We start from the raw sequence: 144,179 nt of genomic DNA, 5'->3' as shown, positions 1-144,179 counted from the left end.
TTGTCCAAGGTAGAAACGGAATGAGTCGTCAGAATACTCCCCTTCAAGTTGTGCCTTCATCCTTCCATATTCCAAGACGTTATCCCAACCACATTGCTTACCAGCAAGAACTCCCTTCGTTTCGACCAGAAATATGTCCAAACCTGCAGAGATCGCACATAAACATACGATGACAAAATATTCGTATTCGGATGTGTGTGTGTGTGTGATTTACGTGTTTTATGGTGTACGTGGGTGTGCATTTCTGTTGGGTGTGTGCAAATGCGTTTTTAGCGTGTGTTTCTTCATGTGTTTTTTTTTTAATCAGTGCGGCAAGGAAACTCAAATTATGACGTCTAGCTGAATATGTATCTTTTTTCAGTCTGCATTGCTTTACAAGAAGGACATTTTGAATATCAGCAAGTTATAAGAGGTGCTCTGAACGGGTCGTAACTTAATTGCATTATATATACTTTACCTATACTTATACAAGAAACATCACAGGTTATCTGTAACAGTATTCCAGAAAAACAAAATCAAGATTATTTTGTTCTTGGACGTCTTCAAAGACCAAAATACAGATGTTACAAAATTCTGAAATTTTCATGCATGGGCTATGATAAACATTAAAGTGTCTCTTCAGACTCTTCTGAAATAAAAAAAAAAACCAACAACCTGATGTTCTATATTCACCACGCAGACGAACAGACCATAATAATTATACTCATTGAAATTACTCTATCATGGTTTTATTCTGAGTAATGACTGTCGCATACGTTATATCAGTCTTTTTGTTGTATCGTAAATTAGGAGAGTCATTCATAATTTGGGAGAATCAGACACATAATATAGTTTAAGCAGGCGGGTACAATCACACTATAGACGCACACACACATACACATACATACACACACACACACACACACACACACATACATACATACACACGTAGACATATACAGCCAGTTCCACTTTCTGCATGAACAGAAAAGGGCATTATTTTGTATTATAACATGTATGTTCGTCTTCCATGGGGTCCTGTTGGATTTGAGATGGGACCTCTTCACCGGGTTAAACACCCTGCTCTTTACGATGAATGAATGAAGCGGGATCTTTTACGTGCATGAGTTGTTACTCTCTCATCATGCTCATACACGGGACCTCCATTTTATGTCCTATCCGAGGGACAGAGTGTTTTGCCTCTTGCTAGAGGGGACGGTATACTTAAACACACAACATTGCTCAGTCCAGACTCGGGTTCGAACCCGGGCCGCGTGATTATGAGGCAGACGCGCTACCGACTGAGCCAATTCACCGTTGTATGATTCCTAAGTGATCTTTGAGTAAACTTCATGATCTCCAGAGTCTTCAATTTTTTTAAACGGTTTAATTCTTTTTTTCATCGGTCATTCAAGAAAAATGGTGTTTCAGTGATCTTTCAGCAGTTTTCCTGCAATCACTTAATCAGCACTCAAGGGTTAACTACAAATAGTCTTTATATTATTTTTAGACAGTCTTTCAAAAGCAGCCACATTTTTTAAGGAAGATCACTGAAAGATAATTGAGGGATATTTGAGGGATCATTGAAAAGCTAGTCTCTCAGACAGTCTCTCACAGGGGTTTGAGTAATCTTTCCGTGGCCTCTGAGAACGTTTGGTAATCTTCACAGTCAAACAGACTGTGAGACTTCGAGTAAATTTACGGAAAATTTACTTCTGGTGTTTCAATGATCTTCCAAATGTTATCGTCCTAGGGTTATCCCACATAAGTGCTATTTTTTTCTGGTCGAAGGAAACTGCTGTGGTATCTCACCAACTTTGGGTCTTTCTGTGGTGTCTCATTAATCAAGTGTCTCCGTTTTGTGAAATAGGGGCCTAATACGAACTGGCTTAAGAGTCATGCCATGTAAGAAGTGCATTCATTGCTTCAGAATAACACCTACGCTTACCTCAGACCGCGTGAGCACAGTTTGATTGTTTCATATCTAATATAGATAGCCTTATATCCTTTGGTAGATAACGTTCATGCCATGATCGGTTTAGAACATTTTAAAAGAGAGAGAAAAAAAAAATTAGAGTGTTCACGTAGAATCAAGCTGTTAGTTTTTCCCCGATACGTTATGTATGGCACATAAAAGATCAAATAAACATGATGAATTAGATCGGAGCCTTTGTCAACGCCTACCCCTTTTCCCCATTTAGTGAATCATAAAGATTTTTAACTATCTATATCTCATCGCACTCATTCACCTATAGACCCAGAATTAATAATGTTAAAAACGTGAAACAGAAAAAAGAAAGTGCAATTGTTTTCCATCTTAAACGGAAGTTTTTAAAATGCTGCATCTAACAGAAGTTATATATAATATGAATATTATTCATGTATCGCATGTTTGGGGGATATGGGTCCGTGTGAGTGTCCTTGTTTGTTTCTGGCGGATTATCTACAAGTTAACAAAAACAGAAAAGTAAAGATCCTTTATAGTCTTGCTTACCGGCCAAAAGAAGAATTAGGCTCCCTGTTAAGAATGCCATAACTGCCAATTGAAAAAAGAAAGAAATATTATTTTTAAAAAAAGCTTAATAAATCATGAACATTTTATTGGGACATAAGCTTAGTTAATTTTTATGACTTGCCGTGGTTATATTAATTCTATTCACGCATTTCACATGCATGAAGATTACTTTATAGGAACGGACATAAATTGACTCAAACTTCACAACAGTAGCGAGCATGGTTTTGTTGCAATCGTTAAGATCTTGACAGAGAAAAAAAAAACACACGACATGAGTAAAAAGAAAAATATGAAAACAGAACAATGAACATTAGTTGCTTGTTTACTCCGATGAAGGCAGAACAACTTGTCAATCAGTTGCAATAAAAACAATTCGACGCAAGAAATCATTAATTTGAATGATTGTGCTCATTACTGGATATGATTATATTTATGTTTGCCAAATTCAGACAGAGATATTGACCTGAATCTCCGAAGATTTGTTAACGGCAATGAAATAATCAGTTTTAAATTTTGCCATTTCGGAGGTTTTTAATAAACCTGCAACTAAAAGAAACAAGGGTATAATAATGATCGAAGATGGGCACAAACAAAAGGCAAATTTTATTTTACCATATGAAATAATAAGCAATGAAAAATTATAGTCATTACGAAATAATACAGCATTTATTCAAATTCATTCACGTACGCCCATGATTTTCTTTTAATCATGGCTACTACTAAAACACTGATCAATTCAGTGCTTATTTACGTCGATGTAGGGCAACTTGTCAATCAGTTGCATAATACAGCATTTACCGACAAAAAGAAAACAAATGATTTCTAGGACTGAATAGACGAAAAGTGCAGGGCTTCCAGTGAAATATACGTGTAAATAGTGGATGGACAGCTTACCTCACTTGTTATGAGTTTCGACTGCTGCGAATCTGTTGTTCGGTTGTCTCCACTACTGGATCACACTTTGTTTTGCTACACTGCTCTATCATACTTAGTCTCTTGACTCCAACTGATTTGCACTTGCATGATATGTACATGTCGTAAGGTGATACTTTGGTCAATTGCTTATAAAATTTTCGCGGTAGATATCCCAGTTCGTTGTTGCTATGCCAATCGGCTTGAACGTGCCATGAACATGAGATTTGTCACGACTGGTAGGCGAAAACAAAAATTTCAGAAGCGGCGCATCTTTGCTCGAGATCGTAGGGGAGACCGGGTCTAGTTGTTACACGGGCAAGTTGTTATACACTGTCATTTTCTCTATTATGATCAAAAGAGGGCGTTACAAATATCAAATCAAAACGTATATAGCCAACGATCTCTGCATGCGAAATCTGGCGTTGCCTGGACGTCACATGTAGAAGGTAGGTCCTAAAAACACTTTTTTACTTCTCCGAGTAAAATTTCGAAAAATTCGATTTTTCTTTATTACACCAAATCCATTCTTCTCCAGTAAGTGATGAGTATGTGGTTGAAAGAAGCGTGTTTTGGCTGTCTTTTGGTGAAAGTAGCAACACGTGATGTTTGATTGTTTTATTGGCCACACGTGTGAAAAGTTTTTGAAAACGCACTGGGTCAAGTTGTTACAACAACTTGACCCGTCTGGACAATCGAGTGGTGTAACAACTTACCCCAATGCACTTTCAATTGAATTTGTGGTTATACACACACACAAACACACAAACACACACATACACATACACACACACACTCACACACACACACCCACACACACCCAACACACTCATAAACCCCAGCATAGGCTAACATGCACACCCAGACAGGTTAATATTAAGAATTACCTTACACACGTCAGATCTGCATTACCCGATTTGAGTTGACTTTCTACGGTGTAACAAAGTACCCCATGTGCTGTAACAACTTACCCCAACATCGGGGAAAGTTGTTACAAAATTTTGTGTTTATTGATTACGTAATATCTTGTTTATATTATCTGGACTTCCAAAGTTTGTACTGTTTTTAATTAAAGGAGGAAATAAGGTATCCTCAAAGCAAAAATGAAGCCGATTCCTCTATTCGTTTTTTGTACAGACCTAAAAATGTGAAAATTGTAACAACTAGACCCGGTCACCCCTACTTTTTAATCATCTACCCGTGTCGGCAAACCCATTATTTCAAAATCTAGGCTATTGCAAACTCTTAAATTGAACAATTCTGTATGACAACAACATAATGTGCACAACTTCACACACACACACACACACACACACACACGCATATACTGAGTATGCATTGTATATATTTATATATATATATGTAGACATCAGATAGATATTATACGAATAATTTATGAGTTGTGAGTGCATAGGGCACGAATACCGCACTGAGGCGCGAGATAAGCCACTGGTAGCGCCGCGTTGAATAGACCAGTGGCGAATCTCGCGCCGAGTGCGGTATTACGTGCCCCAGTGCACGAACAAAATCATGAATTATTCGTTTTATACAACACCTTGTCCACAATCACAGTACTAAATTAGTGACCGCCAACTCAGGAAGGCCCAAAAATAAATGTAACAATTAGGCCGACAATTGTAAACCACCCTGTGTACTGCTTTCAAACACTCGTCTTGATTCGACCACAACAGTCACAGTAATCACAAACTTCGCAGGGTCTATACCCATTCTACGCTAACGTTAGATCGAGTTAGGCCTGACTGTTAGGCCGATCTGAGATGTCGGTAGATCTAGTAGTAGGTCTAGACTTTGTCTATTTCAGAAAATGATTTTGTATAAAATAATAATAATAATCAAATTACGGTTTCTCAACTTGATGAAGTCTTGATTTTGGGATCACTGTGGTCCACGTAGCAGATCAGAGTCAAAAGTAAAAACACAGCAGTAGGTATAAAGGCCGCAATACATGCAACTACCTGGGTAAAGCAGCTGCGCGTACACGTTAACGTTGCAGTACTCCGCCGCGCCTCCACTGTACTGGTCTGTGAGACTTACCGGCAGCGCAGCGCAGCCAGCCAGCACGTACAATGTAGATTGCTGGCGCTTTGCTGCTGTGAGCCACAGAACTCTGTGAGCGGCCATGCATTAGTAGCCCCCCGCGAAGCCGTGCTATAGTACCTTCGAGCCGTGCAATAGGCCCATGCCAGGGGCCTATTGTATGGCTGTCACTCTCAATGAGTTTGATAGTTATTTTCTATTGAATGTCATGTGACATGTTCTTGGCCAATCACAATTCGACATCATTCTGAGGTGTTGTATAATATACGAATGATTTATGAGTTGTGAGTGCATAGGGCACGAATATCGCACGAGGTGCGAGATAAGCCACTGGTCTATTCAACAAGGCGCGTAGCGCCGCGTTGAATAGACCAGTGGCGAATCTCGCGCCGAGTGCGGTATTACGTGCCCCAATGCACGAACAAAATCATAAATTATTCGTTTTATACAACACCTTGTCCACAATCACAGTACTAAATTAGTGACCGCCAACTCAAGAAGGCCCAAAATAAATGTAACAATCAGGCAGAGAATTGTAAACCAACCTGTGTACTGCTTTCAAACACTCGTCATGATTCGACCCCACAGTCACAGGAATCACAAACTCCGCAGGGTCTATACCCATTCTACGCTTACGTTAGATCGAGTTAGGCCTGACTGTTAGGCCGATCTGAGATGTCGGTAGATCTAGTAGTAGGTCTAGACTTTGTCTATTTCCGAAAATGATTTTGTATAAAAACACAGAAAAATAATCAAATTACGGTTTCTCAACTTGAAATGAAGTCTTGATTCTGGGATCACTGTGGTCCACGTAGCAGATCAGAGTCAAAAGTAAAAACACAGCAGTAGGTGTAAAGGCCGCGATACATGCAACTAGCTAGGTAAAGTAGCTGCGCGTAGCGTACACGTTAACGTTGCAGTACTCCGCCGCGCCTGGTATGTGAGATTTACCGGCAGCGCAGCGCAGCCGGCCAGCACGTATAATGTAGTTTGCTGGCGCTTTGCTACGGGTGGGTGTGAGCCACAGAACTCTGTGAGCGGCCATGCATTAGTAGCCCCCCGCGAAGCCGTGCTATAGTACCATCGAGCCATGGAATAGGCCCATGCCAGGGGCCTATTGTAGGGCTGTCACTCTCGATGAGTTTGATAGGTATTTTCTATTGAATGTCATGTGACATGTTCTTGGCCAATCACAATTCGACATCATTCTGAGGTGTTGTATAACTATGCATAGAATGCAATAGAAAATACATTGTAGTTAAGTTGGAAGTATCGCATAAGGGAAGTTGAGGAAGAGGTATAAAAAAGCATTGGTATGCCTGCTATTTCAGGTTCTGGTATATTTTGTGTAAAAATGTCTTGCGTGTGTTGTACTGTACACTCATCCTCTTCTATTTCTCCTACTGCAAGTTGGTATAATATGGGCCAATGCCTGCCAGTTGCAGCTTTAAAAGATACAAAAGAAAAGAATGGCTTCACAATAGAATTGTTCGAATGATGGTTGATGCATCCCCTAGAAGTGATAATGAATCATTAAATGATGTTGATGACAATTTAGATATATACTTCCCCCCCCCCAAAAAAAAAAAAAAAAAATATGAGCAAAACCATGCCATCCTGTTTTTGAGACCTCATAGTAAAAAAAAAAAAGAAGGTTATATACCAGTATAATATTCCTTTTTACCATGTTAACTGGACAGTACTGTGGAAGTCACTGCTCCTGCATGTTACCAATGTCTCATCTATGAATGTATTTAAAGTAGATTTAAGAAATACTTGCTATCAAGCAATGCACTGTAAAGTAACGTTTCCCAGGATTGTTGATCCGGGCAGGGAGGTGAGACAACGTCACCTCCCTGATCCGGGGTAGAAAAAAAAACCATACATGTGCACTATTCTTTCTGTATGATTTGTTTTTCAAGTCTGTGGACATGTACCTTGCTTATTTTTTTTTTCAATTCTTTTGATGTGTAACTGTATGTACGTAATACAATTTTGTATCAATTTTATTCGCACTGCTACATCAGGGCATCCCAACACAAGTTACCATTGCATATGTTTATCCCTAAACAAGTAACCTGCTTGTGTAACTTCTCGGGACATGTCCTTATTATATCATTGTATAGATATCACGTTCAATGTAAACGCATCTATGTACTTCCGATCTGACTGGCATACTGTATAATATGTAATTGAATTTGATATTCCAAATTAAATATTTTGCCTAGCTTGCAGATATTCTATGGCAGCAATTTTCGAAGGAGCAAATGTACTTACCTTTCGATATGCCCGTGCCATAAACATGATATTTGTCACGACTATTAGGTGCTAAAGAGTAGTTTCAGAAGTGGCACATCTCTGCTTGTGATTATTGTTGTTTTTTATATTCATTTTTGTACCTGGTATTGTCTCGCTCTACAGATCTACATCACGCGACAGCTACTATTACGGCATGTAAGTCACTAGAAAGGGTGTGATGCAAGAAGTGCGTCATGGCGCCTCTCGATGGCGCCTCGCATACGGTTAGTGGATCAAAGGGACTATGCATACAGTAATACGTGTTGGCTTGAATTATTCATGATATTCCAACATCATTTGCGTGGCCAAATGAATGTATACATACGCACCGTGTATTTTTTTTTTGATGATTTTCAACTATTTTTCTTCAGATTACTTGGATGTACCCTTCACCCACCCCCCCCCCCAAAAAAAAAAACCTTTCCAAACTATTGATTCTGTCATCTGACAATAATCGCGGTAAGTACTAATTAATATGATTCACAAATGACATTGGAATGCATTTTACCCTAGACCAAGCATAACTTGCATGTTTCTCTGCAATTTCATCTGTTAATCCTAATACTAACATGGTTACGTGGAAGCTATGCTCAGTGTAGGGAAAGATGGCATTCACACGTCTTATTTTCTGACAACTGAAAAAAAAACCTCTAAAACCACAGTGCTGTGCATAATATCATATATCTTAGCGGAGAAACAGCAATACGTGCTCGACTTAAAAAAGATAACCTAAACTACTGGTGCACTCAGACAGAGAATGGCAACAGTTCTTTGCACATAGCAACCAAAGGAGAAAAAAAGCCACTCAGTACATCTGCGATATGAGGATAACTAAGCAATCGCTGACGGTATGTATCCATTATTCGCTACTCTCACTTGAATAAATGCCCAATATGATAATCATAACATTTTTAACGGGCTCCTGAAAAGTTCAAGCGCTCAACATTTTTATTTATTTATTTATTTATTCAAGATTTCATGCGTGTTCACAAAATAGGAATGCATACAAATGTATGCAAGTACATCTCATATAGCCAAGACAGAATATATACAATAAGTATACATTGATAAGAAGCAGTTACAGGATAGTATACAGCTCCACTAAGAGAGCTACATTATTCAAGGTAACGAACACGCAAAAGGAATTACAACATAAGCTTAAAGCTTGAGAATCGTTGCAACCCCCGTGCACACAATCTATATATGCTTGCAAACAGTTTAAATGATACTTGATAGGAGTTGGGGGGGGGGGGGGTATTTACAAAGAGAGCATGGGAACATGAGGGGGAAAGAAGAAATGCATGTGTGGTGCCTATTTGTCCTGTCGGACATTGACAAGAGAGAGCAAGAAAAAGTTTAAAGTGTCAAGTCATTATAAGCAAATTATGCTGATTGAATTGATTAAATTTCTCATAAATCCCATTCAAGTGTTGATTTCAGGGGAAATATATGATCACAGCAAGTTTAATAGTTAATAGTATCCAGGAGTTCAGCGTGAAGCTGATAATAGAATATGTTTGATCAACCTTTTGAAAGTAACTATTTTTTTGTAAATTACGAACATGCTGAGGTAGCGCATTCCAGACATCAGGACCGCTATGTCTGACTGATTTATAGGCTAGTGCAGTACCGGGGTTTACTAAATGTATATCTGATGCTTGTCTCGTGGGATACGAGTGAACTGCACTGTTAAGTTGAAACATTGTCGAAAAAGAGACAGGTTTGGTTTGGTTTGGTATGGTTTATTAAATGAAATGTTCTCGCAGCCAAAAGGCTGAATTGCAACATTTGTTCACACAATACATAGTTGATTAAAAAAAGAAAGTATTTAAAATTTTCAAATCATTCATTACTATTTAAAGAATAACAATTAACATCATTTACAACATTATTCATTATAAAGTATACATACATTCACTACATTCAACACACTGTACGTGACGAATAAACATAAACTGATTACATGTAATAGGTCTTGCTTAGAATAGAACGAAACATGAAGAGGGCAGTCTGTAGGAAATGTATATCATCTACTTTTAAACATTTTAATTTCAAGAACAATGGGTCTGCATGTTCTAGGAAACCAGACCCTGTACATATGCGAACAGCTTTCTTTTGCAACAAAAGGATATTATCTGTCAAACTCTTTGACGTTGCCCACAGAATATTACAATACGAAATATAAGGTAAGATAAGAGTGTTATATAACATCAAAAGCACTTTGTCAGAAACAAAACTTTTTATTTTATATAATATACCAATATTGCGGGATATCGGTGTAGCGATATGATTCACATGGTCACTCCAGTTAAGTTTATCATTGATATATACGCCAAGGAACTTTGTACATGTTTTCCTTTCAATGCGGGTACCATCTATTAACAACAAATTTTGATGACTGACAACAATCACATAAAATCTAATTAACCACATTTCCCCATGTAGTACACACATTACATTTCTGATTTCTTAAGTGTCAATCCAACTGTTCTAATTTGTACATTTTTTCTTCCTGGATACAGTCATGCTACATAATTTTTAAGTGTTCAAGTGGCAATGACCAATAAATCATTTCATTATTTGTCCAGGATGCATACACTTCCAAGTATTTAAGTGTTAATCCAATTATACTAAGTCATACATTTTTTAGGGTAAGTGCCAAATTTGCCTGTGATTCTAAAGACATTTTATGGGCTGGTACCTTTTTAAATTCCTCATGAGTACAAAGAGGAAGAGAGAGAGAAAAAAAAAACCCACCCCTTTTCAAAAGAAATTTCCTTGTGAAAAAAGTCAAATACCACCCCCCCCCCTTGCCTCCTCTTAATTTTTTTTTTAAAGGACAAGTCCACCTTCATATACATATGGATTGAGTGAATGCAGCAATATTAGTAGAACACAAATCAGACAATCCGTTCGAAAGTTATGAATTTTTAAAGTATCTGGGCAGTCACTGCTGGATGAGAAAACTACTACACTGTTTGATGTCACATGTAAGGAACAATAATATAAAGAATATTAGAACGTAACATCTGACCGTGGGTTTCTGAAGAGAGGCCAGAACGTATAAAAGCAAACAAACAAACACACAAACTACTTCGACGTGCGAAGCAAGGCCGACCACGCATGCTGCACGACGGACGACGAACAGGTGACTACTTACCCACTTTTGACATTAGCTGAGCTATTCATTTTTTTCCTCAGATTTTAAGGAATCATTCACCATTATTTGCGGATGAAACAAAAACCAAGCTTTAGTGCTTTAAAATACATTTAGTTCAAAACGATGTGAGCTAAGGATGTAAAAAAAGAATGTAAAAATTTGAATCAGCATAAATCATAATCAATTTCAGGTATTGTTAATCATGCAAAATATGAACAATAGTTTTAATAAGAGTGTTTCTAGACTAAACCGTCTACAGTTATGGTTTAGTAGGTATGATAGTGATATCTCGTTATAGTTTAGGCTTTATTACGATTTTTTTATATGGTACGATGTTTAGCGATACAAGTGACCTACACATGTGCATCAAATGTGATATCTCTATCTTTTAATCACTGCTCTCAATGGTAAACAGTACCTTTTAGATATTACGCTTAACGCTTAAGACTTGCTGAACGTTTAAGATATGCTTAAGAAAGCGTTTAAGATATGTACCTTGTCTTTTGTTTAAAGTTATTGTTTCCTTCTATCATAACATCGCTGACATAAAAGCTTTATCAAACTACGATCGGAAAATGTGATATTTACAGAAAACTGATATATCCTCAGATTATATAGTATTGACAAGTACTAGCGTTTTATCACAAAAATTTCACTAGGCCACATTTAATGATTTAATGATCTGTCATCTTTTTATGTGAGCTATCTCTGACTTTTAACACACCACCAATATTTTTTTTTAAAAAAACAGACTAGCAACATTCTTTCAATGCTATTTCATTCTAATCCTTTTGATCTTTTTGAATTCGATGTCCATGGAGAATTAATTGATCAAAGGTGTAATTTTGCTAAACGTCAACATATAGCACCTCAAACTGCACATTGTCGCAGTCCGCAAAACGTTGGATGTGAGGATAGATTGCTCGCAACCATACGGGATATTTTCTCATGTAAATCACCTCCGTGTCATTGGGCCAACTCGATCCGCTGCCACACGAAAGAACCTGCAAAAGAAACAATGAGACATCACTTTCAATGAGAAATACTAAAAATAAAAAATAAAGCCGAATTCCAAGACGCACGTTAGATTGTCGTAGTTCATGTTGCAGTGGTGAAAAGCGGTGTTTAAAGTGTATAAAGTTCTTGTATCGTAGAATACGCCGCTTTATCAGTATGTTTAATTGTATCGAGTAATATTGGTTATGTGCCATGAGTTTAGCTACAGCAGCATTGCTTAATAATTTGCATATCTGTTTTCTTTTGTGTTTTGTTTTCTTTATTTACTCAGGTCGCTTTGTGTTGTTTTAATTTAGTGAGGTATTTTGATTAAAAAGAATAAAAATCTTTCCAAAGTTCCAGCTACAGTGAATAGGTGTAATTCAATGTGATTCCCCATTTGCAAGTGACAATAGACCAATAACGCGCTCTTTACTTTCTCATTATTTTGTTATTGTTGTTTTGAGCAGTAAGTGCCCATTTACTATAGGTTTTCACGGCCAATTTCGCACTTTTGTCAGTCCATTTGATAAAAGGTTCATTCAATTTAGCGAAAATCCTCGTCACTGCACATTCTGTCATTCAAAATTGCAAGTTGGTCGTTCAATTTAGCATTTCGATCAATAAAATTTGCACATGTGCCATTCGAATTCGTAAAACGAGAATTCAAATTGGCACGTGCTCTTCAGTCATTCAAATTCGCCAACACTGGCCGAAAGGGGTAATTCAGTCATTCAATTTCGCGTATGGGCAGTCAAATTCCTAACATGTTCATTCAAATTAACGTCATGTTATTTCTTTTTTGAAAAGGTGATAACATTAAGACTTTTTGTTTCATCCACTCACTGTTAAGCAGTAAAAGTAATTTTTACCATACATAACTCGGGTTTGTTGTTCTGTAGCGCCCCTTTTCTTTCATATATGTCATTTTAGGCCTACATGTACCAATACTACAGATTAAGTTCATCTTCTTACAGTCATAACAGCACAAGTTAGATACAGACGTATTTCTCAAGAAGACAGAAAAAGAATTATAGAAACATTTGATGATCATAACCTTGATTTCCAAGAACTGGCCGACACACTTGGAATAAAGCACTCAACGGCCAGATAAGTTGTGGCCACATGATGCACTAAATCTTCAGACTGGAAGAATCACTAGGCACATTGAAGGAAAAAAAAACTGTTGCCAAAATCTCTCAAATAAGTACGAAAATATGAAATGTAATGACGCTTGCAAAACAGTAACTGTGTTGACAAAAAAAAAAAGAAGAAAGAACCAAAGCATAAACATGCGTGCTAAATTGACTGCAAAAGATGTTAAATTGGATGCCCAAAAATGAATTTGAATGAACGAGTGCGGCATGCCGTGATCACGTGACTATATCATTCTAAATTGAATGAACGAATAACGAAATGGTGCTAGTTTTACGAATTTCAATTGAAAAAGTGTTAATTAGAATGACGCTAAAGGTAATTTGAATGCTCCAAAATGAATTTGAATGAAGAGATCATAAAATTGAACTACCGAACATGTCATCTACGCTAAATTTTGCTAAATTGAATGCAGCAACTAGGAATTGGACTGACAAAAGTGCGAAATTGGCCGGGAAAACCTATATTAATACTCGTCCCACATAGCAGCATTCGGTGAAAAGCAATTTGAATTCCATTCTCATCGTCGTGAATGCCATTGAATTCCATTGTCATTGCCCTATTACATTTGATACGTACAGCTTACTAACTATTAAAGTGTATAACATTATTTTGTCCGAGAATGCCCCCCATCCCTATTATATTAATGCTGCATATAATACGGTAAAATTGGTGCGGTGAAAACTGCCCCCCCCCCCCCCCCGTGATATTCACAGAGTGGAGTAAGGTATACTCCTCTTGTCTACACAGTATAGCCATGGTGTTCGGCGTACCGACGACTGAGAACCGCAGCTCGACTTATCAAAAAACGAACTGGAGAAGTAGTCGTCGAATACGATGTATGCATTTGTGCATTTTCCGTGTGACCGAATGGCAACCCCAGTCACGTTTAGACGCTTGCCAAAGTCAATCTGAAAAGAGAATAAAACAGTCGTAATCATACGTATATTTGCGTCCAAGAGCTGACATGTTCCTGGCGTGAAATGGAACTGTCAAATTCAAGCTGACCTAAATGAGACGAACAAAAAACCAAGCACACATGCTGGACAATGTGCTTTTACGAAAATAGGTCATAAGAAATAGAAACTTCTTGAATGAAAGAGGTCTACTATTTTTTCAAGAGATATGAGCAAGCTTTAGATCTATGACGCGAACGTTGAGACGATGCTAGTAGGCCAAAAATAGTGTTCTGCGCATGCGCGAGACAGCTGTTTCCATTGTCCGACCAGAGAGGCTGCGTCGTCTCAGCGTTCGCGTCGCAGATCTAAAGCTCGCAAATATTAGTTGGAACCACTCAATGATAATTCATACTATAGATCAGGTGATGACGTCATCACATTACAAGTCTCCCATCGACCTGCACACAAATCTTCGCTGAAGATGACATCTTAATCTAAGAGAATGTAATATGCTTCCTCTTCATTGCGATATAGTAGACTTGTCGAGCAATGATCTCTCAAGGAAGGGGGGGGGGGGTCATTCAGTTCTTTCAAGCCCAGCGGTAACATACTTATTTTTAATCAAGAGAAATTCCATCCTGATATTATATTGCCTTGTATAAAAACATAAATCAGCGAAGTAAATAAGTGAAATTCTGGGAAAAGATCAAACACACACAAACAAAATGTATTGAATTGATAAAGTTTAGAGAATAGGTCAAATTGGCAACTTTTTATGACGTGTGGTGTTAAGCAGCTCTCCATTTGTTTTGCATACAAATTTCACTAATTTTCGTGTTTTTTTTTCTAAAAGTTTTGGCACAGACAGAACTTATCCGATGAGGAGGACATGCAAAAACAAATTACTCTTATTTCATACCAAGAACAGATCTGCATAAAATTTTCCTCTTAAGAAAATGAAAATTGTGACTTTCTATGTACAGAAAATCCTCAAGTCCACTATTACTTGCCTTCGTCCATATAGCATAATACTTACGACAAATAGCACATGAGTCATTCCTTTGAAATCAATAGCATCGAGTCTGGCCGCCACATGTCTGTTCGTGGCTAGTATCCCAAAATCTTTTGATCTTAAAATAACATAGCTGAAAGTGGACAATATGCTTGTCGAGTTGTAGATAGCTTCGGCTCTTGATATCGTCGCCTTGGTCCATCCATGTGCATCTTTTAGACGAAAAAAAAAGGGGGGTTAAGAGGAATCATTTCACCATCTGCGCCTCACGAAAAGTCAATCAATTTATTTGACTCAATGGGATACAAACTGTATTACCTTATACAACATTATGACAATAATGGGTCCCATTTCATGAAACTTTTTATCAGTAACAACTGCCATATTTTTGTTACAAATTTGCTCTCAACCAATCAGATGCAAGGATTTCAGTAGTTTGTAACAACTATCGTAACTTGTTATTGATAACAGATTGACAAACCCGTGAAGTTTTACATTTTAAGCACGATAAAGCTTTGGAAAACGTGAGTGATCCGTGACAATTTATGTACGGCAGTGCCGCTGTACATCATTACCATTACATTTGTTTGTCTGTGTGCAAAAACTCATAAAGTCGTGAACGGATTTGAATGAAACTTGCAGAAAAAGCTGATAATGACACAAAGAGCATCCAGAGTCTAAATATTCAAATTTTGGTATTGACCCGGAATATGGATTTTATAGGGATTTTTGATCTTTTGACAGAGTTCAAGCTGCGCGTATTGAGGTTTGCATAAGCGCACTAGAGCGGGGGAGGCGCCACGTAACTGGAAGCTGATGACGGACTTCTATATTGGGAAATTGGGCGATTTTCAGCACGCATGCCATGATTGGAAATGGAAGAACAAGATCAAGTGGTGAAAATGCTAGCTGCTTGGCGGTCAAATCTGCGCTCTATTCGAAAAGAATGCTTATTTAGTTGGTTTGTTTGTATGTCTGTGTGCAACATGACTCAAATAGTTGTGAGCGGATGTGGATAAAAACTTAATGGAAAGGTTGAGAATGATTCAAGAAACAGAAGATTAAATTTTGGTAGTGATCCGAGAATTTTTACGGATTTTTGAAGGATTTTCGATAGTTTGGTAGGTATAATGGTCAATGAAATCGGGAGTTCAAACTGCGCATTTTTTGAGGTTTCCATACGCGCACTATGAATCGAGTGCGTGCTCTATAGTGGTGGAAATCAGTGTCGATACGGCACTGGTGGAAATGAGCTGCTTGGGGGGGGGGGGGGGGTCTGCCCTCTCAGAGTGCTTCTCTAGTTTTTTTTATGTTTTTTATGTTTTTTATGTTTTTTGTTTTTTGGTTTGGTCTGCATTTGTACGTTTTATACATGCATTTCAAATGGCGCTGTTGGTGGAGGGCAAATCTGGAAACTCACCTTTGCAACATGTAAGTCCCGCTGAGTCTGCCGGTTCACACAAAGTTAGTGGGGTCACGGTGTCGCACACTATCCTATGGTCCGTCTCCCTACTCTCGACGCATCGGAAAATAACGCCCTCCCTTGAGCGTGTGTTGCCATTCCTTAACGAAAAGGGGCTCCTCGTGTAGGCCTCGGTCGCCCCCTGGTAACCGAGGTATTTGCAGATGGACATGGCCACGCCGATGTCCCAGTCCCCATACCTGCATACGCGTTGCCAGTTTCCATGACGATGACCTCTGAACTCGACATTTCCTTCGTGAGTTCCATTTCCATCGACTAGGCGAAAATCGCCTCTGATGACTCTTTCTTTTCTGGATGCTCCTGAAAAGATACCACGCGTCGGCCTTATGCCAAAAGGGCCTTAAAGAACTTCCCCTGTTATGCCAAAAGGGCACTAATAGTGTACAAAGTCTATAGCGTTAAGGACCTTTTGGCATAACAGTGGAAGTGGTTTAAGGCCCTTTTGGCATAAGACCGACGCCGTGCACATTCAACGTTCGTGCCTGGTGAAACGCTTGTCACTTAGCATCTCTTGGGGAGTTCTGGCGTGCCTTAAACTTATATTTCGCCAAGAAACTTACGTTATCCTTTGTGATCATAATATAGGCCCATATCTGTCACGCAAGAAAACTGTCATGACTTGTATGTTATAGTCCTACGTCTTCCCTAACTAAGACTGCAAACCCACCTTTTAAAAAAAGAATCCTTTACATGTGATAATAATAGTTAATATCACAATAATGTAATAACATTTATCCAGATGGTTTTTACATAACTACCTTGCTGATATATATCGCAACTTTTCTTCTTCACAGCGTGCCACTCTTGTCCAAGGTAGAAACGGAATGAGTCGTCAGAATACTCCCCTTCAAGTTGTGCCTTCATCCTTCCATATTCCAAGACGTTATCCCAACCACATTGCTTACCAGCAAGAACTCCCTTCGTTTCGACCAGAAATATGTCCAAACCTGCAGAGATCGCACATAAACATACGATGACAAAATATTCGTATTCGGATGTGTGTGTGTGTGTGTGTGTTTACGTGTTTTATGGTGTACGTGGGTGTGCATTTCTGTTGGGTGTGTGCAAATGCGTTTTTAGCGTGTGTTTCTTCATGTGTTTTTTTTTTAATCAGTGCGGCAAGGAAACTCAAATTATGACGTCTAGCTGAATATGTATCTTTTTTCAGTCTGCATTGCTTTACAAGAAGGACATTTTGAATATCAGCAAGTTATAAGAGGTGCTCTGAACGGGTCGTAACTTAATTGCATAATATATACTTTACCTATACTTATACTAGAAACATCACAGGTTATCTGTAACAGTATTCCAGAAAAACAAAAACAAAATCAAGATTATTTTGTTCTTGGACGTCTTCAAAGACCAAAATACAGATGTTACAAAATTCTGAAATTTTCATGCATGGGCTATATGATAAACATTAAAGTGTCTCTTCAGACTCTTCTGAAATTTAAAATAAAAACCAACAACCTGATGTTCTATATTCACCACGCAGACGAACAGACCATAATAATTATACTCATTGAAATTACTCTATCATGGTTTTATTCTGAGTAATGACTGTCGCATACGTTATATCAGTCTTTTTGTTGTATCGTAAATTAGGAGAGTCATTCATAATTTGGGAGAATCAGACACATAATATAGTTTAAGCAGGCGGGTACAATCACACTATAGACGCACACACACATACACATACATACACACACGCACACACACACACACATACATACATACACACGTAGACATACAGCCAGTTCCACTTTCTGCATGAACAGAAAAGGGCATTATTTTGTATTATAACATGTATGTTCGTTTTTAGATTCACTCAGATATGCATCTGTGATGTAATGATTATAGACAAGGTAATAATTGCAATCCTTAAAAATAGTGATTGCCCCCACATCCACCTGACAGCGCAAAAAAAAAAGTGTTTATTACAGACTATAGTATTTAGCAATATTATTAGAAAAAAAACGCAAGTTGGTGGGCATGGTTACCTGCGCTACGCAAGTTCATTCCATAAAGTGAATTCCATGAAGTATTACGTCGAGCACGCTGATGCATGGTGTCTCTTTAAAAACGAATTATGTACCTTGCCATATGAGGAAAAAGCAAGAGCTAATTACATCTACATAGGGAAAGACCTTAAAAAAAAAACCCACTGAGATTGTTAAAAATCAGAAGATCTTTCACCGATCTTTAAGTAAACTTTCAAAGTTCTGTATTGTTTGTTTGTTTGTTTGTTTGTTTGTTCATTTTCCATCTGAGAAGATGGCTGGATAGCCCATATTCAGCTACGTTAAGCTGGTCTTCCATGGGGTCCTGTTGGATTTGAGGTGGGACCACTTCACCGGGTTAAACACCCTGCTCTTTACGATGAATGAATGAAGCGGGATCTTTTACGTGCATGAGTTGTTACTCTCTCATCATGCTCATACACGGGACCTCCATTTTATGTCCTATCCGAGGGACAGAGTGTTTTGCGTCTTGCTAGAGGGGACGGTATGCTTACACACAACATTGCTCAGTCCAGACTCGGGTTCGAACCCGGGCCGCGTGATTATGAGGCAGACGCGCTACCGACTGAGCCAATTCACCGTTGTATGATTCCTAAGTGATCTTTGAGTAAACTTCATGATCTCCAGAGTCTTCAATTTTTTTAAACGGTTTAATTCTTTTTTTCATCGGTCATTCAAGAAAAATGGTGTTTCAGTGATCTTTCAGCAGTTTTCCTGCAATCACTTAATCAGCACTCAAGGGTTAACTACAAATAGTCTTTATATTATTTTTAGACAGTCTTTCAAAAGCAGCCACATTTTTAAAGGAAGATCACTGAAAGATAATTGAGGGATATTTGAGGGATCATTGAAAAGCTAGTCTCTCAGACAGTCTCTCACAGTGGTTTGAGTAATCTTTCCGTGGCCTCTGAGAACGTTTGGTAATCTTCACAGTCAAACAGACTGTGAGACTTCGAGTAAATTTACGGAAAATTTACTTCTGGTGTTTCAATGATCTTCCAAGGGTTATCGTCCTAGGGTTATCCCACATAAGTGCTATTTTTTTCTGGTCGAAGGAAACTGCTGTGGTATCTCACCAACTTTGGGTCTTTCTGTGGTGTCTCATTAATCAAGTGTCTCCGTTTTGTGAAATAGGGGCCTAATACGAACTGGCTTAAGAGTCATGCCATGTAAGAAGTGCATTCATTGCTTCAGAATAACACCTACGCTTACCTCAGACCGCGTGAGCACAGTTTGATTGTTTCATATCTAATATAGATAGCCTTATATCCTTTGGTAGATAACGTTCATGCCATGATCGGTTTAGAACATTTTAAAAGAGAGAGAAAAAAAAATTATAGTGTTCACGTAGAATCAAGCTGTTAGTTTTTCCCCGATACGTTATGTATGGCACATAAAAGATCAAATAAACATGATGAATTAGATCGGAGCCTTTGTCAACGCCTACCCTTTTTCCCCATTTAGTGAATCATAAAAATTTTCAACTATCTATATCTCATCGCACTCATTCACCTACAGACCCAGAATTAATAATGTTAAAAACGTGAAACAGAAAAAAGAAAGTGCAATTGTTTTCCATCTTAAACGGAAGTTTTTAAAATGCTGCATCTAACAGAAGTTATATATAATATGAATATTATTCATGTATCGCATGTTTGGGGGATATGGGTCCGTGTGAGTGTCCTTGTTTGTTTCTGGCGGATTATCTACAAGTTAACAAAAACAGAAAAGTAAAGATCCTTTATAGTCTTGCTTACCGGCCAAAAGAAGAATTAGGCTCCCTGTTAAGAATGCCATAACTGCCAATTGAAAAAAGAAAGAAATATTATTTTTTTTTTAAACTTAATAAATCATGAACATTTTATTGGGACATAAGCTTAGTTCATTTTTATGACTTGCCGTGGTTATATTAATTCTATTCACGCATTTCACATGCATGAAGATTACTTTATAGGAACGGACATAAATTGACTCAAACTTCACAACAGTAGCGAGCATGGTTTTGTTGCAATCGTTAAGATCTTGACAGAGAAAAAAAAACACACGACATGAGTAAAAAGAAAAATATGAAAACAAAACAATGAACATTAGTTGCTTGTTTACTCCGATGAAGGCAGAACAACTTGTCAATCAGTTGCAATAAAAACAATTCGACGCAAGAAATCATTAATTTGAATGATTGTGCTCATTACTGGATATGATTATATTCATGTTTGCCAAATTCAGACAGAGATATTGACCTGAATCTCCGAAGATTTGTTAACGGCAATGAAATAATCAGTTTTAAATTTTGCGATTTCGGAGGTTTTTAATAAACCTGCAACTAAAAGAAACAAGGGTATAATAATGATCGAAGATGGGCACAAACAAAAGGCAAATTTTATTTTACCATATTTAATATGAAATAATAAGCAATGAAAAATTATAGTCATTACGAAATAATACAGCATTTATTCAAATTCATTCACGTACGCCCATGATTTTCTTTTAATCATGGCTACTACTAAAACACTGATCGATTCAGTGCTTATTTACGTCGATGTAGGGCAACTTGTCAATCAGTTGCATAATACAGCATTTACCGACAAAAAAAACCAAATGATTTCTAGGACTGAATAGACGAAAAGTGCAGGGCTTCCAGTGAAATATACGTGTAAATAGTGGATGGACAGCTTTCCTCACTTGTTATGAGTTTCGACTGCTGCGAGTCTGTTGTTCGGTTGTCTCCACTACTGGATCACACTTTGTTTTGCTACACTGCTCTATCATACTTGGTCTCTTGACTCCAACTGATTTGCACTTGCATGATATGTACATGTCGTAAGGTGACACTTTGGTCATTTGCTTGTAAAATTTTTGCGGTAATTATCCCAGTTCGTTGTTGCTATGCCAATCGGCTTGAACGTGCCATGAACATGAGATTTGTCACGACTGGTAGGCGAAAACAAAAATTTCAGATGCGGCGCATCTTTGCTCGAGATCGTACTTTTTAACTCTTTATGTGCCACGTTCGCACGTCCGACTCAGTCGACGGCTTGCCAACTTCGCATGTTCTGCTCAAACCAATCCGCCCAATCCGACTGATAAATCGCCAAATGCCGCGGTACAATAAAATCGTTTCTCGCGCTTCCGTTCCTCTCACATCTAGCTTGCATTTCATGTAGTGATTGATTATCAAGAGGTCTTCTCTACTAAATTTGAGAGTAATTTCTTAGTTTCTGTCACCGATTTGTGTGCAAAAGTCATGCCTTTGCAGTAATGTAGCTACTGGGCATGTGAAAGAAAAACAATCATAGATTTGCAATACAATAATACATTAAAGCAAAGCTTGGCATTTTCTCAACAACTTTACTCACTATTTGTCCCAGATCAACAGAAATCTAAAGAAGTTACACAGACTTGAAAAACAGAATGTTTTCTCAAAGCATGAAACCCTTAGTGTCTCAGAATAATGTGGCACAAATGAGGTTTCCACCATGGCACATGAAGAGTTAATCATCTACCCGTGTCGGCAAACCCATTATTTCAAAATCTAGGCTATTGCAAACTCTTAAATTGAACAATTCTGTATGACAACAACAAAATGTGCACAACTTCACACACACACACACACACACACACACACACACGCATATACTGAGTATACATTGTATATATTTATATATATATATATATATATATATATATATATATATATACATGTAGACATCAGATAGATATATAGAAATATATCTATGCATAGAATGCAATAGAAAATACATTGTAGTTAAGTTGAAAGTATCGCATAAGGGAAGTTGAGGAAGAGGTATCAAAAAGCATTGGTATGCCTGCTATTTCAGGTTCTGGTATATTTTGTGTAAAAATGCCTTGCGTGTGTTGTACTGTACACTCATCCTCTTTTTATTTCTCCTACTGCAAGTTGGTATAATATGGGCCAATGCCTGCCAGCCGCAGCTTTAAAAAATACAAAAGAAAAGAATGGCTTCACAATAGAATTGTTCGAATGATAGTTGATGCATCCCCTAGAAGTGATAATGAATCATTAAATGATGTTGATGACAATTTAGATATATACTTCCCCCCCCCAAAAAAAAAAAAAAAATATGAGCAAAACCATGCCATCCTGTTTTTGAGACCTCATAGTAAAAAAAAAAAAGAGAAGGTTATATACCAGTATAATATTCCTTTTTACCATGTTAACTGGACAGTACTGTGGAAGTCACTGCTCCTGCATGTTACCAATGTCTCATCTATGAATGTATTTAAAGTAGATTTAAGAAATACTTGCTATCAAGCAATGCACTGTAAAGTAACGTTTCCCAGAATTGTTGATCCGGGCAGGGAGGTGAGACTACGTCACCTCCCTGATCCGGGGTAGAAAAAAAAAAACATACATGTGCACTATTCTTTCTGTATGATTTGTTTTTCAAGTCTGTGGACATGTACCTTGCTTATTTTTTTTTCAATTCTTTTGATGTGTAACTGTATGTACGTAATATAATTTTGTATCAATTTTATTCGCACTGCTACATCAGGGCATCCCAACACAAGTTACCATTGCATATGTTTATCCCTAAACAAGTAACCTGCTTGTGTAACTTCTCGGGACATGTCCTTATTATATCATTGTATAGATATCACGTTCAATGTAAACGCATCTATGTACTTCCGATCTGACTGGAATACTGTATAATATGTAATTGAATTTGATATTCCAAATTAAATATTTTGCCTAGCTTGCAGATATTCTATGGCAGCAATTTTCGAAGGAGCAAATGTACTTACCTTTCGATATGCCCGTGCCATAAACATGATATTTGTCACGACTATTAGGTGCTAAAGAGTAGTTTCAGAAGTGGCACATCTCTGCTTGTGATTATTGTTGTTTTTTATATTCATTTTTGTACCTGGTATTGTCTCGCTCTACAGATCTACATCACGCGACAGCTACTATTACGGCATGTAAGTCACTAGAAAGGGTGTGATGCAAGAAGTGCGTCATGGCGCCTCTCGATGGCGCCTCGCATACGGTTAGTGGATCAAAGGGACTATGCATACAGTAATCAGAGACTCCAACCCCAAGCACCTTCTGAGTGGGAGATTCTCCCACCTGAAACCCCTAGCAAACGGGAGACTCCAATTTTATGTGCGCGAAGTTCCTTGCTCTGGGGTTCTAGATGCTCTCTCGTGCTATCTAAGGCTTATTTTTTTCAACATACAATGATATTAAGTAAGAAATCATTTCAAGCGGGAGACACAGAGCCAGGGCGGGAGAAATTAAATCTCAATCGGGAGAACGGGAGATTTTGCAAAAAAAGGGATTTCGGCGGGAGATCTCCCGTCGAAAACGGGAGAGTTGGAGTCTCTGAGTAATACGTGTTGGCTTGAATTATTCATGATATTCCAACATCATTTGCGTGGCCAAATGAATGTATACATACGCACCGTGTATTTTGTTGATGATTTTCAACTATTTTTCTTCAGATTACTTGGATGTACCCTTCACCCACCCCCCCCCCCCAAAAAAAAAAAAAAAAAAAAAAAAACCTTTCCAAACTATTGATTCTGTCATCTGACAATAATCGCGGTAAGTACTAATTAATATGATTCACAAATGACATTGGAATGCATTTTACCCTAGACCAAGCATAACTTGCATGTTTCTCTGCAATTTCATCTGTTAATCCTATACTAACACGGTTACGTGGAAGCTATGCTTAGTGTAGGGAAAGATGGCATTCCCACGTCTTATTTTCCAACAACTAAAAAAAAAAAAAAATCTACACAGTGCTGTGCATATATATCTTAGCGGAGAAACAGCAATACGTGCTCGACTTTAAAAAGATAACCAAAACTAGTGGTGCACTCAGACAGAGAATGGCAACAGTTCTTTGCACATAGCAACCAAAGGAGAAAAAAAAAGCCACTCAGTACATCTGCGATATGAGGATATTTAAGCAATCGCTGACGGCATGTATCCATTATTCACTACTCTCACTTGAAGAAATTCCCAATATGATAATCATAATATTTTTAACGAGCTCCTGAAAAGTTCAACATTTAATACGGCATGCACTGTATTGCAGATAAGAGTAATGACTAAAGGTTGCGTAACCAAAATTTTCAATTTCATAAGTCACATTGTCACATAAATCGCATAATGAAATGTGTCTTGGATTACGCAGATTATCATAAAGCCCTAAAAACTTTAAATCTTCCCACTCTATTTGCTCATAATCATTTTTGTTTTTCTATGGTTGCTGATGTGCAGCAATACCTTCTCTGGAGACGATACATACATATTTAGAAAAGGTCAGTGTTCATTCCATGTATAAACAGCCGAAGTGTAATTATTTCCACAAGGTATAATCGATATCATCATTCTGTGAATTTTTTTTTTGATAATTGTCAATGGCTTTTCTGTGGAGTGTGCACTATAGGCATGAAAGTCAATTTACGCATTCATCGTGTTCATTGGTACACGATGGTGCTGCGATGTTCCGTCAGTTCAGTAATCTAAAGGTTCGGTCACAAATACCATTAAGAACTGCTACGAACGCCGTACGAACGATTTTTAGACAATTTCGTAAGATCTTCCTAAGAAGGCCGTACGAAACCAGTGTTCGTTGACCGGTCGTAGACCTTTCGTAAGTTCGTAGCCTGGTCGATGGTCTTGTCCAAGATTTTTTTTAACTTCGTACGAAACCCTCTCTTCGTAAGGCGTCGTCCGAACACCTTAACAACTACGCAAGATTTTGTAGGGTCGAGAGACAATTCTTGAAGCCTTAAATTCTTACGATGAGTGTAAGAACGCCTTAAGTCGTTCATAGAGGGCTCTTGCGTCTTTCGTAAGAATGCCTTATGAACGAAAATTCGTACGGCGTTCTTACGAACAACTCTTCGAGTTTGTAAGGCGTTTGTAAGGGACTCGTAAGGCGTAGGTACACAATTTGTTCTTGCGAATTAAACAGCGTTCGTACGAAATTCGTAAGAAGGACGTTAGAATCTGTGCCCCATCTACGAATCTCTGCGAACTCCAGAATTCGTACGAACAGTGACATTCGTACGAACAAATCGTTCGTACGAACCTTTGTGACCGTAGCTTAATTCGCTACGTTTGATACGCTAGAGCATCGCGGTCTTCTTCATCGTCTTGAGTCTGAATACGGTATCAAAGGAACTGTTCTCCGTTTGATAAAATCTTTTCTTGAGGGACACGATCGGGAGATTTTTGTTAATGGCACTCACTCCAGACCCTGTTTCCTTCCTTATGAGGTCCCTAAAGGATCAGTAGTCGAACCCCTGATGTATATCTTCGACACCGGTCCTCTGGGAAGAATATTATCAACGCTCGATCGTCATAGAATGCAACATGCAACCAACGCTGATGACACTCAAATACTTCTCATCATGAGCTCCTCAGATCTTGAGGGGGCGATGCTCAGACTCTCCGCCTGCATCAGTGATTTAAAGACATGGTCATTTGAGTATACTGAAGCTTAATGAGCTCAAAACTGAAATGCTTCATCTGTCACCCAAGTTCCGTAATACAGACCGCCTGCCATCTGTTAACTTTGAATCTGGAAGCATCTCTTCGTCAGAGAGTATTCGAGACCTCGGGGTCATTCTCGACAACAAACGACTCTCAATCATCATATTAGAGTATATGTCGATCTGCCTAATGGGGGGTTTGAAAAATCGGAAAGATAAGGAGACATCTCGATAAGTCATCAACGGAACGATTACTCCATGCTGTCATGCTAACATTTGGATTACTCAATCAAAGATGGCGCTGTGCGGTTAGGACGTGCCTGAGTGTTACGGAGGCATTAGGAGGAAATAAAATTGCAGCTCATTTCGCCTATTACAGTTTGAAAAGTCAAAATGACATCGAGAAAAAGGAGCTTAGAACAAGGAGTCGTTACAATCTCCCATTATTTCAAGGAAAAGGAGGATTTTGACCCTAAGATGGATTTTAGCGACGCTACTACGGAGAAGGCTACGCAAGAACACAGTGACAGTGATAATGCACACGGCTTAACTGACTCGGCAGTGCACACGGTAGTGAAACCACTTCACCGAGATATGGAGGGAACCAGCCCGAGCGCGTCGGCGGAATCACCTCCACGCTCCTCGCTTGAGAAAAAACGACGAGTAGACGGGGAGAAGTCAACCACAGATGAACTACTCGCGGCCCTTATCCACAAGATAGACGAAATGAACTCCAATCTCACATCCAGGTTGGACACAGCTCTTGGTAAGATTGAAACAAATGAGAAAGAAATCAGTAACTTGAAAGAGGAGCAAGAGTCGTGCCGTTTTGATATCAAACAGTTACAGGACCAAGTAAACAAGCAAGAAAAGGAGAATATGAAATTGAGAGAGCGTCTTGTTGACCTCACTGCGAGAGAGATGAGGAATACGGCTGTGTTTTACGGGTTTCCTGAAGGTGCTGAAAACGCTGGGAAGTGTGAGCAATTGATCAAAGAATTTGCCAAGTCAAATATGCAAATGGAAGGTGAAGTGAGCATTGAAAGAGCTCATCGCACAGGCCGCATCAGGCCAAAACCCGGCCCTCCTCGCCCAGTTGTGGTAGCTTTCAGTAGATACACAACCAGACAAACAGTGATCAGCAGTGCCCGCAGATATTTGAAGGAGAGCCTTTTCAGCACAACGGAAAGGATCACCAGATATTTGTCGATGAGATGCTGCCGGTAGAAGTGCGAGAAAGCAGGAGGAAATTGCTGCCACTGAAACGAAAGCTGAAAGAGGAGGACCCAAAGCGAAAGGTGTACTTCAAATATCCGGCGCGATTGTTTTACAGGGAGACTGAGAGCGGAAAAGAAGTGGAGTACAAGCAGCACACCACAAGATAGAATGGATATTGGCAGTTTGCTTTTGCACAGTAGACAATGGTCTAACAAAATACGAAATACTTTGAAAAACTCTTGACACGACTGCGATAGCTCAGCAGTCGGCACCCTGTCATGCCAGCAGTATATTAACAGTTGATATCTCCGAAGACAAGATACACTATTCATGTGATTAAGTGATAAGGAAAATCATTTGTTTTTGCCAACCTGAGGAAAAAATAACTGTGAAGATGCCCAGGGGCACTTGGATTCCTTGTGATCATGTTTTATTCGATTTCATGCAAATTGTATGTGTGTTTTTTTCATTGCCAATGTTTTGTTGTCTGTTTTGTCTTGATCATGGTGGGTCATAAGATTTACAAGGTTACCTACTTGTGAAATATGTATAAGGATCTGAAGTTAATGACCCATAATGTTAATGGGCTAGGGGACTTTAAAGCCAGGAAAAAATATTTTTGTTTTTTATCCAAATTAAAAAAAGATATTATTTTATTACAGGAAACCCATTCGACTGATAAGGATGAAAGTTTATGGAAGAACCAATTAAGAGCCGATATTGTATTCAGTCATGGAACCTCCTCTAGTAGGGGAGTGTGTATCATATTTCGGAAAACCCCACATATAAAATTGATAGAGGACAGTGAAAGATTCTAACGGGAGATTTTTGTTGGTTAAAATGGAAGTATATGGAAAAAAATTTATGATATGTAATGTATATGCACCAAATAATGAAAAAGACCACATGCATTTTTTTAAAGCTGTAGACTTGACTATATAAGAATATTATGATGCTGAACAGACATATTAATAGGGGGAGATTTTAATTTTATTCAAAATTTGGCATTGGACCGAGAGGGCGGTAATATGAAGTCCACTTGGAAGCACTCTTGTGAAATAATAGAAAATATTAAAAACGTTTATCATGTAATAGATATCTGGAGAGACAAGAACCCGTTATTAAGACGATTTACTTGGAGACGCTCCAATCCTTGTGTTCAGTCAAGACTGGATTTCTGGTTAATCCATGAGTCTGTACAAAATATGGTGACAGATTGTGATATGGTCCCCTGTGTTTTGTCAGATCATGATTTTGTGAATTTACATCTGAGAATTAAAGAGTACACTGTGGGCCCATCTTATTGGAAGTTTAATAACAGTTTACTTAGTGATGTTGAGTATGTTGAAAATTTAAAGGGACATTATGAGATGTGGGTAAATGAATGGGAAGATAAAAATGATAAAGGAAAATTATGGGATTGGTTAAAATTCAAAATACGAGAATTTACAATCACATTTTCTAAAAGGAAGAAAAATATAAAAGAAATTAGAAGAAAAGAATTAGAACAAGAATTGAAAATAATAAATGACATGGACCCGACAGAAATGAATGAGCAAAAATGGGATAAGAAAGAGAAAATTGAACAGGAACTTAACTGCATGTACAATTATTTAGCAGAGGGGGCCATATTACGTTCAAGATGTACCTGGTACGAGAAAGGAGAGAAGAGTACAAAATATTTTTTATCATTGGAAAAGACACAAGCACAGAGTACAAACATAGATGTATTAGATACAGGTGAGGAACTTATTGAACATCCCCATCATATACGAAATTTTGTGATGAAATCTTTTGGTAAACAGTTTGAAAACAGGGATACAGTGTCTGACAAAGTGAGTTATGATTACATAAAAAGTTCCTGCTTAAAACACCTCACGGAAGATGAAAAGGCCTCTTGTGAAGGCCTGATAACACATGAAGAGGCAAGGGAAGTCCTCCTTGGGATGTCAAAAAATAAAACACCTGGTAATGATGGCTTATCGGTGGAATTTTATGAGACATTTTGGCCTTTGATTTCTAAAGAACTAATAGGATCATTTAATCATGCTTTTGAAAAAGGAAGTATGTCCGTGTCACAGAGGCAAGGAATAATTAAATTGATTCCTAAATCCAATAAAGATAAGAGATTATTGGGCAATTGGCGACCAATCACTTTAATAAATGTGGATGCAAAGATACTTTCTAAATGTTTAGCGAAACGTATGTCCAAAATTATTGGTAATTTGATAAATCCTCAGCAAACAGCATTTATTAAAGGCAGATATATAGGTGAAGGTATAAGACTGATTTCAGATTTAATGTTTTATGCAGATGCCAACAATGTATCTGGAATTGTGTTAGCATTAGATCTTACCAAAGCATTTGATTCACTCAGTCATAGGTATTTATTACAGTGTTTAGAATGTCTTAATTTTGGTCCGTCAATGATACAATGGGTGAGAACATTGCATGCAGGTATAAATAGCTGTGTATTGATAAATGGCTTTACCACTGGTTATTTTGAAATTGGAAGGGGTGTTCGCCAAGGCGACCCCCTTGCCCCCCTTTTATTCATATTAGGGCTCGAGATATATCTAATGAGATTGTTAAATAATCCAAATATTATTGGAATGGAGATGCTCGGAAAACAGATTAAATATACAGCTTACGCTGATGATATAACTTGTTTTTGTAAGGATATAGAATCATTATCAGTATTACTAGAAAGCTTTCAAGAATTTTCTGAGATATCAGGCCTTTGCCTCAACCGAAGCAAATCAGAAGGAATGTGGATAGGAAATGATAGACTATCGAAAGAAAAGCCACAGATGATAAAGTGGACAGACAATGGTCTTAGAATTCTTGGAATCTGGTTTTCATATGACAAAAAAGAAGCAATCCGAAGAAACTTTGAAGATCGATTGGGTGAGATTAAGAGAACATTTTTTATTTGGAAAAATCGTAATTTAACGTTAATTGGTAAAATTCAAATTTTGAAAACATTTATTATGTCTAAGATAATTTATTTGATGTCAAACATTGAAATTCCTCAAGATTTTGTGAAAGAAGTAGAGAAGTTAATGTTTTCATTTTTATGGAATGGCCCAGATAAGATTTCAAGGTCAACTATGTATGCACAATATGCTGAGGGTGGTCTCAAATTCCCCAATTTACAATGTATGATTGATACGCAGTTAGTTAAGTGGGTTAAAAGATATTATGGAAATCGTAACCATCAATGGGTGCTATTGGGAGATTATTTCTTAAAAAGGCTTGGTGGAATTCTAGTGTTTCAAAGTAATTATTCCCTTGAAACTATTGATAAGAGGGGTATCCCTCCATTCTATGAGAATATTCTACAAATATGGTTAAAGACAAACATACATGAGGATTTTATTGGTGATGAAAATAGCCAAGCAGACATCCTACAACAACCAGTATGGAATAACCAGAATATTTTGATTGATAAGCACTCAATATTCTGCAGGCCGTTTTTTGAAGCAGGTTTATGTTATATATATCAAATATTTAGTATTGATGGACGGCTCATTGATTTTGAATTTTGGTTAAGGAAAGGAGTGCCAAGCAAATATAATATGATGTATATGGCAATTGTAGACTCTGTTCAAAAATACTCGAAATGTTCCTTCAATACACTCCTATTGGAGATGTTTTGGAAAGAAGAAGTGGCTCAAAAACAAAAGGATCTTATTATTTCACAGTTACAAAATGTGAAATCAAAACCAATATATGAGGAATTTTTAAAAGAGATTAAATCAAGACCTGTTTGCGAAACAGTTTTTGCTGGCAAGTATATGGAATTCAACCAGAAGATTGGACACAAATATATATGTTGCCATTTACATGTACAATTGAAGTAAAATTGAGAGAATTTCAGTTCAAGTTGTCGCATAATATACTTTACACAAATGAAAGATTGTTTAAGATGAAAATATCAGAATCAGAGTTGTGTACGCTTTGTAAGTCATGTGCTGAGACCCCTGTACATCTGTTTTTTGATTGTAAAGCTGCCAAAGAATTACTTCAAAAATTTGTGGATGAAATTGGTACGATCTTTCATGTCAAATTAGAGGATTGTACAAGAATTAGAGTAATGTTTGGATTCATCAAAGACTGGAAAGGGCCCCACAGGAGTTTATTGAATCATTTAATATTGTTATACAAAAGGTACATATATATTCAGAGATGCAAAGATACAGGTGTGAAATTTCATGGATTGACAGCATTTATTGTTAATATCCGATATATAGAATCCAACATTGCAAAACGAACAAACAAATTAAATTTTCATTATAAGAAATGGTCCCCTGTAGAAAATATTTTTAGGTCATTGTAGAAGAACATACAGTCGACTCTCGTGATAAAGAATATCCATATGGCAGAACCCCGACGTGATGGGGTAGTTTTTTGGGGGTCCCAGGGTTTGAAAATTTTCCTATTCAGAGGTATTTGCGCCCTGGATACGGCAAGGTTTCAAAAGTGACAAGATCACGGTGATTTCGCTGGGCCCAAGGAGTTTATTGTAACGAGAGCTGACTGTATCTTTAGGATATTGTTCAATTGTTGAAGAGTTTGATACCCATCTTTTACTGTTGTTGTTGTTGTTGTTGTTGTTAATTTGTTAAACAAAACATGATTTGTAATATGATTTTGTATGTTATGTTGTATAATGAAGAGGAAATAAATAAATTTGTAAAAGAAAAAAAAAACATTTGGATTACTGCATTGGTCCCATTTTGTGGAATACTTTACCGAATGAACTGAAAAATTGCATATCACAGCCGGAGTTCAGAAACAACTTCAGCCGTAAATAGCAACATAGTTTTGTATGTTCTGCCGGCACTTTACTCTCTTCCTTCTTCAGCCTGTTTTGATTGTATACCATAAGTTGTGTTCTATATTTTTTGTCCCCGTATTTTTCAAGTTGAGAAAGTCTTGTATTTACTTCGAGGCCTTTTCCCAACAAGCTTAAACAGGCACATTTTTGTGTAAATGTTCTTTTCAGTTTCCTCAGCAAATGTAGACGAAAAAAATGTGCCATCAGAGAAATTTCTGAAGTTTTTTTTATTGTTTTTCATTGGTTTTTTTTTCGCTGAAACATTTCCGCGTCATTGTTCCGAACATGTTAATGTACTATGAATTTATTTTAATTGATAAAACCCCAAAATAATCATGCTTTTATGAAATTTGACTGTAAGCACAGTTTGGATTGAAATTGTACAAGAATTCACGTTTTTGAGCAATTTTTGGTCTGACGAGCAGGTACATATTTATGCGCAACTTTGGAACCGCGCGCCAGACGTGCCAGAGCGTCGCAAGTTTAGTGTCAAAAGTTGCTGGAGACTCAAATGAAAAAAAAAGTCATGAAACATCGCGACGATAGCTCTCGGTCCCGGCGTAGTTAGGATTAATGCAGAATATTGTAATGCAAAAGATGTTGGACTTACTCATTTGATTTCATTGAAGAAAAAAAAAGCAGCCAAAACGATCATTCAAATTCAATACCTAAATAGTTTGCCATTAATTTCAATGGTAAACCGTATTATCAACTTTGTTCTATGACTGGAAGACACACAATATTCATGCTTAAACACGCACGTAAGGCACACACCCGACAATAGCTCACACAAGTACAGTCAATCCTGTCTATATCAGCCACCCAAGGGAAACGAAAAGTGGCCACTATAGACAGGTCATTTTAACTATTCAAAGGGAGTTTCAGTCGGCAGTCCGGTAAACTCTATGTTATTAGGAGGTGTCTTTGCCTCTGCAGCATCTATTCAGGGCGGCATTACTGAAGCCCAGATCTAGTCAAGTTAGTGGTGAGACGGCTTTTGACGGTGAAGAGCTGCGTTTGTCAATCGTGTCTGTTTGATTATGATGGAGGCAGGACTCGGTAGAATTCACGCAATGAATGGAAAAGCCAACGTATTCTTGGCTGACTTAATGGTTCAGTTTAATTTTTGTGACTGCCATGCCCAGTTATATTCATTACCACATACAAAATGAATGGCCGCTTTCCACTTTAGGCAGGTGACCGCTATGTAAAGCGTCTATATCACAGCAATTTTGTGTGGTGGATTTTCCGTGGCTGTCATGCTATAAGCAAGTAGTGGCTATGGACAGGTGGCCGCTAAGACAGGTTTGATTGTAGAACAATAATCAGATGTCAAAAGGAAGACTGCAGTTTCTTTGTAAACAAAGCTCATTGCTTATATGCTGTAACTGCGCGTGGAAAGAGATCACGGCTTTGCCAGCAGCCGGCATCAGGAGATATCGTCCAGAAAGTATCCGTCAAACAGATAAAGAGCATTTTCCAAGAAACAGACTTTAAAGTCACTTTCACGTCCCTTACCTGCCAAAGATATATATAGATAGCACAGTTGGAAACTGACTTTCATTGTACTTTCATTGTACTTACTGAAATTGACTTTCATTGTAGGAGAGTGATGACAAAGATTAACTAGGACCTTCATTCTTGTGACAAGTCTTAACGAAAAATAAAAACAAACAAAACTAAACTTTTCAGTATTGCCGCCGTAATTTCCTAACAAGCAGATTAAGACTTTAATGAGTTTGCACTGATTTTTCTCCCGCCCATTTAAGAGAAGGAAAAAAATCTAAGCTCTATGAGTTATGGAAAGTTAAAATATATGTTTGGGTTTTTTTTTCTTCTTCTTCTTTTTTTTTTTTTTTAGTCCTGGCATGCAGACTGGCAGTAATTTGACAATAAAGACATCCGAACGTCACCATACGGCACAAAACGTCGGTGAGTTCTTTCAAATTACACGCTTGAGATGGAGACACAAGTAAATTGGTATCTATACCAATCTTCGGTATTTTTTTTCTCTAGCAGCAAGGCATCTCTCTCGCAGATAACAAGGATAATACGATTCCACTTAAGTACTCCTCTTCCTTCAATTAGAGAGGAACAATAACTGTGATCATGATTCCACCGTTGATAGCGGAGATCGTCATCTCTTTGTCGTTGTGGTACCGATGAAAAGACAGGCTCTTGAAAAGATAACTTTGTATGCTGATTGAAAATGGACTCGACAAACATCATCTCTTTTCCCCTAAAGGAGTTACTCAGTGTTCGCGATGGGCTGAATTAGGTTTGCGTGATTTACTTTCTGAAGCACTGCCAACGGATTCTTTGGCAGAATGGCCCGAGAAAAGAGACATTTTTACAAACTCGAAAGGTCATTTGTGATCTTAAAGTCATCTCTAATGTCGTTTAAATGGAGATGAGAGAACAAAATTCTGCTACAAACGAGTAAAATAAATCAGAATGTTTGAGTTTGTGAGAAAAAAAGAAAAAAAATAGCCAATTTATAAGAGTTGAAAAATTATTTTCTTATCTTATACATTTTTTCCTCAAATTGTAATTCGGTCCGCATCAAATTGCAGGTTTAATGTAAAATGACATACTTTGAATTTTCACGATATGTTCACGATTACATTTAACATTTTCACCATGCTTTAGCACTTAGATGAAACTGAATAACTATGCTTTTTATCCTTTTGGTTATCTGGTTCATGGTTAACTCACGTTCTTCAAGTCAATAAGATGAAATAAAATGATCAAATGGTTGCACTAGTCGGCAGGATGAAGACATCCATCACTGCCACAAACAGTATAAAAAACAAAGCTCACCTACATCCGGGTGTCTACATCTTTTTCAAATTCAACATCACCTTCTTCACGATCAATGTTGCTCTTAATTGCACAGATCGAAAGAACTCGATTCTCCAAATGCAGAGGCCCTTCTCACAACTAGTAGGCAAACGTAAAGACAACGGGGCACATACCATCAGATCAACTCTCATGAATTTAAATTTGATAAATGATCAAAATGACATCACATCTGAAGGTCAATGTTTGACATTATTGTGATGAAAATGAACTTAAGGTTTCATTTTCAAATTTCTTCCACTACGTCAGTGATATTGCCGGATATTCAAACTTCTAGATTTGTGTGTGTGTGTGTGTGTGTGTGTGTGTGTGAAATCTTTTCATACTTTTTTTTTCTTAATGTCATGGCGCTGATATGATGGTGATGTGATTTATTTTTTCTAAAGCTTTTACTCTAAATGTACACAAAACTGAAATCTGTGCATTCATTGGATAAGACAACTTTTTTTTTTCAAGCAAACAGAATGTCGATTAATTTTGTTTTGTTAAAAGGAAAATACAACAGTACAGTAAAATAAAAGTCTGAAATCTGATACTGCGAACACTTTTACTTGTAAATTACCACTAGGAGGTTTTCCTGTCAATTGACGAGATTCTAAGATTTTGTTTCGTTATTGTCGTTGTTGTTTGTATCATTGAAAGAGACTTGTGGAGATGTAGCATCCGGGAGTAGGCTTGTCGTTAGGTGAGTATGTGCACTGGTTGCGGTGAGAAATTGATTTTCTCTTTGCAAAGTCGTCTTCACAGACCTGTCTCATATCTCGAAGACTTGGCGCGATGTGCGAATCTCGCAATGCAAAGAAAATCACTCTCTTTTGCACATCGTATCCCCCTTTTCCAACAGAAATGTGTGTATAATGCAGCCTTGTAAACGTTTTTGGCCTACGCAAGTTTTCGTCCGTCTCTCATCCTTGGCGCTGCGATCCAAGTCACCTACTTCTGTAGAAAAGCATATCGCTCACCTGTATATCTCCCTTTCACTTTCATAATGTCATGATATAACGTGCACAGTGTAACCCTGACTAAACATCACTTTTGCACAGTAATGATCGGTCAACGCAACATCAGAAGAACGTTCCCATATTGTATTGTATCTCGGATTATGGCTACAAAATAAGGTCATAATGTCAATTGCTGCTGTGCCTGGAAAACACTTCGATCATCGCTCTGCAAGTCAAGAGTGTGTTGAAACCGAGCTACCAGGTATATACTTGCCGTGTTTATGGCGGTAAGCAATTTATCATGGGCCATATCCCTTTCAAATGTTCACTGATATTAAAAAAGCATCCTCAATGGCTCTTATTCTTATTTGACTCCACAACGTACACACACACAAAATACCCTTTGTTGCAAGGATTCAACTTCTTTTATGAAATGTGACGTTGACATTTCTGAGCATCCTAAAATTATATCCAAGGATAGTCATGGATGAAAATATAAATAAAGCACTTAACATCATTCCTAATTCTCATAATATTACCATTCCTTTTTTTTTCGAGAGCTAAGATAGTCTTGGCTTAATCATTGTTTGCAGTTTGTTAGTTTATAACTATGGTCATTATCATTATAATATTTGTCATTGACATGATGATTGTCATCCCTCAATAATCTCCTATCATCATCTGCTGCACTTTAGCTCCAGTCACGACAAGAAACTGGGAGTGCGCAAAGAGGAAAAAGGATACACGGAGAAGAAATGAACGAGTCTTCAAATCTAATAAGGATTTAGCAAGATAACATTAACATAATATTTCACTATGTTCTTCTTGAATTAACAAAAAAAAAAGAGAAAGCCTTTAAGATCATTACTGGCCATTATCGTTAATCTTTAATGCGTCAATTGGTAGAAGAAATGAACGAGTCTTCAAATCTAATAAGGATTTAGCAAGATAACATTAACATAATATTTCACTATGTTCTTCTTGAATTAACAAAAAAAAAAGAGAAAGCCTTTAAGATCATTTCTGGCCATTATCGTTAATCTTTAATGCGTCAATTGGTAGAATAAAATAGATTTAAGCGTTTTTTCTCTCTCCCTGATAATGCCTCCAAATATATAGAACAAACGCACACACACAAGCAAAATGATTTTGTACTTTTGTTGCGCATTGCGTTTCCATAGTGATGTAATAACGAGAAATCAGACATGATCCCCGTCAAACGATAATGTATAATTTACATGTACGTTATCGAATTGATATCATTTTTGCCAATACATTCTTTCTTGTGCTGTTAATGTTATCTCTTGTTCTGTATCATGTGTTATATCATGTGCTGTAAACTCACATACGGACTTCCTGAAAAACAGCCCTGAGGTTGACAGTGGGTTTTTATCTAAACCGTATCGAAATCGATGAAACAAACAAACAAACAAAACAAATTTATGAAGGAGAAAACAAACCGCCTTGTCATCTACATAATATACACCCCCCCCCCCCCTCACTCTCCGAAGACTATGACCACATCAGGTCGAGAAAATTGCTCAAATTACTGTTATATTCCCTACCCATAATTTGAAATTACGCTCGATTAAACCCTTAAAAATTACCCCAGCCTCCTTTCATTGAAGACAAGACTTAAATTGTTTAGTGGCGGATCCAGAGGGGGCGCACGCCCCCTTTATTTTTCGTTAAAAAAAACAAAAGAAATAAAAAGAAAAACAATGAAATGAAACCTGGAAGTGGCACCAGAAATATTAGTCACGCCCCCCCCCTTTTTTTTTTTTACAGAATTCCTGGATCCGCCCCTGTAAATTGATGTTGATAATCCTATAACGCCACTGAACATATTATTCGAAAGTCATTTTGGTTCGGTTTGTAACAATGTCCAATCAATCAGTTTTAACAGTAAATATTTTGCATCTTGTATAGATCCTTCGTCAGTATGGGTTGAGTGTCCTTTCTTAACATTAATAACTCATCCCCTCTCCATTCTTCGTCGCCGTTTCTCTTAAAGTACAGTCTTGTCTTGTCTTGTCTTGTCTTGTCTTGTCTGCTGACGCGTCCGTCGACACTGTATTCCAAACTCTTGGTCATCTTAGTATGGGTGCTGTTCGTTATTCCGAAGTTTCGTTATTCCGATGGTTCGTTAATCCGAAACACACACACTTCCTTTACCTAGCGGTTCATTAATCTGAAAATGAAAAAGCGTTCGTTAATCCGAAAATTTGTGGCGTTATTTCTAAGGTTCGTTATTCCAAAGGTTCGTTAATCCTAAAATGAAATAGGGTTCGCTATTCCGAAGGCTCGTTTATCCGAAAATGAAATAGGGTTCGTTACTCCGAAGGTTCGTTAATCCGAAACACACACATTTCCTATACCTAGAGGTTTGTTAATCCGAAAATTAAAAAGGGTTCGTTAATCCGAACATTTGTGGCGTTATTCCGAAGGTTCGTTAATCCGAAAATGAAATAGAGTTCGTTATTCCGAAGGTTCGTTGATCCGAAGTGATATAGGGTCCGAACGAACCTTCGGAACAACGAGCTTTGTTTCATTTTCGGATTAACGAACCTTCGGATTAACGAACCTTCGGAATAACGAATCTTCGGAATAACGAACCTTCGGACTAAAGAACCTTCGAAATAACGAACCTTCGGAATAACGAGCTGTAACATCTTAGTATAAATGCACTAATGTCTCTTGTTCTGTTTAGTCTCTACTCATTTCGGAGAGTGAAATAAATCTTAAGCATCGTCAAGATCGCCCGTAGGCATAGAATATGATTTCCTTTTGAATGATATTTTAGTTACAGGGCTCCTTTCGATCAAATTTTGATTTAAACGCTCACTACCTTGTAATTATGTCTCGATTACGGTGTTCGTAACAGGAATAGTACTGTAAGCAATACTCATGCCTAAAAGCGAGAGAAACGGGGTCGCTTCTCTTTTAAAGCTAATATTGTCCCATTACTTAATTTTTAAATCGAAATAATGATCTCCTGATATCTAAGGTTCGTTGAAATAGCTAGAATGTCTCAAAAGGACTTTTCATCGTGATACTGTATATCGAAAATTTCGCATAATGTTCAAAACGCTTTTAAGGATAGGATATCTAAATCCAAGTATTTGCATTTTCGTATACGGTTACGGCGTTCACACAATGATAACACTATGTATAGACTTGTAGATTTTGTTTAAGAAATCATAAGACAGAATCATCGACCATGATATTTTCCCCGAGAACACGCACACACATTGATATTTCGTTCATTAGTATATACACCCATTCATTGACCTATATTGTCCCCTTTACCTACGAGGTAGCCTGTTTATTCACGCATTCACACACACACACACACACACACAAACACACAAACAAACAAACAAACAGACAGACATATAATATTTTATGTATAAATGCATGCATGTATGTGTGTATGTGTACGTACCTTATCATACACATATTCATGCATGTATTTCCGTATCCGTATGCATACACTCAGGAATTCAGTTGCCTAAATAATCATCTTCAATAACGGTAAGGATCAACAAAAAATGCAGATACATGTATCATTAAAAAGTTCCACTTTTCATTCAACACAAATGATGTGCATCTATCGGAGGCGATCTCAGTTATTCTATCAATCTTTATTCGCAAAACGTCCAAGTAAACATATATAAACGTGCAACGTTTTACTTCTCGATCATCACAAACAGTACATCCACATTGTATATCTTTTTAAATTGCAAACAAACAAACAGCAATAGGAAAAATATCTAATCGCCATGAGGGTATACGTCTTCCTTAACTCTATGATCCTCCCAAACCACGAATCTACGACATGAATCATGTTAGATGAACATTATACTACCGGTTAGATATGATGTACATCATCGCTACAGTGCATCAAATCTTTATACACGGAATATTCTCTAACTGACATTGATCCAACCAATTCTCACTCAATTCAATTAGTTTTCAATTGATAAACTGGGTGAATGATGTCAAACACGTGCGAGTTACTTGATACCGTGTAGACGAAATACGTAATAGAACCATCAGTTGTTGTTTTTTTTAAGTGCACCATTATCGACAAGAGTGTTAAACCAGCCATTATACGTAGCCTATCGTGAAGTGCACTTCAAAGTTCGAGGGGTGTTTCTGGACCAACATGAAGCTGACAAAACGACGCAGATTCAGACACAAACTACTACAATACCCACCAAAAAGTTACTGCACATTTGTCTATTTCACTGTGACATTCACGCACGAACCCAAAACTGACTTTTGAATTGAGTTGAAGTGGATTCTGAATTGAATTAATGCTAAGCTTAGAATTTTGTCTCCTGATATTTCGCCAGATCAAAATGATTGTTGGTTTGATGATTATTCGCTGCACTAAAAGTCAAGCGCCGTATCACGTTCAACCAAAAGTACATAAAGAGCAAAATCGAATGACGGAAACGGTACAGTTTTAATCAAGAATCTACTCTCGTATCATATGTAGATTAACTTAGGCAATGATATTAAAAATATCCTGTTGATCTGCCAACATATTCTTACTCTTTTTTTTTTCTAATGAAATGAATATGAATTTGTTATTTTATTTCTCATCCGAAAACATCACAAATGAAATAGCTTAATTTTGTAGGGATGACCTCCAAACAGTGCCAGATGATGTTGCTGAATTATCGACATATTATAGAATGATTTTCGTGAAGAACAGAACGAAAGTGCAAACCAAATTGATGTCACAACTCAGTTCTCTGTATTAGTGCTTTCGAGCTGATGAAGATCATGAAAATCTGAATTAAAGTAATCAAAATTAGTTTACAATTACAAACAAGTTTCATGTGACATCTGTTGTAGATCTATTCTGAAATAGCAAATGATTTGAATTGACACTCACCTCCGAAAGCCTCGTTTTTTATCTCTCTATAGTAACAATCATTTCACATTGCACATATTTTAATCTTCTGACATCTGTATCATTCCGATATGCGACCTAACCTAAGATGAAAGCATTAAGTGTTTTTTGCATCACTTACCTCACTGTTTTTTTCAGCACACTAGACTACAATGTGCAAAACAAACGTAGCATCTAATCTTACGATATTAAGGATCGGAGTATATGCTTGAAGATTGCCACGAGAGAATTTCAAGAGGTAGTTGAAGAGGAGATAGATCTAAGTACATGGGAAATGTGTGACATCCACCGTACGAAGACATCACAAGCTTGATTCCAAGAAAACATTTAAACACTCAGCGCGGAACCAAATTTGAGCGCGTGTTCGTCTTCTGACACCATAATACCCCTGAACATGAATAAGAAAATCGGAGCACCATGAATTGAATTAGTAGTGGTGTATACTAGTGGTGGCAAAACAATTGCACTGTCTGCGTTACTACTGGAGTGAAGTGGTGTACAACTTGAGACAGACTAAAGTCAACAGTGGTGTCTATCAACTGCATGGTGCTCCCGAGGTGAGTTCACACTTTGCTCCCGGTCGCTATTGTGGACACAGTCTGCGGCTCCCTGGCTGGTTCCCTTTTGCAGAACAGCTTCACCACGGCGGACTGAAAGCGCTGATATCTGAGCGAGTAGATGATGGGGTTGATCCACATGTTTGCGAAGGCCATAATGATCGCAAACTTGTAAAACTCCCCCGAAAAGTTAAAAGTTCCACCTATTGCGTCATAGAAGTGAACGTTGTCGAGCGGCGCCCAGCACACGACATAGCAGACGCAGACGATCAGGAGGGTTTTGATGATGTTCCTTCGCGCCCTGTCTCGGTAGCTATCTTGGTTGGACTGCGCCTTGTTCGCGCCATGTCTGAGTTTCACGGCCATCAGCGAATACAGAAGGGCGATGGTGAATGTAGGAACGAGGAAGTTTAGGACGTACAAGAAGATTCCGATACCTTGTCGGACTTTGTCGCTTGGCCACTGAAATATGTAGCAAGCGTTTCCCTCGACACGTACCCAGGCATACGAATGCGCCTCGAAGCAGAATCCATAGAGCCATGGGATAGTAGCAAGGAGTGCAAGGCGACGAGTGCCCATATTTTGACGGTATTGAATCGGGGACATGATGGCGTAGAATCTCTCAGTGGTGATTAGAACCAGGTTGGCCACGCTTGCCGCTATGGTGATGTAGAACGGATTCCAGCTGATCCAAAAAGCACATATGAATTTGGCCAGTCCTGGGAGATTGGTTGGAAGGGACGCAGGTACGACTTGAAGGACCAGAAGAAAAACCGATGTCACGAAGTCGATCAGCGACTGGTTTGCGATGAGGAGATTCGTGCCACTCTGGAGGTCTTTGACGAACCCGATAACGAAAAGCACGAATCCATTTGCGATGGCACCAAAAGCGCCAAATGCTATGAGTATGAAGTCGAGGTAATGTGCATCGTCGGAATCAGATTCTAAAGTGATATTATTATCGAATTCTGACAGAGAAGAATTCATAACGGCTCTAACAAATAATCACCAGTTATGAGATATATCCGCGAACGCTTGTTATCGGCCTGCCGCAATCTATATAGTTCGAGAGGTTGCAATAATGTGTGAGTGTTTGAGGTGGTGTGCGTAGGAGGCCGTCTGCGGACACGATTTATAATACCAACGAACGCAAAGTGGAAGTGACGTCACAAACGACTAAGAACCAATCAGCGGAGGAACAGCGAAGTAAGAACAGATTCGCTGTTAAAAAGCAACAAGAGATAGAGCAGGCAGGGCAATGTCATACGTTGCTAGCAATAAATAGCTCAGACGACCACACATGCCATGTGACAATTTCTACGACGAATAAAAAAGCCATGAAAGTTATGTTAATAATTCCCCTAAAACTTCTCTTTCTTGCTTTAAACATAAAGAAAATTCCTGTCCTGTCGTCCGCTGTTTTTGAAGAATCCTGTGTTATCATTATCACGAAAGTGCGAATAAGAGATTAAAAAGTTGCAAGAGGAGTGAGTAAAAAAACCCCCAAGAAACAGTAATGAGACGCTTCTGTGAAATTTGCTTTATGTCAAAATAAGGAAGAAAAAAGAATTAAGAAACAATCACATTCCGCCCTCTCTCTCTCTCTCTCTCTCTCTGTATGTATGTATATTTTATATCATACATACATACATACACACATAGAGAGAGAGACACAAAGAGAGAGAGAGAAAGAGAGGAAAGCGTAGTGAAGCGATAGGCCAGGTAGTAACATTGCAATGGATTGGACTCTACGCTTTCCTAATATTTCGTTGCATTCAATTTTTACTTGGAGCAAAAGACTTTTTGAAAAGGCAATAATTTGCTCGTCCAAAAAACGAGAACAGTTTTAAAAACAATATAGAATAAAGAGTAATCACTACACCTTCGGTAGAGCTTTGGCTTATTGCCGATGCAAGGAGCTTCGCGGCTCGTTTGATCTTTAGCTAGGCTCGAGTATAGCGGGAAATCAATTTGAATAATAATAGCCCGAGTGGATTTGTTAAAACATGATCACTCAAACCCTGCCGGTGCGATGAATATTGCACTACTAATGGTCGTTGACCGGGAAATAATTGTCATTGTTGCATGATTTTTATTCGGAGGAAACGTGACTAAAAATTTCCGGCCTCTCTATCATATACACTGCATGACCCTTCAGGAGATATGCATTTTTAATAAACTATAGTAAATGAGTGTTAGGAGTCCATGCACAGTATTTGGTTTGATATTCTCCTCCAAAACATTACACCAAGTATCTTGAAACGACGTGTATAAGTGAGATAAAAGAATAATCAGAATATGTGTATTATGTGCGAGCGCACGGGTTTGTGTATGCACGTGCACGTGCATTGGTGTATTTGTGTGTTGGTGAAGTGCTATTCATTGATTACTTTTCTACTGTTATTGTCATATATTTCCTTTTCATTTTGATACATGCACATGCAGTTAACTAAACTGCAACATCTGAAGGTTTTAGGCCTAATTGGACGAGCGCATATCAATCAAACCGAGTTGTGTCATAAAAGTACTTACAACTGATAAAAAAAACAACATCATGGGATCAGGTGAAAATAAACCAAAAACAAAAATGCAAAAATGGAACTAGGGAAATAACACAGTGTAAATGATTAGAGACAAAAAAAAGGTGCAATGATTTGAAGTTAGACAAACTGAGAATGAAAAATTGACCCTATAACCTCGCAGCTAACACATGCAAACAGCATGAATTCTACCACGAATCTTCCTATTTGGATACAAGAAAAGAGATAAACATTATTCACCTAAATAGCATTTCAAACTGATAACTATCAACAGATGTTTCATCTGAAATGAAACTCCCAAGAATGGAGGGTAAACTGTTGTCTGGCAGTCATAGATGATATTCATTTGATATGATGGTGCGTTTGTCAAGTTATGAAAGCATTTCATGAATTCATAAAGCGCGATTATGATCTACTTAACGATGTGGTGAATGTCCCAGTATACACAGGTTTGGAAGTCCGTTTCGATAGGTCCTGGATAACGAGCCTCTTGGGGTGAGATTAAGAATCTTTGAGGACAAGAAGTGATCCAGATACCTTGAAGAAAATGAATCAGATACTATAGACAACGATTTTAAAGCCAATTAAAGCATATTAATTGGACTTATTATAGGCAAAGGAAACTATCATAAGTAGTTTTTGGTATAGTGGAGCACATACTTGGTAATGCAAAGGGGAATTTACTCCATACAATTACCGTGGGTTCATTGAGTGCAGAAATATTTAGTAGAAAACACCAGCGAGGAGAATTGGACGATCTGTTCAGAGGTTATGAATTTCTTTTGATCAAAACAGTGTACCGTCGTCATTAGATAAGAAAGCATGCAAATAGAAAAAAAAAAGAAATACGTGACGTCATCGTAGGAAAAAAATATATAAAGGAATAACAAAAGAGCCAAAAGCAATATTTAGAAAAAAAACAACAACTATTTTCACGTAATTTCCTTTACGCCACATTCCAGCCTCGGACACCCCTGCAGCAGTTTTTTTTTTTTTTTTTAAATCCAAATCTACTATATTCTTCTTTTTCTCCTGTAAAAAAAAAAGGAATGAGGAGGTTCTTCTTATAATCGTCATTTTCATTTTCTTTCTTTTTTAAGATATAGATTATGTAGTTTTATTTTGTCTTATGTAGTGTTCCACCATACTTAAGACTGAGTATATAGGGCCTACAGCCAAGAATCGATTTATGTTGAAATATATAGACATTATTGTATATCTGACATTATTTCAATTTCTTCTCACACATATTCTGTTGCAATAGTTATCTTAAGAAGTAATTATTGTAGTTCATGTGTCCTGGTTTCCGCTTTTGTTGCGTGGTTAAAACAGAAAACTGAGAGAGTATGTGGAAGAATAATACAAATCGACCAAACACACATCAAAAAAATAAAAATAAACATGCCCCCGATCATGCCGATCAGACTCGTGATGTCAGACAATTAGCAGCTGGTACTGAAGTGTCACCGCTATTCTGATCAATACACTTCGTTTTATTTGTTCGATTCCTTCAGATCGTGTTGCTGCATAGGCCTACAAACCTGCAGAAGTTTCACATTGACAAGAAGATGTTCAGGGATGCATCGGTTTTGTGCCCCCTTTATACATTTGTTCTGAAATCGGCGTCTCTACAGTACAAAGTACGTAAGCTCAAAGTTCGTTTTCATAATCAAGCACACTTCTGGATCTACCCTTCTGTCAATGCGAAATCTACAAACCTTCCAACCCCCTCCCCCCTCCCGAAAAAAAGAAAGAGAAAATAAAACAACAACAAAAAAAAAAATTGGTATTACCCTGACTGCTAGAGTTACGAGAATGACATGCGTAAGTGATTTAAACCCGAACGATGATCTTTTTCGGGTGTTTTTTTTTTTTTTTCATCATTCGCTCTTTCTCGGTATGCTAGATGTAAGAAGACACACAGTGAAAACGAGTTGGATGGACAGCTTGCTTTACGGGAATAGAACATTGGGGAGAAAATGAATATTCAACCCTCGTCGTAGTAGCTCACCCACAGCGAGGTTTTATGCAACATGCTTGATGTCAAGGCAGAGACATGGTTAGGACTGTGAAATGGTTTAGGTTGACTGAGCACATCCTAAATGATGAAATCAATCAAAATCCAATAATTTCGATTACATTTAATTATTCTTATATCGAAATGATGTGATTTCAAATAATTTTTAGTGTTCATTGTCATCATTTTTTTTTTTTTTTTTTTTTTTTTGGGGGGGGGGGGGGGGGGGTTCCTGCACAGGAAATACGAATTCGTGTAGGTCTTTGTCTTTGTCGTGTATGTCCTTATCTTATAATATTCAATCACGTATAGGGGCCTACTGTTTAATTTGTTTGCAGTAGATCTGATTTCATTTCATGTGAGTTATTATATATCCACCATGTAATTATTATGTACTTATTACATTATGTATATACTACTTAAATATATATATATATATATATATATATATATATATATATATATAACATACATAAACATAATGTCAATAATGATGATGATGATGATGATGATGATGATAATAATAATAATAATAATAATAATAAGAAGAAGAAGAATAACATTTGGTATGTTTAGAGCGCCTTCTCCATCATTCCTCCGCCCATCTTTCTACATAACACAATCACATGTAATTTTCGCAAACACACGGATTCGTTGTGATTCACATATTTTACACAGCCATATTGAGTATTAAGTAAAATGACCCTAACAACAGAAAATTCAAACACTTGAGTTTCAGAGAGATAGATGTTAATGTATCCAATTCTGCTCAAAGAAACTTGCCTAAAGTTATGAAGATTTATCATGACCCTTTTGAGGGTGAACTCACGAATTCACCCTGAAACAAAAAGGTCTATCAGAATGATGCGGATTTGCTATTAGTTTTCCTTCACAGTCCTCGTTTTGAGTGCTCAACGCGACTGTACTTTCTCTAAAGCAAGGTCCATTACTTTTTCATGTGTTATTTTCCTTTGATGTTGATATTTTCGATTATTTTTTCGTTTCGATTTTTCCCCCACTGATCCGACTTGTGTGAACAAGAAACCGGGGCACGACTTTCTTCAAGGATAAACCTACTGACTGAAAAAAAAAAAACACTTTGGGACCATCATATTATTCTGCCGAACACAAAGCTCGCAAAATTAGGAGTCACTGTAGTTACAGCAACGTGCATCCGATTAAAAGTAAAGTGACATTTCGCTTTCTTTGAAAGCGATTTGATTGCATTTTCACTAATCTTTGAAAGGCGGGATTCTTCAAAGTGCTAATAAAATGCAAAAAGAAACAAAAAGTTGTCTCGAAGTAATAAGAAGCTTACATACTAGGCTTATTAGTGTGTCGATTTGATATAAAAACAAGCATTGGAATAATAACATAAAATCGTAATAAATCCCAGACCTTTGCATCGGACAAACAAACCACTTGGGGATTTGAGAGCCGACGCTACGGTGCGAAGGGGGCCGTTTCATAGCGAGTAAATTTAGTAATTATTTATGATACACAATGATGCAAAATTGAGTCCGACTGCTTGAGTATGTCCTTACTTCTCCCTCTACCTCTATTCAGGCTTCGTGACGCAGACGTGACTACATCCTGGGCCCCGTTGCAAGAAAGTTGCAATCAATTGCAAATAATTGCTAATTTTGAAACAACCATTCTGATTGGCTCAGGGTCTGCCCTATTAAGAAGACATGCATGCAACAATGATTTTGATTGGCCAGTGACAATCAGTTGCAAGTTGCGTTTAAACGCAAAGTTTCTTGCAACGGGGCCCTGACCTCCTTGTGGGAAGAAAGATTCAAATCTGAGCTTTCAAGGTTTTGTGGATTGGATTGGCACGTTCTACTTGGCACTAAGTTTTCAACAGCAACACTCATTCTACCGATCAATATTTCAGCCAAGATTGCTTAGCATTTTACCTACTTATACCAGCATAAATGCCACATTAATTTTGCTTTATTCAAAGGCTACCGATTTTTTTGCTCTAAAATGGACACATACACAAAAAAAGCGTGAAATAACGTTGTGATGACACAAGTTCAGTTGAGTAACAACGAAAAATATGAAATATTAGCCAATAATAATTCGCCGGGAGTAGGCGCCTTTTACAGTCTCAGGAGAGCACACCCGATCGTGGTCGCTAAAAATATGTACGTCATTTTTTTTCTCTTTTCGATCGATTATCGATAATCGACAAATCAGGCCATTTAACCGGCGAGAGAGAATCGTATCTAACTTGTTGAAAAATACGATTGATCATCACGTTACGTTCTACCTTGACCCGCAATGCTGAACGAGGAGGGCTCTTTAGGAACAAATGTCGTATACATACAATCGAAAATATTCTACACTTTTGTTTAAAAAAACAAACAAACAAACAAACAAACAAAAAAACAAACAAACTCTAAAACACCTTATTTTCCTGACAAATCACGTCAGTCAGACAAGTTACTTTGGTAGACCCTTTCGACTGCAAGCAAATTCCAAATGGGGGAAGATGAATTTTGAGCCCTTCTGAGAACTATGATTTGTTTTTTCCGAAACCTGCTTCCCCGTACCAAATAAGGGCCGCATCAACCCAATAAACTGCTGGTGGCATGCATTTTAGTAAAATGTGCCGTAAGGTTCCATGACATTTGCTGCTGTGACAAAAAAAAACCCAACAAAAAACATTAAAAATACCCACAAACATTAATCTAACCCCCCCCCCCCCCACAAAAAAAAGGAGGGATTGTACTTTCCACCAATGAAGTCACGCTTTTTAAAAAGCAAACTCACTCACACAAAAACCACACACAAACACCAAACACAGACACAGACACAGACACACACACACACCAAAAAACAAAACAGAACAAAACAGCCCCCCCCCCCTCCCCCCAATTTGATACAGAGGAAGAGCCATTACAGCTTTCAATGGTGGATAAGACCGTCGACTTTCAGTCAGGGTTTCTGGGTTCACGTACGCTGGTAGCAGCAGTTGTGCCCCAGAGAGTCAAGGCACTTTATCCTCATCGATTACCTCTCCCTTCTGACACCAGAGGACTGGACTTTGTGTCTCCTCTGGTGACTTTACACTAAATACTACTTTACACTGGACTTCCTTAATAGTAGCAAAGTGAAACCAAAAATATGATAACGAACACAGCATGTCTGCAGTTCACATCATCATTATCGGTGTCCTACCCAAGACAACTGTCTTTAAAGCTAAAGACCAAGCTCAGATACAAATCACGCACGAGGCCTTTGTCAAAGCCAAGCGCAATCGCACCATTCCAAGAACACAATCTCACTCATGTGGATATGCAAAAAAGAATCACTTGTCATATTTATTTGCATTATAATTTCAACAAATTTAACAATCACCAATATAAATCACCATAGTTTTGTAGATCTTGTACATATACCTCTGGACATTTTATTGAGTAAAATGTTCAGTAACTTTTTTTTTTGTATTTCATTGTTTTGTCACTGCCCAAAATGTACACATTTACATATATGTACTACCAGAGCTCTTCATAACACTGTCACCAAGTATTAAAAGCAAGATAGTCTTTAAAGAATGTTCTGCACATCATATGTCCACGCAGCTCAGAGTGCCCTAGTGTGAGAAATGACTGGTCTTAAATAAATATCAAGGGCCATTCTTCTGCATGGTTTGCTGTCAGTTACAGAACTTCAGATGGCAAAAAGCAACTGAGTCAAATCCACGGTGATGAGTGTGCAGCATGACTTAAATAAATGTCTCACACGCCGCGGTCATACTGGCAAAAAAAAAAAAAAAGAGATTGCAAAGTTTAACTTCGAGAAGTTTTTACAAAGTTTCCTCGTCATGTCCACACTGGCAGCCAAATTTCTTGATGCTTCAGTTCTCAAAGTGAGGGTAACTGGTGCCCATGCACAACAAAGAAGGAGTGCGTTATTTGACATCTAATGACTGTGGCATAACAATGTACACGTGTACATCCCAACAAGGTACCGCCTAAACACCATAGATCAATGCAGCCGCAAACAGGTGGTGAACTGGTCACTTGACAAACTTCACGAAGTTTCAGTTGCCAGTGTTGCCAAATTTGTTTGAGTTTGAGTGGGGAAGTTTCATAAAGTTTGCAGTCACACTGACAAAACTTTGAGATCTTAAACTTCGCGATCTTAAATCTTATGATCTTTTGACAGTGTGACCGTCGCTACAGTAAAGTCAAAACCTTTTTTTTTGTTGCCAAAATAAAAAGAAATAAAAAGACGGCTGTTCACTCTCTTAGGATGTCAAAAACATACATCATCATAATTATTCCAGTTAAAATTTTACCAGAACTACACACTGAAGTCATAGTTAAGTGTGCAGTCATATGAAAGCATTACAATTCAAAGTCTGGAAGATCTGTTTTAAAGACAAATACTGCATCAAATTAAAGAATAGACCAATGTGAGTGAATGAGTGACACCATAAATCAATGGGTGTGACTTTCCATTATGCCTGCTTAATACACTCTGAGTTATTACCATTTCTTTGTCCATTTAGAATAAATAAAATTTGAGGATCATAAACTGAAAGGAGCCATATACAATGCAGCTTGTCTACTAAATTGATTTTTTCAAATATGAAGACAGGGAAATAAATTAAAGGGATGGTACAGTATTGGTAGAGATGAGAATTGTGCTTTTAACTTTTTGCCAGATACCAAGAAAACACTCATGATATAGTACAGAGCATACCATTTTACGAAGAATTCAAAGTTTATTTGATGAAAATCGGGTTTGGAATGACTGAAACATCCAAAAACAAAGTAAAACAAAGCGATCGTAATAAAGTGTGCGTCCCACACTTTATGCTCTTTTTTGGATATTTCAGCCATTTCAAAACCAATCTTCATGAAATAAACATTGAATTCCTCATAGAATTACATGCTCTTTCACATTTAGGTTTCTCATTATCTCACCAAAAAATGTTAGAAACCTGAAATTAGGTATCAACCAAAACTAAATGATCCCTTTAAACCGAACTTTCTACATCCTCTCCTTCATGGTGCACATGCAATCCTGTTCAAATATGACAGGAATGTTGTAATATCACGATATGCTATCATAAAACATGCTTTACGAGTTTTAACTGCTCGAGGATAATGCTGCATTCTCTTTTCAACTTTTTTTGCAACACACAACTATATATGCGCTGGTGCTAAGAGCTACGTCTGATTTATAAAAAGTGATGCTATCAATCTTCAGATAATGAAACGTGTTGAAGGAAAATAAAAATGGAAGCAGAAAATGGCATTGAGGCACAAAGAGCAACCAAGAAACTTCTCTACACAGCATTAATACACTGTATGCAGTGTGCATGGAGAAAAAGGAGTTACATGCACTGTATCGACAATCTAGTACAAAATGCTCTCCTTAGCATGTGGCTAATTTTGCTGACACCTTTTACACTATTAGCTGTGTTTTCTCCACTCACTCAATACAGTTAGAACACATTATCCATGATATGATTTATCTATTTTATACGATTATGATGTCATAACAGCGTCTCTTTCTTTCTCTCTTTCTTATGATTCAAAGCAAATGAACACAGGTTTTGAATGTGCCTCTTCAAGTTCAATGATAATCACCTTCTGACAAGATCCCATTATTCGTATCTGGCATTCAGTTTCTTAATACATGTATTCTTTCCAAGCCATCAAAGTTGGCAAGAGTCAGGCCAGCAACACCAATTTGCTGGTTCTACAAACTACAATACATGATTTGTGTGGGTATAACCAGACGACAAAAACGCAATCCCCTGCTATAGAATCATTTCTTCCCCTTTCTCTGCTTTTTTTTTATTTATAAAGGAAATGTAGAATAGTATAGCCAAATTCAGCATTATCGTGAAATAGTCCACCACTCCATTCACCGCCATTCATTTCGTCATAGCCGGTGACTGCTTTCAACCTTCATAAACTTTGCACATAGTGAAGACACAAACGCAGAACAAGAGGGTACCGATATCACGATTTAGCCCCAAATTCTACTGACAAAATGATCAATGCCTGCCCCCATGTCCCACACATTGAGATCTCTGTTGGATCATTCATTGTATTAATTAACACTGTTTATGACAGACACTCCTGCATACATGACATTGCTGGTGGTTGCATACAACAAACCACTGGAAACTGGACAATAGATTCTACTGTATTCACGCAGATTTTGAATGCTAGTCACACTTGTGAGGCGTGTATAAAGCTCATGCTCATGCTGCACCCAGAATCACACATGGAAAACAATTATTACATCACTGACATGTAGTTCCCTTTCCCAATATCTACAGACATCTTTACACGTCAAGATGTAGGCACACTTGTTAGTGAGGTAATGTTATCTGAGAGAGCAACCTCAATGGAATTAACGCCACACAAAACACACAATCCTGTACCCTCGATGGAAGGAAGCCGCTGGCACCAGCCCACCACTGGCACCAGCCCACAGACAAAAAATGCTGGAGAGATTTTTCTTTGAAGCAAAACCTAAGGCGCTGTATTATGTTTTAAGATGAGTATAAATGCATTTCTCAACATCACCCTAGTTTGACCTTTAACCTCAATGAAATCACAGATTTTCCACGTCAAAAAAGAGCTTTACTGTTCGTACTGTGACACACCATGTGCAGAAGCGCAAACACCACCAAATAAGCATACTGAGACATTCCGAACAACATGTAAAACAGGTGACATCACTGGCTACATGCTTACATTATGTAGATGCTTCTACTTTAATTTGCTCATAAATAAAATGTACAAATTCATATAGAAACAAAATATTTACATCTTGGTGCAAAATTGATCTCTTTGAAAAAAAAAGGAAAAAAATCAAGATGAATAAGCCCAAAGTCATTTTATTTTCGATGCAAAGAAGGCCATTAAATTAGTACAATAATAAATTTACTGCTTTTCAAGTAGTGCTACATTAAATTTGAAAGAAGTTTCGCAACACAGCAAAGTACATTGCAGCTGGTTAAATATATTATATACTTTACATAGCTGTGCACACAAAGCAGGTATTCTTACCCATTAACAGACAGGGAGTAAGTCATAATTAATGACAAGGAAAATGTACTCTGCAGACACACACAGAGGGGATGTGTTTAAGCAAGCTATGGAACTACAGGCACAGATAAAGATTTTAAGCTGGGAGAAAATTATGACCACCTGCTGCTCACAGTGTGGCGAAAACACACTCTGAAACAAATGCTGTAGCTCCAGCTATTGTACCTTCAGGTGTGGCCCTTTTCTGCAGACTTCTATATTCCCAAACATTCATTAACGTTCATTTTTGTGACTAGCTTGACTACATAACAACCGCTCAGATCAGTTTGCCAAAAGTGAAGAAATCAGATTTGTTTTGCTGTTGTTGTTTTTATTGGTGTTTTTTTTTCCTCTCTATTTTGATTGTTTCAATCATATTCCATTGATATAAAAATGCACTTGATTTCATTGTAACTGAAGCGTTCTGATGCGAGCACACTGCTTGCTGACTTTACACTACACTGGCTTAGTCTTAGCTCTATTCTTTGTGGAATACTTTGCACACTGAAGCTAAGATCCACGTGTTACAAAGCCACTTACAATTCGTTGTCAGGAATCAAAACAAAAAAATAAGAACAAATGCAATCATTTAGCACAATGATGAGCATACACCACGAACAATGAGCAACAATCCTTGGACAAGAGAAATGGACAATTAGTCCAGAATAACAAGAAGATTGGACTTAAAACTGATCAGATGCCTTTGTCTTTGTCAGTGCAACACAAATGTTGGACTGTGCCATTTCTTTAAGAAATAATGCTATATTTTACACAGTACTGTGACTCAGTATTTAAAGGCCAAAGTACTGAAAGATTACAGGTTTTCCATGTCAGAATTTGGCAAATATGGGAGTTTTCCTTCATAATTAGGTTCAAACATGGCAGAATACTCACACTGTCAGATAGAGAGATAGGTTTTTATGCAAAATGGATTTGGGAGAAACACTCCCACAAGGAGATATACACCAAATGATGGAACTTACAGAAAAAAAAATTGTTCAAATTAAGATTTCATCTTAAAATATCATACGTTGACAAATGAGAGTATAAAATGAATAGAGAGCTCTTAGGATTTATTTTACTTCACAGAGAGCTTGCAGTATGAAACACTGACTGTATGTAACCTAAGTGTGAACAACATACTACAGAGACAATGGGTCACTTTCACACCACCTTCAGTCACTGTTTAACTACAGCTGTACCTTACGTTATCAGGGAATATGAATGCCTGGTTTGCAAGAACACTTCACAAAGACTCAAACCGTAATAGAAATCACACAAATGTCCCCCATCACAAGACAAGCCTAGTTTCACTGTCAGATAGTCCTGTCTATCGACCACTATCTCAAAATACCATTGCTTCTAGCCCAGTAATTTTGCCCTTAAAGCACACACGGTTAATGTACTGACCTCACTGTTCCCACTGTTCCCACTCAAGATCACCTAACATGTTTAGTCTCCTATCACTCCACATAATTCCAGTCTGATGAATCTGTCATGCAATGCAGCAAACTTTTTCCCCGTTTTCTAACACAGTCTGTCGAATTCTGGTAAACTCCACCAAAACCCGCGACTGGCCATCGCAATTCCTCAAACATGGGAAAGGCATGACTGCTGTACTTGCTCCAGACAAGACACATCAAAAGTGTGAAGTCATCCTTCTTTCGAACCATCTCATAACTTTTGAATGATAGACCTCCCCCCCCCCCCCCCATCCCCTCCAGCCACAATGGGGCATTTTGTTTTTGTTTTTGTTTTTTTATCCAGGTAAGTTGACTCAGGACACCATTCTGCAATTTCATAAACTAAAATCTTACACTAGCCATCATTATCAAATGGTGCAAAAATCACATAATGCAGCTCTCAGGGAATTTCAAGAGCACTGCAGTGTGCTGCGTTGTTGTTGTTGTTATGTTCACAGACAGGAACAGCAACTTGAATGGGAAATTCTACACAAACTTCTCAGTAATTTCTCTAAAGACTTCTTTGGTTTGTGCATGGTACAATCCAATCAAATAGAGCAAAACACTCTTTAACAAGCAAAGGCAAACAAAAGTTAAACAGACCATGATTGCATTAGCAATGTTGTTTCTATTCCTTTTGAAGTCACTGTCTGGACGGACATGGGAAGGACACCCTCTAGAGGGATGATTATTGAATTTACATTTTGTATTGCTAACATATAAATTATTCAAATCTGATGGGAACATGCATGAAGACTATTTTGCTCTGTTTTGGGTGGGCTAGCTTATATCAACACTCAGTGCACTGCCAGTCACCTACTTCATAATTTCCCACTTTTTGAACAAAATTACTCGTTTTGAAATCTGTGTGCAAACCAATTCCAGTGAAGGTATCTCTGAAAACTTAAGCTGTCTATCCCTAGCGATTATTGACACATTCTAAAAGAGAATAACAAAATGATGAGACTAAACGATTCTCCTGATAGTCTTCATTCAAGTATTCCATGAAAAATAAGAGCAGGCATTTCATTACACACATATTTTGTGGTTGGATTCTAAATGATATGAATGGCACAAGAACTGCAGAACATGCTGTCTCTGCTGGTAGCATACGATCGTTTGGCAAGCACATCTTTTAAGGCTTTGTCTACAAACTTTATAAGCAGTAAGACAGTGGGCTACTTGCCAACATTTGTATCTATCTGATGTGTTTGATGAATAGAAAAAGACCCTTATCCAGGAATCCACATTCTGGATCCAAGCAGCCAATCACGCAAGTGCTCTGATGATACACTTTGATATTTTGCAACATTGCAATTTCCTGTTTCCTACTTCTCCGTCTGACTCCATTCAATCGAGTGGCAATACACTCATAGTCACTGTTTTCTGGTGTCCTTGATTCATCTCTCATCAAAACCCTCCTACGATAATGGCGCTGAATGACCCCCCAAACATCTCACGCAGTCCTGTTGCCGGCGGTTACAAGGACAGCATCTCAAGCGAAGAGAGTGGGAGAGTGTTCAATGGTGAAGAGAAGACTGTGAGCATTACTCTCCATGATGAGGATGAGGACAAAGTACTGACCAATGGTGTGCACGCATGGGGCGGACCAGCGTTTCCACAACGACCCCTCCAAGCCTCTTGCAATCAGTACGTCTGCTCATCGTCACAGTTCTCTGTCCAGTGGCCGAAAACTGGTAGAATGAAAAACAGTAGATACAAAAACAATACAAATGAAAAGAGGAGAATACATACACACTGTAGACTAGAAGTTATGCTTATATTTCTACTTGCGAAAATTTTTCTAGAAGGAATTAATGAAGACAATTTCTTACCAACCCTTGAATATGATAAATTCTGGATACATTCACCACTATACACTGAGTTGTGTAAGTCTTGACACAAAGCAAGCTTTCCCAAAAAAATGAAGTTAAGCAAAATCAAACATGAGCCAGCCTTGTGGCAGTCTGTATCAGCAGAAAATTGTCTCTTATTTTGCCATATAATGCGCAAAAGCTATTTCATTCATCTTCCAGCCAAGTTACATTGTGGTAATACCACATTTGTAAACCTAAACAGCACATAAAAGACAAGATGCAGAAGAATCTTCTCAACTCTACATGACAAGCACTTTCATCATTTCAGTCAATTCGTCGAAATCATGCTTCATTTGACATCGATACCCAAATCACAACAGCATTACCGGAAATGGACACTAAAGATAAAATACAATTGTATATTTGATATTGGGATACTGAGAGTCAAAATCCTATAAAGCAAAGAGCAAGACTGGTCTCCAACCCTCCCTCCCTTTTCCTGGTACTAAAATGTCATTATGCAGTACATAAATAAAACAAAATAAATACAATGGGAATGAAAGTAATATCCTAAACAAGTAAAGTCTATTGAAAAAATGCACGTGATGAATGACTTTCTTTGTTCACTTTTGCAATGATACATGAGTGGAAGTCAATAGACATGCACTGTTATCACTGTGCAATGTGTTCATTCGTATGCAAGCATGCCATCACCGTGCACATCCCAGGCAGAGATCAAGCAAATCTTACCCTCGCAGATGTCGCAGTAGGGTCTGATTTCGTTCTTGTTGCCGTGGTACTGCGTGGCGGGCGGACTGTCGGAGCTGGCCTGGAGCGGGCAGTCTTCCGTGTCGTGGAGGTCGAAGACGTCGCAGATGTCGCAGAAGAGGCGCGGCGGAGGGCCGTGCGAGCCCATGTCCAGGCTAGGGGGGAAAGGTGTGATTTGGGGCGGAGAAAAAAGTGTCTTTGAATGTTTCTGCCGCATGCAGTTGACAGATCATCAATCTCAAGAAAATTTGCAAGCAGCATTATTACAGATAGAGAGAATCACAATAAATGAGTTGGTGAAACCTACTCTTCTTAAAATCCCATCTGGAAGGTTATCAAGATCTGTTGTTACTTTTAACCCATTAATAATACCCAGATATATTGGCCAGCTAACATTTTCTTCCATTAAGATAAGTGCAATGACACTTTCTCCGACTGCAAACATTGAGCCCATGAGCTTCAACATTACATTGCTTTAATTCAGTAGAGTAAATAAACAATGTAGCATGTTGTACCAAGCCCATTTCATCAATTTACAGGTATACTTCATACTACTCGCACTATGACGAACAAAATTACATTATACTTGAAGATTTGGGGATTCACTCTATTCAATATTGCCCACATTCACCCCTTCTGGTTCAGCTGGGTAAAGTCGATTATATTTTGTTGAAAGTGATAAAGCAACGGACAGTAAGGGATTTGTCTGGTCTTGACACTAACAGAACAAATGTGCAATGGTATGGTAAAACCAGAAATTTCTGCAAATTTTGCGAGGAGCCGAGTTTCACGAAAGTAATATGCACGCGTAAGTGTTTATCTACACAATGCACTGAATGCCAGTGGTGATTTGCAAAAGTTTCATGCTGCGAAAAAGACCATCGACTCCACTTCACGAAAGTATCATGCCGCGAATGTTTCTGGTTTTACACTCGTTTGAGATTGCAGACGTGGTGAAAAAGAAAGAAAAAAGAAAAAGTACAACAGATGCAAGAATGAACTCCTTCACTCAACACATGATTCATGCCACGCACTGTGGACCTCATCCGGTCTTGGTGATGATTGGAGGACAAGCTCACACAGAATCATGCACACACAGACACTCCAGTACACACAAATTGCCGACATTTGCAGTTCTCAGAGAAACGGCATTGACAATAAAATCCTCACTCTTATGATTTTTCATCTTCTGACCAACAAACACACCTACTTTTATACAGACTGTGCTTGTGAGAATCGGAAAATTTCAGAAGTTGATGAAATCATACGTCTATACCATTCTTTCTTGAATGAAAACTTCAGAAAATTTTGTCAGCAACAGTAGAATCATCAGTCCATTCTTGACGGGACATGGGGATGTCTGACACAAGTGTAAATTTGACTGTTATGTACAGCTATCCAACTTGCTGTGAATCTGTTTGATTTTTAATAGGTAGCATGGATATCAATGTCAAAGAGAAACAGATATCTGAATGCTGAGGGCTCAAATAAAGTTCTTCTCAGCAGGACAAGGCACACTGTACTTACTCGACGTCGAAGCCGATGTCGTCGTGGTTCCCATTCATGTAGCTATTTTCCATGGCTTCCAGCTTCGCTCTCAGCTCATCATTCTTTCTCTGGAGGTCGACGATCACTGAATTCAGGAAAGTGACCTATCAAACAAAAACAGAAACAAAAAACAATTACCACTAACTTACAGCTTTGCCTTCAACACAGTATATTTTTCTTTCTTACAGGAATTTTATTTTTTTTAAATGCATCTGTATTTGAATTGACAGGCAAGAAATTCCTCCTGGTACACAGTCACATGAATGATATGCCACAAAATACTATTGATGAACACAACTAAGAATCTATCCTTCTTATCAATATGCTCTCATGCCACAGGAAAGTGTTATTAAATGGTCAAGTGTGCCTTGTGACACTGCACTTTCATTTCAACTCCATCTTCCATCTTCCATCTTCAAGTAAATCTGGCTGGTTTTTCACCTCACCTGCCCTTCTGCCATCTCCTTCTCCTCCTGGAACTTGGCCAGAGTCGGGTCTCCTGAAGAATCACAACAAGAAATGCATGTTTAAATTTTTGTCACCATAGCAACTGTGCAACAGCGCAGTGACAACATACAATTCAGATGCAACTTGTCATCCCTGGGCCCCGTTCTATCAAGATAGAGTTAAAGTCGAATGTGAAATCAAAGATAACTTTGATCGACTTAAAACCCGCTATAACTTTCAATCGACTATAGGTTTCCGTTTTACGAAAAGAATTAATAGTGGCTTATAGTTATAGCTGATCACCATGATATTTAGTCAAAATAAAAAACACAGGATGAGGCTGGTTTCCAGTACTGTCTGCTTAAAAGCAACACAATACATAAAGTAAAAAAACAAAAACAAAAACACACACACACGAATGTACTGTAAAAGTAGATATTTTTGCGCAACTAATTTTTCGCCCTTGGCCGGGTAAGAAGAGTTTCGTGTGTTTTTCATTCCGCGGAATCAGGATATCATGCACAGGAACATATGGCAAGCAAAAATATTTGCGTGCTTTTATTTTCGCGCTAGTTTCTGGCTGCGCGAATGCGCGAAAATTTCAACACCGCGAAAATTTCCACTTTTACAGTACACGATTGTTTGCCATGGCCATGGAAGCGTAGTCTGCAAGTGCACCACAGTAGCGCTACAGCCGCTGAATTAGATGTATGTTTGTTTCGTTGTATTGACGAAAGTGGGTCGATAGATCTACAGTAGCACACCTCGAGCTAAACAAAAATCTGCATACGCGCGTACCGTGAAGATCCTGCACACTACTAAGTGGGATCTTTGATAATACATGTACTACTTATCTAGTATTCATTGACATGGATAATCTGACACAGAGGATTTCTGCAGTGGGAGTGAAGGTAATTAAAGATCGTGTATGCATTGTTCAAAGTCCTGCGTGTTAGGATTATGGAAACTTGTGAGAGTGTGCTGACTAGCTTTTCTTCTTTTTTTTTTACATCTACGGCGCAGATCGGCTTTGTAAAGAATAGATCGCAAGTCTACATGTTGAAATTCTCGAAAACAGTGTACAGTAAGTACAAACGACCCGCTGCAACGTTAGGCCTAACATAACTGGTTAGATAGATGATAGATCTTAATGTCGTACTCGTTGTACAATAGAATTAAACTCTTTACTTTTTGTGTAGGCCTACTAAACTATCAATTAGTGGCTATTGACGATCTCGCTCTAGTAGGCCTACACACGTCAGAAATCACTGTTTTCTTCGCATATTCTTTAGCAAGATGTGCATTGTACACAGATGCAGTTCCAGCGCTCGGTTACTTGCCCTTGCTGGCGATGGCTTGATGGGCAGGCGGGCTGAGGCGCCGGGCGCGCAGGATGGGATTGAGACTGCTCTAGATTCTAGGTGTTTGCGTGCAGCAGTCGCGTAAGCAATGCATGCCGATCGTGAATTTCATGCAAGGAAAAGACCATAACTGGATGGAAGAAACATAACTAAATGTCAGAGAAAGTAAGCAGTTAACAGACAAACATTTGTGACAAGACCCCAGCTAGACTAGGAAAGTGTGGCAATCATCTTTCTTCTGTAAATTGTCTTACAATTGAGTCTATCTAAATTCTCTACTTATAGTTGATTTTTTTTTCAACTATAAAGTTATCATGGATTTGGAGCAGTTGTGAAAACTAATAGTTGATTTGGGAGGAAGTTAAAGTTGATTTCAACTTTGGGTCTCTTGATAAAACAGACTTACAATTGTTGATTTATGGACTTATAGTTGATTTGAGAGATTAATCATTGATTTTCTGGACTTAAAATTAATTCTATCTTTTGATAAAATGGGGCCCTGGTATATAATGCCTTGCTTGGACAGTTCATGTCACTTGACTGCAGAATGTGCACTGCCATGACAGTTATCTTTTACACATCTGCACTGTTTTCACTTTTTTGCCCATCATAGAGGGGTAAGGTGGCTTCTGATCTAGCAGAATTGCTTAAGAATATGTTTGCTTCACTCTCAATTACACGAAAAGTGTTCTTAATTAAAACCTTGAGAACCTTGTGGATGAAAATGCCATAGCTCTCCTTCTGCTTCCTATGCCTCTTCCTGTCACAATGAATGATTAAGTTATCATTATCATTAGTATTTTTGTTGTTGAAGTTCTGTTATGTTTTGTGTGACACCCGAATGAGGAAGTTAAAATCGTTCGCTGAAGTAGGTGTGAGCTTGTGATTCTCTGTGAACAGTAAAGGAAGATGACGTCCTACCGTCGACATCGAGATCGATGTGCGAACTGGTGGTCGGCTGCGATGACACTAGGGCTGCCTGGAGGTCGGCGACCTGCTGCTGTAGGCTGCCCTTGTCCTTCTCCAGCTTGGCAATGGTTGTCTTGTAGCTGCCTGTGAGGGCGCTCTCTCCCTGGTTTCTGGCAATCTGGAATATATCCCACACAGGTTTTAAAAAGACAGGTGATCAAAACAATGAATACAGTCTGTGTACAGGAAGCTTCACACACAAGTGAAATCTCTCTGCCTGAGTCACTTCCTGTAGTGGAAATGGCAACCATAAAACCCAAACATGAACTTTCATATCTTTGTCTGCTGCATTGTAATGAATCTTGAGAAGTCACACACACTTTGCACGGTCCTGCGAAGTCTATCACATAAAAGCAGCAAATTGAAATTTCAAACACTGTCCTGTACATAAATTAGGACTATTGAAGTAATAGTACAGTACTCTCCGCGTAATCGGGTATCGCTTAAACGGGTACTCCGTTTAATTGGGTAGTAATGTCAGAGTCAGTTCCAATGCACATTGAAATTACCTGATAATCGGGTTGCCTCTCCGCATAAACGGGTAATTGATTTTCTTCAAATCTAATTTCTACCCACATTTTATCGCATATAACACTTGAAGAAATCACGCATGTCAAATTTTCCACGGTTAATCGCATTCTCTACTTAATTTACAAAGAAAACCGATCATTTGGGGAGTGATTAAACATGAAAACACATGCACACGTACCGATTTGCCACATGTAAACCAACATCACACATGTAGCTGGCACTCACAATTGCATAGACAGACAGGAGCTGAACACACTTGCGCTCCTCCCTTGCGCCGCAACAACATTTACAATACGAGAAGTTTGCAACGAAAATCAGGCCATGCACCAGCTCCATAATTTTGCTTTACCCCAATCAATTCTCGAAAAGTAACCCGACGTTCTACGTTACTAGTGCACGCAAAGAGACGTATTCATTTCGGGAAACCCCTGCGTGTTAGCGAGGAGTCTATAGTCAAACGACAAAGTTTTCTGAAGACATATTTGTCCATAAAAAGAGTGTAAATTATTGCTCGTGACTGAGCAAGTGTAAGGTATGCATAATGCGCAATGCAAGCACGCATGTTACGCATACAGTGTAGGTGTTTGGTGCAGTGTACAATGCATATAAATACACATTGTGCGTGTCCATTGTGAATGAGACGCGTGTTCTTCTGTTAATCGGGTACTCCGCTTAATCGGGTAAGAAACGCTCTGCCCGAGCCTACCCGATTATGCGGAGAGTACTGTAATAGTAATTAGGGGATATTTAAAATGAATGCCCTTTACCATTCAGTTTGAGAGCTCAAAGGGCATGAAAAATCTCTCACACGGCATAAAAGAGAGAAAGAAATACAAAATGAAATCCTTTCAAAAGTTAATGATTCTTTTTTTTTTATTTTGCGCACAAAAACAGAGAATCTGTCTACAGACATAGACATTGTGTCTCTGTAGAAAACGATGTCATTTATAATGTACTTTAATGTCCTACTCAGTGCATAAATGCTATTGGAAACAGATTGTACAAAAAGAGTGTTATAATTTGCAGATAGGTTGACATTTCACTGAAGTCAAGATATTCCTTATTCTCATCATTTAGTCACTGTTTGGAACACACACACACACACACACACACACACACACACACACAAAGAAATACGATATTGAGAAAGAATGAGACTATTTTTATGTATGTGTCATTTTGTGGGGCCTGTCTCAAAAACAGCTTTGAAATAGATTGCAAGAAATGCAAACACTAATACTGCAGCCAAGAAAAATACTAAACAGCTATTGAAACGCAGAAGAAAGAATTCATCTTAAGTTCACTTATTGCAAAATGTAGAATGATCCAAACATCTTTATGAAACAGACCCCTCGGTGTCAATTCTCCCCTGCCTACCACTCACCTCTTGCTTGTACTGGGCGATCTCCCGGTCCTTCTCTGCCACCACCGAGTGGGTGAAGTCTAGGGTGCTCTGCAGCGTCTCTCTCTCCATCTCAAAGTCAGCTGATCTCGACTCCAGCCTGTTTGATGAAAAAAGGGTGGCGATGCAAAATTAAGACAGAGGACAACAAGCACTTGTGGGTTTCCCTCCTTAAGAAAAGTATCTGGTCACAATTTTACAAATCCACCATAAAGGAAGTGTCAACATATTAGGTGAAAGGCTGATCCAAAGTCTGAGGCAGTGGAGTCACAACTCAGTGCTACTAGACAAGCAGCTAGTCATAGTAGGCACAGCTATGCAATGCATTGTGGGAAAAGAAAACTATGCAAATTATGTAGTGCAACTGAAACAACGGTGTAGGATAGTTTCACAGTTTGTGAGAGCCTTGCAGAATGATACAATAGACAGCATATTCATCAACATTGCAGTTCAGCTCTGTGCAAAGTTGTCTACTTTTGTACTCTCTGCAGTAAAACAAGACTTGCACTGGTTGGGCTGCATTTAGAGTGATAGCAGGACACTGTCAAAAACCTTTGCACACTTTCCTGCCTGCTGATGAAAGACAGGCTTCTTTTTAAGTTCTTTCCTAAATTGCTGTATCCGATAACAATAATATTTTGAAACACATTACTTGAATCCATCGCTACATTCCATTACTCAAGCATCTTTGAGACATTGTGGATGCTTTATATAAAAATACTGCAAATCCTCGCAACACTTAGTTATGAATCCACCACACTGATATCAAAAAGTGTATCACACATAGATTGGTCTCAAGATTTTTCTAACATCTAAATACATGTGTACTGGTAATAAGCACATCACCATCACATACCAACATTCTGCTGTTTTTGTGCACTGATATACCTTCAGTCAAGAGAAAGATACTCACAAATAACTGTACCTGCAACTTTCTGTGATTTCCCATCCAACGGTCCAACAAAGGTAAGTAAATTGTTCCGAGGACCTATCACACTCTATAAACTGTTTTGCTAGATGACAGACCCAGCTTTCTACAGCAAATACTTGGCTTCTTTATGGAGCCACAAAGAGTTTGAGAATCAGGAAGGAGTCAGTCTATGAGAGAGGAAACACTTCTCATTCTCCAACTTCCTAGAGCTCTGTAACATTTCATGGTTTCAATCTGTTAGATTTGGCTGGCCTTCTAGCCATGCTGCTCCAGAGGTCAACCACACTGTGACAGGTTTCTGTCAGAACGGTCTACTTCATTCCTCAATTGATTGATGACTGCCATCATGCTGACGTCAACAGGATCAGTCACTGAACTTCCATATCAACCATTCCCTTCCCTATTCTGAATGCCGTAAATCTGAAATGTCCATTGACCTTACAAGGTACAAACTAGGTTTTCGTAGGCTAAGGGTTTAATGAACAAAAAGCACATCCTGACCACACTGAACTTGACATCACCTTTGCAATGACGAACTGCACCAAATTATGAAAAGACACTGCTTGACTTCAGCTGTCATTTTCAAACTCCACTTCTCTTTTTTTTTTCTTCTTCTTCTTCTTCTCCTTCTTCTTCTCCATGGGAAAATTAGATGGGTTTAAAGTCAAACTTACTGTTTTGGATTGACAATCAACTTCATTCAATGTAGAGATTTCAATGCATGAGCAAATGAGGCATTTTTAAGGTGAACTTTTATTCACCTCATCTCAGTGTTTACTAGACTTTTTATAAATAGACAATCTCCAGCGCATCCCATTTTATATTTTCAGCATGTCATTTGTGTGTGTGTTTCAAGTGATATAAGAAGCAAATATGGCTGGCTAATCATTCAGTTGGTTCATGTTATGTTGACTACTCTGAAAACAGAGTACCATATACTTTCACCACGGTTAAGTACAAAAAATGTGTAGCTGGTGCCATCTTCAACAGTAGCCGTGTTAACCCATTGAGGACGGTTAGAGTTTGCTACAACACGCATTTCCTATAGACGCTTGCCCGAGTATACTCGGGACTTGTCCTCAACGGGTTAAAAAGGGAAACTCTTGGTTAGAGTCTGGTCTAGATATTCTTTTCCTTGAACAATACTCACTGGTTCGTGACTGTCTCCAGCTCATCGCTCAAGTCTGCATTCCTCTGTGCCAACTGTTTATCAGTATCAAGAAAATTGAACAAGAAATGAAGATAGTCAGGTGCATTGGATGGATGGAAAAAAAGAAAGGAGGGACAATCAATGTCAAAAAGAACACAAGTCTTGTAGGGAAGGGAAGTTAAATAGGGATTCTTACAAATCAAAACATAGCTGGTTTGGTCTAGTCGCCTTGGTGACAGAAATATGTATCACTGAAATTCCCATGAATTAAGGTTATAAATGCAAAATAATGGTAGTAAAGCTTAGTCAAAACCCTTAGGTGCAACTTTACTATCACAGAAATGGCAGCCAGCAGTTCATGAATGCAGTCTCTGACTCAAGAGTAAGCTGTAAACCCAAACTTTTGTTTGAAAACTCTCATTTTGAGAAAAATCAGTGATGCTCTTTATCAAACAGCCTTGAGGGAAACCTTTAAGATACTGGGGGGATTCGGAAGGTGAAATGATTGAAAGTTTGCCAGGTTTTTGGACTCAGGTAGTGCTGAATCACAGCAGCTACCACGGAATAATAGTACTTGCACATGGTACGTGTATGCATATGAGAACTAAAATGTATGAACTGCACTTGACATATTTACACTGACACAGCTGATAGGAATACCATTGAAATCTAAACACCATTGCTTTAATATTACCCACAAAATTCAACACAAGAGCTCGGGAATTTCTCTCTTCTTACTCATCTCTCAAACCTTTAGCATTTTAAAAAGGAATGTCAACAAACGGACAAAAGGAAGAGTGGGCTGATATAAACTGACTTTGTGGCACTACAAACTACTGAAAGCAAAAGCTTAAGGGATAAATACAAATCTGTATTTCTTTCAAGGTTTTTTTTGTTTTTGTTGTTTTGTTTTGTTTTGTTTTGTTGTTTTGTTTTGTTTTGTTTTGTTTTGTTGTTTTGTTTTGTTTTGTTTTGTTTTGTTTTGTTTTATTTTTTGGGGGGTAAATTATTACTTGCAAGTCTTCTCACACTGTAGGAGACACTGGATATTGAGGTACTCCTATAGTGGAGTGTGATACCAGATATTGAGGTATTCTCCTTCAGTGAAAATACAATGTATGTGATACTTTGTAGATATTGAGGTTCTCCTCCAGCACACACCTGTTCCTTCTCCTTGTTGGCCGTCTGTAAGGCCGTGATGTCCTGCTGGATGTTACTCTTCTCAGTCTCCAGCGCGCTCACTTTTTCCTGCTCCGTGGTCAGGGCGTGTCTTGCCTCCATCCTGTAGACCACACAGAAGGACCATTGTGGAAGAAAGAGAAAAGAGAGCATAAACTCTTTGTGTACCACCTTTGGCATGCCCAACACAGCTGACAACTTGCCAACTTTGCATATTTTGCTCAAACGAAGCACTGTGCACAAACCAATCAATAAATCACAATATGCCACAGTACATTGAAAGCATCAATGTGTCATAAAATTCACATCACAGCAGACCTTACAATTTTCTCTACAACTATGCTATACTGCAATTGTAGAATAAATGCTTCTATATGAAGTTGTGTGGCTTGAAAACCACAATGTTTTCCAACAGCATTCATACATTGCAGTCTATGAAAAAAGTGGCACGCAGTGGGTTAACATGCTGGCCTGCACACAATGTGGCAGATTCAAAACTTAATGGCCAATGTACAGGGTAGAGGGAGATATCATTTTTTCTACCAATTGTATTAACACTGTGGCATAATCTCTGTATGCTGATACATTACTTCTTCAAATGAAAATACACAAATGAGACTGACTTAAATTACGATCAGAGTGTTACATGATGTTCAACATAAATTTGGCACTTAAGGTGCTTCTCACTTCCTTTACAATCTCTTCTGTTTACTTTGGCTTTGAAATATGATGTGAGTACAATGCAAAAGGCCATAAATGTCATTATCTTTGCTATTCTCTTTCCGAACTGACAGAGCATTGTTTGCAGCTTGTTTTGCAAAGAAGTACACAGGATCAGATTATGAGGTGGAATTATGGAAAAATCCTGTGAAAAGCACTGTCACAGACAATTTGATATGACTCATAAAGGGATTCATACTGTTCATACTGGCGTTCCCTTGACAACAGATAATGTGAAACCAGGCACGTTCTTGGCATGAAACTTTTATGAATTGGAGCAGACAACCTTTTTCGCGGCATGAAACATTCAAGACTTGCAAAAACTAAAAAATTATGAGGATACTTATGCACTGGATGGTGCAGACAAAAACTTTGATGAACATTTTACTTTCAGAAATCGTGGCTCCTCGCAAAATTCACGAAAGTTTCATGCACGCAAAAAAATGCCTGGTTTTACAGTACTCACAGCTGAGCTTGCAGCACCCCGATGTTGTCCTCTCCCTGGACCGATGCATCCTTGGCCATCTCAAGCTGTGACTGGTAGCTCTCTACTTGTTGTTTGAGGCTTGCCACCTCTTCTCGTAGCTTGGTGCTCTCAGCATCCCTCTCTTGGATCTGACCGGTCAGTCTCGTCTTCTCATCCTCCCCTTCGCTCTTTTCCTTGGACAGTGAGTCCAGCGAGCTCAGCTTGGACTCGTACCCCTCCACCTTGGAGCGGAGCCCAGCCACCTCTCCCCTGAGTTTCTCACACTCTTGCTCCCTCTCCTGCACCTGGGCGGTCAGTTTAGTTCTTTCACTGTCCAGAGCCTCCTTCTCGCTGGACGATGACATTTGGGACTCGGACAGCTGCCTCTCATACCCCTGGACTCTCTGCTCGAGAGACGAGACCTCTCCCTGCAATCTGCAGCACTCCTGGTCCTTTTCTTGCGCGTTATTTACGAGTCCACTCTTCTCGCTCACAATTGCTTCCTTTTCCGCATTAACAGCATCAAGGGACGCTTTGATTTCAGACATACTTTGCTCCATCTGTTTATGTAAGGGCAGCAGGCCAAAAAAGATTTAGCATCACTATGTTGTGCTAACTTAAATACATACACGATACCTGCATGATAGTTCTTGTATAAAAATATGGCATGTCACACACTAAATTTATCAATACAGGAAGCTATAACTCACAACAAAGCAGCACTTAACTTTTTGCTTCTGGTTACAGTTTGCTTTATGTCAAACACAATTCTTGGAAGTTTTGCTTTCTTTGTTTAAAGGAAGAGCTCAAATTGAGGGGATTATACAAATATATATCACTTCAGACTTCCAAGTTTAAATAACAATACTATGTATGTAGTGAATGACACAAGAGACAAATATGACTTAAGAGATAAATACAGGCACACAGAACGAGAAAGCAAAATTGTGAAATGTTTGATAATCTGTTCAAAAATACAACTCATGAAAGAAAGATATTATTCAGAGGGGTGAAGGTTCACGTGCATATTTCTTCACTTTGTCTCCCTCTACAAATCAAATTTGTTCAGATCGCAACTGCTGATCTGTAAATTAACAAACATGTCGGAAAAAAAGGAACCAGTGGGACTCGAACCTGTCATTAACTGCTTTCCGGGCAGAGGGAGACAAAGTGAAGAAACTCACACCTGAATACAACTCATGTTCCAAACTATACTGGCATGTGCTGAAACACACTGCAGGGCTCGCATAGACTCACCTGCCTCAACTTGTCATCTGATACTCTCTGAAGTTCCTCTAGCTGGCTCTGTAATGACGAGGATTTCTCCTCCAGCTGCCCCACCTGTGACCTTGATAACTCCAAATCTTGTCCCTTCTCGATCCTAGATGATGACAAGAGGTCCACATGATTTAACCCTTTCTGTGTCACAGACTTTGGACAGTGGGTAAAGGGCTATATGGTGGGGTTTTTTGTGCTAATCATCACTCAAAGCACACAATGGGTTAAGTTGTCATTCTTGTTATGAGCACTAATATATCATCTGAACACAAAATGATGTCAAGTTTGAGTGACTTTTTGCTGTCACTAATCTGAATGAACTTTGTTGCTGAAATGCACACAATACTGTTTGTCATCTTTCCTTCTTCAACATGTGCATGGATCTATAGACTATGTCTATCGATACCAAACCATACGTAGAAGCAGGAAATGTGGCACACATTTCATATTTTGATTCTGCTTTCAGGGGGGTGTTTCATAACGCTGTTCGTAAAGTTACGAATGACTTACAAATGACTGGTGATCAGTTCTTGTGCTGAATTATAGAAATTCTGATAAGTATAGCACATCAGAACTAGTCACCAGTCGTTCGTAAGTCTTTCGTAACTTTATGAACAGCTTTATGAAATAGGGCCCTGGTGTGGACAATTCTATTCTGGAAAGTCCAGTCACATTGGAATTTACCTCTCCTTATGTGTTCATACTTGTACACATTGCTGTCACTGTACTTTCACAACCTCGCATAGTGAGCTTATCAAGCTATAAAGGTGTAACAGCAAAAAAATATTTAAAAAAATAAATAAATAAATAACTAGCACAACTGATTCTCTGAGGTTATTAGATGCTGCAAGACAAAACGTTCTGTCCTGACAGCCCTTGAATGATGTGACATATGTCTGAAAATAAACATTGGCTGCTTATCAGAAAATGGAAGAAGTGAGAGAAATTGTACATGAGTGATCTTGTGCACATAATAATAGTGTTTTGACTAAATTCAGAACACACTTGTAATTTCAGGAAAGCTTGTGGTGTTTGGAAAGATCATTAACATCAAAGCAACAAGATTTCGAAGGAAGAAGGAAGAGAAGACGAGAAGAACTCACAATTGTTTCTGGAGGTCAGTCATACTCTGCTCTCCCTCCTTGGTTGCCTGAGCCATCAGTTCTTCCTTCTGTCTCTGTTTCTCCAACTCTTTCTTTAATCCTTCCAGCTCCTTCTCCTTGGTCTCCAGCTTGATCCTACCCTCCTGGGCCTGGGCGGTCACCTCCGTCCTCTCCCGCCGGATCTCGTCCAAGTCCTTCTCCAGGACCTCCGCCCTGCTCTTGGCCTCCGCATGCTCCTTCTGGAGTATCTTACGTTCCTCCTCCATGGCTTCCACCCTCGTCAGCCGATCCTGGGCCAGGACCTGTGTCTCCGCCCGCTCCTTGCGCAGTCCCTCCGCCTCCTGCGTCTTCGTCTCCAGCTTCATCTGCCGCTCCTGCGCCTGGGCCAGGGCCTCCGTCCGCTCCTTGAGGGCGCTATCTCGCTCCGACGTCACTCGTTCCAGGGTGGCCTTCACTTCTTCCGTTGCCTTGATGGCCTGCAGGAAGAATGCACCAAATCAAAACGTGACACCACGGGACTCTGAAAGCTATCAGGAATGATTCCTTCACTGCAACATCTCACAGGTAAATGTCAAATATAACATGAACACAAGGTGGCAACATATATTTTCATCATGTTGGTGAGTTCCTCAAATACAGTAAGATATAAATACACATACATATATATTAATACATACACAAACTGTCATCGCAAAATATTTAACAGCGGAAGAATACCACGATAAAAGTTAGAGGAAGCAATGGGAGAGAGAAATAAGATAAGAAACAATATGGTTAAAAGTGAGAGATGTCCTTTGAAGAGGCAGGAGAGATATATGGGAGAGAGAAATATGTAAACTGGCATTAATTTGGTTTATATATCGGCATTGGCACTGGTCCCAGACACACAGAAAACTACAGCTCTTATGGTCTTCTCTGCCAATGAGCACAATGTGAAAATCCACTCTGTGACCTGCCATGGAAACTTAACAAGTAGCAACTCAACTTTGATATGAACATGCATGTGTTTTGACAATGGCATTTCTAGCACCGATATGTTACAAGTGTACGTACATATATTTTCTGTCAAAGTGTGACTGTGATAAAAGCGTTACAACAGCCTTATAATCTTAACTCATAAAAGATGCAGAAAAATGGCAAATAAAAAAACTAAAAAGAAAAACTGAGCTGCATTCCAAGGACTTTTATAAAAGACAATGTTGGAGTATGAAGTCAGGGATATGGAAAATAACATGAGGTGGGAGTGACAAATACTATGGCTTGAGGAAAAGACAAAAAAAAAACAACAAGAACAATGAAGAATGAGAAAAAAAGGGAACTTGAAAACAAAGGGGGGGGGGGAAGAGGGGAGGGGTTACAATGACCACAGGACACACAGAGTACAACAAACCACACAAGAGGCATCTGACTCTCCATGAAACCTGGAGACACAGACACAGGTGATACAAAGCAGAGTTTATTGACAGGGAGAACGTGACAAACAGAGAATAAAGTCAACACAATACATTATACGTAAGGTAAACACAAGCGGAAGAATAAGATAGATGAGAACAGTCTGGTACAAAGACTACATTGGGAGATCAAGAGACACAGATTGTACAATCAGAGTTCATAGGTCTGACACAGATGAGCAACGATTGGACAGAGGTGAGGAGAAGAGAGGCACAGATCGACTGGACTCGGGATGAACACAGACAGAGGGTGAGTGACAGAGACGAAGGCAGGTTCTACAGCGTAGCCACGATGTCGGCGCAAAAAGGACACAGACGCGCAGCCAGGCTGGGAGGCAGCAGGTGGTAACAAGTCTAGCAAAAGGGGTGGTCCTTTGACCCTCCCCTCTAACTTTGGTGGGTAAGCCTGCCCCTCGCAGCCGACTGCACGCTGGACTTACGTCGATCTTGGCCTGAGACTCTCGGTCCAGCAGGTCCTGGACCTGTCTCTGTTTGAGCTCAGCCTCGTCCTGCTTGAGGCCAAGCTCGGCCTTGTCCGAGATCAGCCGCTGCTTCTCGGCCAGCGCCACATCTCGCTCCTCCCTCAAACGGTCCCTCTCTTCTGTGGCTTTCTGGAGGCCGCCCTCTAGAGTTACCTTCTCCTCCTGCATGGTGCAAATTCGATGAACAGCAAAACGTAATCTTACTTCTTGTCTGATTGACTTTGATAGTCAGATTCAGGCCAAATCTCTTTTGAGATGGATTTCAAGTTGCCTTAAAGTTTTGAAGAGAGAAAACATCATTACTTGTTATTAGATTTATTTTGCTTGCAAATCTGTGATGGCACACACACACAAAAAAAAACATCATCGGTTTGTGTCGTCCCCACTTTCATATCATCAATTGATGTCATTGCAGTTAAATTTTTAGTTTTGAATACGGCAATACAAAACAAAGCACAATGAATTCCTTTACTGACTCTCAGATGTGACTATCTTCCATATTCTTAAAGGGACATTCCGGACGATTTTCATAATTTCACATCATGTAGTGCATAAATCAACAGCTCCATGTTTAGATTCATTGAATTTGTCGTGGTCCTTGAGCAGAGAAACCAATAAATTGAAAATCTTAAACAAATTACACTGAACAGTGTTGATGACATCAGAGCCTCATATATTTCAGAAATGTAGCAGTGCAATTCCATTACAATACCACTTGCTCAACAAGTTCACCTGTGAAGAATCTATGCATGCCTTCTTCTTTTGTTCTGCTTCGTGAGCCCCAACTCATGCATTCTTATGGTGAGGCTGCCATGTCATCATCCTTGTTCATTGCAATTTGTTATAAATTTTGAAAACATTCTCATTTCTCATCCCAATCACTATGAATTCTGAAACTCTTTACTCAGTTTAACTGATTTATAGTTGATCAAATGTAAAAGTCTGAAAATCATCCGGAGGTCCCCTTTAATCACCGAAGTCTTGAATTTCTTTCTTCTGCCTATGAAATATACAGATGTGAACATAATATTGGATTAATATTCTTTTAGATTCAAATGCAAACTGCAGAAAACACTGGTAGCATGGTGCACACACACTATACCATTAATCAACCTTGCTTGATAACACATTGGTTTGTCATACAATGTAGTTGTGGCTGATGTAGACATACATCATCATCAAGCAACTTAATTTCTTACAATGAGCAAAACATTTTTCAAAGCCATTTTGACAAAATGTTCATTTACAGAGATGCCAACTTCTTGACGTAAAAAAGCAAATGGAATATCCTAAACAGAACCACACATTTTTGCGAGGAAAATAAAATTTTCATGAAATCTTGACACCACTACACGCCCGTTGGAACTGTACCAGTAAAATGTTTCCCTGGTAAAAATGGGCAAGCAAAATGTTGCTTCTTCATCAACACTGATGAGAAAAACTGTAAAGCATCTGCGTATTTCCTAGCTATTTGGCTCATTGTTCAACGTTTTTGTAGGGGTTACAGGAATTTTGTAGCACGTCTTTCTATGTGATGGTTTTCCGCAGTTTTCAGATGTTAAAAAAAGGCTTGATTTACTTTTATATTCGAAAGATGGAAAGCCGTATTTTTCAAGAGGTGATATTGAAGTATCGTATTTCATTCTGTTTATCATACTAAATATAATCGTATTGGTTGGCATCTCTGTGTTTATAATAAACAGGAAAGACAAAAGGGGGGGGGGAATCCCCAGGAACATGTGGAGAGAGGTTACTGAGATTTCATGAACAAACCTCTATTGTCTGCAGCTTCTGCTCCATATCTCTGACCCTGCCCTCAAGCTCTTCCAGGGAGGCATCAATCTTCCTCTTCTTACTCTCCAGTTCCTCCTTCTCCCTCCTCATCAGCTCAACCTCCGCCTCCAGCCGCTCTTGGACCGCGGCCAGCTCTCTCCCCATCTCCTCTCGTATGCCCCTTGTCTCTGACTGACTGGTTTGCAACTCAGTTTGCTGGGGTCGAGGTTGTTTGTGTGTTTGTAGGGAGGGGGGTAAGTTCCATTTAAAGGGAAGGGGGGGGACACGACAGAACAGGAGGGACGGAAGGGGGAAGGGCGAGAGGTGGATTGATACAACATGGGCACATAGAGCAGGAGAAACTTAAATGATAATTCTTGGAAATCATATAAAATAAACTTAATCGATAAGAGAGCAGCTTTTTGTTTTAGTCACAGGACAGGGATGGACAATAATTAGTCAAAATGAAAGCACATAGGACAACAGAACAATTTTTTTCTTTGCAGCTATATTTATGAATACATTTTGATGGGCAGTGACATACAATTGTTAGGCAACAAGGTGATCATGAAATGAAAACCATTCATCTTTTATGGAGGAATGATTTGAATGAAGTGACACAGACTAATGAATATTGTTTCTTTTCTCTTCTGCGACATCCAGAAAACAAAACATACACACAGGAAAAAGATTTGCACAAGAGACGCACAACAATCAACACTCATACACAGAGGAAAGACAACATACGGTAATAAAGTGAGCAACTCAAAATATGAAATCAATGAAAGCAGCAGTACTACTAGACACTAGAATAAAAAAAGAGAGGAATTTTGAAAATTTGGTCTAACAAGGAAATTTAACTGAACTTGGAAAAATAGAAAAAATTAAAATAACATTGAGGGGAATGTGCACTAAAAGTTGGGTGGGGCTATTTCACCTAGGGAAAAAGAGAAAATAAACAAAGAAAATGCAGCAGTTGAAATAATTTGATAACAAATTAATGTTTACAAGTTAAAAGTCCTACGAGATCTGGTATTACTCTTGGTGGGGCATTAACCAACAGCGGCATGTGAAATTCGTGTACATGTGTGTGTTTACTACAGCCATACTGCCTTCCACTATAGCAAAGGACAAAGTTAACATGATAATGTGGTAGATGAAATGGCGACATCTTTATTTCATGGTTGCTGTTCTTCTGGTGATAATGCAAATCTCTTAAGATAGTTTGACCCTAACAAGTGGGGTAAGAAAAACTGGACTTGCACTTCATACTAAAACTTTTGATTATCTTAATCTTTTTGCTACTCCTTGAGCTGATTTAATAGAAATTACTGGTGTTAAACTTATCTTCATTGCCTTCAATAATGTAATACTACATTAATAATCAAAAGGTATTTGCTCTTTAAAGATTGACTGCATATTTGGGGGTGTATGTATGATTGAAATCATCTATGTAAAACAGATTATTTTCTAATCTAACAGAGCAAACCTTGTTATACTTGTTATAAAAAATACTCAAGCTACAATATCAAGTAATCTGGGTTACCATATCAAATTTTCTTTAGAAAATTTTTATTCACTACTGCTTTCAAGCTTGATAAAAGGTTAATTCCACATGTAATAACTGTTCCATCACCTTTTTTTTTCCTTTTTATCCAAACAGCATGACTGAATATCAGTTGGAGTTAGTAAGTGCACAATTACTGGACAGACTGCATTCAAGAGATCTGGTGATGTCATCTTAACAGACAGTGGTTAGTGTGCGTACAGTGGTTGCATGGTAAGAATAATAATGCATCATGTATCATGCATGCTGGCCAGACATGAAGTAATGTTGTTAGTAAGTTTATGAAACGTCATCAACATGAACAGAACGTATGGGTAGGAATGGCTGTGTTAGAGAGTAAACGTGAAGATACTGTGTTTGTGAAATGCCGGCATAAATGGTAAATATCAAAGATTTGTCTTCATTTGCCAGTGATATCTAACTTGATTGGATTGTCCCTTCTTCTCTTGGGTATGGCACTAAACTTGATTTCAACCCACAATGTGCCTTGTTTGATGAATGGCATGCTAGCTGGAGTGCTTTCTTTACCAACTGACAGAGATGCTTGGGGGGTGTTTCATAAAGCTGTTCTTAAAGTTACGAAGGACTTAAGAACGACTGGTGATCAGTTCTCGTGCTGAATTATGGAAATTCTGATAAGTATAGCACATCAGAACTGATCACCAGTCGTTCCTAAGTCCTTCGTAACTTTAAGAACAGCTTTATGAAACACCCCCCACCCGAAACTAACTGCAAAATGTCTTTTTGTTTGACTATGACACACCCCAACACCTGAGTGGGCTTGCTAACTTATAATTAGGTCAAGTTTAGAGGGGTAAACTGAATGCTAATTAAAGCACTTGGCAAGTTAAAGCTATATCAGTGCCTAGGCACATAAAGGGTTAAACTTTGTAGGATTGTAATAATCAGGTCAAGGAAGAGACCTACTTTTGTTGAGCCATGAGATTACAAGCTTTCTGACCCTGATCCAACAAGTGCTTTTGAAAAATGGTGCTCTAAGTTCAATTTAGTTTTAAATAAACATGCCCCATTAAGAAGAAAAAGAGTCCGTCAAAAAGATACACCATGGATGAATAATGAAATCCTATGTACAATGCGAGAAAGAGATCGAATGAAAAGAAAAGCTAAAGGATCAGGGTCAGAGAATGATTGGATAATGTATAAGAAACTTAGAAATTCTGTCACATCAATGATTAGGGGATCCAAAAAGAGATATGTTTCGGAAAGCATTTTGAACAATGAAGGTAAATCAAATGCAATGTGGAAATCTTTGAGACGTATCATGCCTAAAAATGTTACTGAAAGCGGTATTCAAAAGATAATTATTGATAATGAGGAAATTGCTGGGTCAAAACATATTGCATCTTGTTTGAATGATCACTTTGTTGATTTAGCAGCTAAGCGGAAATGTAATAAAATATTTGGTGGTAATATGGATCAGTATATGAGCCAAGTAAATTCAACGTTTAAGTTTAAGGTAGTAACAAACAATGATGTTTTGAAATGTATTCATGACATTGCAAAGAATAAGGCCACTGGCCTCGATCAAATACCAGCTAGTATTGTAAAGGATTCTATAGAGTACATTGTTGAACCGCTAACTCACATTATCAATGCGTCTTTAAGCAAAGGGAAAATTCCTGGTGCGTGGAAAAGAGCACGGGTAACGCCTATTCACAAAAGTGGCGATAGAGCAAATCCCTGCAACTACAGACCAATATCGGTCTTACCTGTCCTATCTAAAGTGTTAGAAAAACTTGTGTTTAATCAAGTGTATGACTACCTCTCTGAGAATGACCTATTATGTCATAACCAACATGGATTCCGTCCAAAACATTCCACTTTGACTGCACTGTTATCTCTCACTGAAGATGTCTGTAGAAATTTAGACAATAGGAAAGTAGTTGGTATTGTAACGCTGGACTTAGAAAAAGCGTTTGATCTGATATCATTTGAGATTTTGCTGAAAAAACTACGATACTATGGCTTTGATCAGAATTCACTACGCTGGTTTCAGGATTATTTTCATGATAGGGAACAATGCACTTCAGTTAACGGTACCATGTCACAGAGCAGACAAGTAACAAGCGGGGTGCCCCAAGGAAGTATCCTTGGGCCATTGCTGTTCATTATCACTTTGAATGATTTATGTAAGTCAGTAAAAAAATGTTCCCTTTCTCTGTATGCAGATGACACTTGTATGTACTTTGCTGCTAAAGATCCAGAAACTTTAGAGAAAGTAATCAATGAGGATCTGAAATCCGCTATGACATGGTTTTCAAATAATGAATTGCTACTCAATGTTGACAAATGTCAGTTTATGTTAATCGGTTCAAAGTCAAACTTGAGTCGTTTCTGTAATGTTGATATTCGTCTAAATAACAAAAAATTATTTAGAGTCATGGAATGCAAATATCTTGGGGTCTTACTGGATTGTAATCTCTCATGGATTCCACAAATTAACAATGTGAAGAAAAAGGTTTTAAAGATGTATTTTGCTTTAAAGCGAATAAGACAGTTCACTGATGAAAAGATAGCGTTAATACTTTACAAAACCTTAATCCAGCCTCACTTCACTTACTGCAGCACTATTTGGATGAATGGTCGACAAACTCGGTTAAAACAGCTGCAGACTTTACAAAATAGATGTTTAAGATCTGTACTTGGAGTGAATAGTAGATTTCACACTGAAGCTCTCTTTGAAACCCTCAAGATTGATCAGCTGAAAGAATACTGGGTCAAACAGGCTTTGGTTAATCTGTTTAACTTACTTCAAATCTCGGCCCACCTGTTTTATCTTCATTGATCGAATTCAATAGTGATGTTGGCTATGCCCTTCGTCATGCTAACTCACAAATTGCTCTTCCAAGACCTCACACAAATTTTCTTCAACTTAGCCCATTATATCATGCATCAAAGCTTTTTAATACATTGCCCAACAATCTCAGACTTATAACAGATTTGAAATTTTTTGGTAAAGAGATCTGTAAAATTGAAAATATCGGCTCTCTTCTTTCATCATGTAGATATTGAATATTAACCTATGTCCTCTTATGTCACTACATGGTTACTACGGTTTCTTTTTCTTGGTTTTTTTTTCCTTGTATTTTTCTTCCTTTCAATACTGTAAATGTGTTCAATCTTGTTTATGTTTTGTTTAATTGTATTTCATTGTTTTTATCTATTGTTTTAATGTATATCACGGCCTCGCTGAAAAACAGCTATTAGCTGAATGCGGGCACACTCTGTATGTGTTTTTAACCGTGAATAAATAAAATAAACAAACAAACAAACAATCACAGACTAGCTTTTCAAATCAAACACATAGTACTAAAAACTAAAAACATGGCAATAAGAGGAGCTTCCACGTGGAGAATCCCGAGAGTCTGAAGATTCCCCCGATTCTTGTTCCCCAACGAGATAAGATGCCTTGCGGGAAAATCCCCTTAAATCCCCCCTCAAGTGATGCCTGAGCCAAGACAGCATTGAGACAGACTAGACAAGAAGTATGAGTCTTATCAGGGATATGTGGAGGATCATGGTGCTTAGGATGGAGGGTAATCTAGAAGCCAAGCTAGGCAGCACTTCTCTAAGCCCTGAAGGATTGTGATTCACCATTTACAGGAAGTACAACACGAGAACTGAACAGTACGACACAATACATAACACGATAACGAGGGTTTTATGACGAGGACAGGACACAAATGAAATTGGTACGAACACATGTACAAGACAATGCATGTCACACACATAACATGAGAGACACAAAAATAAGTATCACAGAGTTAAGACACGATACGACACGACGTTGAAAAACTTCACGAGACCCAAGATGCAGATAACACAGAGAGATGAGCAATTCGGTCTGAGCAAGCATGCACTAATCACGATACACAACACATCTGACAGGACATGTCTACAAATTCAACTTGCTGCTATCAAAGCGCCACACTCATAGTCGTCAAATTACCAAACTACATATCACTCACAGGGATCCTCTTTTATATGAGGATTCATTATGTGTAGGATCTGAGCTGCTTCTATGGGTTGAACTTTAAGTAGCAAATTATGATGTAAAAGTTGACTGCACAGAAAAAAAAAAATTGTTTCTGAGGAATAGGAACTAGTCCCCAAATAAAGAAACTCATCATGAATAATTCTTGCAGCAAGATGTCACGATGTATGTGACAATCTTCCTCTTAAAATTCATTATTTGTTTGCATTTTTTCTTGCAGTTTCATCGAGTGAAAGCAGATTAAGCATTTAGATAAGCCTACCACTGTCCCCAAAATGAATGCATTGGTTTCTTCTATTCAAAACCGTTCCACTTTGGAGGGTCCTTTGAAGCAATGTAAAGGTCAATAGTACTTAATATCATGAGCGTACTTATGAGTTTGTGTAATATTGATACACTATGAATGTAGCACTTTGTTGAACTGGATGACATACACAAATTTTACATGAGCAAAAGCATGCCAATGATTTCATTAAGTGTGACCAGATAAAAACCAAGATCAGCAGCACACTATGACAGAAGTGTGGATTCAAATTGTTCAGTATTCATTCCTTGGAACTCATTCACTGCCAATCTTTGCGTCATGTCTTGCAAGCAACCCCCCTTCAAGGTGGCAGGAAAGCTGCTCTGAAATCAAGCTAGAACAATCACCTTTGTTCCACGTATCAATGAGAGCTTTAATACCACAACATTGAGTCCTGACACAAGCGCATTTGGGCACAGCTGATATTCATATGGAAAGTATCAAAATGTATGATGGAAGATAGACTTGTATCAAGGAAATTACCAATCATTTAACTCCATGTATTCAGATAACTGATCTCTCTACTTCAACTTCTGTCAGAGTGATTGATGATTTGGCATTGTCTGGTCACATTTCATGTTTATTGTATTCTTGTACAACAACAAAAATAGTCTCAGAATGATTTTCTTTTCATTCTTATCTTCCTGCTGCTGCTGAGCTATATTTCCTGTTAAAGTGAAATTTTACAGGAAAGCCAGCGTTTCATGTACACATTTAACATTGCATTGTAACAAACTGCAGAGAAGATTCTGTACATTATGTATTTGGCCATATGTAACACAGGCTCTCATACAATGTACATATTGAAGGTATTGTTCAGGTGGCAGCTTTTTCAGAGTTCCTGTATTCTTCAACGTGTATCAAAAATCTTCATTTGAGCTAGCTTTCAGTTTGCTATAGACATAAATATGCTAAATCACACATTTGCAAATATTGAATAAAAGGTACAGTGTAGAATGTGCACATCTGGCCTTTTTTATCTCAAGGTCAGATCTTGCCTTATGTAAGACAATAAAACGATATAAGAACACATACAAATCTGACTTGATCACACAAGAAATCCTCAATAAATGACACACAAAACTTCATCAGAGACACAAAACTACATTTGACTACTGAAGGTATGAGACTATTCAAAGAAACACTAAAATTAGACGTCATAAAGATCATCTTCATTCAGTTTACGAAAGAAAACGTATAGTTCACAAAATTGTTTTTAACATACAGTTGCCTCCTGGATGTCTATTCTCAGGAGAAACAGATAAACATTTCAAAGTGGTAAAATCAAAGAAATGATAAATTCAATTAAAAGCATCACACTGCTATGTCTGGTTGCTAGGTAATCACTGTGGCAACAAGAGGCAATCAATGACATCATCAGTGACATCACTTACCAGGCTACTGATTTGCTGCTTGCATTTCTGCAGCTCTTGCTCGTGTTTCTGGTTCTGCTGCCTAGACTCCTCCTCAGCCTCTTCCTTGGTTTGGCTGACGAGGTCTGTCAGCCGGGCTATGCTCTGGTTGGCCTCGGAAAGACTGGACTGGAGGTCTTCGATTCTCCTGAGATTGTTAGGAGGGGGAGGAGGAGGAGGAGAGTGATATTAAAGGGATCGTACAGTTTTGGTTGAGACCTAATTTCAGGTTTCTAACATTTTTTCATGAGATAATGAGAAACCTCTTATGAAATATGAAAGAGCATGTAATTCTATGAGGAATTCTACGTTTATTTGATGAAAATTGGTTTTGAAATGGCTGAGATATCCAAAAAAGAGCGATTCTAATAAAGTGTGGGACCTACACTTTATTATGATCGCTTTGTTTTACTTTGTTTTTGGATGTTTCAGTCATTCCAAACCTGATTTTCATCAAATAAACTTTGAATTCCTCTTAAGATGGTATGCTCTGTACTATATCATACGTGTTTTCTTGGTATCTCGCAAAAAGTTAAAAGCCCAATTCTCATCTCCACCAATACTGTACCATCCCTTTTAAGGAAAGAACACCCTGAATATAACCAGCACACAGGGTACAATGTGGGTACAAGATATACAATTTTATTGTAGGTTAGTCGCAACATTCTGAGATTTCTGAAATGTTAGGTATGACAAAGAAGAGTGAATGATTTTTTTTTTTTTTTTTTGGAAATTTGTCTGGCACAAAATGAACTCACACACAACTTCTCTGAACTAATATCTTAATTTTGATAAGAGTCAAGCACACAAAAAATGTCAAGGATTGGACAGGCAAACTCACCGCAATAATGAGATGATTTTTTTTTTGGCCCAAGGGGTAGAAGTTTGTATGAGAGAGAATATTGAATATACAACCATTTTCTGTTGCATTTCCATCTCAAGCATGATTACATAATACTTCAAAAATTGATTCAAATTTTGGATGACTGAATGAAGGCACAGCAAACGATGAGTTTGCAATCATATCATATTTACTTTTCATTTATTAATGAAGAAGAGTCACCTGTAATTCCATCTACTTGCATGTCTGTTTTTAATCAAAGCATTTGTGACCTTGAACACAATTCTGGTGTAAGGTATCACTTTACCTGTCTTTTGTTCTGATCTGTTCGTTCAGCATGACGAGCTGCTGCGAACTGTTACCCGAGTTCTTCATGAGTTCTGCAATGTCGTTCTCCTGCAAGGAGGGTGTTCAAAGCAGATTCAAACAACAGAAACACTTTGTGAGTCACCAGCAGCCAGCAGCAATATTCATCAAATGTGTGAAATATACTTTAGCATCTCCTATGTGTATATGTGGATTTAAACTGAACCACAAATAAAGACAGAACAATTCACACAGCATGCAAGAAACTATTGAGAAAAAAAAATCGACTCAAACTAGCAATTTTTAATGTGATGCAGTAGACACTAAATGATCAGTTTAGGAATAGAAACATATTTCATATATCTACATTTGAAGAGAAAGTAGAAATAGTATGTAGAAGGTTGTGAAGTTAGTGAAGTAAGTCTGCAGCATTGCCCATTTCCCTCTGGCTGAAGTAAAGTACATAACCGTGTCACACAATCAAATTCAATTCCATTTCATTTCGTTCCACTTTACTTCGTTCGTCTTCACTTCCAAACATATGTTAAATGCACATATCCATTTCATATGTGAAATGCAAATATGCAGACGGTTGAATACAACTTTGTATCAACTTCTATGAAGCACTCGAAGTAGGTATATCAGTAATTTCATGGCTGTTGGATACTTATATAGAATTTGGGGAAATATACATTTCCACTGCAGGTGCAACACTGTCATCAAACTATTATATTATGATAATAACTACCATTATTTTTATTGTTGTCATGATTGAAGTGAATGTCATGTCACTGAGGTACAGAAGAATATACTTTTGATGGCAGCCATGCAGCGTTACCAAATACAAACAAATGAATCTCATATTTTGACTAAAGACATGATAAGTGCAGAAGTTCTTTTGAGGATGTCTCACCAATTTCTTCTTGTCCTCTACCAGCTGGTCACACCTTTGTTCACTAGCTTGCCATTTCCGCTCCAGATCTGAGAATATCATTTTTTTTTTTTTTTGAATGAAGTACAACAATGAGTCAAATTGGGGTCTAACTAATGTTGCATGGCTTAAGCAGTTTGATATTTACTAGCATGATTAGGTTTATCATAATGCACAGTTTCAAAGATAGGATGAATTCTACTGGAAAACAGTTTGAGAGAAATATTCATTACAATTCTTGCCACAAATTGATTTGTAAACAAAAAAAGCTTCTTCACCGAATAAGATATGGATAAAATAGGACTGGGATGTTAGTTTAACCATAATTATGAAAGGCCAGAAGTCTTTTGTTCAGCCCAGTTTGGCTGACAATTTAGCTGACTTTTTTTAATACATTTGCATTAGTTCCTGGAATAACAGAATACTTGGCATTTCTTCTACAAATACTAAAGCATGTGCAAAATTTTGGGGATTACTACCACAACACTATGGCAAAATTTTATTTACATTCCACACCTGCCCTTCACTAAAAGTCATAGAAAATTTAAGGCAGCTTTGATGTGAACTCCTCAGACAAAACAAAAGATGCTTATTGACTGAACACGGGTTTTGATAGCATACCTGCTTCAACAGATTTTATGTAAATGCTCTAAAGTGGTTATGAAGTTTCTCTACAGAAGGCTGGTCTACCAAGCTCTATAAGAGGTGGCTGTTTATATCTTATGTAAATCAATCAATTAGAATCTGTATAGTCAGCCTTCCACAAGGATATTATATTATTCTGACAAAACACTTGTGCTATAAATACCTAAAATTTTCAGAATGCCGACAAACAAAAAACATACACAAAACTTCCATCCTCACCTGATAAGGCATTTTTCAGTCCCTGTACATCAAATGAAAGCTTGGTGCGGGCAGACTCCTCCTCAGCTAATTTCTTGCTCAATTCTTCATAAAAAACAAACAAACAAATAAACAGGGATCAATACAGATAATTTGAAAACATCAAATCACATCAAAGTAAGACACTGAAAATCACAAACTACTTCAAGCTGCAATGGTTCCAGGTAATGCAATTAGTTCAATTTCCCATGTCAGTGTCGAAACGTTCTGTAAGATTTAACTGTACACATACGAATCCACCTGCTCTATGCTAATGTATACCTCACCATGGGCAAATTTACACTACTATATCTATTTTCCAACTGATACACACTTTCACTTCTTAGCCTGCTAGCCATTCCTCACAAGTATCCTTGCTTATTAGTGCTTTGTCCAGTGACGCAAGGACATAGTATGTGCATGCTTGGGCTGCACTGAATGTCGGTGCGAACAGAAACATTCACAGGAATCGTTCATCGCATCAAAGCCCCTAAATAGCTCAGTATCACTACTGGATTCAATGAAAAGTATGAGGTCACAATCTGAATCATGTGAATGGAACAATCTCAAATCTGATTGTAGTTGCCACAAAAGCTCACTGCTGTCTCACATGAGTCTCATATGACAACACAGACGACAAGGGAGGTGTTCACACTTTGAAAACTATTCTCAGGTTTGCTTGTTTGGGTTTCTTTTTTTTTTTCAGGATATGAAATGCTAAACCTTAAAGCACTGCTACATCTTGATTTAAGAACAAAGATGTGACATTTTGTGATGATTTTACCAATTCTTTTCTCACCTAAAACTTGGCTCTCTTTTTCTTCCTTCTGTTCTGCCTCAGTCTTTAATTCTTTAACCTGCAAACAAAAAGGAAATACAAATCAATGAAAGTCCATACATTCACATTGAAAATCATACCCGTCTTCCTCTAAATTGCACATATTATTTCTATTTCCCAGACGTACCACACAAACGCTTCAGTGTAAATTTATGGCATGTCAATCACAAAACAATGAAGCAAACCATGGCGGCATGTTAAACTGTTCGTTTCAAGAGAACAGTCATAAAAGGATCATTAAGACTATCTAAACTCTTCCATAAAGCAAGTCCCAGAAGTTTACTGTATAGCAGGATAGGTTCCAACTTTAATGTTACTTATTTCAAAGGATGCACTGCCAGCTGATAAAACATTACCAACTGATGAAACATTACCAATTGATAAGAGTTTTAGGATAGGATAACATTGTTAGTGACACTAGGTGCATCAAACGGCCATTAGAATGCAAATGTCACTGCGCACAACTGCTTGAAAAAAAAAAAGAGCAGATTATGATATCACAAACATATGCAAAACAAGAACTGATGCAATGGCATCCCCATGAAGAAACAATACAACCAAACTATGAGAAAGTGAAAACACAGAAAATATAAGTATCTTATATTTATATACATCAAATTGTTGACAAAGATATCACTTAACCTCTGAAGTGTAGAATTCTTCAGGGACTGCATTTTGCTAAAGACAGTAATAAATATTTGTAACTACCTTGCAACTTGGCAATAATTTTGTTTTGTTTTGTTAATATCTATAAAAAAAAAAGAAAAACGAAAAAAAAAAGATAGTGAATAATTGTTCCCACTTGCACTCACCAGATGGTCAATCTTCTTCTCCGCCTCCCCCTTGCCCCTCTGCAGTGCCTCTAGCTCCACCTCCAGTTCTCCCACCCTCCTCCTCTGCTCCTCCACCTCCGCCCCGGTCTTCTCCCCCTCTTTGCTCCTCGTCTCCAGCTCCTCGGCCTTCTTCTTGCTCTCTGCCAGCTCCTTCTGTAGCTCCTCCAGCTGCTCCGTGTAGGTGGACGCCTCTGTCTCCAGCTCGGCAATCTTGAATTCTTTCTCCTCATTTTGACTCTGATTGAGCAATAGCATTGAAGCCAAAATAACATCACATGCATACTAACATAACAATGACAATATATTCATTTATTTTTTCCTTCTTCTTCTTTTTTGCTATTGTTGTCTTTGCCATAGATGTTCCAATCACTTATAATAACATGTAAATCTTGTTCATTTGAATTGATTTCAATAAAACATTAAAAAAAAAATATTTATTATAACAGAACTCTTACATAAATATCAATTTCAGGTGTCCTCTTTCTTTTTTTCTTTTTCTTTGACAATAAAACAGCGATAAAGTATCCAAATTTCACATAATCTACCATACAGAGGTTTGTGAACTTGATGAAGTCTGCTGTTGGACAGACTAATATTTTTCTGATAGGCTAGGTCAGTGTATACATCTATCAGCACTAGGTGCTACACAGAAGCTGGATGGTATTTTCTTTTTTGTTTTGTGCAGTATTCATTGCAATTATTGTAGATCTCAAGTGAAAAAAATAATGATGAGTATCATATCATCATCATCACCATCACCATCACCATCACCATCACCATCATCATCACCATCACCATCACCATCACCATCACTATCATCACGATTGTCATCAGCATCAGCATCAGCATCAGCATCATTTGTCAGGTACAAATAACACCATCTGTGCATTTTTATCATGAAAACATTACCTCCAAAACCCCATAAAGTTTGTATGATGTTCATTAGGGGAAAAAAAGAAGTGTTTGTCCTGACTGCAGAAAACCTTCAGGACAAAAAAGATCCTGACACTGCACGGGGAAGGATGAAATGTTATCCTCTTCGTGATGAACTTTGAACTACTCTACAAATTATTGCCTTGTCGTACTCACTGAAGCAGCCATGCTGATTGCTGCATGAACCCTGGGCTGGAACACATTGTAATTCCATACAGGTTCCACCGTAGTCATTTTCTTTTACACATGTATGTCCAATATGACTTCCACAAAAACAGAAAACACCACTTTCATTCAACATATCCAAGCACTGCACGGTCTACAGCAAATGTCTCCAGAACCAGCACTGCTCTGTCGTGGGCTGAGACCTGGCTCATTAACCGCAAACCAAAACAGATCGTCCATTCTGGACATGCCAGGGAATCCAGACTGACCCAAACATTCTGTGGCGGCCTGAGCAGAAAGCTCACCGTTGGTCCTGCCAGCGCACACTTTCTGCGTCCTTATCAACAGTCGTCATTACAGGCAATTAGCAAGCATCCAGCTAGGAGATAAGGGGCTCCTGCTGCACTGCACGAACGTCGCCCTCTGGCCTTGAAAAATCTCACACTCTTACTCTGATGTGCTTAGCTCACATCTAGATTTAAAGTTGGGATGGGGATAGTCTTACATTGACTTCTCAACATAAACAGCTTTAAGTCTTAACAGCAGAGTAGAATACATTGCTGCATGTATTACGACAATAACTTGTTGCTGAATTTAGCTCCCTACGAATAAAGGCATACTGCGCATATCGTCAACTGAGAACCAGAAAGGCGCTACTGCATTCTAAGATTTGAGCATAAATAAAAATGAAACAATCCGTTTTCATGAAATAAAAAGTTTATTAAATCAAAAGTGGGTAGATTCATAAAGCATTGTTCTAAATATCAAGTAAACAGCACCCTTGTGGTTTTGAATTGTAACATTTCACTGAAAATGAAACTAACTTAAAATCAACACCATAACACAGAAGAGATCAAGCTCTACAACGTGATACCTATAACTCAATACCCAAAAAGTTGTGGCAATGCCCTTCTGGTTATCTGCTGACATCTTTTTTTTTTCTTTTTTTTTTTTGGGGGGGGGGAACAGATCCACTTTTCACAGTAACAATTCACGCATCCACACATTTACAGTACTAATCCTACAAACTCTGTTGAGAGTACACTGTCAAATTTCCCTCCAATAGCCCACAAGATTACACATTATGATGACTTGCTACACTGTAGTGAACCAAAACTACCATCCAATGTGAATTTTCATATAGCAATGTGACATCACAGCTGGGCATATTTACCTTGAAGTCAGCGATTTCTGCTGCCAAGTTTGATGCTTTCTCCGTTTCCGACGTCAGCTTGGCGTGGAGTTCCTTGACCTTTTGTGACTCTGTTTCATGCTCTTCCTATGGGGGAAAAAAGAAGCACAAAAAAAAGAAAAAAAGAGAGAGAGAAAGATGTGACGACATATCTCAACTATCACTTCTTCAAAGAACCAGGCATCGAATTTTTCTTTTATGTTGTTGGTTTTTGTTTTTTTTTTTCTATTGTTTGGTTTGGTTTGGTTTTAATACTTTTTTTTTTTCTTCTTAGTATCGAGTCTCTACGCTGATGGGATGCTGGTATCACTGTTCAGACCTTTTTTCTCCCCCCCCCCCCCCAAAAAAAAAAAAAAAAAAAAAATCCCTGTTATTGCTCAAGCCAAAGGTAGTTAGCTACAAATTATGATAAACAAACAATATTTTATTGTAAATTATCATATGTATACCAAAACAGGTGAACTAACTTTGCAAAATTTACATACAATAAAGCATACACAAGATGGCAGGTTTTATCAAATTTTACCTAGAATCATTGATCTGCTTCATAGAAAATGTGACGTCCTTTTTCAGCTGCAATCTATAAATGCTGCAAAATGGAATTTCACTCCAGCATAATTTCATCCTGATGACTTCTACAGTTAGATTTAATAGTCTTTCAATTCTTGAAAAGATCCTTGAGACTCAAGACATACCTGTAGATCTGATGAGTGTATGGTGGCCTCTGCTATGGTAAACTGGAGATCATCAACTTGTCTGTACAAAAACAGAGGAAAAAAATGATAAACATACAAGCATAACTTGAAAAGAAAAGAAAGTTGTATGTGTGGCTTGAGAGGTTTGATTTATGAAACAAATGTCAGCTTGGGCATAAACACATGAATTATGTTCTCTGGGTAACCAGTTTCTAGGGAGTGTTTCATCAACGTTTGTTGGCGCTGACAACTTGAATCACCATAGTAACAGTCAGTGACCAGAGTGTCTCAGCCAATCAAAACCAAGGATTTTGCTGAAATTGGTCAGCACCGACAGTTGTCGGCACTGACAAGCGTTGATGAAACACCCCCCAGATTTGCATTTTGGATTCCGTTGTTGTTGTTTTTTCATTGGACAACTGAGAGTGATATGTATTATGTGAGGGTATGCTAAATTCTTATGATACAGTATGGGTCTTAGGCTCAAGTACATGTTGTAGGGTCTCTTGGAGACCCAAGGTTCTCTTATGATAATGATAATAATAATATGAATTTATATTGCACTAAATCCACTCTATAGAGTGCTCAAAGCGCATACATACTATTATTACCCCGGTGTCTGGATACCTTATTTCTCACCAGCACTGACAGTGCTCACTCTCTACTCTTATGCTATCTGAGAATAATTTTCAAGATTTGTATCATTTCTCTTTTCATTCTGTTTCATTAATTTTCTTTAAAATATTTTGAAGAATCACTCTGGGTGCATCAAAGAAACGTGTGATTTCTGAACTATGCAGACTGAGTATGGAACATTTATGGTGGAAAATCATCCAGTGAGTTATTCTACTGTCAAAAAAAATAAATGGTAGTATGAATAGAGAAGTGGATAAAGGTATAATGCAGGGAACTTATTCTCATACTAGAACTCTTGCTTGATTGGTTTGCAATAAATTCACAGGAATTACAACATGGTGATATTTATCTATAAGGCAACCTCTTCAGCATAAGCACTGCTCTATGAGAGGGTCCTGACATTACCAACATCAAAGCATTGCTAAGTACCAATTCATACACACGAGTAAGCCATGACATAGTGGGTAAAACAACTTGTCCAAATATACAATGTATGCACTGAGCAGTATTTGAACCCAGCACTTCTTATCCAAAGGCTGACAGTTCCACTGTGCCACAGTGATCCTGTAAGGTACATCCTAGCACAGCAAGCTGTACATAGATGAATGTTTGCACACGACTTTACTATTGGGGACTTTTCGATACATGTCCTGGATGTGGACAGGCACGTAATGACGTCATTTTCAGGAACTGCGCATGCTCCAAGTTTTCCAGCACGTCCACAACGCTAGAATCAAGAACATGTCTTCCATGGATTTCACATCCTAGATTCAGGACGTGATTCTGTGAATGACATCATCGCTTGGCATGCCAATAGCCAGCCCGCTGGTGGGGACAGGGCTATGAAATCATAACTGTACGGTGTGAATGGCGTGCACAAAAATCAAAATAGATGATAACACTGCTGACATAACAAGTAGACAGCAGCCATTTGGAACCGCTCTAGTACGAGAATGGCATCACCGTCCACACAATCGAAAAGTCCCGACTATAATCTACAATATTCCTGAACATTGATCTTCATGATGACAGGTCCACCTCAAAAATGTCTCAGGGATGGACATGGTGAAAAATGGCTGGACCATAGCCACACTGACCTTTGAGTCTCCTCCAGTTTCTGCATCAGCTCCACCTTCTCCCTGTCTCCTGCCTCCACCAGGGCCTTGAGACTCTCCAAGCTCTCCTCATTCTCCCTCACATACTGAAGAACATAAAATGTGAATTTAGAACATGACCTCAATCAACGACCTCAATCAAATACTTCATCTTTGAGGCAAGGGTCACTACAGGTAACTATCTACTCATATGGGGTAAATATATCATGTACACCTTAATATTCTTGGGGATTGTTACACCACTCAGTAAAGAGTTCTTTTGATAAAGTCATTCCGCAGAAAGTGTTACGCTAGTTGTGGATTAGTACTGAAGAGAGAATATCACATTCATGCATTCCAGTTCTCAAGATGCTACAAGTTTCAACGTACAAATGTGTATCAGGCAGAGAGTCAATGAGCAACTCATGCATCACCTGTGAGTTCTACAGTAATATCTCACTGTAGGTCAATCTGTCAATCAGAAAGCATAAAGGCATTACACTGTACATCACATAAAGTTTGCATTATATCAAATTGCAAGGACCATCCTCCTATCACCTGGTACTGATGTATTATCACTTCTACACTACCTTGCTAAATGTCAAGAACTTACAAAAGCATAATATTGGGGCAAAAGATTATCTACACTGTGATACATGCATGGCAAGCTATTATAGGTCAATGAGTACACAGAACTTGCATACTATGACTTGATGTATTTATCTTTGTAAACCTAGATTACCTCTGGTATGATGTAATACTTTGTACCATGGGAGTTATTCTAATCACAGAATGATTCTGCAAAGCAAATCTACTTTCAACCTCAAAAACTTGAACCTGTACCTTTAAAAGAGTGTTCTATGAATTACTGGCTTGTTGACTGGCACCATTCTATCGGTGCATTAATGTCAATTCCAGTCAACGCTGATGCACGTTTGATATAAAATTTATTCCGGTAAACAGATACTTTGTTTGTATGTCCCAAAACAGATCTGTACTAATGAGGAAGAAAAAGGGCAGTAAAAACACTATTCCATCTTTCTTCAATGACAAAGCACAGGATGAGAGCAAAGGTAAACATCTGTACAACTTTGATGTCTTCTTATTTTTCTTTTTACTTTTTTTTTGGCTGAAGAATGTTTGTATCATGAAGTAGAGCATGAAATGATATGCATAATATGTATTCATGATCCAAGTTACAATGTACAAAACTAAATGAAAGCAATAACTTTTGCTTTATCTTTTGAAATAATTTTGGATATATGACATACACTTGTACATGAGATCTTTTCATGTCACTTTTATATGCTAGCAACAAATGATAAAATCATTTCAAGGCATTTGCAAAATCTGGTAACACCAAGGAGGTATCATTCTCTCATACCTCCTTGGTAAAACACATTGCAAGGACATGGAATTAAAGCACATTACTGTTTCTTCCAAAATACCTGAAACTGAATACCAGAACCACATAGGATGCAGAATTTAGATATTTCATGTTCAACTTTCTGAAGTTTTCTCAATTAAAAATAGAAAGACAAAACTGGTGTCTTCTATTTGAAGGAGTAGAGGAGTGAAACGTGGGTGGCAAACGGGTTGTCTACCTGTTGATGCTGGGCCCGCAAGATGGCTAGCTCATGTTCTACCATCTGCAGTCATCATCATCATCATCATCAATGGCATGGAGTGGTTAGATGAGGAGGAGGAGGAGACAGAGGAGGAGGATGGGATGATGGAGATTATTGGTTAACAAAAATAAACAGATGCAGAAAAAAAAAATTAATTCACCATGGCAACTGAATCTATGACTGTACACCACAAGCAACATCTGAAATGTGCCATCTTTTGAGTCAAAGATATATATATATATATATATATATATATATATATATATATACATATATATATTTTTTTATTTTATTCTTTTTTTTACAGAGTCATATCTTTAAAAATGTTTCTCATGAAAGAACATTTTAAAGAGTTAAATATTCCACGCCAAACTTTTCATTACTGACTATCGTGACCTTTTTTCTTTCTGTTTTTTTTTTTTTTTTTTTTTGGGGGGGGGGGGGAGCTGTGGTCTGCAAATTTACTTTAGTTGATGGCACATTCCTGATTTGCTTGCAATACAATGTAAACCCAGTATACAATGAAGATTAAAGGTTTGATTATGCATAAGTCAAAATAGAAAAATGCATTTAAATACAAGGTAGTGTCTGCATATCAGCATGCCCATGACCAAGATGAACTAATCCTTTGTGAAGAACATCTAAACTGCATTGTCACAAATGAATTATGAACCAGTGATTGCAATGCCTATGCACCAAGGAATACACATCAACCCCAATGCATTCTTGTACAAGTTTACTTTACAATCTTTATAAACTAAGGCCCTACATATTTCTGATCCACTGGATTTTAGAGTTTAAAAATGGTTTATTATATCCATGATCTGCAACCTGAGCTGCAGATGCTGATGGCATTTAATTTTTAGTTTTTGATGTCAGGCTGTGCATATTTTCAAGTTCGAAAATGAAACCTATGCAGCAAGTGACAATATCTGTCACGTGATAAAGTAGGCTAGGGTCACCCATTTTCTATTTCATGACATTCTTGTATTATTATTGAAATGAATTAAGAATATTTCATTGATAAATTCATATATCCAGTGAATATATTTTGTGTGTTCGTACGCTTTATTTTCTATTAAGAAAGCCTGGCTTACAGTCAAAATCACATGTTGAAGACATACATTTTCATTTCTTATTAGACATTAGGTACTGATGATTAAGAAATAAATTTTCAATGCAAAAAGATATTAGATGTTCTTACAAAGGTGTATTCTGGTTAAATCAAAGAAACAACAACCAATCCAATTTACACTAAAGAAATAATAGATTAGATAAAATTCTTATTACCATGGTCAGCCAATAAACATAGATGTGCGTAAGTGACTATCATTACAGCTACCTGAGTACATGAACTCTTGTGATCAAAATATCTGCACGCATGAATTAGGATGAAATTGACTGATACAAAGTCACATTCACGTATAGTCTGCAATAGACTAGTCTGGCATTCATAACCCTCTGTTTCCTCAATTCTAAATTGTAAAAATATGGAAATATCACCCAAAATGAATTTCCAAACTTCAATAAAATTCAATCCTTTTAATACCTCACTACTTCCTTTACCAGTATACACATGGAAAAGGGAGACTAAACACTACACTCAGTTCACATCAATGTAAAATTCAATGACTTGATGTTAGCCACATTATAAACAACATTCAGCTTTGAAGCCAGACTAATTCCAGACATGCTTGCTAACACATCATTCGAAGAGCACCTCAAACCTGCCTCCGAAGCCCTGGATTACGTGCTTGCATACACTGTACTTATCTATTAACGAGATATGAACCTTTCGCTCCTGTGCTATGGAAGCCACCGCAACCAGTAGAATGTGCGATGATGATATGATCAGAAATCTCACAGCACACCACCAGATGAATGTCAAATGGCATTTATGCTCCAACCCCCCCCCCCAAAAAAAAAAACAAAAAACAAAACAACAACAACCCACAATTCATCATAGATTCAAAATCCTTCTGCAAAATCAGCAAAATGCAACAATGCTGAATGAAACAGAGTGGCTGCAGTCTCAAACACAAATTAATCCTGTTTAAAACCTTTAATAGTGCTTTTGCATGACGCTTTTAAAAAAAAATTCTTTATGATATTGATAACACCTTTGAACACATGATCACATCAGCCATGAAAATTGCTCTTAAGTTCTTCATGCAGCAGGGTTTCAGTCAGACCAAGGAGTAACTCCTTGGTCTGACTTAAGAGCAGTACATGATGGCAGTGGCATTCAAAATCGTCATGGTAAAAACACAGCGTAAAAATTCAACTAGCAGTTCAACTAATGAATACTAGTTTGTCTCAGTGGAAAAAAAAAAAATAAAAACTAAAAACTAGAAGCAAAATCATAAAGTGCATGATACTGTCATTCATTTTCAGAACCTTGCATGGTTGCACTGTGTCAGTCCAAACACAAACTTGGGCAAAGAAAAACAAAGGAAGACACCAAGGATTTTTAGTCGCAGCACGGCAGCTCAAGAGCGGAGAAATGTTAGTGGAGTTAGAACAAAACTGCATGGGCAAACTTTGATGCATTTAAGCTTCAATGGGAGCAGTTAGGGATGTTAGTCGGCTCTCATCAAATTCATGAAAGGTAATGAAATTAGGAGGGTTTGGAGTACAAAAGATAACAGGAAGCACAAGAATAAGAAGGCATTTCGGCTGTGATGGCATCAAAAAAAGTGGATGCAACGGCAAAGTTCATTGTACCTACTGATGCATGTGTACAAATTATCAATGTCTTGATGTCACTCGAAGGGCATTTGCTCTGCAATAATTCTGAAGATTTGGTGGGAGATTTTTTTTTTAAATCTTTTCGGGAATTTGATTACCTTGATTTACCTTTAAATAACAGGTGCAAACTTTGGATCATATTTCAGGACAAAAATTTAAGTTTTAGTCACCTCATATATCACACATTTTAAAGCTAAATTACTGTTTTGTGCACTTTTGCTTCTACTTACCCCTTTTAACTACATTGTAATTATGCCTTTCTTTACAGTAAAGTAGCAATATGATCTCAAATAGCAATTATCAAATCCAAGCATGATGTGTTTTCTTTTCTTTTCTTTTTAATCTATTCATCATCTTATAGACATTTTCTAGGTTCTGGATCAATGACAAAGTATTCTTAATGATATGTGAATATTTAAAACGTCACCAAACCCTCCATACAGTAAGTGGATCCACCAGTATCAACTTTATCAAGAGGTCATCCAGTGATTCAATGTAGACAGTGAATGTAGTAAGCCATCATTGTGACTAATAGTGACGTCCGCTCACCTTAATCTATCTCTATTGCCTCAGTCTGCTGACGAGAGACTTTATTACCGACAGTATTGTGCTTCCACTTATTATGTCAGAACCCCCCCCCCCCTCTTCATTTCACCATGAGGTCAGTGACCCTTATCTCATGTGGTATGCCAGCATGCTTGCCCACACCACTCTTCCACACAATATTGTGATAGGGCCATCACTCCGCAACACTGCCTTGATCATAACCTTGAATCCTCCTAACCAAATTTCCTCTCTCTCGGACTTTGCCTACCCCCAGGCCACCTGGATAGATTTCTATCCCCAATGCATCCAGTCAACAGCTTCCCATATGACTACAGCAGCTCCTGCTGCATTATACAGAGAACTGTAACATCTCTGTGGAATTGTGTGATCCTCAATATCAAAAACACATTCTTTTCTCTTTTCTTTTCTTTTTTGTGAACCTACACTACTCTGTCATATTGCTCTTCAGCATACTGTACTGTTTCCATTCAAGCTGGAAATGTTGTTTGTGTTTATATGTGCCACACATGTTTTCACTCCATTTGCTATCACAGCGAAAAAGAATTAAAGATTCATATCTTGCAGAGTAACAAGTCGGTGAACATTACTCCTATCCCGAGGAGACAGAATCACCAGGGTACACTCCCACATATGCTGCCATTAATTGAATTCAAGGCACTCTTGTAAAATCAAAGTGAAAGTGGCCACTCTTTCAATTTCTAATTTTTACAAGCTGATATTCAGGAACTGCACATAACTGGCTACTACAGGGCATGACTAATGGATGAAAATACATACACAGTATGCTCACTTCTTATGCACTCGGTCTATTGACCAGAGACATAAAGATTCCAAAAGCTGCCCAGATCTAGTCTTAAACCATATCTATGTGATTTCTAGGTTTTGTTCCTGTATGTACCAAAGAAAAGAAATATAGAAACTTGTATTCTTTTGTGTTTATTTTTTGCTCTCTGATAAAGTCTAGAGAAATAGAGAAATTCACATTCTTTTGAAACCATTTTCTGCTCTCCCATTTCAGTCTAACTGCCAGGAATGAGAATAAGCTAAAGGAATGATGGAGTGACAAGTTAAGAGTTATATCTTCAGGGTTCAACCCATTGGAAGTTTGACAATTACAGAATACCAGAACATAACATTTGAAGTTGAACCATCGAGGCAGGGAACCTTCAGGGATTGAAAAAAAAAAAAAAAAAAAGAGAACCCACATAATAATAATGTCTCCAAGCTAAACATTAGCTGAAGAATAGACTGAATTTCCATTTGCACCACTGGAGGTTTCTATTCTAGCCCTTGACTGCACCCCCCCCCCCCTTCATCCTTGATGAAAAGACTGAGAAGATATTTGGAATGACCGAGAGTGAATGCAGTCAATCTTGACAAATCAAAATATATGCTCTGGGCACAAGCCAAAAGTGTTTTTTAGGTACCAGGGAGGTTAGAATAGCAACTTATAAATAGCAGCCAGGGGAGCAATTGTGGTCAGAGCTTGCTCTGGTGGAACCATCCCCCCCCCCCCCCTCCAAACTTCCATATCAAAAGGTAATTCATGTAGCTCCCTAAACAATGTCAACAATGCCACAGCAGTATGTCCCCCTTTACTATCTCCCTCAGGGAGACACATAGAAGTCAAGTGTGGGGAGTTTGGAGGACAGGGGGGAAATACTTGGTGGTCTGGGGCAACTTTCTTTGTTTAATGGGGGGGGGGGGGGGGGGGGAGAGACCATGAGGGTGGAGGGTCAACCACTGCATCCCATTTGGGAAAAATTGAGTTTTCTTTGTTTGGTTTGGTTTTTTCCTTGTGTCATCTTTTCTAATTTTAGAGGAAGGAGGAGGAAGCCTCACCTGGAGGAAATATTCAGCAGCCCCCATTATAAGGAGTGGGAGATAGCCCTCCATAAGGAAATTGTTAATTTGACTTGGGGTTTTCTGGGGCATGGGGAGGGGGCTAATATATCCTGTACCATTAGCTCTACTGCCTTGCTGTCCATAGAGCCCTTTCTTAAGATCAGTATAACTCATTTCTCGCAGCCCCTTTCTCAGTTCAATTGTGCTCACATTGATCATATCGCTACCGAGGCCACTGGAACCAATCTGCACCTACAGGACCCCCATACATTATCTTCTCTTGAAATTCTTTTGGTTTCATTGAGGGCTGGCGTCACGTGTACGCTTTCAATTTTCAATACAATGATGGTTTCCCTTGGAGTTTCATGAAACATGTGGGATCATTGAAATAAGAGGAATGGATAGTAGGAGGTGGCACAAGGCTTGTGTGTCTGTGTGTGTATGTGTGTTTGTGCATTGAAGACCTGAAATCTAGAAGCAAAGAGTACACACTGTATTAGGTGATGCCAACATTCACATATCAAAATTGAGGAGCCACTTGTATGCCTCTTAATAAGGTGAACATTTTCAATATTGCATTTTTTCCTTGTAAAAACATGAGGAGATATCTTTAAGTTTAAGGAAGTTTCCTGCACTCGTGGAGAGGTAGCAGTTTGTAACTATGGATACAAGCTAACACTAGATGTGATTGGTTATTGTAATTGAACAGGTGAAAAAAAACAGGGATTTTTTTTAAGATACTTTTCATAGTACAATCTGCAATGCGGTTGAAAGAGGAGGAGACATACTTGCTGAACTACATGTAAGCATCATAATGGTGCATGTCATACAGTTGAGCTGTACTCTTGAAGAGCAAAAGTCTAATACAATAAAATTATGCAAACCTGTAAAAAAAAAAACCAATATGATGCAGGGAATACGGAGGGAGAATTCTGGGGTCACAGTGAAGTGAAATTCCTCTGCACTGAAGGGACAAAAAATGAAGCACTCTTGGTCTGCCAAGGAGATATTTGTGTGATAGGGCCTACATGCATGTCTGTGGGAAATAATCATTCTCATACTGTGAGGGCTTTCATATTTTATTGTCAGGATATGAGATATAGGCCTAGTATGTATGGTTCCAGGAAAACTGCAGAATTAGGGAGACTTAATATCTGTGGGGGAATGGCAGGATTTTATGGGGGGAGGGGAGATGGCCTAATCCACCTGCCAGGTAACCAGAATTTTGATACGATAATATGAGATGAAATGCCTTTGGCTTCAAATAGTGCTGTTTTCAGTGTTGTTTTTGGAAGGGGGGATCTGACAGGTCATGGGCAGCAGAGGTATACCTAGACCAGAGCCCAGCCTTGGCTAGGAATGTCTTGGCGGGTTCAGTTTACCTGGAAAACTCAGGGAGGATGTGGTAGAAGAAGAGAGAGATTTCTGGCAGAAGTTCCAAGGGAGGAAAGGTGATGTAGACAGACAGACTTACTGTTGCGGTTGAGGTTTAGAAGCCAAATTCCATTACTAGAGAAATATTTCATGCATTTGTCTTCAAGTTTGTGTGTCCCTTTTGCAACCCTTTATATGAGATTTCTTTCATGTCAGAGCTGGTATATTGTAGAGATAGGTACACTTTAATTCATATCTTAGAATAGTAAAACTGGAAACTTCTTTTTGATGGAGGATGAATTGATATTATAGATTTCCAGTGAATTCATTTTGACCCCTCCCCCCCCCCCCATTAAAAAAAAAAGTTCAAAATGTTATTCTTGGTACAAAAAGGGAGCTTATTCTCGACTGACAGGGGGAAAGTTTTTCATTTCTCTTTTTTTTTTTTTAATTCCAGGGTGTATTACTGTAAGATTTCAAACAAGATGTTTGGAGACATCATTTGTCAACCATGCAAAATTTTGTGACATTTCCAAAAGGGATATAGGCCTATGACTTTTAAGGTATCATTGCACTCTTTGATATCAGATGATTTGTGAACAGTGTTGCATCTAAAGTCTGCTACAGTCTACCTATGCTATGTAAAAGCACAGGAATGGCACAAGGCATTCTTTGAGACAATTTATTTTTGTTTGTGGGAAATGTGAATCCAATTTGAGAAGTCAGGACAAATTAAGGGACACTCAATACAGTTTAACATGCACTAATATGTGATGCACACATTCACATCTAATCGCATTGTAAGCTGGGATGCGCTTCAAGCAGTAATACCATTTGGCATAATAATATGCAGAATAATGTAGTATGCAGGTAATAGATATTCTACAGTTGTCTGAACTCAAGACTAAGAAGCCTTTGTATTTCCCATCGTCATAAAGCAAGATATTGAAGTTTGTATAGTAGTGCAACAATATCAAATATCACTATGCACTATAAGTACTGCGATCTTCAAATTACATTATAATCATGATTGCTCAGATTATTGTCAGCGCGACCTTATCTACTTTCTAGGGCATAGATACTAAGATCCCATTCAATTCAGATAGCTATTCTGAAGTCAAAAGAATATCTTGGGACTGGTTACATCCATGTTTTATATGTACCTTTAAAGAGAAAACTGGTGGTTGAAACTCCACACATCTAGTGCACTACTTTGGTTCAAGTAAATGTACCAGTGTTTCATTAGATGATTTCAGATTCTTTAGGGTGCTCACTGAATCAAAGCATTTTTTTTTTCTTTAAAAGGATACTTTCTACTGTCTATCAACGCACTATATCTAAGCTGGTAGCATCCACAGATATGCTTCACAAATGCAGAGCATACAAGTTTTATATACCAAGCCAGTTGACAAAATGAGTTAAAAACCGATTTACAGCATGGGTGCAGTCATACACATTGCCTGTTTAGCATGATTCTTAGAGAGAATACCATACAAGTTTTGTTATTATTATTTTTTTTTTATAACTGTGAGCATTTTACAGAAAACTACAAGAGGAAAATGAGCTAATTATCTGCAGTAGCACTACTAAATTCATATGCTGACTTAACCCTTGTATACCATACCACCATGCCCCTTTCACATTATAAAATTACAATAAACTCAGAGTAAAATCAACTTGAATGCAACTCAGAAATTGGGTAATAAATCCTTCACATCTGAAGATTTGACTCCACAATGCCAATTATTTTTATGCAACTTTTCCCGCATTAGAGCCAATATTAGTTGGAACTCAAGCTCACATAAACATGACAATTTTTGTCAGAGGCATTTTTTTTCTTAAACATGTTAATGGTAACAAAATATCTGTGAAAGATAAAGCAGATTATTGATAAATATCTGTGAAAGATAAAGCAGATTATTGATAAATTCAAATTCATATAAAGAACGCAAAATGCTGCTGGTTAATAACTCAAATCCCCATTACTGAATAAACAAACAAGAAAGAGTAAGTCCACTCAACAGAGATCTTGAGTGATATAAGTACAGTGAATAAATGAATGAATGAATGAATGAATGAAGAAGACCTACAGTATATACACTAAATACTTGCAGCCAGACACCAGAAGAGCTAATCTACATCATCTGCTTAACAGCGAGCACAGTACCTGAGACTCGGACTCGGGGAGGGAGGAGTAGGACTCAAGAGTCTCCACTTTGGCGATGGAGTCGGAAGAAGTGGGAGAAACAAGACCGGTGGAAGAGGAGTCCGAGCCCGAGTCCGACCGGAGTCGGACGCCGTTTGCGGGCAGGGCCGTCGAGGCGGCAGCGGCGTTGGCGCTTTGCTCTTTGTCTTTCCGGGGTTTGACGGGGGCGAGGGCGGGGATACCGCTTTTGCTCGGCCGCCGGAGCTATTGTGGGCGAAGTGGGGGAGGTTCGCCGGGCGGGGCAGTGTGGAGTTTGGGCAGACAGGGTTTTCATAGTGTGTGGACATTGTCACAAGGAATTTTAGGAGACAGATAGTGAAGGTTACCATGGTTACAAGAGCAACGGGGGATGACATGAGAATGGTGGTGATGAGGATGGAAGTGTAGCATATGTTTAAGAGGAAATTTGTGTCAACCACAATGTCAAGGATACACCGGGGTTGGAGAAGGCATGAAGCATTGCAGCAGGAATTTATTTCAAAGCAAGCAAAAGAGCATGAAAATCGATAAAGCAAAAATGCAGGGTGTGTTGAGGGAACGATGAACGTGTTATGTCGATATTCAAGTCACATGTTCATGACAGAATGACATTTACATAATGAAATGTCCAAGAGATACCAGCAGTATTTCAATGCATTTGGTTGGTGTTGGTGCGAGGATGATTTTGCCAATTTAGAGTTATCAAACATGACAGAGCAAACAGTGATTTAACAAGGACAGTGGATCAAGATATTCGGACAAGTAGAAAAAAATAATCAAAGGTCAGGGTATTAACCAAAAAGAATAGGCAATCAATATATATTGGTGCCCATACAGTTCCAAATATTTGGGGCATGAATGTCAGTGACAAAAACAAACATTTTTGGGGAGTCAACATGATTTTAAAGGGAAGGAGGGCAAACATTCAAGAAAATTGGATTGTGGCCAGTATGCCACACAGAAAACGCATTAGTGAGCAGTGCCAAAGAAGGAAATAAAATTGAAGTATTGGCGTGAGAAGTTCAAGAAAAATTTGTAGGAAGAGATACATATTCTCATTTGGAATATTTTCAGGGTTAATTGGAGAAAATGAGATGGAAAATGTAACTTGGAGAACGGAAGATTTTTGACAAAATGAAATGGGGTAGAGAGGATGTCGAAAGGGCAAGACATCAATTACAGAAGAGACAGACAGAGTGGTCAAACAAAATTTTTTCATCCCGGCGGGCAGTTGCGGTCAAATAACGGACACCCAGAGAGAGCAATGGGTCAGTGGTTGAAGAGTCACAAGACAAGATGCATTGCATTAAGTTGGAATGGTTGGCAGTGACCACGATACACCAATATAAACCAATTGTCGTTTAAATTTTGTATTTTTGAATGAACCATTTATCCATTCAAAATGCAAAATATTAGAAGTGATATTGAAACCATGTGTAACGGTCATGGATAATGTGGTAAGTATGCATAAATATGAGCAGTACACATATATTATTGGAGAAAAGTTAGATTTAAAAAAAGAGTGTTGATTTCATGATTTAAAGTAAGTAAATTACCATGAGATTTGAAAAGGACAAATTTCCATGAATAAGAAGATGGTACAGTTTGGAGTAATGAATAAAGTTTAATGTGATGTGATCAATACCATTCAAATTTTATAAAGAGAATACAAAGGCAGAAAGAAGGTACATGTGGTAATGTATTGGGTGAAGGAAAAGTATGTGTGCATATAATGGTTTGCATAAAGTTGGGGATTGATATTTTTATATGGTTGCAAGAGGTAATGCATTTGGAGTATATGAGTATATTTTGTGATGATGGAGAAAGATTATATATATTTTTATGGGGGCAGCATATGATGTGAAAAGAAAAAGGGGGAAACAAATGCAAATAATATTGGTCAACAGCAAATCATTGTAAATCAGGGAGGAGAACATGAACAGTGATGGCTTCATTTTATAATGCATAGCAGCAAAATCAAATGAATTCATGGATGCATTTTGTTCTTTTGGATACAGAAACAAAACGTGCAGTCTTCTCACCTTCTTCCCAATCAAGTTTCATACATTTTGAGGATTTGAGCAACTGTTTCATATTCATATCATACATAAGAAACTTAGAGATTCTCAGCTTTCAAAAAAAAAATCTTAATTTGTTAAGAGCCACATGTGAAAGCAAAAGCAGTGAGTAGTTGGATACATTAATGCTGTTTCTGCACGTATAGAAGTCGTTTCTAATTTTGACTTAAATTTCTGCTTTGGCATTTGACTTTTTAAAGATCTTTCCCTCAAAATGGCAAAGAGAGAGAGAGAAAAAAAGAAAGCATTAATTCCATGCTGACAAAAACAAATGTAAGAGCACATGAAATCTGACAAAAAGTTTGCTTATTTATGGTCTGAATGTGGCAAAAATGGGGCATGCAATAGCATCATGTCATAAAACTCTCAAACGTGAAAACAGCTTTTCACCATTCCATGCTTTAAAATGACTCGATCACATGCAATGCTACGGTACTTCTGAAGTTGTAAACACCTACTGCTGACAGATTAAAACAGAAGGAATGGCGTCAAATGAGTGACACGCCAAAACTTCTTTCCTCTGGTTAAATCGAGACAGAAAAGCTGTATTGCCTTTATGCCCTATCTTGTAGAGACTACATTTTGGTTATCAGCCCACAGTAATGCTCCTTAACATATTCAATCTGGCCTGAAACCACTGTCAAAGTCAAAACAGAGCAGGACACTGTTGGAGGCAAATTCTACTGCAATAGTAATTCTATACAAGTGCTGCCACTGTAGGTCTAACTAGTGATTATTGCTGTTAGTGGAAGTCCCTCTTACAGTATGTCTTTTGTGCCATTGGAACCATAACTTCTACACATGTTCACTCTTTACAAATTTTTAATTAGCTCTGCTACAAATCTCATTTGATTTGTGCTAGATATATGCACACTTACTTTTTTTTTAGAATAAGCTGAAGATCAAATACTCTTAACATAATAATCACGACATATGTCAGGGCTTTTTTTTTTTTTTTTTGGTCATTGTAGTTAAATCTCTTGTCATTTTTATCTGTTATCTGTACTGCTGTTTATCTGTTCCATTATCACATTTGGTAATCAAAGAGGATAGAGATTTGAATGGATGAATGGACTGGGGTCAGGGGCACTTTCTATTTCCACTACATATCTGAATCACATACTCTTTGCTTAGTGCTGAAGTGAAACACAGCTTTTGAAAGTAAATAGAAATGCAAGCAACTAAACTTGGAAGAGCTAAATGATCATTTGATATGAACCGAAGTCGACAAAACTTTGCTCAGTTATGAAGTGAAGTTCATATGCTTTATGTCTGCATATGTTTACACTTGTAAGAGACAATGAAGTGAGAATCTAAAATCTTCCGGAAAAAAAAAAGACAAACAAACCCAAGAATGTGCAGAATGTCACATCATAATTCTCTAAATACACACTAATTGACACACAAACATAGAAGAAGAATCAACACCTAAGACAGACTGGTCTAACAACTGCACTGAGACCACTCAGAGCCAACAGAAGAGGCTCCAGCCCACCACACACACCCACCTGCGTCTTCTTGGCATCGGCAGCCGATCCCCGCGGGGAGCCACGCAGGTCCCCAGAGCTTATGGTGAGCCCCCTCGCTAGGCCCGAAGAGGTGGTGGATCCCATGGAGCTGATGGAGCTGGAGCTGTTGCTGAGCTTCCCCCGGGGAAGCCCATCTCCCTGGGTTAGGCCGTCGCCCTGGGGGAGTCTCTGGGCCGTCTTGCCACGCATCTTGGTGACTTTATGGACGGGAGCAAACAGCCCATGCTTTGGCCTACACTGGAAGTACCTGTGGTATCCATATTAACACAAAACAAAAAATATATATATATACATAAATAAAAGAAATGGATCATAATAAATACATTTGCTTGTTTTTGGTTAAAAAATACAGATAGAAACAAAACTAAACAAAACAAGACAATTTGACAAGTTAGCTATGAATATGAAGAGTGGGTGTTGAAAATGGAAAGATTCTTCTTTTTCTTTTCTTTTTTTATTTCGGTCACTTGCTACTCAAAGCCAGCCAAAAAAATGTGTTCCAAACTTGACAAACTTTGCCTTAAACCAATTCAAATTCAGGTTCATTTAGGTCAGCAATGAACAAAGGTGAGAAAGGAAGAAGTGTTAATGGTTTTTACTAAAAACAGTTCAAACTGAAATCACAGCACTTGAAAATACCATCTCTTGCAGAAATCTCATCACTGTGACATATCATGCTCAGTTACTTCTAAAACATGCAGAGATACTGTAAAACATGATATATTCGCGGCACGAAATTTTCGTGAATTGCCTCTTGCGTTCAATGTATATAGTGTAGATAAGAAATTTAGCGTGCATTTTAATTTCGTGAATCTTGGCACTCGCGAAATTCGCGAAATTAAAATGCACGTGAACATTTCTCGTTTTACAGTACTAATGCTCCACATAATGATACCCAGTATCAACACATTACTTCACTCACAGAAGGACAGGAACATATAACAAACATCTATGAGACAGCCCCAAGAAAAAGATTATTACCCTTAATCAATCATGTGAGGTATCTACATGTACACTGTCAAACAAATCAAGTAAAAATGTACTAGTATTGCATCAGCTGAAGTCTTAGATGTAGTGGACCTTGTCAGGTAATGTTAAAATGATACTAAAATGCTGTACTTGGCAGAAAACATACAAAAAACAACAACAAAAGCAATCTGACCTCGTTCCAGCCACTGCTCCGTCGTTCTTCCCTTGCTCCTCATCCAGCTCCACTCCTGCCCATTCTCCCTTGGCGAACTCGGTTGTCCCAATGTATCGCAACGTCCCAAGCTTGCTGCCACTCACCAACACTCTCTCTCCAACCTGGAGGTGGGGCGGGGTAATTGAGCAGAGAAAGGTAGTAGAGAGAATGAAATCAGTTTACGAGTGAGAAGCCATCCCCGCACTCTGGATCTTCCTAAAATACATGTCTTTGTTGTTATATATTTACATCTTTATCACAAACTTGATTTTATGCTGCATCTGATTTGTTCAAGCTGTTTTATTTTAACTGTTGTCATTATTCTCTAAATATAAAAAGTCAAAATTTCCATGCATTTCGCACAGAATTAAACTTGCCCGAAAATAAAAGCATGGGAAATTTTTTTATTGTTATAAATAACATTCTTTTATATCTTTGATTTCATGTTAGGTATATTGTAGAGGTATAACTGTATGTTATTAGTAGTTTTCTTCGCATTCGCGAGTCCTGTAGGACGAGTGAATTTGGTGCCACAATGCTGACCAGTTACCATTTACTGTCATATGTGCTACCAAAGCCCTTAACCAGCTGTGGCAGCAGGGAGCTATTTAAAGTGCTTGCTCAATCAGCATGACTGTTTGCAAAATTAAAAACAAGCGAAACTCATCTTACCCAGCCAAGTGCAAAAAACTACCCATGCGAACATTTCCACATTTACAATACTGGGATGTGTCTGCCAGTTACAAGGTCTGTCTTAATATGGGCTCTCCAGCACTCGTTTTTATAACATAAACTAGGTGTATTATCAGTTTTTACACCAAGATGGCCTCAAACATACATTTCTAATTTTTCTACACAATTTATCAGCCTTAAGATTAACAATAGATAATACACAGTGCTCAACATGATTCTTCACATCAAAGCTATTTCCAATCAGTAATTTCCAGCATAGTGAGCTGACTTTGTTGAAGCTTCAAATTCAACTAGAAATGTCGCTACAGCGACTGGTTATACCCCCGCCAAACAACATTTCATAAGCTTTGGTCAAAACAACATTTCATAAGCTTTGGTCAAAAAACTGAGGAAGTAGTTAAATCCGCAAGATCTTTCCTTGATCTTCTGCCATTAATATGCCGTTACCATGGCAACGTACTTTCGGGTACTGTCGAAAAATGCGTCTTGCACATCTACAACCAAAGGCACACATCTGTACCAAGTTTCATGGAAATTGGGCAAAAACTGAGGAAGTAGTTTGCAACACAAAATTTTCCATCATTTTGGCTCATAATATGTGAGCTGTTACCATGGCAACATACTTTTTGTCACTGTCAAGAAATGTGTCATGCTGACCTATATCCTAAGACAAACATTCAATATGAATTCCATGAGAATTGGAAGAACACTGATGAAGCAGTTTTGCCATGAAGCATTTTGCCCTATATTTTACCAATAACATGCCGTTACCATGGCAACGCACTTTTTGCCACTGCGGAAATATGTGTCTTGCACATTAACATATTCAGATGAACATCTGTACCTAATTTCATAAAAATTGATCAAAAACTGTGGGAGGAGTTCGCGACGCAAGATTTGTACCCATTTTTGCCCATAATATGCCGTTACCAAGGCAACATACTTTTGGGCACTGTCAAAAAATACGTCTTGCACATCTACAACCCAAGGCACACATCTGTGCCAAGTTTTATGGGAATCGGTTGAAAACTGAGGAAGTAGTTCGCGACGCAAGATTTGCAACGGACCGACCGCCCGACCGACCGCCCGACTGCCCGACCGACCGCCCGACCGTCCGCTGATTCCTATATACCCCCTTCAAACTTCGTTTGGCGGGGGTATAATGAATGAGGTCACAAGCACTGTGATGAATCAATACATAATAGTTATGTTCAGACAGTGATCCTTAACCTCAAGGATAGCTCTCTTGGAGGATAAGCTCTGGCCCCATAACTATGGTGCGCGTTCACACGATAAAGCTTATCCTCGAATGTAGCTATCTTTCCTCAAGGATAGGCTCACTGACCCTGTACTACCCTTTTAATATCTACAAGTTCCTATCAACAAGTTCTGTCCACAAAATGCTTAACTACGTGTGGAGACCCCCCCCCCCCCCCCACTCGTTGATAGAGCGCTAACCCTGAGATGCTTTGTGGATAGCTAACACTGAGTTAACTTTAACTTTCAATAGCTCTATCAACAAATGCATCTACACGGCGCTTAACTACGAGATTATCCTCAAAGATGGCTACTGTAAAAGTGGATATTTTTGAGTGAGTAATTTTTCGTGCTCAGCCGCATAAGATGAATTTTGCATGTTTTAAATTCCGCAAAATCAGGACATTGATTACTAGAACATATGGCATGTAAAAATATTTGTGTGTTTTTATTTTCGCGCTAAGTTCTGGTTGTGCGAAATGCGTGAAAATTTCCACACTGTGAAAATGTCCACTATCACAGTATCCTCGAGGTTAAGGATCACCATCTGAACGTAACTAATGTTGTCGAATTGTGTTCATTATTCAGTTATTTGCTACACAGCAGCAATTTATTGTCTTGTGATCTCAGTGTCTACCAGAATGCATATTTCATCATTATTGAGTGAATGTCTGTGCCTTTATTTTTTAACATCCCTCCCACCTGATAATAATATTCTGCCACTTTTTTTATTTTTGTTCCATGTCTCACAACAGAAAATGTGTGCACAATATAAAGATCATACTATGTCTGTTCAAAGAGACCAGCTTCGCTTCACTCAACACATTCAGTCTGCACGTTCTGTATTTGATGCAAGCAAAGCCTGGTCTGCTCCATTAATTAACAATGTCTGAGACTTTTATACAAGGTCTAGCAGGACGCAGCTAAGTGATAATGAGCATACACTGCAGGACTGCCTACACTCACCCATCAAAGTCAGAGAGATTCAAAGGAGCAAGCATGAAGATACCTGTGTGTTACGTGAATTTACTTGTGTGTTATATGAGTTTACCTGCGATGGGTAAACGATAATTTAGTCCCAAATTAGGGAGATTTCTTTTTTTTTAATGTTTTCTTTTAATATCCAGACATGAAGATACAATATTTAGTAAAGTTTTCAAGAAGCCTCCTGCAGTATCAGGGAACCTAGGCAGCTCTGGCACTGCATCTCTCTAGTCAAATGTTCACGTCTTCATTGGACAGAATAATGTCCTCCTTATATGCAAACCATTGCAGCTGGCTGGTATGAATTGCAACTGATTCATGTTCTCCATTTTTCAAATCTTTCCTTGTGTCTATGGAAGCCGGAATGTTTAAACCCTAAAATTATATAGTACTTAAGTATTCACATCATTATCACTCCCATGTCAAAATTGCTTTTAGAGCAACTGCTATATAGTGTGCAGCATGTGGTTACTTGTTCTCATTTTATCACACACATAAATACATGTGAGAAGAATCTTCTGAGCCCCGAGTAATAGTCATTCTCTTTTGTTTATCCTTACTTTTGGTCTTAATTGTACCCGTGCTCCTCATCCTGTTCCCCTCACTAGGCTTTTGTTGGGACCTACACTTGTACACTCAACAAGCTTTGCTTCTTAGTAGGTTCCATCGTATTTCTCTTCGCATCCTTTACTTTGATTGAAAATGACACATCGACCGTTATGTATTACTTTTGTATTCCTATTTCTTCATGTATATATCCAAGCTGGACATTCTGTATTACATTTTGTTATATACCATGTATTTTCCAACGAGAAATACGAAAATAAATTGAAATTGAAAATTGAATACGTTCAACAAGACGAAAGTGAGGGAGAGTCTTTTCTCCAAGTATACCTAGATGATGATCAAATGACTATAATAACACAGACAATTATGATAATGATACTAACGATAAAATGGTTGCAACTTACTGGCAAATTGCCCTTCATCAATGTAAACAGGCACTGATTATTCAGTGTTTTAGGTATGTAGTACAAGCCATATCAGCAAGTTGTCAGTCAGTTGCAATAAAGACACGGAACTCCACATAAGAATTAATTCATTTGAATAACAAGGTCTGTAGGTCTACCCAGCAACGTTTGAAATTATGATTTATCCTAATAGCAGTTCCCAGACATTTAACACAAAGTCATCATGTCACATTCTAATTATATTTTTTTTGTGTGTGTGTGTTAAAGATGTCTCATGAATTTAACTGCATTGGGGGAAAAAAACTTACCATCTCTTCAAGACACCTTTATAGTGTAGGTTTGTTTAAAACTGGGGTTTTGCTCCTCTAACAAAACTTACAATCTACAGCATATGAAGTAGGCCTACTAGATAATTGTAAATGCTTGAAAGAGGGGACTGCCACTTTCTAAATCTCATTCGTTTTTGTTTTAACTCCCATTCTTTGTAGTATTAACACGTCAGTGAAAATCCTGCAAATTCATCATCATACACTACAGCAGGAAGAATTATATGAAGACAGAGACTAGACAGTCTAAAACCAGGCCCCCCTGATTAGTGATAATGAATTCTCGTTATGGACTCGTTACAAATAATCTACTCAATTTGCCAGCATAATACACTACTTCCATGAGAGGCTTCGTTCTGTGCAATCACGAGTACACGTGTCATGTATGGTCACATATTACAGCTTGTTTCTTTCTTCTTTATCACGAACTTCTCAAATACAAATGTAATTTATAAGACGACTGGCGCCACATCATAAATCTAATGAGATGGGGAAAATCAGAGAGGATGACAGCAAGCAGTCCATGAAGGTTTAATACAATCTTTGAAGAGGATGCCCGAATTTGTATAATAAGAATTGAGAAATGATCACGCAAGGAGATGAAAATATCCTGTGCCAGCTAGGACGGTAAACCATTTTCAGAAAGATATTCGGGAAGATTTTCAGCAATGTGAAAAGTGGGATTAAAAAACAGAAGAGTCATCAGCAGCATCTTTTGTTTTGATTTGTTCTCTTTTTGTTTTTGCTTTTATTCTGAGGAAATGCCCTCAAAAGGAATACATCTATTTCATTTTAATTTGCTCAACTTCTGATCTCATCTAAAAAAAAAAGTGAACATATGCTGCTAAAGACATGTCATCGCAGATTACACTATCATGACAGTAAGAATTCCAAGGTGCAATTTTCTGGTCTTAAGATATATATTTCTATAATGAGTCTTTGGTTTGTTATGTTTTTTCTTCTTTTCTTGTTGACATTATCCTTTTTAAAGAATTGATGGGGACACTTGAATTGAAATAATGTATAACAAACCTGCTCAGGGCTGTGCTGCTGTAGACTCTAGACTCTATTAGCCAACAGACTGGCAGGGCAGGAAAAATGATTTTGAAACAGAGGTAAACAAAATCTCACAGTTTCAACCTTCTCTCACTACACCTTATAATATAAGGATCAAATCACAATGGATGAATTGTGCCATATGGTGATGGCTTGCTGGGCAATTCGTTGTGACTCAAAAGTCCATTCATGGTCATCACGTTTGAATAAATAGTCTGGAAATACACCACTTTTGTCTGGCAGGCAACAGTGCAATTGCTGGAAAATTTCACACAATGAGTGACTTTTAAGCAATGTTTTTATTTCCCAATGCCAAGTTTGACAGATGTTTGAGTGAAGGTACAATAGGGTCTACAATATACCACATTTCTTTTTCTGTGTGTCTATCATCACACATTTAAAAAACACTACAATAAATATTTTTTAGAATTTTGAAGGCTCATGAAACACATCTTCTACCTTTGAATGAAATTGTCCTCCTTCTCATTTCATGTTAATTCAATTATGTTGAAGATTATCTTTTCTTAACCTGTTGGGGACGAGTCCCGAGTATACTCGGGCAATTGTCTATGGGAAATGCGTGTTGTAGCAAAATCAGCCCATCCTGAACGGGTTAAGAAACATCACACAGGCCTACCTGAGTAGAATATTGATGACACAATACTTATTTCCCCCTTTAAATGCAGAAGTGTGGGAGCGCACAAGTCTCGCTGAGCAAAAATGGGCATGACGTTTAATTTTTTACGCTCTACCTGTGCCAACTGGTGAAAGGACAGAGGGTCTGTTGCTCACAGCCACGGTATACTCCAGTAGCATGTGTCATCACTAGCTAGTCTCTTTACAAAGCCACCCTTTTGATGATCAGTGGAAATTCATTGCCATGAAGGCAGCACTGACAGGGAAAAAACAGACCTTTCAGGGACATGTAAAGAAGGAATTTATCTTTCTCAAAATATCTACTGATAAATATTCGCATTCGCTGTATGTGCAAACTCATCATTGATCACCCAAATAAAAATTGATATTCTCACTCGAGCTCAGTCATAAATGTACCTACTGTACGCACGGTCTACACACACTTGATGAGCATGTACACAAACAAATGTTGCAACATCGCCGACAGTCTTCCAGACATATATACTAGTAACCTGTTGACTTCTGTATACTCTGGTTTCAACACGGCTTTGTAAAACTAAATGACATTAACACAGCAACCTTCGACTCTCCCTGTTTTCAAACCCTAACTACAAATTTTGCCCCCTTTTTCCCTTCAATGTTAGAATAACCTCCCCCTTCCATTGTCTACGGTTTCAAGACATGTGCCTTGAAAAAAGCTGCAGGCTAAGACTCAAACGTTTTGAAAGACGTGGAACTCACCACACATGTAATTAGAGAGAGCCTGCCATTGAGCACACGGGCTCTCCCTTCGCCACACATGCATAAATAATGTTTGCAATCACACTGCTGCCCAGTGGACAAACACAGTACATTATATGCAGTGATGGGTGCAGTATAGCTCCATTTGTTTTCTTCACGCAACCACACAAGAAAATGAGTTGACATTTAGATCCTATTAATAAAAAGCATTTTCTGTGTTGTTGCTGGCAAAACATTGCAGACATAGCCAACTTCCTTCCCTTGATACTGAAATTGTCCCTGTGAATTGTGCATTATGTGCTCTGTAAATGTTGCTTTTAGGGTAGCCTATACATTAAATGGTTGTATTCACCATAGTAAGGCACATCATTGTAGAATAGACCCATTCTGTTGTATACCCTATAGAACTCTAATACCGGTAGTTTACATGAGAACATAGTGCATTACTACCACACATGAAGCAAAGCACAACTGTGTCTGTACAGTATGTTTATGTGTGTGAATACTATGCGTGCGTATGGTGTGTGTATCCTGTGTGTGCAATTGTACAGCACATGAATATTAAGAAGCCACAATAATTATGAATGAATTGCACCCTGAGTTATGCCGAGTGCTTATTACCTGCAGTCCAGCTCTAGATGTTCTCTTAATACGCTCCATCGAGTGAATGCAAAGGCAAACTGGCCTGGCCAGCCAATACGGGCAGGTAAAATCCACTATATTCCTCACTTTATAGAGCTGCTTTCCCTGCCTTCTGGATCGTACGTCCCCCTTGCACAACCGCTCAGGATCTATTCACAGGCATTGTGCGCTCAAATTGGCTCCGTCCCCTTCGCGTCCAGCAGGCACCACCGCCAGATCACTTAATGACTCAATGTGCTATTCGTTCCTACCCAAGGAAGCAAAATTATGACTAAACCGGTGGATTTCTTGTAGGTGGAAAAACAGGGGGAGAGAGAGAGGGAGGGAGGGAGAGTTCCCCACCCCCACCCCTTCTTAAACAACAGGAAACCAGTGTCTCATCCAGGCCTTTCATCATCACTTCATCATAGCAGTCGATCAGGGAGCTTAACAGTATAGATCTAATGCGATTTGCCAAGGTCTCTGTGCTACAATGATCCTAAGACGGACAGGGAGGGGAAGCAGCGGTTGGGGGGGGGGGGGAGGGGGACGGGGAGGGGGGGAGGGGGATGGGGAGGGGGATGGAGAAGTTATCGATAACAAACTGTCCTTCTCACCAACCGTAATCTTATAGCTCTGATTTGTATCTTCCTCGTCTAAAAATATGGTCGGCATAGGGAGTTGGAAATCTTAGCAGATGTGGGGAAGTACTAAGCCTAAGAATGTGGAAAGGATCAGCAGCTAGCATCTCAACCTTCTGGCCTCTGCATATTGTCAAGATCAAGTCCAACGACTGTGCAATATTGAGTTCACATGAGGGCGCTGTCAGCCACAGAGAGGTACAGACAGTGCCACACACTCATCAGTGGGTAGCATAATCTGGTTTCTTTGTGTGACTTACAACTCGTTTACAATATATCTGAAACACCAGAGATGCTTACCTAAACATAAATAAATTTCCCTTGATTTATTGTCCGCAATATATGCCCACTAGGAATGCATCTTCATCAACAATGAAGGAGATATATTGAGCATGTGAGACAATTAGATCCAGTAAAGGTTAAATAAACTCCTTGCTTCATAAATCCTCCTCTATCTTTAACTACTTCTCAGGTCAACAAAGAGCAAATACTAATTTACATCTCCTAGAGCAATTTCTAAAGTAGTAAACTTCTCTGTCCAGAACTGTCTCTGTTCAGTATCTGTGGAATTTGCCATAAGTATGACTTGTTACCAGGATTTGACAATGAAAACCAAAAACTGAACTTTCCCTTACATTCAACCACAGGGTAGATTATCAACTTGCTAGATTAAACAATCAGCCACTCCTTACACTGCAATAAACTTTGCACACTGAATTCTGTCGTTGTCTGTAAACATTACAGCTGTCCTGAGCTGAATGTTGTGATGTGTAAACTTTCAAACTAATGGCATAATGTCATTCTCAAGGTATTGAATATGTACATTAAAAGTTGTCAAGTATACAGCGAGCACTGACTGCTTGAGATTTTACATAGAAATGATTACCCTATAAAGAAACATTGAAGCTTAAAAAAAAACCACCAAAAACATGATTTATCAAATCTCTTTTACTAGGATTTACATTGCAAACGTGCTGGACAAACCAGTATATTTCCATCCTCTATCTTTCCAAACAGTAAAAATATCCCACCGAATCCTCTTCCTTCTTCTATCAGTAACCAGTTACTTATTTGAAAACAATTAAGCTCATGCACAAGTTTTAGGAGAGTTTTGTATCCGTGTGAATAATTAAACTCCTATCTTTTCACTTTCTAGAGGCTAGAGTGCAGGAAGAGACCCTACATTGCTTTGTGGATATGTTCTCAAACAATAAAATGCAACTTCCTATAAACATCATTCAGTTCAGCACTGACTTTCATGAATCTTTCTTGTTCTAGGTATTATGATAGTTCTGTATCTTTTCTGAACCCCGACAGCTGATTGACTGCATGTGTCTGATGCTCTGTGCATGAAGCTCTTTCACTTTAACACTCATACTTACTGCCAGCACTTTTCAAAGATTACCCCCTCCCCCTCCCCCCCCCAAAAAAAAAAAAAATAAATAAAAAAAAAAAATATATATATAATATTTACAATCTGTTATGATAAGATCATTATGTCATTTTAAAGATAATCTGACTCCTGGCATTAATGCAAAAATGTTTGCAAAAGACAAATGTGCAGAATAATAGTCTTAAAATATATCATTCTTTGTAGGGTTGAGAGCAAAGGAATATTCTTGAAATCCATGAGGCTTGTCCAAGTCTTGCTTGACAGAATAAATCAATGGACATGAATAAACAATGTTACTGGATAATTATTCAAGTAAAAAGTAGTCCAATTGGGCACTTACACAAGGACTTTCCAAGAATTATGCAGTAATATTTATCATACATGATATGTCCCTTGACATGATATAGAATCATCCGGCTGCAGTAATTGGAATAGGCATTTTCAAGCAATGTCAGAAAAGTCCTGGATGGATAGTATGAAATAACGATACTGCTTTGCATTTATAATGTACCTTGAGGACAGCTGGGTCTTGCTTGTCATCAATCATCATCCCCGGCTTCGCACTGGGAGGCTTGGACATGGAGCTCCGCGGTGACGAAACTCTGGTCCCCATCCTGGGAGTGGTCGGGACGTGCCTCGCGATACCCCCGACAGCTGCCCTGGAATCCACGTGGCCCGCCGACTCACGCACGAGTTTCTCCGGCCTAGCGAACACACCCCTCTTTGGCTCACACTGAAAGTACCGCACTCCGTTGACCGAGCCATCGTTTTTGCCGATAGGATCGTCCAACACGACTCCCGCCCACTGTCCACTGGCAAATTGTGTTTCTCCCAAAAACTGCACATGGCCATGTTTGTTTCCACCCACAATGACTCTGTCACCAATGACAATTTCATCCGAGTGTGTTGGTGCGCCCCCATTGTTGACAGTCCGCACAGTCTTATTGGCAAGGGCATTTGCTTCTGCTGGCCTCACACCCGCTGCACGAGCAGAGCTGGCAACTGCATCTACTCAAAAGACAAGGAAAAAAAAAAAATAAAAATCACTTTCAACAACAAAACTAGAACTGAACCCTACATTTTCATACAATACACAAATTACAATAAGTTAGATCCATTTAGACCACTTTGAACTGCAGTTGAGTTATACAGACAGGGAGGTTCTTTTATTTGAATTTGATTAATTTTTCGGACACTGATAATCTCAAAATAGGTGAAAAGGACCCTAAAAGATTAGATTCCAATGCATGCACGCATGGAATAAGTGATCACAAGAAGCTTGTTCTCTGAGAGTTTAAAATTGCTTCTCTGTTTCTTCCTATGCCATCAAGACATACTAGACAATTCATTTCCCACTGAAATGGTCAGGTCTTGAATACACATCTACGACATTTGAATTACAAGGATATGGAAGTTATCTCATCTAGCTATATGAAAGATGAAAAGATTGCATGCATGCTATGCTATAGTAAAGAAAGTATCAAATACCTGGCATTTCAAGCCATATAGTACCATATGCCGCAGTATGTGAGTTCATGTATTAATACCTATAGAAGTGCTAGCTTCTTTAATTTATCATCAATGCCAGTTAGTAGCATTCACATCAAATTTCATCATTTCATTTTATCCTGACTACAGCAGTCTAAAACACTGCAAACAGCAGCTTTGATAGCATTTTATTTCTTTCTTTTTTTTTGGGGGGGGGGAGGGGTAACCTGCCCTTTTACGAGGATTTTTAGATTAGATTAGTATGATAAAATTTTCCGCAGATCTTTGCAACTATATAATAAGAGCAGTTTGAATCTTAAAATACAAACAAACAAACAAAATGTATCATATCGCTTGTAATAATACTGTTTTTTTTTCATAAATTCAGATACTACTCAACACAGACCTACCAACATTTTGAAAGAAATTTTGTGAAAGTTAAACTGATATCAAAATATGGAATTGACAATGATTTAGACTGACAAATACAATATTAAAGATTGCAATAACAGAAAATGTTGCCCTTCCATCATGACTGTGATACATTCTCAATGTTTGTGTATATCATCACTGTTTATCATTGGGCTCAATGGCTCGTCTTGTAGGTCTGCAACAGTACAAGAAATTGAAAATTGAGTCAGTATTGTGTAATGAATGCTACAAATTAGAAGCTATATTAGTACATGTATGAAATGCACTGCAACCGATATTTTGCATGATGATCTAATGACATATTGATATCAGTAGATCATGTGATAAAACATCTTTTTAAATAATGTAACAAGTACATGTGGTTTTCGTAGTCCTATTTGATCAAAAAATACAATTGATTAATATATTCTTTGGATAAACCTAACAATAAACACAATCCACAATTCTCTATTCTCTATTGATAGTTTTGAAGGTGAAGGTATACAATGTATCATAAAGACTGATGATTTGAGGCTTCACTTTTTTCCCTTTTTTTTTTTGAGCCAGGTTTTTTGACAACAAATGCACATATCACAAATACTTTCCAGACTTACATGTAACTACGCAAATATATTCATCACCAAACATGTTTAGACAACTGAAAAGATCAATCTCTATCCAGCAAAATGCTACTGAAAGTGAGTTCCCAGGCTCCCCTGTGACTAGAGCTCAAGTCACAATGTGTCTATTATTGGGTGTGAAAGCTTCCATTTGGGCAGCATCCAAACGAGAACAGGTTCTTCAACTCAACTCAAGCTCTTGAATCTTTATACCAGTAAAAATCAGTGAACCAGATTTTCTACTCACTAGGCAGTGCTATGATAAAGCTACAGCTGGGATAATCTGTGCATTAAATCCGCTACACCAATGTGAATAATAATACATAAATCTTATTTTTTTGCTTGTTTGTTTTGTATTTGCTTTTCTTCTTTTTTTTATCACAAGCACCCATTTTTTAATTTGTTCTCTTTCATGGCATTAAATGGCAAAGAGAAAAAGAAAATCCTAACTACCCATCACGCAATGAGATTATTGCCCAATGTTCCCGCTGAAGACTACACTAGAGAATGCTAAATATCACATGATGTACTTAATCCGTGTCTTCTTGGCCAATTCACAAAATGAGTACATATAGGGGACAACTTGAAAACGACAGCTAACACAAATACTGATATCCATGACTTCAACTTGTTAATGACTGGATTAACAGCTATAATACAATCGCATGCAATATACATAAAATGACTCCACTATCGATGTTGATAACACAATTCAATACTGAATGAGAACAAGAAGAACTGATTCACCGATTAGTTGCAACTAATATACATACATGTATGTATCAAGAGCAAATCAAAAGAATAAAATAAAAGTTAATCTAACAAATGACTGAACTGCAAACTTGATACCAGACATGTGTTAGTGACAGCTGTTGAACAATTAGGCAGCACCAATGCCGGATATGTACATCAGACACATACTGTACCTTTAATGCGACTGGCATGACCGCTGGGAGCTAAAATCATAGTCAGACCAACAAGAGTGTAAATCAAAACATCAAGGAGTTGGGATTGACAGAAATTAAGGTACAAACAGATATCATTTTCAGACAAACACCTGTGAGAAAGGAGACAGTATGTAAGAAAAATGATTTAATTATTTCAGCTGCATAATATGTGTACCATGTAACACTTCATCAATTTCAGCTTTGTTTATCTTCAGTAGATGGCAAAGTATTTTCCATATTCCTCTGGAAAAAAAAATCTTTCTACAACAAGATTTCCACCAAATCAAAATGGTAATTTACTCCTAGAAAGCCATATGGTAGTGGGAGATGTAATGATAATGATCCTGGGTGACAGTATAGGAGTAGGGCAAAATGGTTGTACAGGTAGGTATGGTAATAACCAATGTTGTTTGTGATGGTGATAAAGAAGAAAGATGTTGTGAACCTGGCGGTAGACTAGGGGAAAGTGGCACGTGTGTTTAGAGATGGTGGTAGCGGTGGTAATGTCGATGGTGCCAGACAAAACAGAAAAAAGAAAAAGAAAGAATTGCAAGTGGAAGGTGAGAATGAATGGATGGTGATGATAAAGAGTAATTTCATACCATATGCCACTTGACTCTAGTGAATATAACATTGTCAGATCAGATGAACAGAAAGGTTAAAGTTTAATCAAAATCGGGTCTAACAAGCTAAAATACAATGTATGTAACAGTCTTTTACCATGTTTGATGTTCATGAAACTTTTATCAGAAAGTTCATCTGATTTCACTTCATTAAAATAAACGTGAGTGCGGTTCAATTGCACTTTAATAGTCTAAATGGGATAAATCATCAAAAGGCAGTTAGGGGATGGAATAACAGTGGCGGTGGTGGTAGAGGTGGTGGTAATGGATTACCAGATTGTGGCAGCAATGGCAGATGTGATGTCTGCAGAGGGGAGAGGTGTTGTGGCAGTGGTAGCTGTGGTACCACTGATGATGGTTAAGGTGGAGGCAGGCCTTGTAACATTAACACAAATCAACATCAGGGAGGATTCTAAAGAACGATCACTGAGTTGCTTGTATGTTACATCATTTACATCTCCAAGGGCAAAAATAATTCCTGGATCTCAGAAATGTTTCTTCCCCATATCTAGACATGAGGTACACTATGTAGTAATGACGTTTTCAGGAAGTCTCCTGTGGAATCAAGGGGTGTGAATGGGAGCAGCTGAAATGAAAGTGAAGATGAAAATGGTGATGCATTGATTGTCATGGTGGAGTTTGTTGATGTCAGGAGACACCTGATTGTATTGGCATGTGTAAAAATAGTGATGGTGATAACGGTGCACGGTAAGGATGGTAGCATCCGACGCCAACTGCATTAGCTTCTATGTGATGACACTCACAGGGACTGGAATATGATGGCTTTCACAAGTGTCATGTTGATGGCAAGTGATAACTGATGGAAACAATAGGGAGCTTTAGATTTTCATGAAGTAGAAGTTCAGAGAAAAAAAAAACCCTGTTCTGTGCATGCGCAGATTTGCTTTGATATAAAAATCAACCTCCCGTCATCTAAGTTTGCACAGTCAGTTCTGGGCCATTTTTTGCATCCACTCAATTCATGACACAGAGAGGTACTGGATGCACTGACCACATGGGGGCGCCATTTTACTTTGTTTGGGCTGTGTCCTCCCGTAATCTGAAGGTACTTTGTAACACAACGCAGGGAGAGGGGAGAACAGCCAAAGCAATCGCCGTCTTAAACGTCCGCGTCGCAAATCTAATGCTCCATGGATAGATTCTTGCACCCCATGTCTCACAATGGTAAAAATGGAACAATCAGGTGGTGAAGGCCACGGAAAGACATCGTGGAACTGAGATTGTTTGTTTATTGTTGATTTGTCATGAGAATGACAAAGTATACACTGCGGTGGTGAAATTGTTTTGAATTTGAATGATAATGATGTGACAGAGCATTATGATGAACAGCAATGTATCATCTGCATGGTCTTCGTGTAATGAATGGTAAATGTTATGATGATGAATATGATGACTATGAAGAAAATAATGAGGAATTAAGACAGACAGAATGGAAGACAAGACAGTAAAGTTACAACAGAAAGGAATGAGGTAGGGTCAATTGGTTTCACTTTATATGCATGCAATAAATATATGAGACCCGCTACAACAAAAGGATCCAAAAGTCGGGGGAAGGACTGTTGTTCATGCTGTCATTAATAGTAGGCTTGATTATTGTAATGGGTTATTGTTTGGCTTACCAGATTCACAGATAACCAAGCTTCAGCGTTATTAGACTGTATGTGCGAGATTTGTGTCCAGTTCGTCAAAATTTTCACATATTACACCCGTTTTGATGAAGTTACATTGGTTGCCAGTAATTTTATTACTATATATATTTTTATATGCTCCTAGCCACCTCCGCGATGTTCATTCAAGCCTAGCCCCAGCGGTCTACGCACGACAAATCAGTAATCAGGATGCCACGCACTGACCAATAAGACCATTCCCTCGTTGCTAGGGGTGGAGTCTAGCTGCGGCGCTAAATCCAAATCTTCAGACACGTTACTGTTACGTTGAAAGTCGGAAAATCATGGCCCAGAAAAACGCTGATTTCTTGCTTTTCCTACGATCATTTAGCCTCAAAATTTCGGCAGATGATAGACAAAGCATCACATGACATACTCTGCAGTAGATTCAAGGAGCTGGGTAGTAATTTTTCTGTTTCTGAAATTTGGCGTACGGCTGATTATTTCAGTGACAGTGAGGGAAGCATACATGTGTGCCACACGGTTGATCTGCGACAGTAAGTGGCTTAGACAGCCAACCATGTATCAACGTCTCCAGAGACCAATGCCGCACACTTCCAACCATCATGCCAGAGAGATGACTCAATCAACTATTAAAATAGACATCATCTTTTGGAAAGAGTGTGGGGTGTAGGGGACTTGGAAGTGTTCCATCAGTTTGACCATCCTCTGGACAGACCCTCTATCTTTACCTCTGACATCATTTTCCAATCCTGGCACTTTGGAAACATATCTAATACCCCAAAACAACACAAGCCATAAAAAGAGCTCTGCTTTACCACTCATTAAATGAGATTTTATTCGAACAGCATGCTTCACTCTGGTAGATGACAATGGGTACAACGAGTGTGATATCTGCACACATTTTGTACAACATCCTCGAAAGTAAAAGCAAATTTGTATCCAAATGGTGATTGATTTTTTACTGTACTGTCTGGTACCTGATTAAATGAACTGACTGTTAAATTTGAATATAGCACACTATTTTCCTTATCATTCTATAAAAGAATTCAGTAGATTGTAATTCTTTCAGGAAATAATATTCTTGCTACACAACTGAGAAAATTGTTGAGCAAGACCACACACAACAACACAAGAAAAAAAATATTCAACTAATATACACTGCTATATCTCTTGCCCTTTAAAAAAAAAATAAATAAATAAAATATTTTTGACAACAGAGCTGTATATCTCCTGCATAATTTGCACTTGTTCTTGTGTCAACTGGCCCACAAGGTGAGAGATGACCTCGATGTGACCCATGAAGTTCAATTCCAAAAAAAAAACCAAGATGGCACAAGGCGAAAAAAGACAGTCCACACTATTCATATCCTGAATAGTACAAGAGATGCCATTTGCTTTACCACTATTCCAGCTGAAAATCACTTAATGCTGTAATGTGGGAGTGATTTAACCTTCAAAAGGATGCCTCATCTGTGTAAACAAGGTGGACAAGAAGCAGGAAGCGCTACCTCCTTGTCCCATACATGGCTTTCCATGCAGGGTCCGAGCCTGTATCTCATCATGGCTTTGTGGGGGCATTCCACCCGCCTCCATGGAAGCAAAGACCTGTTCCCTAAAGATCTATCATCTCCTGGCTGTAGGGGTATCTGTGGGCAAGGAATGCTAACTATCCTGCGCTGTACCATTAATCTCTATGCAGGAGGACGGTCAGCCGTTAGTATCGTGAACTTCAATGGGCCGTAAATTTCTGTTTTGACATTTGAGGTTTACTCAACTCTTTCACGTCTATTTAGGGGACCTGTGCTGTGATAACCTCAAAATGATTTGAATACCAGCTTTAATCACACTTATCTCACTTTTAAGACAGCCATGAAATGAATTACCAATGCTGCCAAAGATATGGAGGTTTCCTCTGCTGCTATGTTCAAAGTAGAAGAATTAACTATTCACACCAACAACAACAAAAAAAAATGCATTCTTGGTCACTAGTGCCTTTTATTAAAGGAATTACAGTGTAGAAATATTTGACTACATTAATCATACAACTGTATTTGATACCAATTTAAAGGTGCACAAGGCTAAACATTATGGCAATGCACCTTTGATTCCACATCTCCAACAAACAGCTGCCCACCGGCAAGCAGCGCTGCCTGCTAACACCAGTATGCTCACATCAGCTGTCCAGTGAATGACATTCCCAGAAAAAAGACATGATGTATGGGTCTTCTGGACCATGACTCAATTCAGTCATGCTAAAGCAAAGACAGTCTGGAACTACACTGTATTGCTTACATGTAAATCTACTGACATGACTAACAAGGGCTCCCTCTTTCTTCTCCCCCACCAACGATGATGGATGTTGATGAAAGATATTGCCATAGCAACATAATCACTTAGCATCCTTGTGAAAGAAGATAGACATATACATGTAGAGTATATGTGCACGAAAACAAAACAAAGTGCACTGTACTGCTGCAGGATTTCTGGTTATGATTTAAGATAACTTCAGATCTCAGCTTTCAGACTTGCTTTCTTCCTCTTGGTCATACAAATGGTACGTCAGTAAGAGCTACATACTCTGGTAGCCCCCCCCCCCCCCCCCCCCCCCGATAAGGATAACGCACAACATAATCATTAGCGCCAGCAAAATAAAATATAATTGGACACTATGTGCTTATATCCCTCTGCATGAGCTTAATCAAATAATAACCGCATCAAATTATATCATGCAAGTCTGTCATCAGTTTTACATCATAGCCAAGCACATGGCAAAGCATGGCAGCAGGTATTGGGATGGGCAGCTGCAGTGATGGATTCACCCTACATCACAGCAGGTACAGCGATCTGCAGGAAGCCAGCTACTGGCAGTGCAATGTGATATCAATTTAGGGCTAGCTAGCTACCTAGAGACCACCACGAATACAAACACAGGCACTGCCCATATAATTCAGCACACAGCCGAGGCAAGTTCATTCACAATGACTGCAAAGCAGGTCAACGACCTCTGAGCACTGCACGAAACATGGCAGCAACTGTACCTTCTGTGCCTAATCATAATATGTAACACGTCCTGCACAACTGAACTCCAGTGTACACATGGTATGCTTTGCATGAAAATCCAGAACCACGCTTCTGCGTTGTAACACAGTTTCCCTACTATGATTGTGACCCATGCTGCATGTGCTTGCTCTTTGAAGCTTTATTTCACAAGAGCAGTCAAGGAGTGATCATGGTGACCATTGTAGTACTAAGTATTAGAAACTGCACCTATTAAATGCTTTTCCCTTTCGTCATCAAAACAGGGGTGAACTCCTCCATTACGTGACATCTGCACATGTATACATGCATCAAGCCACAGCAACCAGCAGAAGCAGGGGAAAACTTGTCATTAATGTTTACATCACGTAATGTTGAGAAAGCAAGACGATAGAAACTCTTATTCGGAACAGTGTCTCCTCTATAACTGATGACAATGTTTGCCAACAAGATAGATATTGATACAGATCATATGACCACCATACACATGAATACAGCAACTGACACTGTAAAATCTAGCCTAATGTACAGATTGTACATTCTTGTATAGACAATTACTCCCAGGTATTGGCAGGCAATGTACATGTATGTGTAATGAAGCTTGAACGTCTGTGAGTGTTCTGAGAGAGAGAGAGCTCATTCTGGCTTTTTGCAGAGAACGCTCCTTGGATGTACAAACGACTCTATTGCATTGCAGGGATAGATCATATCAAACAAGTGCAATTAGGCTTAAACATCACATTTTATCACATTTCAGAAGCAAAAAGGTGCATAATGTACCATAATCACAGAAGTTCCTATGGAGTAATGCATATCAAGCTTTTACTACTCTCTGGAATTCATTGGCTCAGAGTGCCTAACTGGGTAAGCAACAGCTGTATTGTTCTGCTCTTTTTCTTTTTTTTTCCATACAAGACTCCCAACCGTCATCGTTGGTCATTCAAATTGGTATCATGACAGATGTTTGAACCTACAGTGTGAAATCCAATACAATCAATTAGCCATCAAGGCTGTAATCCAGTTATCCAACAGTATCATAATGAGGCTCACTTGGCATGTCCATTGTTGGTCCAACATCCTTGGATGTTGGGACAGCAGTAGCCACGTGGAAGCATGTCAGTAGTTACGTTCAGACGGGAGCCCTTAACCTCGAAGTTAGGAAACTTCGAGGTTAGAGCTTGTAGTTAGGGACCGTGAAGACGCACTCGTAGTTAGCAAACCTCGAGGTTTGCTCGATGTTTCGAGCCACGAGAAATCTTATGGTTAGCGCTCTAACCACGAGCCGCGGGGGGTCCCCACTCGTAGTTAAGTACCGTGTGGACACAAAAAACAACGAACTCGAAGTTAAGAGTGACCTCGCCGTAAACTCCAGCCCACACAATTTCCCTCTGCTTCCGGGTCAACCTCCCAAACGTACACCACAAATACACTACACGTGAAAAACCTATGACGCACGACACAACATCATCTTTTCTTCTCATGCGCTTGATCTCTGAAACTGAACACATCGAACTCGCTACTGTATTCTATATTCTTCTCCGACGCTAAAAAAATGTTTTCGACGAATATCTTCATAAAGGCATAAAGTCATCAGTGCAGTGCTATCTCTGCATGTGACAGAGAAAAAAGTACCTGTAAGCGAGTCCGACAGGGTTGGACTAAACTGAAGAAGTTGTTCATAAATTCCTATATAGTTGAATGAGTTATATTTTAGTTTACCCTTAATTTTGAGCTTCCTTTTTTATTCGTTATACTCATTCTTTTCTTTTATCTATTACTTTCCTACAACGTCATTATGTACACATAGCTCGGTGATCCACCGCACCATGTGCCTCGCGTGTGCTGGTATAGACCCTTCGTCTCTTCTCCTTTCTCGCCTTTTTCCTGTCCTCTTGTCTCTTTCTGTTTCTTCTTTCAAAATAATTTCCTCTTTTCCTCTTTTTCCTTCACTGTGCTTTGTTTTTCTCTCTCTATCTTTCTCTTTACAAGAGAGGTTGCTTGTGTTTGTTTGTCCGTCTGTTTGTTTGTTTGTTTGTTTGTTTATTTGTATAGGACTGTATGTGTTGTGCACCGTTTATGTCTAGCTAATTGATGTTAGTTAGTCTTTTTTGTCCACGAGGAGACTGCAAAATACAAGCTTAGCTTTTTAGCATGTCTCCTCCATTTCCTGCAACTTTAGTTTTAATTCAATATTCTCTTGCTTTTTTTCATACGTAGTATTGTTAACTTCACGTATTTTTCTTTGTTACGACATTGTATTGATGTTGTGTTATTTTGTGTATGAAAATGTTGTTGGAAATGAAATAAATGAAATGAAATGAAATGAAATGAAATGAATAAATAGACGCCTTGTTAGCAGTGTGGGCTGAAACTTCCGGTTTTGTGGTTTTAACATCGAGTGGGACCCACTCGTAGTTACGGGGGGCAGAAGCTTAACCTCGAGGTCTCGTAACCTCGAGGTTAAAATTCGTCGTGTGGACACACGTCGTAGTTAGGGGGCAAGAGCTAAACCTCGAGGTTTCCTAACCTCGAGGTTAGGACCTGCCGTCTGAACATAACTAATGAGTGGTCAGTGCTATAGTGGTCACTGGTCAATAATCGTGAATGCCCCCAATTCAGGCTCTGTCACAGATGTCAGGACTATAAACAAACTGTTTTGAAGTCCCCCATGAACAAAGAAATTATTGTCAACACAGGAGACCATGGCTATTATACTCCACCTACTTGCTTGAACCTGACCTCTGTGAACTATGTAGAGTACAAGAACAAAAGACAGGCCTACCCTGTATGCAATCAATGACTATATTTGGTTTACTGTACGAGCTGAAATTTTCGCGAATTGCTACTTGGAGGACATTTTGGCGTGTTGGTAATTTCGCGGTTGCGAGGGTCTAACTGAACTTACTTATTCGTGCGTTGTTATTTTCGCGGTTCAAAGGCGATTCGCTAAATTCGCGAAAATAAAACCACTGCGAAAATTTCAGCTCGTACAGTATTCATTACAAACTGATGTAATGATTGGCAATGTCAAATAGCACTGTGACAGACTTCATCATGCTTTCTAAGATCATATGGAATCAATAAGCCTATACATGTACATGACCCACCTTCCTTAGATCCAAAAGAAATAGTGTAGGCCTATTCATGGAGTATAAAGCCGGCACATACTCAAAGTAACTTGATACAAATTTGAATAATAAAAGCGTGTGACTCACTGTTCTTAAAAAGCAACAATATCTTAAATGAAACAAACATTTTAAAGCCTGTTATCTTTACTGGTAGGAAAATTGATCTAAATGTGCTTCAAACATCTATCAAGAAGATCACATGCCAAAATTCTATAGCAGTACCATCACTTTATGCCAACTGCAGAATATCTCCTCCTATGGCACCTACAGGAACAAACGTAAGATATTATAATGCTCTGCACTATTTCTTTTCTCTTTTTTTTTCGTGATAGAGACACGTGTACCTGAAATGTGATGTGTCATCACAAAAGCCATATAATGTCGAGGAAAATAATGTTTTGGTTTTTGGCAGATATAAATTGTCAGATGCTAAGTTTTAAACTGAAGATTTGCCCTATAGATTTCAATACAAGGAAATTTCTTCAAAGAGAATTAAAGGTTAGAAAACTGTAAGGCCATGTTGCCACAGTCGGCTTTACAGGCAATTTTTCCCCATTTATGATCTCCTATTTGATACCGGTAGTGTGATGATGCACTACATATATATGAACATTACATCGCAACAAATTTAGAGCATTAGAATCCATTGATTAATAGCTTTGTCATTTCTCACATGATATTTTGTATCTCTGTTAATTTCTTTTAAACCAAGAAGCTTCGCAGCATTTAGCTCAAAATTGATGGGAGGTGGAGAAAACCCACAGTTGACCTTTAAGTAGCTTCTTTGCCCAAACATATATACCCAGCCCTGGGGACACCTCCAAGATGCCAAACAGTGATGTCATGTCTAATTTTGTACCCCCTTGCCCAGCCGATAATAGAAAATGAAATCGACATGTCTGAAAGGCTGGCTGGAATGCTGGGAATGAATTTGTTTGAGGGATTCCACATTCCATGACACTGGGCATGGTTGTAATCGCCAACATGCTGAACTCCAATGCCTCCTTCATCATATCTCTCTACTAAGAGGTCAGATCTCTGTCCTGTATTTACAATTCTCTGATTGCAGACACATGCTTCATCTGTCCTCCTGTCAGAATCAAATGAATACCTACACTGTGTACTGTACAGTGATGATGTGTCATAATTTGACACACACACACACACTTCCAAACATGTGGAGATAACGGCATCAGATTCACTGCATGATTGTGAGGATCGTTGTTGACAATTTCCATTTATAAGCAAATTGATCTTGCCATTGGGAAGTCAACCTATTAAAAAAAAAATTTATAAATCCTCCAAGAAATATTTTACTCTGTGGTAAGTCAACTCCTCATTCTTCTGGTTATGGTGAATAATTCTACTGTATTTTTTTAAAACCAAATTTATTTCCGAAAAAAAAAAATAATATGGCACTGATATTGATATTTTACCATCTTTGACGGTCTTGCTACATTTACGTGTCCAGTCACACATACATGACATATCTGAATCCTAAAGACCACTTCCTTACCATTGAAGCTTTCCTCACAACTTGTTTTGATAGCAAATGAATCCCAGTGAAAATGATAATTAAAATACAAACATTTGATGAGCACGAAAACTATGTTTATAAAATCTACCACATTGCAAGAGCTCCTGAATGCCAATTTGTTACACTGTACTAAATCATTTGGAAATGAAAAATAGATATTGAAGAAATATTAAATTCCTAATGTGACATCTAATTTTCATTGTTAGGTTATGAAGCAGATCAAGGCAGTCATCTTACATACGTACAGTACATTCAGAATTAGGTGCCTACCACTTTTATAATATTGATAAGAGACACCCATGTCTGAAGCCACACTTGTTTTTGCATTATATACATTTGTACTCATATCTGATTTAACTTGATCTCAAGCTAGCTATCATTCCCATTTCTCTCGGACAACCATGACTACATTTTCACATGTACCCACCTCTATTTCACATCGTAATCAATATAACCACACCTCCTCATTTATAACAAGGAAAAGTAGAAATTACGCGGTGCGTAAAATATGTCCCCGCCGGAGGTAGCATTTAGTAGCAAAATGTACAATATCGGTAAAAAATCAAGGTCAAAGGTCAAAGAAGTCAAAGGTCAAAGAAGTCAAAGGTCAAAATTCTGTGTAGAAGTTTTGAAGCCCTCACCTAGTGCCATCACAAAAAGCAAACGGAATCGAAATCAGGTTAGAAATGGCAAAGGAGTAGCATTTTGTAGCCAATGTACAATAAAGGTCAAAAATCAAGGTCAAAGGTCAAAGAAGTCAAAGGTCAAAATTCTGTGTAGAAGTTTTAAAGCCCTCACCTAGTGCCATCACAAAAAGCAAACAGAATCGAAATCGGGTTAGAAATGGCGAAGGAGTAGCATTTTGTAACCAATGTACAATATAGGTCAAAAATCAAGGTCAAAGGTCAAAGAAGTCAAAGGTCAAAATTCTGTGTAGAAGTTTTGAAGCCCTCACCTAGTGCCATCACATAAAGAAAACGGAATCGAAATCGGGTTAGAAATGGCAAAGGAGGAGCATTTTGTAGCCAATGTACAATATAGGTCAAAAATCAAGGTCAAAGGTCAAAGAAGTCAAGGGTCAAAATTCTGTGTAGAAGTTTTGAAGCCCTCACCTACAGACTGTAGTGCCATCACATAAAGCAAACGGAAATGAAATTGGGTTAGAAATGGCAAAGGAGTAGCATTTTGTAGCAAAATGTACAATGCAGGTCAAAAATCAAGGTCAAAGGTCAAAGAAGTCAAAGGTCAAAATTCTGTGTAGAAGTTTTGAAGCCCTCACCTAGTGCCATCACATAAAGCAAACGGAATTGAAATTGGGTTAGAAATGGCGAAGGAGTAGCATTTTGTAGCCAATGTACAATATAGGTCAAAAATCAAGGTCAAAGGTCAAAGAAGTCAAAGGTCGAAATTCTGTGTAGAAGTTTTGAAGCCCTCACCTAGTGCCATCACATAAAGCAAACGGAATCGAAATCGGGTTAGAAATGGCGAAGGAGTAGCATTTTGAAGCAAAATGTACAATATAGGTCAAAGGTCAAGGTCAAAGGTCACAACTGAAATTCTGTATAGAAATTTCAAAGCTCCCATGTAGTGCTATCATATAAAGCAAACAGAATCAAAATTGGCTCATAAATGACAGAGAAGTAGCAAATTGAACATTTTGATCACACACGGACGCACAGACAGACGGACGGACAGACAGACGGACGGACGGACACACGGACACACACACGTACGGAGCCCGTTTCATAGTCCCCTGCTCGAACTCGTTCGGCGGGGACAAAAACATCAACAAAAGAAACATTAGAAACTTGGCCGGAAGAATATAGTGGACTTAAATAGAGAGCAGTTGATATGCTTTAAGTACATATTTGAAGCTGAACTCAAAATTAATTGACTTTCTATACTACTTCATTGCCCTGTACACTGATAAGCATGTGACCAGCAAGTTTGCCACACTCTACAAGTTTACAAATGCTTTCTAGTTAACAGGCGATATGTTTCAAAGTGGCTGTCAAGATGCTAATGGGGATTGAGTATCATATAGGAAGAAATTTGTCCATTTACACCAACACACTCATTCTTGTCTTTTTAGCCCTTTACTTTATGATGAGGCATTTAATTATATGATTCTACTTTATTGTTCGATTAATAGTCTCAGCTCTGAGCTTCATATTCCAAGCTATAAATTAGTTGTTTTTTAGTTTGTTTTTTTTTGGGGGGGGGCGCAAAGGAGGAAGACTGCCAAATTGTGGGGAAATATGCAATTCAGCCTCTTTCCCCATTCTTCTACATCTTTCTGAGCATCACAATGTGAAACTTTCACACTTGTCTTGCAGTGATTTCCGCACCACGACACTGTCACTAATAATGATTGAGGACGGTAGGACAACTCTACCCTGATCTCAAACAGGGTGTGAAATGATTGATGGTTGGGGGTTGGTTCAAGTACGCAGCCTTAAAGTTTTTACTGCCAGGAGTGTTTCATATCACCGTACACCTTAACAAGCTCTTCAAAAGTCTTAAGAAGAAAGGGGTGATGGGGGAGAGCCTGTTTGTATTGAAGTGAGTCAATCCCCTTCAGCTAAACATTCAATCTTAAAAGGTTGACACTTGCAAACACAACAACATAAGACGTGTTTCACCCCCAGAGCTCACCCACATCTTTTATTCTGCAACCAGAATCACTTGGAAAATACAGTGTATATCACTCCTTGGACCCTTGGAAGCAGCTAACCAGAATGAAAGATGAAGTGCATAAAGTTTGATACAGAACAGAGGAATATTAAACCACTGAGGTGCAGACTACTGTAGGGAGAGGAGGAGGAGCTTATTACTTGGAGCAAGGGTAGGAGAGGGGCAGATGGCAGGAAAACTACAATGGGACACTCTTGACTATTCATACAGAGATTTTAGAGATAGAGTGTATGTGATGGCTGCTGTGATTGTGTGTGGCAAAGTCAGAACTCTACACGAACCTATCTTCCTCAACTACAATGTGGCCGTACACAAAGTCAATGGCATTTTGAGATGGAGGTGAATACAGGGTTAAACAGTGAACCTCTTGTGAGTGAGTAGAACAGGAGGGAGAGTGGGAGTGGCCCCTTTTGACACCTGTTACATGTGTTCACTGTAAACAGCCGATTGCCCTCCAACTGCAGTATGTGACCTGCTGGCATTACATCCATACTTTGAATCAAGCACCCTGTTTGCACCCCGTTCCCACTGATTGAAAAAATCGAAAGTTATTACCATCTGAAACCCTCGTTGAATGTGACACCTATGTGGATATTGCATTGGTAGTCCTGAAACAGTTAAGCGGGATCAATCTTACTTGATTTTTATCCTGCCTCACAGAACAAGCCTGTAGCAGCAGCCCACTTCACTTTCTCCATAGACTCTGCTGCCATTCTGTCCATCCTTACAGACCTGATTCTTCATGGCACACGTCCTGGTGTCACATGATCTTGTCGCTAAAAACTCCAGAGGTCAAGGCAGCTGCAGGCAAGCACTATAAAGTCTAATGGTGGAAGACTGATCTTCCTACATATTTGCACAGAAGCGCAGACTTCAAAGAGCATTAGGCTGCCGAACAGCCTCCCAAGGAGAAGGTCAACAGAATCAATCCATTGGCATTCTTCATGGATTGATCACCAATAGCACTTGTCGAACCCCAGCCAGCATAAAAGCAGCATATATTGAGAATGACGATCTGATCAGCTACAAGCCACAAAGTACTGTGGTTGAGAGAACATGGTCCTAGGAACATTTGGAAAAGGGTTTTGCTATTGCTGAGGCTTGTTTCATTTACAAATTTGATTTCCTACCATCTACATTTTCAACGAACACATTACAGCCGTCACATCATAGAAAATAAAACAGAAACCTCCACTAGAATCTATTGCAAATTTGTCCCATGGGAGCCCACTTTTATACCTTCCACAAGCATACATAGCTGGTAATATCACAGAGATGTGAAAAGCAATACACATTACACAGATAAGAAATACGAACACAATTTGCAACATTAGGAGGCTGTCTAGAAATAAAGCGAAGGAGTACAAAATGGTGCACTATCTGTGTCATTTGATGTCAATTCCTCACAACTCCCTGCACAGTACGGCAGATTTTACAGTACTTCTGCCCGTATGTTTTGGCTTTTCTTTCTGTACTCATTTTTCCCCACTGGGTGCTGCCTAAAATATGGATAATAACTTTGCAAGTTGATACCACTTTGGTGAAGTGCCTGCAGCAATCATGAAGTGCAGAAAGATTTCATGGGTGACCTTGTACGTTGGTTCATCACCATTTTGTTAGGTGATATCGCCTACCAGAGCTCAGGTTTTCAGGGGTCAGTGCCTCTTGACCCCAAATACCCCTGATTGTATCATGACATATTTCTGTATATATATTGTATCCATATATATGAATGTCTCCAAAACCACCTACACAGTGACTGTTTTTTTCATCCAACAGAGGAATCTTGACGGTAATATCTGCATTGGCGGCTTGCTACCCTTTGTTTCTCATCCATTACACTATCATCAGTCAATTCTTGTTTTATTTTGGAGATGAATGAAATATTCTACTTCCTTAACCATTATGTTGCTACAAATAAAACTGTAAAGCACTAGCATCACCTCTATCATCTAGGAGCACACACATCACATACAACAATTTACTCAGAAATGCCTTCAGGTATTAAAGAGGCCAATTTGTAGCAACTGAAAAGAGATATGTTTTTCTACTACATCAATTTGTTCAAAAAGTTCAAATATAATTTTTGGTACTCAGTCCACATACAAGAGCTTAAGAAAGAATGCCAAAAATGCACAGGTAATTCCTTTCTACAAATCTCAATGCCTGCCAAGCCAGGCTGGTAGTAAAGACAGGTGACAAGTGCTGACCCCACATGACCTCATAAAGCCCACAGGGTGAACCAGACAGCCTTTTTCTCCCCACTTGTTTGTCTGTTTTCCACCCTAAACATTAGTTACGTTCAGACGGCAGGCCCTAACCTCGAGGTTTCGCTCTTGCCCCCTAACTACGACGTGTGTCCACACGACGAATCTTAACCTCGAGGTTACGAAACTTCGAGGTTAAGCTTCTGCCCCCCGTAACTACGAGTGGGTCCTACTCGATGTTAAAACCACAAAACCGGAAGTTTCAGCCCACACTGCTAACAAGGCGTCTATTTATTCTTTAGTCGAACCCTGTCGGACTCGCTTACGGGTACTCTTTTTCTCTGTCATGGTATGCAGAGATAGCACTGCACTGATGACTTTATGCCTTTATGAAGATATTCGTCGAAAACATTTTTTTAGCGTCGGAGAAGAATATAGAATACAGTTTGATAGCGAGTAAATGTTAATTCGACGTGTTCAGTTTCAGAGATCAAGCGCATGGGAAGAAAAGATGATGTTGTTGTGTCATGCGTCATAGGTTTTTCACGTGTGGTGTATTTGTGGTGTACGTTTGGGAGGTTGACCCGGAAGCAGAGGGAAATTGTGGGGGCCGGAGTTATGGCGAGGTCACTCTTAACTTCGAGTTCGTTGTGTTTTGTGTCCACACGGTGCTTAACTACGAGTGGGGACCCCCCCGCGGCTCGTGGTTAGAGTGCTAACCATAAGATTTCTCGTGGCTCGAAACTTCGAGCAAACCTCGAGGTTTGCTAACTACGAGTGCGTCTTCACGGTCCCTAACTACAAGCTCTAACCTCGAAGTTTCCTAACTTCGAGGTTACGGGCTCCCGTCTGAACGTAACTATTATCAACCTATTATCAAATCACTGTCATTCAGCAGCTCCTTCTTTTATTTTTACCTCCATAAATTTTTTTCCTCTGACATCTATTTTGAATGAGAGTTGTTTGAGTGGTATGCTGTTTACTACCACAGTAGATGTGTGCAATGAAACTTCACAGCAGACCACAGAGCTTTCCTGAAAATCACTTTCATTGCCATTTTCATTCTATCAATTCAGAGTACAATACAGCATGCACATTAACTCAGCTTTCCTGGAAGTCATTTTCATTGCAATTTTCATTTGATCAATTTAAAGTTTCATACAGCATTACATATTTTAACTCAGTGAAGAATGGTAAATGCAGATAAACTTGAGCTACATGTGAGATGTTTCATGTCACAGTCTGCCAAGCTGATTGACTTTTAACTCTAAAACGTGTTTAAGCAACAGAGTTTACGATGCTACCACAGTGACCGTGCAGGAACAAAACCCTGTGTGGGTCTTCTCCGTCAATTTGTTCAATTTTGTATTCAATTCACAGCCTGAGGCAAACCATCCAAAAGCCACAACTTTTGAACCAAACAGTGAACCCATAAAAGTCACTTACTCACACCTCCATTTTTTTATGATCTGACATGGGGGGGGGGGGGGAGGGGGAGATATTGATGAAGGAATTGTCACGGTAGGCAGGCATTAAGCAATTTATGAGGATTTATTGGAATACTGAAGCGTGTGAATATTTCTCCATGCATAACAGGTGCGAGGAATTCCATGTCAGATATCCTAGATGTATAATTTTTTTTTCCTTTCTTTCTTTCTTACAGCTGCAGAAAAACAAAGTCATTTGTATTGGGTTGTTTGGGGTACCCAAAATGAGAGAATGATAAAAATTCCACCCATTAAATTTGGACAACAAAATAGTGGCTGTTTTTCCAGATCTCATTAAAATATGATTATTTTTCTACTCCTTTTATCATTTCATTTGGGAAAGGGGTCATTACCTCTGCAGGGCACAGATGAACAACAAAGGCATATCAAGCAAAGTGTAAATAGCTTCTACACAGGTAATGTGAGAAAGAAGAAAAGTGGGGAGGGAAAGGGCATAGTAGATTTAATGTAGAACTATGTCACTTCCTTTAAGTAGGTCCAGTGAAAGTATGAACATATTTTGGCCAAATGCACAAAGAAACATTTGTTGTTGTTTTTTACATAGACAAAAGATTAAGATGAAAAACAGAGTGGACATTTATCAAGTCTTCCAGTTGGACCTTATTAGGGGTTTTCACATCAGCCCGATGTTTCGAAATAGCGCGCTATTTTCTGACTTGGGAAATTAACCCGATCACAAAATAGCACGCTATTTGATAATGTGAACACAAATTAGCGCTTGTATCGCTCTGATTGAGAAAATTTTTCGAGTGCAACTCGGGAAATTTCTGAAATGGAGAGATAACATAGCGAACTAGCGCGCTATTTGATAATGTGAAATCGCCTCAAGAAATTAGCGCGATGCATCCGTTCATGCCGAGCGTGTGTGACCCAGAAGCATGCGCTCTACTGGTATACCCGACACTGTTTGCGCATGCTCAGCTGTCGAATTCGCTCGAAAAAAATTTTGGGCTAATTTTTTTCGGGCTGATGTGAATAGGAAATGAAATAGCACGCTAATTTGCAATCGCGAAAAATATCTCGAGCTTGGATTTTTATTGGGCTGATGTGAAAACGCCTATTGAGTATTTCTCCCACCAGTCTACATATTAATGAACATTAACAATTATTGTAAATAACCCAAATATCATTAAAACTACATCAGACTTACAATCCATATATGCCCTTGTCTGTGCAGGCTTCTGGCATTGTACTGTAAATGTCCATATTTTTCTGCAATTAATTTTTCGCGTCGAGTAGCTCACAAACATATTCGCAGGTTCTTGAATTTGCCCTGCATAACTGTTCACCCATTCAAAATGTGTAGAGAAAATTGTGAAGATATTTTCATGCATTTCAGAATTTGCGCTAGCCAAAAGTAGCGCAAAATGCATGAAAATGAATGTAGGTACCGCAAAAATTTGTGTGTTAACAGTATATCCTAACGTCATGCTAGCTTTAGCCTGGAGACAGAAATAAGTCAAGCAGGCCAACATTTGTGTACATACAATGTACATTGTATTATTTAGTCAAGCCTATGAATTTATTCAAATCATAGTTACACCAGGAAAAACTTGTGAGCGCTGGATCAGCTTTTGTCAATGAGCAAGAACTTAAGAAGTCCTGAATCACAGCCAGACATTGATTAGCTATCACAGGGGAATACTACAGCTCTGCCCTGTAGCATTCAAACATACATGTGTATTGATGAGATAGAAATGAGTGGTTTTCATCTCATTCTGCACAAAGCATCATCACACTAATCCCCCCCCCCCACCAAAAAACAAAACAAAACAAAACAAAACAAAAATGAAGAAGGTTTTGCATATGTACTGTGATGCCTGTCACAATAATTGGTGCAATTCAAATATCTGTTTGGACTGAGTGACTGCAGAGCTGTTAGCAAGACAGTCTGCCCGTGTATTTTTGAAGCTCTTAGCTGCAGAAAACTGGTTTGCAACCCTCCTATGGGGTAGAATAAGACGGTTTGTTGACATGGCTCCCTCCACGGGGCACAACACTGTTTCGGGAATAATTTTGATAATTGCATGTGTGTGGGTGTGGGTTGGTAAAATGTTTACAGACGCAGACGAAAGAGGCCCTGTGCTTGTAATACACTCAGTCGTCATTGCAGAAGTTCCTTCAGGTACCGGTATCACAGACCACATAGACTGAGCAAATGCCACTGAAGACAGTGTTTGAGTTCACGGAGCTATGTCGACGTTTCAAGCCACGGTAAGGTGAAAGGGGGACCTCACCTAGTAAAGCCTTTGTGATATTGACATAGCTAAAACTTGGTCCCCCAGGCATCTGGTGCAACTTTCATTTCAACCCCAGATGTGTGAAACGTGACAGAACTTAAAACACTGATCACAAGACGCTACATGGCATACTTGCTCTATTTGACCAACGTCTCTTGTAACATCCCAATCCTATTTAAATCACTCCATAATCCTACCATCTCAGCACTTTGTTCCCCTTACACATGAATTGATCAGACTGTATAAGAGACTGTAGGCCTCCATATTTCATACTCAAAACTCTGACACAATTATGAGCAATGCATAACACAAAAATAAACAAACTATGAAGCTCCATTGTGTATTTCTTTTGGTACAAAATTGTGTATTTCTTTTGGTACAAAATTCAATACAGGACCAACTTGCATGAATTGGATCTCCATCATTACTTCTACACGCCATATCAATATCCAAGCTTATCTCATTCTATTTTCATGTCAGTCAGTCTCAGAAGAAGTGTTTAATACCTTTGAAATATACACCATTGTATCAATTCCATAATAAAAATTCAGGGTCAGACACAGGAATCAAACTGATTGCTTGCAACCAGATTAACGTGTAGGGACTACATACACTGTATCTGCAGGTACAGACCAATTGCAGAAGACTGCATGGTCCAAGAACCACTCCCTGCAGTCAATGTGAACAGAAATCCGTCAGGAACATTCCTGGCTTTCAAGTGCATGTAGCTCTCTTTCAAGCTACAGTCAAAACGAACTTTTGACGACCTACGAACAAGCTGTAGGACTGAGAATGAGGTGAGGGTAACATACCTGCGGGATCCCTCATCCCTCCCCCCCCCCCCCCATGAATGGGGGGGGGGGACACCAAAAAAAAAAAGGAAAATAGAGGGAAGAGAGAAGAAAAAACACAGGAAAGAATGGGGTAACCAATATGTGACAGTACCAGGTTGATGTAGCGGGAGGGGGAAAGCGAAAGGGTCGATTTAGTGATTGATGTTCCGCATCAGTTCAACCTGGTGAAAATGTCTAGACAGGGATGATTGTTTGTGGTGTGGTACGGGGAGGCTAAACTCCACAAGCGAAATGGCCATCTCCTAACACAACAAGCCCTGTGGTTCTAAAGTGACACTGATATATCTACCAAAACCAGCCACAACTATTTCTGCACCCTTTATTTCATTCTACTCCTAAATAGTATAACAACAGCAGTTACAGGAATGCTTCAAACGAGGTAAATGCTCTCTTTTCTAAAGCCTTCCAAATCCAATAAGATTTTTTCTGTGGGTAACATTTGACCTTAAACCTACACATGTGTCACACATAAATATCAATACCCAACATTCCATGCGATATAATGCCAAAAATTTTTTTGGATAAATGTTCTTTGACTCCTAAAACCTGATCTTTGACTGCCTGAGAAATGGGGGGGGGGGGGGGGGGACAACAAGGCAAACAGTAGCTCTGTTCCACATTTTACTATCTTAACATTAACTTTCAAGCTATCGCACAATCCTCTCCTGGGGAAGACTGATCCACAACAGAAATCACACAATCCTAATGTCAAACGTCACAGCTGCAAGAGAGATCTTGCTTTGATATCAATTTCTGCATCGATCATTTTAGAGTCAAATCCGATGGATAGACATTGCTACATCATATGTGAGAAGTGAAAGGCAAGCAGCACTTTAAGAAAAAAAAAAGACAGGAAGAAACAGTGCAGCAAAGAATTGAGTGGATTTTTTTCTGCTTCTATACTTGGAGCCCATACTCCCTGGAGTCGTGCCCACACCCCTGACGTGAGGAAATGACATCAACAGAAAAAAAGAAAAAAAAAAAAAAGAAGGTGAGCTCCTTCTGCCAAAGAACTACACATTTTCCTTCGAGGAGCATGAATTTAAAAGATTATATAAAACAAAAACAACAATGAGAAAACAGAGGCAGGGAGAAAGAAATAGTGGCAAATATAAACTGGGCGAAGAGGGAGAAAGAGAAAGTTTAAATGCTGGGCATTCCCTATCTCACATACAAGGCTTCCTGACAGAAAAAATCATGCGGAACAGCTTGGAGATTGCCAAATAAGAAATGTGTCGGTAGATATTAAAGCTCAGCAGGCACGGCAATCAATCACTTCTCTGCAGATATTTATTCTGGGACAAAGTGAAAGCAGATCATGTCATGTCACAGCAAACATACTGTTCAACAAGTCATCTCACAATTCATAAAGTGAGTCCGTAATAAAGGAGAAAGACATCAACATGCTCCAACTTGTAAAAAAAAATGATTGAAAAAAAAACAACTTTACAGACATGAAATTCTCAATTGTAGTTTCTTTCCATTCTTTGTTTTCATAACAGTGTTAGTAGTGGAAAAAGCAAAACAAACCTTACATTTCAAACCCTTGAACTCAGTAGGAGTGTTCATAGTGGTAAACATCAACATTACTACATCAAGAGAAATTGCAAACACAAAAAAGAGAAATCACAGAAGAAAACAGAAATTAGTGAGAGACACCAACAAGGGCAAACTATACCTTCAACTTTGGCAGCTGTATGAAGTGTACCAGGGCGGGGGATGCTCCCTGGCTTTGTGATCTTTGAGGGCGCTTTCAGCCCAGATGGCCGTGACGCCATGGCTCCTGAGGAAGTAGATAGGCTCTACCTCAAGGATTCAGTGTCTTCCAGAACGAAAAATGAGGATTTCCTTGTTACATCTACTTTCTCCAATGGGCTTGATGATGTAGTCCTTATCCACAGTAACCATTGCAAGCCCAGGATAGCTCAAGTTTGTTCAATCTATGCACATTACATTCTGTTTACTCCAGATGGATGGCCACCATTAGAGATGCATTGTGCACCTGAAATGAGACAAAAAGGAAGAAATATGTAAACATGATTACTTTGGTATTGTAAAGAAGCTCTGCTTCATGAATAAAAGGAAACCAAAACCCAAAGAGAAATGTGGATTGAGTGAAAGCAACAACATTAGTAGAACATATCAGTGAAAGTTTGAGGAAAATCAGACAATCGATGCAAAAGTTAAGAATTTTTGAAGTTTTGGTGTTGGAACTGCTGGATGAGGAGACTACTAGAGGTTATGATGTCATGTGTGGACAAAAATATAAGGAAAATATAAAAGGAATTCCACAAAAATTCACTTTTCTAGCATAATGAAAGAGCACTTGACTAACCGCTTTCTGAAAGCAGGGGGAATAATGGCTAACCTTAACATATATGTCAGTAACAAGTTGATGGAATACGTAATTTTCATGACAAATGAAATTTTGTGGAATTCCCTTAATATTTTTTTATATTATTGTCCACACATAAGTCATAATCTCTAGTAGTCTCCTCATCCAGCGGTTCCAACACAAAAACTTTTAAAAATTCATAACTTTTGCATTGATTGTACGATTTTCCTCAAACTTTCACTGATGTGTTCTCCTAATGTTGCTGCTTTCACTCAATCCACTTCTCTCTTTGGGTTTATCCTGTGTCACATTCAATAAATATCAGTGCACATCTTTGATGCAAAGACATGGCTACCTGGCCCTCTCACAAATTACACATCAGAAAAAAAAGGGGGGGGGGATAATTACCACATGACCTAATACCATTCATTTCAATGTATGTCATAAAAGAAAAAGATCACAGCTACCACACAATGTGGCTTGTGGTGGCTTGCTCTGCAATACTTAGTTGTAGCAGTGGGGATACTAATGATGCACTGTTTACCACTTACACCAAATCACTTGTAACAAAAGCATGGCGGAGATTACTGTGAGCTATGTATATGAGTTTCTCCAATCAAATTTGTTCATGGACTTTCACTGCTCCTGGCTCCATGATGGAAACCTGTCTTAAGTGTCGGTTCAATCAGGAGCTGGCTGTTAATATCAGCAGAAAAGTGAGTATCACTTCCCCTGAGCCTTCTACAAAGCTCTCAGAGATTTTGACACTAAAATAATTTTGTGGCTGAATGGACCTGTCAATCAATCACTACTTGGGTTCATTCTCCAAGTATCTCCATGTACAGCCTATCTTCAAGACTCTGTGAATCTATAATCAATGATAAGTGAAGCAGAATGTCCACACATGTTGTGAATTTTAACACAACAAAGCCTTGCTGCAGATCCTCACATTGCACAAAAAAAAAGGGAAAAAAGGTCAATGCTAGAATTGTCTCCAGCCAGTAATGCATGAAGCAAAATGCATAATTTATAAGTATGAAAAGAAAAATGGGAATCGGAAGGAAATATCATGCATGACCTGGAATCAAGACTAGAGTAGGTTGTAAATGCAGCGTATTGCTTGCCACATTTACCGACAGAGGAAGTTATTGACACAGTCTGAAAGAACAGGAAGCGGAGGGCAAATTAATAACCAGTTTCAAATTAGGGACATAATTCAATTTGGCAGGGTGGCCACTCCAGCTTACAATGTGGGGGGAAAATTAATAAAATTGTATTCCATCTTCATAGCCCTGCATTCTAGCATGGGCATACTTGAGTTCGCTGAACGATCAGAGATACATGGCAATATCTTCATGAGCCATATTCATATGAATGAGGACACATGACATGGTACAATGAACACTATTGTGCACAAACTTGGTCTGGGGAAAGACAGACATTAAATGAAAGCATTATCAAGAACTGTTTTCATGATATGAAGTGAGACAAAATCTCTACAAGCAATAGCACATGCATTGTACATGCGCTACAATTTGCTACATGAAGTTGTACCTTGTAACTCCTGAATAGTTATTCCATCTCTATGTCATAGTTCACACAGTGAAATACTGGAAAAGAGGAAATTTTTCGCGGTGTGGAAAAATTTCGTGCAACCAGAAGATAGCGCGAAAATAAAATAATGCAAATATTTTTGCATGACGTAATATTCCAGTAGTTAATGTCCTGATTCCACGAAATTAAAAACATGTAAAATTCATTTAACCCGGCCGAGCGTGAAAAATTACTCGCACAAAAATATCAACTTTTACAGTACCTCTTACAAATTGATTTGAAAAGATCCAAGTCTCCTCATGCACAGAAAATAACAAGTGTCTGCACAATTGATTGTCATCGATCCATCTTGAACAGGAAAAAAGTCTAAAACTTTGCCGTAATATTTGCCAAGACGTGTGACTTCAGTGACTAGTGTAAACAAGAGTGGTCTCTAAAGAATACCTTGACTCTGCAGCAAAAACTTTTTGATACGATAACAGGTGAAAAGAAGTCAATCATGTGGAATGAATTACGTGAATCTGCTACTGATTTCTGCTGCACCCAAGCAGCCAAGCACCAGACAAAATAATACGCACAGTGTCCCATGCTAGGTATGTGCTAAATGCATTTTTCACAACATTCATTTGAAATTGAGGAAACATAAAATTCTTGATTTCTGCATTGTTACTTGTACAATACATGGGAGTTGTTCTTGTCTTAACTGTTTGTTCATAGCTACTTGAAATAACTACTAGATTTCATTTGAAATTATTTGTAAGAATTTTTCACAAGGGAATCAAACTTTCTCACTAGTCTGCTTACAAAACACACGGCACAAAAATGAAACTAACAGAAACGTTTGAAGTAGTCAACTTGGCTGGTAGAAATGATAAAGAAGAAATACAGTCTCTTAAAAACTCATTTTGAAATGGATGCTACTACGCATCTGCGCACTTTCCAGGAATTCAAAACTGAAATAAGACCAAAGCATCTCATCTCCTTTAGGCTCCACTAAAAACAAATCACCATGCAGACAAGAATTAATTTACTTACACAAAAGTGCCTGTAGTGAGGACTACTTCAAACGGATGTTCCAAACTTCTTTGGTCAAATTGTCATGAAGTTTTCATATTCATCTGGCTCATCAAACCAGGCCTGTTAGCAGGGAGTTTACTAGCCTGCTGCGCTTTCGGCAATGCATAAACTGGCTAGTGACTAATGTCCATGCCAAGCATGATAAGCAATGTTTACATCAATCAACTCCTGTCCAGCAATACTGATTGCTTGCTCTATGACACATGTACATGTTTACATGCCAACAGAGGTAAAGTACAGTGGACCTGGATATTACTCTACTACTGAATGAACAATACAAACACTGCTAGAAATATCAATCATTTGCACTGACTGCTATTATTTCTCATCAAGGAACCTGTGCTAATTTACTTTGCGGGCCTTCGCGAAGGCTCCGCACACAGCTCTCCGCGTTGTGTGTACATTCACAAGTGAACACAATTGCTGCTCTGGATATTTCTGTCAGAATAACCTTGATTGCACAGATGGTGTCAAAATAGAATGAAAGTGGGATATCTGTCTTATATCACCAAATGAATAAGATCATGACACCCTTTGCAACACACGGTGTGTCCTTTGCCCCAGGCATAATACTTGACACTGAAGCTGGCGTTCAACATTTGGTTCAACTTTTGGAACAGTTTCCTAAAGGTTGTACCACCATGATCACAGTTCAATGGCCTAAACTGTATGTCTTTTCACCAGCACCACACTGATGCAAGTATATGACATAATCCTATGACCAAAAAAGAAAAACAGCAACAACAAAACAAATCACTTTATGTACGTAGATCTTTAACTATGCATATTGACTTCTTTTATTCTTTTTTCGGAAACTGAAATGCAGACACAAACTGGAAATATTTTTGGGGTTCATATACAATGTAACTTCAAATATATGTAACGGTTGTATACCCTAAAAATATACAATACATAGCAAAATCACGTTTTAAAACTTAGCCTTCACTTTGCAAATTAAACCAAACAGTGAAACGAAAAATGACATTCATTTCTCACTCAAATTCTTCTCTGATTTGGGTCATTTCTCTTATCATTATGACTTTATATTGTTGGTAAAGTATGATATCAATCATAAATAAGCAGCTCAATTTGCAAACATGAATTATCGGTAATGCATGAAGCTGAACAAGCACTCATTAAAAGACAGATTTATGTGATCATGATTGAAAGTGAAAGTAAAACAATCGAGCAAACACAGGAGAAAAGCCATGTCCTTTGTAAAAGCTGTCCAATCAATCTCAGCTGTTTTGGTAACATCTCAGAGTGTACTGGTATGCGATAAAGTTGCTGTCCATACCAGTGTTGTTGAACTAGATAAGTATAAAAACTGCTCGCAACACACATAACACACACACCACTCTCACCCCTTCATATACACACACGAAAGCGC

General features: G+C 38.5%; 2 protein-coding genes across 2 annotated transcripts; both read right to left on the bottom strand.

The window, feature by feature from the left end:
• Positions 1 to 41,324: 41,324 nt before the first annotated feature.
• Positions 41,325 to 42,305, bottom strand: LOC139736680 (allatostatin-A receptor-like). Its single transcript, XM_071647427.1, has one exon. It carries the CDS (start codon positions 42,303 to 42,305, stop codon positions 41,325 to 41,327), a length of 981 nt encoding a protein of 326 aa, XP_071503528.1.
• A 12,553-nt stretch (positions 42,306 to 54,858) lies between these two features.
• LOC139736695 (uncharacterized) lies at positions 54,859 to 139,811 on the bottom strand. The gene is made up of 29 exons (XM_071647442.1): positions 139,502 to 139,811; positions 118,324 to 118,353; positions 115,390 to 115,886; positions 105,539 to 105,681; positions 104,356 to 104,623; positions 100,752 to 100,994; positions 92,027 to 92,071; positions 90,426 to 90,529; positions 88,693 to 88,753; positions 87,980 to 88,084; positions 85,687 to 85,944; positions 84,836 to 84,893; positions 84,019 to 84,102; positions 83,137 to 83,204; positions 82,225 to 82,313; positions 81,059 to 81,224; positions 73,779 to 73,994; positions 71,964 to 72,167; positions 70,073 to 70,548; positions 68,949 to 69,072; positions 67,692 to 68,251; positions 66,488 to 66,608; positions 65,327 to 65,379; positions 63,228 to 63,345; positions 61,265 to 61,430; positions 58,982 to 59,034; positions 58,515 to 58,639; positions 56,970 to 57,142; positions 54,859 to 56,096 (listed from the first exon to the last, which is right to left on the bottom strand). Exons 1-29 carry the CDS (start codon positions 139,599 to 139,601, stop codon positions 56,050 to 56,052), a joined length of 4,755 nt encoding a protein of 1,584 aa, XP_071503543.1. The 5' UTR covers positions 139,602 to 139,811; the 3' UTR covers positions 54,859 to 56,049.
• Positions 139,812 to 144,179: the final 4,368 nt, after the last annotated feature.

The sequence above is a fragment of the Diadema antillarum genome, unplaced genomic scaffold, assembly GCF_040938485.1.
Source record: "Diadema antillarum isolate AM-2024a unplaced genomic scaffold, OU_Dant_1.0 seq00000662_RagTag, whole genome shotgun sequence".
Lineage (NCBI taxonomy): Eukaryota > Metazoa > Echinodermata > Echinoidea > Diadematoida > Diadematidae > Diadema > Diadema antillarum.
The sequence above is the reverse complement of the archived record's forward strand: the minus strand, read 5'-3'. Positions and strand labels throughout refer to the sequence as shown.

Coding starts and splice junctions, on each gene's coding strand:
- LOC139736680 (XM_071647427.1), bottom strand. CDS start 42,305: ATGAATTCTTCTCTGTCAGAATTCGATAATAATATCACTTTAGAATCT.
- LOC139736695 (XM_071647442.1), bottom strand. CDS start 139,601: ATGGCGTCACGGCCATCTGGGCTGAAAGCGCCCTCAAAGATCACAAAG. Junction 118,354..139,501: donor TACAGCTGCCAAAGTTGAAG/GTATAGTTTGCC, acceptor CTATGATTTTAG/CTCCCAGCGGTCATGCCAGT. Junction 73,995..81,058: donor AGCAGCAAATCAGTAGCCTG/GTAAGTGATGTC, acceptor CCTCGACCCCAG/CAAACTGAGTTGCAAACCAG.